Genomic DNA, 111,671 nt, shown 5'->3' with positions numbered 1-111,671 from the left:
GGTGAGTGGATTAATAAAAGGGCTTTAGTAATAGTAGACCCTGCACTATTGTTTGTAGTGGAAGTGGTTTATGAGAAAAATACAAATACTTGACTTCCAACAATGACTTTACAATTTTTCTCCCCAGAGCATTATCTGTTATACTGACATCTCGGTGTGTCCCAAAGACATTCCAGGATGGAGGATATTTCAAATTTAAATTTCACTGAACTCTCTGTCTTGTAGGTTACCACTGCTCAGTCAGGTGTTTGTTTGTGCAATGCTGGGATACTGTGTGTTTGGTGAGTCTGCCCACAATCATCTGTCTTCATCAATAACTTTTTGTTTGGGTTTGGTAGAGTAAGGTGCATTTGGAAAGTACTCTTAATAGTACTCTTCACTTTTTCCACATTTTACTACATTACAGCCTTTTTCTAAAAGGTATTCTTTTTTTCCCTGATCAATCTACAACGAATATCCCATAATGACCAAGCAAAAACAAGATTTTGCATGTTTTGCAAATCTATAAAAAAAATCTGAAATATCACATTTACATAAAATGCCAGTCAAAATCTTTGATTTCTCAGAACATGAATATACTAACGAGTTTCAAAAGAAAGTTATTCGTTTCAGGCCATTTTGAGCCTGTAATTGAACCCACAAACAGTTTTCAGCTGTGCTAACATAATCACAAAGGGGTTTTCTAATGATCAGTTAGACTTTATAAATTATAAACTTGGAATAGCAAACACAACGTGCCATTGGAACACAGGACTGATGGTTACTGATAATGGTCCTCTGTCCGCCTATGTAGATATTCCATTGAAAATCAGCCGTTTCCAGCCACAATAATCATTCACAAAATGAACAATGTCTACACTGTATTTCTGATCAATTTTATATTATTTTAATGGCCAGAAAATGCTTTTCTTTTGACATCTCTAAGTCACTTGTCACTAATGTGTGCAGGTGTGCCAAGCTTTTAGCATCAAACCCAAGTGGCCTGAAGGTATTAATCACTGTCAAATGTGCTGCAATACTGAGTTTAAATGTGATATTTCTGGCCGATTATACATTTTAAAACATTTCTAAAAACACGTTTTTGCATGGTCATTGTGGTACATAATGTGTAGATTGATGAGAAAAACTAAATTAATGAAATCCGTTTTAGAATAATGATGTAACACTACAAAATTTGGAAAGAGTGAAGGGGTCTAAATACTTTTTATATTCAATATATATGGCTACTGACGAAATAAAATGCAAAATACATTTACCTCTTCTAATAAGTGATTCTCTTTTCTCTCTCTCTACCTAGCCGATACTTTGAGTGAGTGTGAATCGCTGGGAAGTAAATGCCACATTTACGCTGAATGCCTCAAAACCAAAACGGGGGACTTTGTTTGTGTGTGTCGAAACGGCTACCAGGGAAATGGCCTGCAATGTGTTGACATTGACGAGTGTGTTAGCGGCATCCACAGCTGCCACACAAAGGCCCGCTGCAGCAACACGCCAGGAAACTACAACTGTGTGTGTCTGGACGGCTACTTCGGCGACGGCTTCCAATGTCAGGACATCAACGAATGCCAAACCAAGAACGGGGGCTGCCACGCCAACGCCACCTGCACCAATAAAGATGGAGGGCGAGACTGCAAGTGCAAGGGGGGCTTCAACGGCGATGGGTTTCAGTGCACGGACATCGACGAATGCGCAAACCATGGCATCTGCCACTGGAACGCCACTTGTACTAATAATCCCGGCTCATATGTGTGTACCTGTAACGCGGGTTTTAAGGGAAATGGGAACTACCTGTGCCTGGATATAGATGAGTGTTCAGAGACACCCGGCGTCTGCTCCACCTCCTTTGGCTACAAAGGTTGTAAAAATCTGCCTGGATCCTACCAATGCACTTGCAGCCCCGGCTACCAAGGCAACGGGCAGACCTGTGTGGACATTGACGAGTGCGCTGCTAACATCTGTAGCGTCTACGCCGTCTGTGTCAACCTGCCTGGCTCATACCAGTGCACCTGCTTCGAAGGACTCACCGGGAACGGGTTGACCTGCCGGGACATCAACGAATGTAACGGGGAGAACGCATGTGACACCAACGCAAACTGTCTCAACGTGCTGGGCAGCTACGAATGCGCATGCCGCTCCGGATATCGAGGGGATGGAAAAAAGTGCACGGACATTGACGAGTGTTCCCTGCCTAATGTCTGCCCCGCTTCCGCAGCGTGTGTCAACACCAGGGGCTCCTTCTACTGCGACTGCGGCACGGGCTACACCTTTAACGTCTCGTGCGTAGACGTGGACGAGTGTGCCACCGGGCGCTGTAGCCCCTTCGCCAGTTGCACCAACTTCCCGGGCTCTTTCACCTGTGAGTGCCGGGTCGGGTACAGGGGCAATGGCATCACTTGCGAGGACCTGGACGAGTGCTCCATGGCACAGCAGTGCCACTCCAATGCTGTCTGCACCAACCTGGTGGGAACGTTCAACTGCAGCTGCCAGCCGGGCTACTCCGGAGACGGGCTGACCCAGTGTACGGATGTGAACGAGTGCCTGGTGGACAACGGAGGTTGCCGTAACAAAGCGACCTGCGTCAACAGCAAAGGCTCCTTCACATGCCTGTGTCCGCCCGGGTTCGATCTGGTCAACCGCACCGTCTGCCTGGATATCGACGAGTGCCAGGTCCTGAAGGAGCCGTGCCGCCTGAACGAGCGATGCTCCAACACAGAGGGAGCTTACGAGTGCACCTGCCACGCGGGCTTCGCGCGACCCACGGGGTCCGTGGTCTGCACGGATGTAGACGAGTGCAGAATACAAAATCCCTGCCACCCCAACGCCACGTGTTTAAACACAGTGGGCTCTTACACCTGTACCTGTAAGCGTGGCTTCACAGGCAACGGCTCCAGGTGTACAGATGTAGACGAGTGTGCTCAAAATGACATCTGCCACCCGCGTGCTCTGTGTACCAATGTCCCTGGGGGCTACTCCTGCGCCTGCCAGCCGGGCTTCACCGGCGACGGCTCCTTGTGCCAGGACGTGGATGAGTGTGCCCTTCCTAGCACCAGCCGATGCCCCCCCATCTCCAAGTGCCTCAACTCCCCCGGAGCTTACGTATGTTCATGTATGAATGGAACAGTGGTGGCTAATGATACCTGTGTGGCCCCTAGTCCTCAGTGTGCCCCTGCCTGCCACACTCACGGGCTCTGCCACCGCTCGCCCGCTGGCTACCAGTGCGTGTGTGACTTGGGTTTCATCGGCGATGGACTCACCTGCTCTGATGTAGATGAGTGTCAGCAGGAAATGTGCCCCCAGAAGGAGATGGAGTGTGTGAATAGTCCGGGCTCGTTTGACTGTGTCTGTAAGGTTGGTTACAGACTGAACGAGGCAAACTGCCTTGGTAAGTGGATGCAGTCTAAAAAAAGAAACAGTAATCACTCAGTAATGCTCAATAATCTCGACTGAAAAAATTTATAATTGGTTTGATTCAAAAGTAAGTGACTGTTCTTATTTTGAATAATTTGAAACAGTACATTTGTGAGATAATGATAGATGTTTTTCAGTTGACTGATTCTCTCTGTCTCTCTCTCTGGTCTCTGTCATCAGACGTGGATGAGTGTGAGTCTGGAGACCTGGAGTGCAGTAAGTTTGCCAAGTGTGTGAACACCATGGGGAGTCACCAATGTTTCTGTCTCCGTGGTTTTACTGGCAATGGCAAGAATTGTTCCGGTGAGCATTACATTTTTCATCAGTAAACATCAAATAATACTGTCTGTATACTCTACGTACACTACTTCCATATGGATTTTCTTGTGAGTTTTCTTTTAGCAACTTGTGGGACTGTATCCCTGACACTGTCCCATTTTGGATGAATTATAGACATTGATGAGTGCCAAACCCAACATGGAAGCTGCCACCCCTTTGCCAGCTGTTTAAACACGGCCGGATCGTTCGACTGTACCTGCCCGCCTGGCACAGAGGGTACTGGCTTTGAGTGCCAGGATGTAGACGAGTGTGCTGAAAACTCATCCCTGCCTCACAACTGCAGTCTCCTGGCTCTGTGCAACAACATGGAGGGTTCCTACCACTGTATTTGCCAAGAGGGGTTTCAGGGGGACGGCTTCTTCTGTGAGGATGTGAATGAATGTCTCTCACCCTTGACATGCAAGGGGAACATGACCTGCCACAACACCCCTGGGGGATATAACTGCACCTGCACCCTGGGCGTGACCTACGACACGGGCACGTGTGTGAGCGAGGAGGACTGCCTGGATGCCAGCAGCTCGTGCCACCCTCAAGCAGCGTGCCAACACAACCAAGGCTCCTTTTACTGCCGCTGCTTGGACGGTTTCCACGGCAATGGCACGGTGTGCCGGGACGTGGACGAGTGTCGCCAGTCGGGGCGGGATTACTGCCCCGAGTTCTCCGACTGCTTCAACACATACGGTTCCTACACATGCGAATGTTGGGACGGTTACCAGGACGACGGGGCTCGCTGTGTGGACGTGGATGAGTGTGCAGCCGGGAGCTACACCTGTCCTGACAACAGCACCTGTTCCAATGTGGAGGGTGACTACCGATGCCCCTGCGACCTGGGGTTTCTGGCGAGTAACAACACTCTCTGTCTGGATGTTGACGAGTGTGCTTTGGGGCTGAAGCTGTGCCCAAATGTCTCTGATTGCCAGAATACACCCGGCTCTTTCGCCTGCGACTGCTGGCAAGGGTACCGGGCAAATGGCACAGCTTGCGACGATGTCGATGAATGCCTGGACGACACCGCCTGTCCAGCGAACGCCGCCTGTGTCAACACCTACGGCAGCTTCCTCTGTCCATGCGACGTCGGGTTCTTCGGTGTGCACGGTCACTGTGAGGACATCCAGGAGTGCTTGTTCCCCAGCAACGGGCCGCTGTGCACCGACGGAACGTGTGTGAACACCGTGGGTTCATTCTTTTGCTTGTGCGACAAGGGCTTCTGGAGCAACGACACGGAGTGTGTGGATGTGGATGAGTGTTCTGAGGCTTACTCCAACTCGTCTGTCTCCGTCTGCCCGCCCTACTCCACCTGCATGAACCTCCACGGCTCCTACCGCTGTCCCTGCGCCGACGGCTTCACCCCAAATGGCCCAGCTTGCCTGGATGTAGATGAGTGCGGGCCCCTCGGCGGAGCTCCCTGCATGGAGCATTCTGTGTGCAAAAACACAATTGGCTCCTTCCTGTGTTCCTGTTTGCCCGGGTACCAGCCGCGGGCACAAGGCAATGAAACGGCGTGCGAGGATATCGATGAGTGCCTCTTTAACTCCACATGTCGAGGTGACCACATGTGCGTTAACTTGCTCGGGACATACCGCTGCGAATGCCCCGACGGTTACCATGAGGAAGAGGGAGCGTGTGTGGATACGGACGAATGTGGGAACGGTAATGGTGAACGGGCGTGTCACCCCTCGGCTGGCTGCTGGAACACCCCCGGCTCCTTCGCCTGCCGCTGCCCCCAAGGTCATGAGGGCGACGGCACCTGGTGCAGGGACGTTGACGAATGCTCCGGCCCGACGGCGCCCTGTCATAAACGTGCCCTCTGCTCCAACACGCCCGGGTCGTTCCTGTGCGCGTGCCCGCCCGGTCTCCTGGGCATTGGGAACCTGTGCGTGGACCTGGATGAGTGCCAGCAGAACAACGGAGGATGCCACCCTGCTGCTTCCTGCTCTAACTCCGTGGGGGGATTCAGGTGTCAGTGTGCCCACGGCTGGGAAGCCAGGGGGCAGAGTGGGGGGCAAGGAGGGTGTGTTGACCAGGATGAGTGTGTTTCACCCAATGCCTGCCCCGCACACACGTCCTGTAGAAACTACCCAGGATCCTTCAACTGCTCCTGTACCTCTTATAGCATCTGTGCCGAGCTGGCGAAGAAGGGTGGGCCAACATTACAGTACTAAAGCCTAACAAACACAGTTTTCTGTTCCCTTAATGGAATATGTGTTTTTAGAATATATGCTGAGCACATTAAGGGGCCAGAAAATTAGTTGTAATGACTTGAAGTGCTAGCAGTTATGGGAACCCCTTAATTCTATAGCTTGTGGCATTAATCAGTCTTTGACTTCTGTTTTGAGGGATTTTTGCCCACTCCATACAGAACTCAGCAATTTGGGTGAGATTTGAGGGGTGTCTGTTTCAGGTCTCGATTAGATTAAGGACAGGTCAAGATTTTGACTTAAGCCAATGTAGAACACAAATAGTGTTTCTCCTGAGCCATTCTTTTTGCTTGAATGCTTGATCGTTGTTTTGTTGGAAGAACCCCCAGCTTTAGCTCCCTGACTGATTTCCTAAAGTTCTGTTCAAGAATCTACTGGTTTACTTCCCAATTCATAGTTCCCTTGATGATGTGCAATCGACCAGGTCCAGAAGAGGAAAAGCAGCCCCCGATCTTGGCATTCCCACCATCTTGCTTGAGTGTTGGGAAGGTTCATTTGGTGGTAGGCAGTGATGGGTTTTCACCAAACATAGCGGTTATGACCGTTACCCAAAAGGTTACATTTGTACTCATCCGCCCAGAGAATGGACTTCCATCATGGTTGTCCAAGTGGTTTCTGGCAAAGTTAAGATTGGTTCTTTTTTGACAGCAGAAGCTTCTTTCAGGCAACCCATCCATGCCAATGCCATTTTGATTCAGTTTTCTTATTTTTGAAGCATGCACAGTTACCTGAGATGCAGCCAGTTCTGTTAATCTAAAGATGTTATGTTTGGGTTGGTATTTACCTGATTCATAATTTTTCTTGTTGCTGATGGGAATATTTTGGAAGGGCATCCACTTCTAGGCCGAGTTGCTGTCATGCTAGATGCTCTCCATTTGTAAATGATTTGCCTGACAGTGGACTGATGTAGCTCAAATCCTTGAGATGGTTGTGTAGCCTTCCCCAGACTGATGAGCTCTCACTACCCTCTTCCTGATGTCCTCTGAGATCTCCTTTCCTCTTGACATGGTGTTTTGCATTCACTTATTTGGGAAACACCAAACTTACCAGGTTTCTCGTCTCCAAACTCTTTCCTACAGATCCGTAAATTAATTTTGTACCCAATTATTTATCCACCTGATTCTACTTACCTACGTGATTTAACCAAAGCAATTTGGAGTTCACTTATTTTTGCACATGCACTTAGATAATGATAATTTTCTGCTTATTTCTTTTGTCTGAAAACTCATATTATGAAAATGGATGTGGCACTGTTTGACTGCCTGTGTGTTCCCAGAGAGCAATCTATACCCATTTGGTGATGAGGTGGGAGACAGAGAATTAAAGTTGGATGCAGAAGATGGGAACTCTCCCTACATCACGCCACCGATAGGATTTCTCTTCATGGGAAAGCTGTTTGATCGGGTCTATGTAGGTATCCACATCTTTACTCCAAACTCTTATTATGAGAACCCAGAAATGAAGAGAGCAAGATACTTTTAAGATATACTTTTAAATTCAAAAAAGTATTTGCTTGGAACATTTAATAACTTTATTTTCTCGGGCTTAGTTCTCAGATAATGGACTTGTCCAGTTCCAGTCAGTTAGTCAGAACGAGCAGTTCCTTTTTCCTACACCCTTTCCTAATGGTTTCCGCGGCAATGAGAGCCTAGCCTTGTTGGCTGTTTTCTGGGATGATGTTGACCTCACCCTTGGGGAGGGGAAGCTATTCTTTCAGGTAATACACCAAGGGTCAGAGCTAAAATGTCAGTGGTGGGGGCTGATTTTGGGACATAGTGGAGTCTAAGTTGAAATAAATGTCTTTGGTCTTACAGGGATCAAATTATTTTACCTTTCTTAGGAATACCACACGCTGAATATGTCAGATATATATTCCCAAATTGTCTTCAACCGTACAGCGGAGGATGTGACACTGTATGAGGAAAACCACAACAAAGCACCATTCACCCCCGCTTGGATTCTAAAGATCACCTGGGATCATGTCATGGCTGTCTCATACCAGAAAATCAACAATTCTGAGGTATTGTTCTACGGGATTCATTGAAATCGTCATTTTGATAATTTGTAAATGTGAGTGGGAAAAAAAAACTGAATAGTACTACTAATTATGATAATGGTAATTAACTTTTTTTAATGTACAGTCTTTATAGCTACGTTCCAATTATACATTGAGGGAAAAAAGTAATTGTACGTATTAGAATTTTGTACGTTTGCCCACTGACAAAGAAATTATCAGTCTATAATTTTAATGGTAGGTTTATTTGAACAGTGAGACACAGAATAACAACAACAAAAATCCAGAAAAACACATGTCAAAATTTTTATAAATGTATTTGCATTTTAATGAGTGAAAAAAGTATTCGGACCCTCTGCAAAACATGTTGGCAACCACAGAGGTCAGATGTATCTTGTAGTTGGCCACCAGGTTTGCACACATCTCATTAGGGATTTTGTCCCACTCCTCTTTGCAGATCTTCTCTAAGTCATTAAGCTTTCGAGACTGACGAAAGCATTCCTCCTCCTCCAAACATGGCGAGTTGAGTTGATGCAAAAGAGCTTTATTTTGGTCTCATCTGACCACAACACTTTCACCCAGTTTTCCTCTGAATCATTCAGATGTTCATTGGCAAACTTCAGACGGGCCTGTACATGTGCTTTCTTGAGCAGGGGGACATTGCGGGTGCTGCAGGATTTCAATCCTTCACAGCGTAGTGTGTTTCCAATTGTTTTCTTGGTGACTACAGTCCCAGCTGCCTTGAGACCATTGACAAGATCCTCCCATGTAGTTCTGGGCTGATTCCTCACCGTTCTTGATCATTGCAACTCAACGAGGTGAGATCTTGCATGGAGCCCCAGACCGAGGGAGTTTGACCGTACTTTTGTGTTTCTTCTGTTGTCACTTTCTCACCAAGCTGCTTGGCGATGGTCTTGTAGCCCATTCCAGCCTTGTGTAGGTCTACAATCTTGTCCCTGACATCCTTGGATCCTTTGGTCCTGGCCATGGTGGAGAGTTTGGAATCTGATTGATTAATTGCTTCTGTGGCCAAGTGTCTTTTAAATAGGTAACAACCTGAGACCAGAAGCATTCCCTTTAAGAGTGTGCTCCTAATCTCAGCTCGTTACCTGTATAAAAGACACGTGGGAGGCAGAAATCTTTCTGATTGAGAGGGGATCAACTGATTGAGAGGGGATTTCCCTCATTAAAATGCAAATCTATTTATAAAATTTTTGACATGCGTTTCTCTGGATTCTTTTATTGTTATTCTGTCTCTCACTGCTCAAATAAACCTACCATAAAAATTATAGACTGAAAATTTTCTTTGTTTGTGGGCAAACATACGAAATCAGCATGGGATCAAATACTTTTATCTCTCACTTTATTAACTGCAAGTGTACTGTTGTGATGGTAATTCCATGTATCGACACAGCGTGTCCCTTACTCCGAGTGTCGATACATGGAATTACCATCACACTGTACATATGTAACTATTTACATCTAACCTGACTCACAAGGAGTGGCATATTTGAAGGTAAAGGGTGTGGTGTTACACTCTGATTTACTTCCTAGTTGAGCATACATTGTTGTGTGCAATGTGAGAACACAGTCACTTAGCCGGGAGTCTATAACCTTCTTCCTGATTTATCAGTGATCTACAAGCTACCATTTCTCTTCCCATCTTTTTGATCATGTACTGCCATCTTGTGGCTCATTCCAGACCAACACCTTCCAGTGCATCCTGACTACGGATGGGCAACGCTCCTTCGCCCTGATACACTTCGGGGAAATGCGTTGGGGTCCTGGCCAGAGGATCCACCATGATGCCCTGACAGGCTACACTGACGGTAAAAGCCACTTCTTCAACGAGAACACAAAGTCAGCCAACCGGTTTGGCCCAGGTGGGCGGTATAGGCCCCAGGAAGTGTTAGGGAACACAGGAAAGCTGGGAAAACTGGTGTATGACCTGACGGGCCCCACAGAGCTTGAATGGGACCCCGAGGTGAGGTGCCAGGCATGGGCCATGAAGGAGCCTGAGCCGAAGGACTGGGCCACAGGGGTGCCATCGTGCCCCTGTACCCGGGCACAAGCAATGGAACACCTGGCCTTCGGGCCAGAGACCCTGCCTGCCAACTTGCTGGACCGGACACGGGTACAAGAGCTACGGGGAATGCGCTGGGGTGGTAGCGGGGGGGACGTCTTCCAGTCCATCCTGACCAATAGGTACGGATCAGGGAAGAGATGCGTGTATGATCTGGAAGGTCCGCTGTTGGCCGGATACAGTGAGCGCTATTTCTCTGGAGCCACCGCACAGAAACACATAGGTATCGTCTCATTTGTTTTGTTGCCAAATAGTAAAAAGCTTAACCTGCCATTTGGGGACGTTGCTCCAATGCATAATGCACTGCGTTTCTTTGAAATGCCAGCTAATTCTTATGGCAGTTTTTTTTATTTCCCTCTCTTTATGTCAAGATGAGGATCTCCTTCCATTCCAAAGGTGTTGCATCCAGGCTGCTCTGTGCCACCTTTATCTGGCCAAGAGACCCCTGGATCGTTGCCAAGGTTACGGCTGGTTGAAACCTGACTCCAGTGTACCAGCGGCCAAGGCAACGCAAGGCATTGGTGAGGGATGACCTCCTCTGGACAAAAATTCAAGTTGAATTTGTCATGTTGTATTTGAGGTTTCCTAATAAGAGTCTGTTCTGAGGTCAGTTCTGAGGTATTACTGTGTGTGTGCGCGCACGCGCGTGTGTTCAAGGGTGTTTGTACATGTATTTCTGTGTGAGCCAACAAATATGTAACAGATTCCTGTCAACACATTGAAATCCGAGGATTGAATTGACTCTGCTCGTGGGATGTGTGATACTATATGTTGTACATATAGCCGACATGATTGCTCTAGTCACGTGACTATAGACAGGTCATCACAGCATGCCTGTCTCAGTGTAAACCAGTGGATATCTACTGGCCACTGTGGTGTATTGGTTAGTGATCTATTTTTAACTCGTACGTGGTGTCGGTTTTGTCTGCAGGCATGGTGTACGGCAGCCTTCATTTCATCACCTTCGATGGGACTGATTACTCCTTCAAGGCCCTGGGCCAGTTTGTCATTATGCGCCTGTCCTCCTACACGGGCTCCAACACCTTCACCTTGCAGGGTGAGACGGGACAGCTGGTGACCCACGGTCAGGCCAGACAGGTCCCCACCATGGTGAGGATGGCTGCCTTCCACCAGGGCATTGGCAAGGTCAGTGTGATATCTATATTTGTGTGTGTTAAAGTTTGTGTGTGTTTGGGGGTTGGAGAAAATATGATTTTTTTGTGCTAAAGAGTGTTGGTCCCGGAAAACCCTCACGATCTAAACATGTGTGTGTGTTTTCTTTTTTGTCACCTCTGTGTGAATGTGTGTTGGCGTGTGTATTTGTGTCTCTCCATGACTGTGTGTATTATTACCTCTGTGTGTGCATGTGTTTAGGTGGAGTGGCAGTGTGCAGAGTCAGGAGATGGACTGAAGGTCCTGGTGGACGATATAGAGGTTCCAGTCTCTGTCGGTGAGAAGTCAAATAGTACATTACTAAAAGACCATTACTGTTACTGTACCTTTCACCCCATTATTTGACTAGACTATGCAATATAGTAATATTGGACATCTCACATCTTTACAAACTACCTGGGACTTGATCATTCCTGCCCTTCCTGCATATACACGGACAATAGAATGTAAATCCTCACATCCTCTTGAGATGTCGTAACAGTGCCCCCTGCTGTCCTTGCAGGTGTAGTACATATGGGCAAGGAAGGCTTTGCGGTGCGCTGTACCTTGGTCAGTCGATGCGCGGCGGTGTACGCTGGGGGGCTCCATGTGACCGTGATGAGGGTTGCTGGAGGAGGATGTCAGCAGGCTGCTCTGGTGGAGGTCCCCCAGACCTTCTACAACCGTACCGTGGGCCTACTGGGCCTCTGGAGCTCTAACCGCACTGATGACTTCCTGCAGTGTAACGGAAAGCTATTGGTTCCCCCGAAAAACAACTCTCTCTCAGAGGAGAGCCTCCATCTCTTCGGCCTGTCCTGTGAGTACAGATTAAAGTAAAGCTACAAAGGTTTGATGAGATTGGGCTTATACAGTACATGATGGCACACAAATCTCTTGGGCCTGTTTTTAGCTCTATAGCGCCACTTTTACAACCAGTGGCCAAATCTCACTGAACGCATCTTTAATGTCTAGCAAACAAATGTATTAATGCGAATAACAAAAGGTGTATGATATGTATCACCGATTCCAGTTTCTTTGATATTGTCCAAAAGTGTTAGTGCTCAAGATCCCTTTCAAACTGTATAAGATAGTGACTCACACTGAAGAAGTCAGAATTGAATGTCCATACTAATATAGCATTTAGAATGCATGGCCAAAATGTTGCTTAATTAAGATGAATAGTAGCTAAGGAGAATATTACTGTAGTCTCAACTAAACGCCACCCTATTACTTTACACAGGCTAAAATGGTAGCCTTTCAAAAACATCTCTGGGTGTTCAAATATTTAGTTTTGGGTATTTAGTATTACAACTAAGAGTTATATTTTTTCCTTCTGATTTTTTATTTGGCTAAAAAGCATATTTTTTTTAAGATCAATGTTAATCAATCAAAACTAATATTTATCAAAATAGATTGCTAAATGGAGCCAGCTCATCCTTTTTCCACAAATACTAGTATAGGAAGAGTCTCCAACAACAGTCAGTAACATAACAGTGATATATTACAATGTTTTTATTGCATAAGACATGCATCCACTAGCTGGGGCTCAAAGCATTTGACTTTTCCAGTTATCTTCACTGCCTGAAATAGCGGAATCCTTCTTTGAAGTAGTACATGACTTCAAAGTATCAAAACGCCAACTCTGAGCCCCCTGACCGAAACATAAAAAAAATGTCAATCTCCACAAACATCTACGTAGGTCATTCAAAGACTCCTTTTAGAACTCCCTCGTTTGAGTCATCTCAGCCTTCTGAAAAAAACGATCAGCTAACCTATGCCTAGTGCTTGTTTGTGAAAATTATGAAAGCTGTCTAACAATAGCAGATCCAACTGACATCGAAGAGGTTGGCTATTAATACAGCCAGCTTGGACAACAACTGGTATCTAGTTCATTTTCAGACATATGTTAAAATGATCTAATCCACTGACCACTGAATTAAGAAAAGTAGCTGAAAGCAGGTGATCAAACAACAGAGTAGCTCTTGCGTCATGACTGAATCTCACCAACAGATGCTGCAACACAGATGTCTCCAAACCGTGAATAGAACCAAATGGATTTATTGCTTTGTATTGTGGCGAGAATACAGCCTAGGAGCTATTTTTGGATCTGCTTTTTCTAAGTGGTCTTTCATTGACTGCTGTGTACAAATGCCACTTAAATCAATAAATCTTTTTACATGTCCTTTTAAATACCAGCTCGAAAGTGTTGATTCCAGTCAGACTCCAGCCCAGGGAAGCCTTTGTTTAGCTGCACTGGACGCTTTGCTTACAAAACAAACACTGTATACGTGAGTTGTGCCATACACAGCCATACTATGTCTGTGGGAAGTGAGTGTATGACTTAACCCTGACACCTGTCATTTGGTGTCTTGTTTAACATCTGATTTATTTCAAGACATGTGGCGGTAGCTATGATGACACTGATTGGACGATCATTTTATAATAACCCATTACAACATTTAGCACCCTCTGTGGAGTACTTAAAATTGAGGACCTAGGTGTGCTAATTTCAGTGACCCAAAGTGGTCCGTTGACACTGTGCTGTAAAGGTCATGTGATGACATCCCTATGATCTCGGTGGTGAGCCTTCCCCTTGGTTATGCATTGATATGCAGTTGAAACCATCCAGCCCAAAGCCCCAAGCTGCTGCTGATACGCAAGTATGCAACGAAACGTGTGTTATGAAATATAGCGTTCTCATTTATGGGGGGGGTTAACCAATCAAATTCTGACAAATGACCTAATAGGCAGACCATCACTGATGATTTAACAGAATATAAACCATTCTGACTATGTGCTGTTCCATAGGGGCAGTGCCCGGTCCGGAGAGCCTGCTTTTCTCCACCGCTCACTCTGATAGTTTTACTCCAGTCTCCACCAATGAACTGATGTCGACAAGTCCAGCTGTACTAGACCAGTTGACAAAGACATGTCAGGGCAGTTTGCATTGTGTCCATGACATCCTGGCATCTAATAACACTGACCTGGGCCTGCAGAGTCTAAAGTCCCAGGAACTGTACCAAAACCTGGCTACACTGTTCGGTGAGTTACCTGTTACATTAAACCTAGGTTGGCTCTCACTCACACCATGTACAGGAGGACCTGGGTAAATGTTGACAAGCCAACCCTCCCCATTCACAGTCTATAATACTAAGTGTCATCCTAAAGCTAGTTTATAATATCAGGTGCAGTGTGGTGAAGATTGAGGTCAGTGAAATGCTCCAATTTCTCTCCTATGTAGGGAACTTGCCTCCCATTGTGACGGAGCCCACAGTGATCCGTTGTAAGGTCAATGCCACCTTGAATGTGACAATCAGTGCAGAAGATGCCAACCTAGACCCTATAAGCTTCTCACTGCTCCTCCCCAGACCACCAAAAGCCTCCATTGGGAAAAGTGAGCTGCAAAGTCAAACACACGCAGATGTACTGTACACACACGCGTGCTCGCGCTCACATACAACCTTTGGCAAATGGACCTATATTTCCCTAATGTGTCTCTTCATACAGGTGATGGCATTTTGACCTGGACCCCCCTGGACATCCAGCCTGTCTACCTGACCATCAGAGTGACCGACCAGCTGTCCAGCTCTCAGTTCACCCCCATCCTGCAGGTGTGCAACTGCTTCAATGGGGGCACCTGCCAATACAACACCATAGTGGACAACAATCTGCAGGGGAAGTTTCAGGTAAATATACTATTTCAGGTGAAGTGTCATTTTCTGAGGGTGAGACGATGTTCCCGTGGCCAGCAATCCACACACCTCTCTTAGTTTTTTGTTGCCCCCCCCAGGTGGTTGGCTGTCTATGTCCTAAGGGCTTCAGTGGGAAATTCTGTGGCAGTACCACCGACGTGTGTAAAGGGATGCCATGCTTCCCAGGAGTGCAGTGCCAGTCCCTGCCTCAGTTCCAGGGAGAGACAAACCAGTTCACCTGTGGAGAATGCCCCCTACCAACCGTCTCCAAGAACAAGCCGGGATACAAGTGCTTTGTGAATGGTTGATACACTTGTGTTTATTAAGCAATAAAAGGGGAATTAATCATAAGGTCTACTTGGACTTGAACATTGTAAAGTATTTTCCGTTGTGCGACCCTAATTAAAATGACTCGGCTAGTAACACCTTTACCGGCATTCAGGAAGATTCCGATAAAACATATCCCATGTTCTCTGTTGAGCTGTTCTTCACATGTCTTGTTGTTTTCCTCTCTCAGACTTCTGCCTCCCTCCCTTCCCCTTTCCCTGTCACATGATGGCCACATGCCTCAGCTCTGGGTACAGCTACACCTGCAAGTGCATGCCTGGCTTTACTGGGGATGGACGCAACTGCACAGGTACTAAGCCCAAAGCGTCATGACAAACATACAACAACCTCTTAGCCCTAACGGTCAACCGGACACCTTTAATAACCATTCAGGATTCGCTAGGTGTTTGGTTAAGGTCACGATGGTACGAATACAATCTCAAAACAATGTTATATTAAGGCATATTACAACAGTTGAAGAGATTAAAGTACACATTGGTAACATTCCTCCTCATCCAGACATAAATGAGTGTTTGGACCCCGCAACTTGTCCCAACGCCAAATATGAGTGCGTGAACCTGCCGGGGTCCGTCCAGTGCACCTGTCGCTACCAGAGCACCGATGACAACGATGACTGTGGTAAGGACGCAGTATGTTACAACCTTTCCATCATTAATACTGTATGAAAGAGCTTTGTGGAGGCCAGTGAAGTGCCTTTCGATATGTTATGCATAAAAAGGCTTTACGAAGGGTTAACCAGATTACCTGTGTGTAATGTTTTGTTCTTTTGCAGGGGACTCTGCAAACCCACCAGGTAAGCCTTTTTCTGGAACAAATCCCTCAGTAAGACACAGCATGTTATGGCTGTGTGTCATCATGCTGATCATGACCAAACTGTAAGGTCACTTTATGTTTTTGACAGGGTTCAATGTCTTCAATGTCTCCTTGGGCTGGAATAGTCGGTTGTCCGGAGAAGAGGGGGTGAAAAAGGTGAGCTAGAACTCATCTGTGCTCTAAAGCCTATAGCAGTCCAGAAAGCTGTGCTCTAAAGCCTATAGCAGTCCAGACATCTGTGCTCTAAAGCCTATAAATCTGTGCAGAAATCTATAAAGCAGTCCAGAAATCTGTGCAGAAATCTATAAAGCAGTCCAGAAATCTGTGCTCTAAAGCCAATAGGAGTCCAGAAATCTGTGCCCAAAAGCCTATAGCAGTCCAGAAATGTGTGCTCCAAAGCCAATAGGAGTCCAGAAATCTGTGCTCCAAAGCCAATAATTATTTTCCTGCACCACATGGCCTGATAAGGCAAAACCAGTCCTGAAGTAGAAACAAAAAACTCCTAGGATTGGGTGTCTTTTGGATGAAGACTGGGTTTGCAGCAGCAGGTGTGACATCATGATGTGACAATGTGGTTATAAAATAACAACAACAATCTTGTCCATCCTACAGATGGTCAGAATTCTTTCCATGGGCTTCCAGAACAAGTTCTACAATGCTTGGATGGTAAAGCAGATGCAGGGCTCAGGTCTGGAGGAGTACAGGATCAACATGTCCAGTGACACGCCCCACTGGTACATCAAAGACTACCTGAACCGCGTGAGCACCTACCACGACATCAGAACTGCTGAGGTCATAGGTAACACAATGAGGTTTTGTATTTTATTACGTAGGGATAGACCGGAGTGTATACTGTCTGATGAACATATCTAAAAATATTAAGTTAATGGCTCAGTGGATAGGATCAGTTGTTTTTGCATGCCATAGTTTGAATTCGGTTTCTCTGCTGAACTATATATGGTTACAACAAGTTGTCAGACTGAGAGATAATTGCTGGTTGTGGTAATGGTGAAAATGTAATTATTCCACAGCTCAGGGCATTATCTCTGAACAGGTGGTAGGCAGCGCAGACGGCCATGACACTATCACACGATAAAAAAAAAAAAAAAAACAGAAACCACATTCTGCGCATAATGGCTACAATGACAATATCGGTGTCGTGGTGAATGTTGTTGACAGGGGTGCAGTCCAAAATCTGTATTTGGCAAAAGTTGATATAATTTTTTCCACAGTTGTTCGGTAACACAGATCCGAAACCTTTATTTCTCACAGACTTGGATGAGTGTCTGTCAAACCAGACTGTGTGTAGGCATCCTTCAATTTGTGCCAACACCTACGGTTGGTACAAGTGTGTGTGCAGCGGTATGAGCGAGGAGGACAACACAGAATCCTGCATTTTCGGTGAGGCCCTGGAAAACAGATGGTTCACTAACCGTGTACCCTTATCGTGCAAATAAAGAGATTTCCGGGCCATTGGCTCATTTCCTACTGGTTACTCCATTTGGTAGAAATGGGAGCCGGCCAATACTAAATTGTGGCCCTAAGTATGATTTAACAAAGTGTTAACGTTCTGTGAGTCCTAACATTTCATTTTCGTCACACTGTTTAGAGAAGGGTGCTGGGAACAGGACGGTGTCAGACAAGACAAAGGATAAGACATCCCTAATCGTTGGCCTGGTTCTGGGTATCGTGGTCCCTCTGCTCTTCCTCCTGGCTGCCCTCGCCTATTTCTGCTGCTCCCCCAAGCCCATCATGTGAGTACCCTGAATACCCTTACAGACAAAAACATTCAGCAGACTTTTCTTTTATCTAGAGACCGACAACAGTAGGTGTGTACATTTTCGCCCCCGTTAGAAATTAACACCCCACCCCCGTTAGAAATTAACCCAGGAACTGAATTAATGAAGCCACAACCACGACATAATAGCTCAGTTACTTCTTGTGGTATCTGTTCTCAGCCAAAACTGTAAAACTGCTTTGGTTCAACCCTTTTGTAAAATAACCCTTTCAGTAGACAGGTCAATACCAAGAGTGTAAGAGAAACATCCTAAACCAACTGCTCTCACGCATGAATCCATTTTTATGTGTGGTACCGGGAATTGAACACACAGTCCCAGCGTTTCAAGTGGCATGTACCCGTCAGCAGAGCTTCAGTCTGTCTGGACAATAGAGGCGGTTCGGGTGCCTGTGTGTCCATCATCACCGGCAGCGCTGTAGCCCGCCAGTCGTGGAGCAGGTGTCATTGGACCGGAGTCACATAATCGCCCCCCCCCCCCCCCCCCCCTCAGTGAAATTGAAACCCTGTCCACCTAATACTCGGGGAGTTCACCCGGTATGTTGCAGGATTACGTTTTTATAACAATAGGAAATCAGCCGGTGTCACATATTAGACCCACATAGTCCTGTTCCACCAAATTACATTGTGCAACCCTTTTGGATTATGCATGTAAATCCGTATCAGTGGATAGGAAAGGATGCGCCCGCATGTATGTTTCTCCCGGAGCTTTATTTCCCCTGCAGCAGATTCACCTTCGCAGGAGTCTTCTTCAAGCTTCCGGATATGACATAACAATGCTATATTTATGCACCATGGGTCTCCCAGGATAAAGTGAAGCCGGAGCGTCATTATAAATCTACATCCCTGTCAATTGACATTATAGCATTTGTAAGTCTCAGCTGACGGTGCCAGATGTGAGTGGAACTGACTCATTGTCCTCCGTTGTTTCTGCGCAGAATCCCTCATCAGTCAGCAGAGCAGGACCCTCCCCCCCCCTTCAACTACTCAGACCCGTCTCTGCACTACAAAGTCCACGTCAGCCCGCGCCTCATCGACAACCTCCCACCCAGGAAGTGTCAGAATGCACGCTTCCACCACGCTTAAGAGGGACGTGGTGATTGTGCGATGTTTGTTTAGTTAAGATAACATATAAATAGGTTATATTATTTATACTGCAGTGTGTGACAACCCAATGCTTTCAGCTGGTGAGTTGTCGAAGCCCAATGTATTTCATCATACAACTGAAGCAATTATTCTCACATACTGTGGTCTGTTTGTCAAACAATGGACAGACACCCAAGGTGATTACAATAAAATGGTTTATCAGACGACAGTCGTAGTGTCCTGACATCACCGAAGTAACTTTCTGTCCGTGTGCAGCTGTTCCACAGATTTGTATGGACAGGGCCTTACGCTGGGAAGTGCTATAGACCTCTGAGTCTAAATGGTTACATAGTTAAAGTCACCTGAATCCAGTTCAAGCGTTTATTAACAAGGTTTTGGAAGAGTGGTATAAATGTATTCGCAAACTTTCTCATACACAAGTCTTAAAAACCCAGATATTATGAACCGGCTGTTATAGATATCTTTTGCTCCAAACCCCATTCTTCATGTTGTTCTACAAAACCAGAGCCGTCGTCTACAGAGGAGAGGCAGTCAGATAGTGGAGACTGCGAGGCGCCGGATAGGCATGTTGAATGGTGAACTTTCTGGGGGACTTATCGTCTCCATTGACCACATCCTTCCTTCCTCTGCTTAAGCCATGTGCTTGTATCTTCTGTATTTTCTCTGTCGCCCCATCTGCTAGTTGAAGGCTTGAACTCTCAATGACACCAACTCGCTAATATAGCAGTGTTAAATTTGATTTTCTAATTTGTTTTGCTTTCTCAAGCCCCTTCAGAATATTTTCTGCATGAAAAGCACAATATAAGTTGAATACATGATTATATGCACTGAAGATAGGCTAGTGTCCTTTCTCTAAAACTAGGAACTTCAGAATCCATCTAAATGCTCCAAAAGAAAGTAAATGCATGATTTGAGCTATACTTTGTTGACTAATGACGGAATCCAGACCTCTCTTCTAATGGGAAAACAAGCAGGTAGTAGGTGTAAAGGGGCTAACATATGTTAGTGAGGCTCAGATGGTGAAGCACATACACCCAGTCAGAGCGTTTAATATCACCAGTATTTCACATACATTGGCTGTAACTGTCACGTGGAGGTGTTACGCCCCTATTCAGCCAGTAGGTGTCAGCCCTGAGTCACCCAGACAGAGGCGGCAGAGTGGCCGATCAATCACATTTGTTTGTGGGCGGCCGTGTCGGGCTGAGCAACACAGCGGCCGCCTATTCAGACTGCGGCCCTGGCTCCGTGGGAAGTGTCCGCATCGGACAGTGTGGCGGTGCACCCTGCAAGATGAGATCATCCAAGTGCCAGCGCAGCTCTGCGGTTCCCAGCATTGCAGAGGGGCCTGGCGCGCACTGAGGAGGCTACAGTTAGGTAAAGGACAGGGCACTGCACTGTCACTGCACTACCCAACCCACTTCCAGAATATGGTTACCCCACACCCCCCCTCACCTCAACCCACCCGCGCTGCATAACCTCTGCAGTGCCCAAGATCCTCTTGTTTTCATCCTCTGGCGGTCCACAAGTCCTCTTCAGAATGTTCACACTATGGTAAAATGTTTTTTAAATGCCACAGAGAGTAGCTTAGAGGTTATGTGAAAAGCAACAAGGCTGACACCTGCGGGTTAAGTTTATCGGGCCTAGGTAAGAAGTTCTTGAAAAACATACCTTTTTAATGTAGGAGTTGAGAGTGTAAGATGAAAATAAGACACTTTGAAAGCCTTCTTCTGCACGCAGTTTCATCTGGAGCTCAAGTGAAAGCTGCAGTTTTTGAATGGGAACACTACTCTAACTGCTGCAAACAGCTGGAGGCATGCCAGAGAGAGAGACAGGGAGAGAGACAGAGAGAGAGACAGAGAGGGAGACAGAGAGGGAGACAGAGAGAGAGACAGAGAGAGAGACAGAGAGAGAGAGACAGAGAGGGAGACGGAGAGAGAGAGAGAGAGAGAGAGAGAGAGAGAGCAGATAGCTAAGAACTAAGAATAACAGCAGGGTTTCAGTTTGATTGGTTTCTAAGGCCTGGTGTCCTGGTCACCTGAAGTCTCAAGTCCTGTGGTTTACCTAAGCTACAAATACACTGCAAGAAAGACCCACAATATACAGATTTCCAAGGACTGAAACTAAGCATGTTAAAATGCATTTTATCAAAGCATGATTAAAATAGATTGGGAACACTATCAATTCTAAATATTATCAGATGTGAGGGCATTAACAATATTTGGCTCATGATGATGTCATTGTGAAAACAGGTCTGTAACAGGTCTTTTAAGAAGTAGCTACTACAAAGGCCCTTCTTTGTTGGTTTCTGCCACAAGAGTCTCGTGTTGCGACTTTGTTAATAATGCTATTATCATGCAGCCATAAAACTATAAAGAGCTTCAGCTCTAAAGCGACCATTCATACTCTGTAGGAGCGCACTTTGGTCTGCTTTTAGCAGAATCTCCAATGGCAATAAGAAACTCCCCTAAGGAGAGTCTTCACTTAGACTCAGCCAAATTGCCTTTAGCCATAAAAATGATATCTTACTTGCAGGCATACATGAGCATACTCATAAAGCTTTTGCATTTATGCAACACACACACACACACACACACACACGCTAGTACACATACACATACAGACAGACACACAAAAAAGAATGCATCCATATTAGGCACACATACTATAACTGTTCCCCTTCACAAAAACAGAACTCCACCTCTTGTCTTGGGCCTACAGGTGACTTACAAAGCCCTCATATATTAATGACACCAACGTCTTCTAGTTACACATGGAATCAACTGCTCACACTTGTTATATTTGCTTCTGGGAGCCACACCTTAGTCTTTGACCCTCCTATAAACAGATGAGCTCACTATGTATTGTAGCTTGTGAAGTATTCTGTAGGAGGACAAGAAAAACTGATAGCCAGGCATGATGTCCTAGCACATGAAGCATTGAGGCTAATGAAGAGGAAGTGGTAGACACAGCGCCAAAGTCCACCTGACCTTAGACATTTTGGTGAGAGGTTACACTTAAGCAGATTTCACCCAAGCCAAAAAAGCAACGTAACTGCAAATAAGTGTATTGTTTTGGAGCCAAACTAAATAGTATTAAAAAAGTATTTCAATAGTAATTAGTATGCTTAAGTATGTTAAAATGGACCTTATAGTACTCTATTGGAAATAGCATTTCAGTACACTTGAAGTATACTCTGTATTTATTACTAATATATTATGTGTTTATATTAGCGTTCAGTGTTGCTGTAGAGTGGATCAAAAGCTTTAAGTTCCTCCTCGTGAATATTAATGAGGACCTGGAATGGTCCAAACACTTTGACCGTGTGAAGATGACCCAATATTGCCCCCATCAATCTCAGGCAGCCAGAGAAATTCAGAATCTCCCAGTGGACCCTCAGAAACCTCTACCACTCTCTCAGTTCTCTCTCAGGCTGCATCAGCGCTTGGTAAGTCAACTGCCCCGCCTGGTGACCACATGACTGTGCTGAGCGTAGTGAGGTCAGCCCAAACGTACCCTTGAAAGCCCACTTCCTGCCAACCGAGGAATGTACTCCATACAGTGAAAGGCCACAACTATGATGACGGACCACAGCAAATTGAACTGTGATTTGTTTAAAGTGATACCATCCAAAGGAAAGACAGTATTCAGGAGCATCCTCACTAAAACTGACACTGAAAATAAGCTTCTACCCCTGGACCCCTGGTCAGACAGCTTAACTAATTGCCTTTCTGTCCCACACTCTGATTTGAAAGTTAGGGCCCTTTACACGCTTACATAGAAAAAACACACTCTCATTCACGCACATTCAGCCTAATCACACAACTCATACACCCAATCACACAACTCATACACCCAATCACACACAACTCATACACCCAATCACACACAACACATACACCCAAGCCAGAGAAACCTACTGTCACTCCTCACTCACACACACACCCACCTTCAATTTATACATACCAATTAACCTGCATGCATGCATTCAGTTCACATTGCTGTCCACTGGTCACTTTTTGCATAGTGCTCTATTTGAACTGTCATTTGAATGACGGATTTGTAATTGTTTAATATCTGTAAATCTGTCATTTGTACTTGTTTGGAAATTCGCTTTCTTATTTATTGTTTGATGTGAGAGTTAACACCTCGCATTTGAAGGAGCAATATTGTTTGTGAGCGATGATGTTAGTTACACCTGCACCGTCGTCTTGTGTAATGTATATGAGACCAATAAGACCCTGAGACACACAAACACACATCATGAGTAATAAGCTTGTAAATAGAAGTGCAATTACACCCAAATGTACTATATCATGTGTGCATTCTGTATGCATGCACTTCCTCCATCAAATCCCTTATACTTTACATTGAGAATGTTTTTATATATACCTATAGACCATAACCTAATTTCTCTGCAATTCCAATTAGGCTCATCCCTATTAACCTTTAACCAGCCATCACCTTTGACCCTGAACAAGTCCCTATGGACTTAGCGGGAATGAGAAGGCATGTTATCAATCACCCAGCTAATCCTGCATGGAAAGCATTGTAAAATATGGGATAGATATGGGAAACACAATTGTGACCAAAGTGTGTCCATTTATGACTCACAAATCCTTAATAATCCTTGTACAATAGTAATTTCAGCATTGTAAATTAACAAACACCTTGGAGGTATGCATTTACAACAACGTAAACACTGTATAGGTCATTACACACCACATATTTGTTGTTTTAAAGTTAAAAAGCTAACACACATCCCAATTCTTCTGGATACTAGGAAAGATTTAGGCCTTTGTACTGTCTCCGTCAGACTGACATAATCTACACTAAGAGTCTAATCCAGATGAGGCGGTAGATAGCCTGGAAAATGACACTGAATTTGTAAAAGATCACATCTGAAGCTTTGTGAACAGTGAGAAATGAAAGTGAATGAAGAAACCATTTTATGGCCATTCTGCTTTATTTATAACATGCTGCCAACACAAAGTGTAACAGAAAATTATAGATAAACAGGTAGCATTCAATTAAAGTTAATAAGAAAAAAAAAAAGTATTATACTTTAGTGTAGTCCTATGACCATCGATGGTGAAAGAAGTCCTGGTTGATTTGGGGTAGAGATATGCAGATACGTTCTCATTTGTTCTTCAGATCCTCATCAGCCTGACAGTTTCCATCCTCCCCCTGCTCTGTGACTCCTGAGGGGCAGGGACAGACATAAAGACAGGTGGCCAGTGGGACGGGAGCCAAGCATAAGAAATCATGCTATCAGATACTGCCATCCTCACTAAAGCAATTAGACCTGAGAATCCACATTAAAGTGACAGCCACTGACTGGTGCAGACCCGGACACATTTACTATCACACATCAGAACACAAACACACACACAGGGCTGCTGAACATCTGTACTCTTGTCTGACCCATTATCTCATAGTCTCTTTCCCGTTCATTTTCCCCCAAAAAACAACATACGATACAGCCATCCATTGATTCGCAGGGGTGAACATCCAAAATATAATAAAAAAGTAATACAAATTGGTATATGTGTCACAAAATGAAATAACCGAAATGTGATAAAATGTGCTGGTAATAAAGGCTGTAGCAGTGGAACTGCATAAAAAAAAAATGTAGTCTCTTCCTGTTCGTACCTAGAAAAAGTAGATAATGGAGTTAATCTGCTATCTATACTATGGGAAGCTCTATAAAATGAAATGCATTTCAATTCCATACTGTGTATGATATTCCATCTACGAGATGATTTCTACACTAGATAGGCACGTCTTTTATGCCGTGCCAGGCAGTGCCTAGGCTGTGCCTTCGGCAATTCTGATGTGTGGACTACAATGCAGCGGCAGCGCAAGACCGAGGGAGTGACGCATTGCAGGTACAAACACACCAATCAGAGATAGCTATTTCATCCAACTACGTATTGTGCCGCGCATATGCACATCACTGACTAGCAGAAAGTATACATGCGCAGTTAGCTAGTCCATATAGTGCGGCTATTAGCTAGTCTACTTTCATGGAGTAGCTGGGATTTCCTGTACAAATGATAAATGTATACATAGTGCATGTCATTTTACGTTTAATTTTATTTTCTAATATCAATAAATGCGTATTTCGAGTAATTTTTTACATCAGGAGTAAGAAAGTTGGCGGAGGGATTACAAATGGGGGAGGAGTTAAAGAACAACCGTTAAAGGCGCGTCAAAGTGGGTGCTAGTGCATTTGGTGAGGTTGCCAGAGTAGGTGAATATTAAATCTGTAGACTTTAGAACTTTTGTCGGAACGTCGTAATAAACCAGTTTCTACTATTTCACAATGGTAAGTGAAGCAAATTAAAAGTATATCTTTCTTATGGTTTAGCATTTGCCGTTATTTTTTTTCTAAAGATTGGGCCGTTGACAAGGCTTGACAGCCACGCGGACAGCCTGAATGGGCGCTCCATCCTTCCTTGGCGCAGAGATTGCTAGCAATAATAGCAGTAATTCATGGGGAGTTAACGACGTTGACGTATTAGTAGTCGGTAACTAAGTTACTAGCCGTCGTCCTTATGCGGACACTTGGCGGGCCAATATCTTTAATGGGTAATGAGTTAACTTTTTAGCTGGTTGACTGCATTCGTCCATTAGCTGTGACTTAAAATAGTTAGTTAGCTTACAAATTCGAAATGTTTAATGTTGCTGACTTCATTAACTGTAGTTAGCTAAAGTATTGCAAACTTTACCGCCAATTTGCGCCTAACATTCATTACACTGATGCAGCGTTTTGTATGCGTCAAAGACAGTCTAACCAGTTAACGTCAACTAGCCTGTTAAATACTTGCGGTGTTAAAATGGCTGGCTGGTCAGTTAGCGTCTGTTACAATACTAGGGTACTGTACTAACGTTATCTAGTTAACTTGTTGTAGATTTCATTTTACGAAATGATGCATACTAGCCACCTACTACCGACCAAGTCAACGGTTAAAGCAAAACTAAAAATAATAAATGTTATGAGTCTTTGGTTAGATGTCGATTCTGGAAGTACCTACAGTGACACATTTTACAGCTTAAGTTGGCAGTTGCAATATTCATTTTAACGCTAAATTGATGGATTAACAAACGGTGATAATTTCACTAGCTGAAGCAGTTAGTAGATGGTTTCCCAGAGAGCTAATGTTAATCTTGCACGCAAGTTGACGTTAATAGCTAGTCGTAACGTTAGCTAGCTTACTGCACATGGATGCGTAAAGTCCTGGCCCAATTCTAAATTCCCTCTCTCCTTTCCCCCAGGCTGATCAGCTGACAGAGGAGCAGATTGCTGGTAAGAAGGCATTGCACTTCTGTCCCCTGGCACGTGGCCCACTGTGGACCCCCACCCCCTACCAGCATTGGATTTATATTTTTGCCTTTTAAGGCTTTTGTCTGGACAAGCTGGTCATAACCAAAGAGACAAATGCATGGTCAGGCAGGCTTTCTAAAACCCAAGTCTGACGGACTCTCATGGAAAGCAACACTTTGCATTTTTATGATTTCCCTGTTGTAAATGATCAAATCAGAAAGTGATTATATGGTCCCATGCATTGGTCAACTGCCAGAGTGCCTACTGTCGCCTTTGACCTGACTGTCCTATATTTGTTGGATCATGGAATGCAACTAGATCGTAGCTGGATGGCTGACAAGCGAATTGAGACTTGTTCAGGCGGACACTTAAGTCAGAACAGCAACCACAATTTGAGTAGAAAACTCTTGTCGTAGGTGCTGGTGTGGAGGAATTGAAGGCTTTCTGTAGGGTTTACCCTATAGTGATTCCCCTCCAGTAGTCATTGTGGGGATGTCATAATTAAATTGTCAATGCTATGGTCATGTCAATGAAACTTCAGTTGCCTTGACGCCTGCCAGCTTGGAATTAAGCAAATGCTTGACTTTCAGAGAATGCTTACTGTTGTATTTCAGTGGTGTACATTTTGACTAAAGCCTAGTCAGTGAATGCTGATGATGCCCTTATCTAGTGTGGTAAGAGAACCATTTGATGGCAAGTGTCAACTTATTGTACAGTTAATTTCAACAGGGTTATTCACTGCTCATCTGTAAGTAGAAATGGATCTTTTTAAATATTGTTGGTCCATTGGTTGGGATGTGTAGAGCCAATTGAGGTATTGCCCTTTGTTTTCAAGCTTTTGTGACAAGGGACTGCCTTTTTTTTTTTTGACGAGCCCTACATAGTACCCCTTTTACGGGCACATAACTGTGGGCCTTATTATGCCTTTGAGTGCTAACAGACTGCATCAGGCTGTCTGATTGCAGTGCACAGCATCCCTCTACTCAAGGCCTTTGCCCCTGTGTTTCAAAATGTCGTCTTATTTACTTTGCTGCCAGCCATGATATTGCCCTTATGGTCCTGCCTTGTCCTCTTATGTCTTGGGATGTGCCTTCTGACTTCCTAGTTGGTGTTGGTAATGCTACTGTTGAAACAGCTGGTTTGTCCTTGGAGCATTATTGCAGTATGTTTTGGTTAAGGGTTGATGTGCAGTGTGAATGGTGTGCAGTTTAGGATGTTGTATTGACTTGGTTTTCATAGGGTGTATGGGAATGGTTTGCTTGGAAATGCCCAGTTCACTGTTCCTGAACAGTGAGTTTTGCAGTCTGAGTCATTTCACCTCCTTTGTGTTTTTGGAAGTGATTTTGTTTCTTGTTTGAGGCTGCATTTCCCCTGTTGGCATTTAGAGTGCCTCACTACTTTTTTTTTGTCTCCCTGCAGAGTTCAAAGAGGCTTTCTCGCTCTTTGACAAGGATGGTGACGGCACAATCACCACCAAAGAGCTTGGCACCGTCATGCGCTCCCTAGGCCAGAACCCTACTGAGGCTGAGCTGCAGGACATGATCAACGAGGTGGATGCAGATGGTGAGAGCTGGCTCCTCACCTACCATCGTAACTTAACAGGCCATAAAGAGTTCCTAATTAGTCTGTATTTCCCCTCTGCAGGTAATGGAACGATAGATTTCCCAGAGTTCCTGACCATGATGGCGAGGAAGATGAAGGACACAGACAGTGAGGAGGAGATAAGAGAAGCTTTCCGTGTCTTTGACAAGGTAACGCTCCCTTTAATTCATCCTGACTGGTGTTTGGTTCCAGACCACTGCTTGAACTAACATGTGCTATGCTCTAGGATGGCAATGGTTACATTAGTGCTGCTGAGCTGCGCCATGTGATGACAAACCTGGGTGAGAAGTTGACTGATGAGGAAGTTGATGAAATGATCAGAGAAGCAGACATTGATGGAGATGGCCAGGTTAACTATGAAGGTTTGTCAAAACAAAACATGAAACAATTTCATCAATTGCAATTAATTTGTCTGGTTTAAGAATAACATTGGCTCTTTTCTCTTCCCCTTACAGAGTTTGTACAAATGATGACAGCGAAGTGAAGGCCTTGTACATATGTTTCTTATATAAATAACTTGCCTTTTTTCTTTGTGTAATTTATCTGTAAAATCTTAATAGCCGCCCTGCTGTCCAAAGGAACTGCATGTAAACTGCATAGGCTCTGAGTCCCCATGTCCTTTCATTTGCTGTCATCGTGTTTTGGAGTGACTGAGCGGCTGTATATAACGGATGCTCGTTGAAGCCCCAGGGTCTGAAGAGAGCTTTATCTTCACGTCATGTTGGCTCAGGCCCCCACCTCGCCCCGACACTTGGCCACATTGGAGACCTGTCAGCTGGTTGTCACTTGGCAACAATGTTGGCATGGAATCAGTGTAGAGGAGTAACTCTGCATGGACTATGGACAAAGTATATATATATGGAAGTCTCTCAGCATTGCACTACTGCAAAAAAAATGACACGGGTGTATCTTCTAGGTACTCGTAAAACTCTTTTTGTATCTGCTGTTCTATACCAGAAAACTTCGTTTTAATCTTACTATGCTTTTTAATGTTTTATTCAACTTTTTTTATGGCCTTTGGCCATGCTTCAAATAATCCATTCCAAGTTGTATATTTTTGTTTTCCAATAAAATTTACAATTTACCCAGATTAAAAATGTCTTGTGTTCTTAGCAGTGGTTAAGTAGGAAACACTCCTTTTGACAAATTGCATATTTGGCATAGAAACAATAAGATAAGTGACTGTTAATGCCCTGAGCACAAGCATCAATGCCTCAATGTTAAAGCTCGGATCAAAATGGTTTTTAATAAAATGACAATGGCATCAAAGGCTTTTATTTTAATAATACTCTAGATTAACATTGCTGTCCATAACCTTGACTAAATAGTTTTTGCAATGTTTGTTCTTTCCTAGATGGTCTTACTTGGTACAGTTCGCTTGAATTGCTGGTTATGTCAATTCCATGGATGTAAATTGTAATCCAAAGCTGGATGTTCAAGGTTTAATGCAGAGTTAATTTACAGAAGTTTGATTTTGAAGATTGCGTTATATCCTCCACCCATGTCACCTTCTGAGTGTTGGGTAAATAATGGTATGTAGTTTAACAAGAATGGGGAAGTAAAAAAAAAAAAAAATTGGTCTGCAGTAGTACATTGTAAGATTGGGGCATTGTATGTTTTTGGTAAAGGTTGTGCTACTAGCAGTAACCTAGAATCCAGCCTATTCTGCAGTATTATGTGTAATAAAGACAGGAACTGCCTCACCATCCTAGGCCAAAACTAAATTCATTTTTGTCCTTCAGTAACTAGTACTTAAGTGCAAAGAAATGTGTATAAGTTTAGTAGGTAGTTTAATTTGTTTTGGCATGCAGCCTCCTTAGTTAAGTTGAATGAATGTTCATCTATCCTTGAAAGAGGCTGTGATGTAAGTAAATATGGGATCAGATTGCATGTTTTGTGGTTTTAATAGTCTACATTGTGGCTTCTAAATTCATTACATTGGTGTGTCTTACAGAAATAATTGCTAAGCACATGCATCTTTAAATCCTTGTGTGGCTGGACAATTGGGGCCAACGGAAGACATATGACTTTATATTAGCAAAGACCGTCATGACAGCTATGGTTCTTGGTAGCCAGGTTAAACATTGAATTCTGATCATATCTCTTGCCAGGTTGGAATGTACTGATCACCTTTTTTGGGGGGGGGGGTCAGATCAAATTTGTACTTAATGTTTTTATGTAATAGGTTACATTAAATATGAAGTCATAGTAATCTGTTCTTACAATTTGTAGTCTTAAACATGGAATTTACATACCCCCTCCCAGGACTTTTCCACATTTATTTGCGTTACAGCATGAAGGTTCTTTGCTACTGATCAACAAAAAAAAGTAAAGGATTTCAAAAGGAAAAAGTTTAATCCTGCTGATTATTTTAAATTAATTTCAAATATAAAAGAAAATGTATTGTGTAAGTATTGTGTTTGCTATGACACACCTTTACGAGCTGCTATTGGTGCAACCAAATGTCTAGAAGTCGTGGAATAAGTTGAATGGAGTCCAGCTGTGCAAAGGTCTTTTTCATGATTGCAGATCAAATACACCTGTCTCTGGGAAGTAACACGGTTGGTAAAAAAAACTTATATAATTAAGATGAAGGAACATTCACAGCACATCCGGAATAAGGTTCTTCAAAAGCATTTCCATTTCTAAAGAGTTGAATATCCCTGGGAGCACAGTGAAGTCCATTATTAAGAAATGGAGAGAATAAGGCACAATTGTGTAACTGTCTTGAACAGGAAGTACTCAAAAACTGAGTATCCAGGTTAGAAGACCACTACTTAGGGAGGCCACTAAGAGGTCTATGTCAACTCTTAATGAGTTACAGTCTTCCACGGTTGAGCAGGGAGAAACTACATATTGCAACTATTGCCTAGTTGCTTCACAAAAATGGCCTTTATGGGAGAGTGGCAAAAATAAAACAACTTACATCAAATCTCAGATTTTGCCTGAAGGCATGTGGTAGATTCTATTGTCTGATAAGACAAAAATAGAGGTGCTGTGTTTGGTCAAAGCTTAATACTGTATATCATCCTGTGAACACCATCCCTACCGTGAAGCAACATCATGCTACGGGGATGCTTCTCTGTGTCATGCCCTGGAAAGCTTGTGAAGATACTGGGCAAAATAAATGCAAAGTACAGAGAAATCTTGGAAGAACACCTATTGAAGACTCACGGAATTCTCCCAATTCCCAGATCTTCCTGCAAGAAAATGACCCCAAACATACAGCCAAAGCCACATTTGGCTTTAAAATAAAGTCCAATTTGAGCATATTTGGAAGGAGTATTTGGAGAGATTTATCCAAATAAAAAAGCAAAAACCCATCATTAAATATATTTTGATTTCCAGTTCTAACACATAAAATATACTTTTCTGAGCTACTGTATAATAACATTTCACAATGTAGTTTGAATATAGTACACTGTCTTTTCAAATGAACCTATTTTAATTCATAATGTACATTCTTGATTTTATCCATACTTCTTCCATTGTGAAGTAATAGGAATCTATTATTTCAGAGTAGCTTTCACATTTTATTTTCGGAGTATCTTTTTTTTATTTTGGCGAACACACTGATGCAGAACAGGTTTCAGTAGGAAATTATTACATTTTTCTTCACTTTTTTTGCCGGTCCTTCATGAAAATCAAACCCACAAACCTGGTCTACCAATTGAGTCAAACAGGACGTATGGCATGAGACTCCCTTCTCAAGCAATGTAAACATTACTCCTTAGTTCTTTGGAATCATATGTCCCATTTACTTAGTAATGCGACAGACCTCCTATAGAGATCTCTGCATAGTCTAGATACCATTTATATCTGGCTCTAACATTAATCCCTTTTCTAATCTTCTCCTGATCTTAAGCTTATCTGATCCATTTTCCCTCATTATATAGATTTGTTTGTGTCTTTTAATCATCTACATCCATCTAACTTCTGTGGGCACAATTAGAATGTGGACAAGAACAGGACAAAAACTGCATGTTTGAATCATGTACAGTGGGGAAAACAAGTATTTGATACACTGCCGATTTTGCAGGTTTTCCCACTTACAAAGCATGTAGAAGTCGGTACTCTTCAACTGTGTGTGACGGAATCTAAAACAAAACTCCAGAAAATCTCATTGTATGATTGAATTTTATTGCATGACATAAATATTTGATACATCAGAAAAGCAGAACTTAATATTTGGTACAGAAACCTTTGTTTGCAATTACAGAGATCATATGTTTCCTGTAGTTCTTGACCAGGTTTGCACATACTGCAGCATGGATTTTGGCCCACTCCTCCATACAGACCTTCTCCAGATCCTTCAGGTTTCGGGGCTGTCGCTGGGCAATACAGACTTTCAGCTCCCTCCAAAGATTTTCTATTGGGTTCAGGTCTGGAGACTGGCTAGACCACTCCAGGACCTTGAGATGCTTCTTACAGAGCCACTCCTTAGTTGCCCTGGCTGTGTGTTTTGGGTCGTTGTCATGCTGGAAGACCCAGCCACGACCCATCTTCAATGCTCTTACTGAGGAAAGGTTGTTGGCCAAGATCTTGCGATACATGGCCCCATCCATCCTCCCCTCAATACGGTGCAGTCGTCCTATCCCCTTTGCAGAAAAGCATCCCCAAAGAATCATGTTTCCACCTCCATGCTTCACGGTTGGGATGGTGTTCTTGCGGTTGTACTCATCCTTCTTCTTCCTCAAAACATGGCAAGTGGAATTTAGACCAAAAAGCAATATTTTTGTCTCATCAGACCACATGACCTTCTCCCATTCCTCCTCTGGATCATCCAGATGGTCATTGGCAAACTTCAGACGGGTCTGGACATGTGCTGGCTTGAGCGTGTGCTGTAGGATTTTAATCCATGACGGCATCGTGTGTTACTAATGGTTTTCTTTGAGACTGTGGTCCCAGCTCTCTTCAGGTCATTGACCAGGTCCTGCCGTGTAGTTCTAGGCTGATCCCTCACCTTCTTCATGATCATTGATGCCCCATGAGGTGAGATCTTGCATGGAGCCCCAGACCGAGGGAGACTGACCGTCATCTTCAACTTCTTCCATTTTCTAATAATTGCGCCATCAGTTGTTGCCTTCTCACCAAGCTGCTTGCCTATTGTCTTGTAGCCCATCCCAGCCTTGTGCAGGTCTACAATTGTATCCCTGATGTCCTTACACAGCTCTCTGGTCTTGGCCATTGTGGAGAGGTTGGAGTCTGTTTAATTGAGTGTGTGGACAGGTGTCTTTTATACAGGTAACCAGTTCAAACAGGTGCAGTTAATACAGGTAATGAGTGGAGAACAGGAGGGCTTCTTAAAGAAAAACTAACAGGTCTGTGAGAGCCAGAATTCTTACTAGGTGATCAAATACTTATGTCATGCAATAAAATGCAAATTCATTATTTAAAAATCATACAATGTGATTTTCTGGATTGTTGTTTTAGATTCCGTCTCTCACAGTGGAAGTGTACCTATGATAAAAATGACAGACCTCTACATGCTTTGTAAGTAGGAAAACCTGCAAAATCGGCAGTGTATCAAATACTTGTTCTCCCCACTGTATATTTAAGGCTTGCCTTCTATAAGTGCTCCATGGGGAAGGGACTAGCTACTAGAGATGAGTGCTTATAATAAAGGAACCCTTACTGAGTGCTGGCGACATCACAAAGGAAATAACATCACATTGACTATGATAACTATACTCATTGAGAGTCATAATGAATATCCTAAACTTGCACCTGGGTCAAACAGTGTCAGCTGAAACACAATGGGTGGTTGAAGGAGCTGTTTATAGCAACAGTCACGGTCTGACAAAGGCAGAACCTGAAACAGGATCTCTTTTGAACAAACAGCAGAGGGTGAAATACGGACACACAGTACAGAGAAAACAATGACTGCAGGAGAATTTTTTTTTTCCAAAGATATTGACATATCCCACCATGATGCATCACACATGACAGCGGAGCAGGTAATGTAATTTCTATCTTTTTAGAGATACTGTATCAAGTTATAAACATTTGTTTTGTTTGTTAAAAGCAGAAATAGGCAGTGTGAACATCTTTGCGCTTGGAGGAAGTTGGCAGGAATAAGATATGTCTGTGTAAATAGACTAAAGATTTTGGCAAATAAATACACTAGCTTTACTTATTTGTGGCTAAGGAAGCGCACCTATTAAGCCCATATATCTATTAAACCCATTTGTATATTTGGATTCAAAGAAAAATTTATAAATGTTTAGCTATATAATTAAAAATTTTTATTCTCAACCGATAATCTTTTTTTAACAAGCATATTTATTACCAATTGAATAGATACATTTTTCATGATAACTGTCGTAGCACATTTTCTGTACATTTGAAAATTATCTTTGGTAGGCTTACATTATCACAAAAAGCACCATTTATATACAGCATGTGATTGGAAATATTGTTTATTATGTTGTAACTTTTTAATATTTAGGCCTATGGTGTATTTAGAACCAAGGCTTACTCTGTTTTTTGTCCAAATATTTTCAATGAAACACATGGGGATTTCTACTGCTATGCCATACTCAATTCTGTCACAAGAATTCATGTCACAAAAATTTAATTGTGCAGGACGACGCTGTGTTATTCTGCATCTGATAAATAAACTTTGAACTTGATTAGGGATGCACAGATCCAATACTGGCATCAGAAGTGAGTAAGATACTGGCCAGAAATATGGGATTGGGTATTGGCGACAGCGAGTAATGAGCCGACACCACCAGGTTGGTCGTTGATGATGGGCTGACCAGAAACATTCTGGCTATGCCAATAACAACAACAATTATGTCTGTCGCCTGGAATTACTTTAGACTTGAAACAGCCACCAGTAAAACTACTAGGTGCAAATGTGGCAAAGCAACTGTTTCACGGGGTGACAGTAGAGAAGCTTATACTTGCTTTCTAACGCTAGCTAAGTTGGCTAAAGCTAGCTAAATTGGCCAATGTAGGTTGATGCTAGTCAATGCCACCTAGTTAGCTGTCGTCCACCTATTATCGGCCACCCCCAATTATCGACCACCCTGTTTCTAGTGGTGGAAGAACTAAAGCAAAATATAAATGCACAGGAAAACAACTTTAAGTTTAGCTATTATATATACCCTTCCAGCAAGGCCACCACCATTTTTGCTGGCTAAGAAGAGCGAATGTCTCTTAGTGAGTGAGTGAGTGAGCAAGTGAGTGAGTGACCGACCGACCAACCTACCCCTTGTTAAATAGCATAGTGGTTAGAGACGCAGACTTACGGACTATAGGTCCCGAGTTCGTTTCTCCTTGCAGGCGAAGCCTAGTTGCATTATGAATTATTCAGTATTAACAAAAACTTCCCTGGCTAAAACCAAAACATGGAAATTGTAGATGGTTATATTGCGACTGTTTCTAAGTTCATCTTCAGTCTTGCTAGCAATTGCTAAATTCTTATGATTATTCCTAAGAGGTTAGTAGATACCAGTAAGCCTATTACTGGCTAATAAGCTGTTCAAACAGCCAGTGGCAAAAGCTATCAGCTCATAAACTCTATTTCTGGTGGAGGTAAACGTAAACTTAATAAGAAACGTAGGTCAGTTTAATGCTCAATAGTGTTTAGCGACTGGTGAAATGTGTAATGCCGTGGCGTTATGGTTAAAGACAGTGCCTCTCACTTGGAAGGCTCAAGTTGAAATCTATTGTGAACAACGAAATGTATTTCTTTTATTTCCACGATTCTCTCGTCGTTTCACTTGATGAAAAAGTTAATTATCTTCACCTTTCTTGATTGTTGTATCAATGGCATTCACGAATGAAAGAAAAAAGTATGTTGTTATGCCATGAAAGAAAAAAATATGTTCTTATGCCATGAAATGAAATAGCTTTGGCAGACTCGTTAACAATTGCTCAATTCTTATGACTATTCCAGTAGGTTAGTAGATACTGGTAAAGCCTATTACTGACTAATAAGCTGTTCAAACGGGCAGTGCCAAAATCTAGCAGTTCATTTGTGGTGGAGGTAAACTTAGTAAGAAACGTTAGTCAGATTAACTGTATCCATATCATTCACGAATGGCCAATTAGCTGTTAAAATGGCCAGTGGCAGAAGAGGATTTATTCAGGAGGATAGAGATCTACGTTTGACACCCGTACGTAGATCTCCAAAAAACAAAAAGGTGTGTTTACAGTCATTAAACTACACATGAAAGATACTGTTTACAAAAGGCATTTTCCCTGTTTATGTTATAAATGTATAAACAGTTAGATATCGATGGGAGCTATACAGTCGCTGAAACTAAGTATTATTTTTGTTGCATACATCAATATAAAATCTATATAAAAGCCTTTCATTTGATATTCATTTTTACGTATATCCACTTCTGAATGGCCTTCTATCAACAGGGAAATAAGAAAAGGGACCATTGTGACAGAGGAGGCTGGTGGAAGGTCACCTTGAAAGTAAGTTGGTTTCCAGTAACTGTTGGTTTCTATCAAGCATCCTACAGCTTGGTTAATAGTATGCTGTAGGAATAACTAGAGGTAATGTAAAAAGATGAAACTAATTTCTATCCAGTGCAGTTGAACGGTGATGCTGTAAAACAATGGTTTGTCAACCTGCTATTCACGTGAATGCGTGAGTTACTTTTATTTTTCATTCCCCCAGGAGACGCCCATCCCAGGATCTTACCACGTCCGGGACTTTATTGAGGAGGCTGGCCTAAACCCGGTCCCCAGGACATATGGCTTCAAGGGTTCGGGGAGAGATTTCCCAATGCAACTGCGTAAGGGCGACCTGCTACTACCGGGAGCCTACGACTTTATCGACTCCACCCAGGATGCCCTGCGACGCCAAACCTCCTATTCGTTTAAGAACTGCCCTCGGCCAAACAACTACACCCTGGGGATCCGTGACAAGGTGGAGAAAGGATAGCACATGGATCTGTGGAGGTGGTCCAGGGGAGGGGCAGTGAGGGGGACATTAAATGGGGAGCTGAGGAGCAGGGGTTCATGTCAGAGGTTATTTTATATTCTAAATGCAGTTGAAGTTTTTTGCATATTAACCTGAATATTTCTACTGTCCATGTTTTTCCAGGACATAGACCTTTCACCATGCCACTATAATGTGTCAGAGAAACCAGTGGCCAAGATTCCCTGCAAGTAAACACATCTCTTATGATCCTTAATACAACCGCAAATCATCCTTTGAATCACAGCAAGCAGATGGCCTCTGATCTCCTTGATATCTGAATCATCCACTTGATATTTTTTCCCCTGTGATCTTTCATCTTCTTGTAATAAGCATAAACAACAACCTAACCTCTCCTTTTCAGTTGCACATAACAGGTCTGGCGTCTCTATCTCCCCTCTGCCCTCATCTCTGCAGCACCTATTGTCCTCTTTCACCGCTCTCTCTCTCTTTCTCTTTTCTCTCCTTGCAGACATATGATGTTTCGTTCAGCTGTGCAGCGTGCAAGCTTTGTGCCTGTGAGTAATCTGGTCTCCTGGCTATGACTAAGGCCCTTGCAGAACATTACCATCAGAGGCTTCAGGCCTACATGTTTCAGTTGGTTTGGCTATGACACCCGCGACGGACAAGGTTTGAGATCTCTGTATCTAACTGCCTTTGATCACCATTGTGGCTCTGGGGTTGATGGACAATTACATTTGGTGGCGCCATGTTTGCTGCTGTGAGGGCATCTGTATTTGATAGATATTTGAGCATTGTCAGCAGCTGTCTCGCACTGACGAATGAAAACATGTTTTAAGAAATCCTAAGGGAGTCGTTACTATGCAGTAGTTGTGTTTTTTTGCTCACCGTGTCAAGACAAGTTTAATGTCAAAGGTTAACCAACAAATCCTGTGGTAATTGTATTTGTGACCACTGTATTCACACAGCTGTCACTTTGATTAATTAAAGTAGGTTTTCCATATATCAGGGGTCAAGGGTTATGCAGTTTATTGTTTTACAGAGAATAGTCAGCCAGAGGGTCCCTTTCAAACTCATTCAAATGGGCAACAGAGAATTTCTCTTGGATTTCTCTTTGCAGGATGAGAATGTGAAATTGATTTTCACATATTCCCAAAGAAATATCCCCAGGGCTTAAGGCATCACAAACCCAACAAGAGGCGGATTGTTTTTTCAAATTCTGATCTGACTTCATTTCGTTGTCCTCAGGCCAACATGTGCCCCAGATTTGTTTGTGTGTTTTCTGTGCACATACAACTCAGAACCAACCATTTGTGGAGGCTTAATTTAACACTTGATTTTTCCTCAACAATATTTCCTCAATAGCCTCTGTGGGATTATAAAAAAATCTTTATTGTTTGTCCGTGGCCCCGGATAACGTTTTGTGATGGTGTAGAGCAGCTTGGGAGATCTGCACCAGTCTCGTATCTATGGAAATAGGGGTGGCAAGGACATGTATCTCGGCACGTCTGGCTGACACCCCATAATAAATGAAAGGTCAGAAGTTCAGCAGACAATTGCGGCGTGGGCCAGTTTTCTGTGCCACCCCGGGATAATGTAACGCTCTCTCAAACAGCAGCAGAAAGTAGGCCAGGCTCCTCGCATACAGGGGCGGATCAGCAGGACAGCTCATCACTGAGAGGCTAGAGGCCTTCTGCCCCCCCCCTCCTGTGTCCCTCGTAAAAGCTCCTGTGAAATACACCTGTATTAACACCTCCACAGTGGATCAGCTCCCCCGTGGGCTGTAATGCGGGTGGGTGGGGTGGGGATCAAGTGGACTAGCCTGGCTGAATCAAACGGCATGTAAAGAGGGATACAGCTAGCCAGTCAGAGCCCCCCGCTCAGGGACAGCGAAAGGCCCCCTAAAGCTCTATTTGAACTCCCTCACTCTACTCTCTGTACCTCGTTCTTTGTGCCATGAATCCCCTTATCAGGATGGTTAGAGATGGATGGATTACTGGCTGAGCTCAGTCTTACAGAGAAATGTGTACAGGAACAGTACAGGGTAGGCGAAGTTGTTTGCTATTTTCTGCTTATGGCCAGTAGTACATGGGGGCCGAAGGGAATTGTTTTAACCTCAAGTAAATACAATGAAAACGGCTTGTTTAAGGTACAGATAGCCAAAACATATTAACTGCCTCAGTGATCCACCTCACCATGTTTTGGTCTTGAAGTCTCACAATCCTTAGTCATACCAGTAAAAAACTTTTGTGTGCATGAGCACACCTGTAATGTAAGTAATCCATGACATGGTTCATGTCTGTTCAGAGAGAGGGCCCTGCTCCTGGTCACTACAACATGAGGACCAGCCCAACCTTAGGGGTCACATCCTGTTTCAAATCCACTGTTCCCCGTCTTCACAGCGTCCGCTCGGTGAGCCCCACACGCACACACTCTTATGAACCTCATGTCACAAAACTGAGACAGAAAAAAAAAAAGATTCTCCAGCTTTGTAGATAAACTGTGTTGTGAGATATTCTCTGTTCCACAGTAATGGTAGATGTGTGTTTCAGTGAGTGTGTCTTACTTGGCAGAGGACACCAGGACCAGGGACCTATGAGCCAACCTGGCAGATGGGTCACCGTCTGGGGACCGAAGCCAACAAGGGCCGGGTCCACGATCTCTTCTTCCGCAATCTCTTCTAAAATCTAGCCCAACAACGTCACCCGTCCACTATTATTCAACAAGGGCCTATTTCATTCGTTCTACTGTCTGACACAATGCAAAGGCCGATGGGGAATTCAAGTTGTATATTTTCCCTTGAGTAAAGAAAAACCCTGATGACTCCCACAAAGGAATTCTTCAGTGTCCGATTTATTTGACAGGTGCCCTTGACTTCATTTACTCACAAACGCATGGCTTACTAACACCAAAGACTTATAACATGAAATAACATGATTTATTTGGTCTATATCCCTTTTAGAGACATTATAAACAGAACACACACTCTCCCTCTCTCCTATTCAAGTTCAAACATTGACAAACATTGTGTAAATACTGCCAAAGAATTAACATATTCAATATTATGTACACTGTAATGAGATAATATAAATCAAATAATAATACAAAAACATCTACAAAAACATGAACATTAATAACCATAATAAAACCAATAATATAAATTCCAACTGCTCATTGAGGTTTCAATAAATTGTGGTTGTTTTTTGAAGAATGATACCTGGTAAGGAATATTTCAGTGACAACATATTCTTCGAAGGAGCGCTGATAATTGGCCAATTAACATTCCCTGTTTAGGGTCCGATGGGAATATTGACGACTTCAAGCTCATTTTGGGTTGTATCTCTCCCTCTGTCTGTCCTGGCATCTTGTCAGGCGGTCTGTTGTGCCTCCACAGTATCTGCTTCACTATGCACCCGTGAGAGAGGGGGGAATTCAGTTCAGTCATCCATCACGTGCACATAGCTTAGTGTGGCACGCTGTACACGCCGACAACACATTAGAGGAGCCGCCAGTGTCACACAATACAAGTGCCAATCTTATCACTACCTACACTAGCTGTCACTGAGCCAGCACAATGTGGCACTCAGGTGATGCCGGCACAAACCGCAGCCTGGATGTAACGCCGGTGGAGGGTAGGCGAGGTGCGGTAGTTGTGGGTGTTTTTATAACAGATTCTGGTCCTGGATGATGACTGGCTGAAAGCACGTTGTGGATGTAGTCTTGATTGTGCAAATAAACAGAGTGAAAATAATCTTTTCTCAGTGCAGCTGTGAGAAAGCAAAACAGGGAGGACTTGTGTTATGTCTTATGTGACATTACTCTCATTATCTCACAAGCTCCATTGCCCCGTATTGATTTCCGTTTACAATGTCTACTTTCTTCCTATAATCCCAAATGCAGAAAATCCCTAATACCATTATCCCAGCAAATATGTGCCCATCTGTTTAAACCTCTCAGCACTTCTTCTTTTCTGGACAAATGAGGATTTCACAGGTGTTGGAAATGATCCACCTGGAAACGACAAACATCTAACAAGTAGGCCATTTGGCCAACAGACTTTCTTGTCATTCCAAAGAGAGAAGGTAGTGGAGCTCTTCGTCCTTGTATTGACCCAGAACATAAACTGACAAATCATGCAACAGTTTAGTTCTGGGTTAACCAAGAATACCCAGCAGCACTTCACACCCTTGCCTGTAGCTAGTAACATACACAAGTGGTTTGAGGGTAGGGCTCTTGTAGGCACTGTCATTATTCAGGGGACTAAGGAGTACACTTTGAGGCTGACAGTCAGTAAGCCCAGTTATCTTTTATGTGGGTATTTTTGGTGCTTCAGTGTCCCTAACCCTAATCTACTGACATGGGGCATGATGGTCTAATGGTTTCATGCCTGTTGCAGAGTGAACCAGCAAACATGGAATTGCTGGTATCATCCTAGCTACCATTACCTGCCGATGTGAGCAAGGCTCTTAACCAAACTCTGGCTACAGGGCTGCTGACCCAGTGCTACAGTCCCTCAGTGTGTGTGTGTGTGTGTGTGTGTGTGTGTGTGTGTGTGTGTGTGTGTGTGTGTGTGTGTGTGTGTGTGTGTGTGTGTGTGTGTGTGTGATGCCATAGGGGTTCCACAACAGAGTATTATTTTCTGTGCTGTTCAAATTGTGGCCCAATATTGAATATTAAAGCCCTGGTATTTGAACTAACAATTTAAAACAGACAACATGGAAAATTAATATAAAAATAAAACAGATTAATTTCTTAAATATTAAATAATAAAGACTTGGCAATTATCTGAATGTTTTTGAAAGTTTTCTCTTCCAGGAAGGTTTGAACCAACTTATATAACAGCAAAACTATACAGCCCTATTCATGTTCTTCTACAAAGATAACCCTTTGATATTTTTCTCTCTTTGAATAGGGATTCATTATGTACTCCCCTTATTAGGTCAAGCCTGATTTTCTGTATTCATATTGTTTTTGACTTATATATTCCTGCATAAACGGACATGCTACAACAGACATATTTTTCCTTCCATTACATTCACAGAATAACTTTTAGAACACAACACACATCCATTCCTACTGTTCACCAGATTTATGATGAAAACCTAAACCCTGTAACAGTCAAACCTGGTAATTTAACAACAATTATTGATAATGACTAGTCATTATTTTATTTAACCTCTTCAGATGGGGAAAACGGGCAATCATGCAACTTGTCATTATAAGGTGGTCATGTAATTAGGGTTTCAATGGTTTCATGTTCCAGATCAGGTTACACTTTTAAAATATCCAGACAATGTGTGCGACTACCTCTGAGTTCATACAGGCAGTCCAATTTTTCCACTAATTGGTATATTGACATTAATTTTTAACACAGAACTCTTCAAATCAGATCATTGTCAGGGCTGATCTGATTGGTTGAAAGATGAATTAGTATGAAGAAAAATCACCTGTCAAAATGTGGCCACCATCATATCATGGACTCAAGATGCATGGTAGAACCAAATGTAAAAGGCTAGTGAGAATACGACAACATACTAGTACAAGATATTTTGCAATTAATTACATTTTATGTTATTGAAATGCAAAGGGAACAGAAAAGTTTGTTGAACTGATCACCTCCTTCACTCTATTTTAAATCCTCTTGAAATAGGGGATAGTTGGTCCAGTTACAGCCTGGACATATTGCATGATCGAGTCAGACACTTGCAATAGAACATTCTGGAGTGAACAAGGCAGGACAGGCATCCCAAGAACTACTGTTGGCATTTTGGAGACATTTTGATTTCCAGAACACCAAATGAATGTTTTGAAAATCCTACAATTTTAGAATTGGCAGGTTTAAACAGGAAGTGGCCCGGCAAAAAAAGTTCGAGGAAATGTTCTTATTATAAGGAAGGACATTTGTTCCCTTATTGTACTGGATCAGGAGGCAAAAACAAGCATAATCAGTCACAAACCACATCACTCCCGAGGTGGATGAACCCACAGCGCCCAACGAGCAAATAAACACCCTTTGTTTATCGACAATGCATTGAACCAAGATGGCCGGCCCTGCATCAACAGCATCCCCCCTTCCCTGAATCACGTGGCCATGATGAGATACTCCCGCTCTCTCACATGGCATAACGGCAAGTCACGAAGACAGAGCCGTCACGCGGCGCTGTCCACTCTCCAGCAGGGTCACATTCACTCCCGTCGCCGCCGACACCAGTGTTGACGGCCGACTAAAGAATTCAGAAGGCGGCGTGACAGTGAGGCGGCGTGACAGTGAGGCGGGGTGACAGTGAGGCGGGGTGACCAGGTATCTTTTTACCATGACAGCGACAGGTGCGATGGGCCGTCACAGCAGCTCTATTAAATGACGTATGCACACTTCATAAGGTTGAATGGGCTGCTGCTGGTGAAACAAGGGGCCATTGTTCATTTGGCAATGGCGGTGGTGTGGTGTTGGCCAGGGCACACAGACCAGGAACGAGGCTATTCTAAAGGTGAGCAGGTGAGTCGGGGCTGGCGGAACAGAACCTGGAGGACGGGCCCGGCGATGGCTTCGCTGTCGCAACTCCACGACACTGACTAGTTGGCCTCAGAAACACGATGAAGGGAAACGATTCAATTGCAAATCCTAAGCTTCAATGGCTTTATTCTTAGGTTGCCTATATTCTTTGCTGGTTATTAATGGTGTATTATCACATGAATCATGAAAACCCTCAACTATGACCTGCCATAATTGCCCTCCTGGCCTGGAGTTGTCACCTTGTTCTGACTATCTGGTTGCCACAAAGGACCTATTGTTAGCCTGCAGTCTATTCACCTCCCTCTGGCCTGCAGTAACCCCCTGAGGTTTGGCAGTCTCACACACTCCATGTGTTCTGAATACCATCTCACATACTGTACAGGACTAATCATATTACTAGAATGGGAATTGATCCCCTTCATGTCAACAATCTATGAAGGGACGACAGGTGGGCATATCGAATGTGCTGTCGAGAGTGCACTCAACTTGCCCTATTCTGTGAAATGACACTAATTCAACTTAAATTCCCAGATTTTCTTCAAAGATTTCCGTCAGTGTGTGTCAGTCAGTGTGTGTATGTACAGCCAGTCTGTCAGAGAGGTGTAACAGGGCCCGGACACCTGACTCCCCCCTCAGCCCCGCCGTGTTCAGGTGGAGCATCCTGGGGACCCGGCAGACCAGCCGGCCCTGAAGGTAAGTGGAGAACCCCGCAGAGCCACCCGATATCCCCAGGACGCCTACAAAGAGGAATGGAACTAACCTACACTTAGGGGACAACAGAGATCTGGGGGACAACTGGAACTATTAGGAGACAATGAAGTTGCTCTTGGGAAATGCAGGGCACACGTCTGCAGAATCCAGTGATACATCCCACAGCATCACATCCAAGGCCGGTAATATACTCTAAACAGAATCCACAGTATAATGTCAGGGGAGGGTGGGTAAAGTCCCAACCTATATGTCATTCGGGACATTTACGTACTGCGTGATTTGGGAGAACGTGGAAGGGAGCACATGACAACTCCTGTAGCGCTTTTCATAGAACCTCAAAGCGTTTTAACAGAGCGACCCCTGAGGCCCCAATTATCATATCAACAGGTGTTGAACGTGTGAACATGAAGGTGGGGAGGGGGTGGGATGAGCCAGATATAGTGGAACTGGAATGTGGCAGTGTCCGTCTCCCTCTGCTCTCCCAGGGATCACCTTCACCATTTGCACTCACTGTGAATAATGATTCATCGAAATTTCAGACACTCGTATTCAAGCGACTTGTTAGCTAGCTTGTTGTATGAGAACGGCTTAAGATCAGATTTGAATGTGGTGCGTTTGTCTGCTCATTACGCTGCAGTAAATACATGACAGACTTTCTATTTCGAAGGCAGAACAGTACCCTTCTCCCAGAAGAACTAGTGTTTTGTCAAAGTTGTTATTCGAGGACCTGTGAACATTTCGGTCTACCACTGCTCCTGTCAATGAAGAGTACTCATTTATGGGACGCTATGGGATAAATTTTTCTAATATTCATCAGCAATTTACCTATATTTGAGTTGCAGCAACTCAGTGATGTCCATGTCCAATGTCCTCCTTGTTGTGTTGCAGATCAAGACGATACCCAACGATTCCAGCTGCCACAATGCTGACCCACCCCAACCCCCCGACCCCTGGGTTTTGTCCCTGTCCTTGTCCACCTGGCCATGCTTCAGACCTTGACTAGGTTTAATAGACTCTGGAATCAGCCTACATTTAATTATTATAACTTGTACTTTCAGTGTTCACCCAGTATAGCAAGAAGATGACTGGTCATCCCTCTGAGCCTGTTTCCTCTCTAGGTTTCTTCCTAAATTTCAGCCTTCTTAGGGAGTTCAACACTGAACAGAAATTCAACACTGTTGTTGTTTGCTCCTTGGGGTTTAAGGCTGGGTGTTTTCTACAACTGCTGATGTACAAAAGGGCTTTATAAATAAATTTGATTGATTGATTGACTGTTCTAGTAAGAGGTTGAGCACTGAGATTGGAAGGTTAGGAGATCCCCTGCTGAGTTTGTAAAATGGGTCCTGTGGTTTTGCTGCTTGGAATTCAGCATTGTTTTTTTGTTTTTACTTCATTATAGGGAACTGTTAGATTTATTGTTCAACTTCATTAAAGGGAATTGTTTTAATTTATTGTCTCACTTGATCAAAGTAAATAGTTAAATTTATTTTTTGACTTCATTAAAGGCAAATAAATGATTTATTGTTTGATTTCATTAAATTGTTTGACTTATTATTTTTCTTTGTGAAAGGGAATTGTTTGGAGTGAAGCCCAGTGACAGACTCTTGGTATAAGTAAGGGGTGTATTGTACAAATAGTTGTATTATGGTATGCTCAAGCATTTCTGTAATTCCTCCACCCGGTGTGAGTGAGTGATCAAGGGAATTTGTGAGTGAAGGAAAGACAGTGAACTTAATTTGTACTGTAAATAAATGTAATGCATATCCATATGCACATATCTGTTATCCCCTCATGTGAATCCATAGGATGCTAAACAATTTCCTTTCAATTGACTAATTTTCTTATATGAACCTAATTTCTGTTTTGCAGCATGTTGCGTTTATATTTTTGTTCAGTAGAAATAATTATCGAGGTAACTGTCTTTATTTTAAAATGAACCCCATTTAACTGAACTTTGGGAGCAAATATACAGTGGATATAACCCCTGTTAAAATGCCAGGCTCTTGTGATGTAAAAGAATGAGACAAAGATAAATCATGTCAGAACTTTTTCCACCTTTAATGTGACCTATAATGTGAACAATTCAATTGAAAAACAAACTGAAATCTTTGAGGGCGGAAAATCAATAAAATAAAAACTCACAATAACCTGGTTGCGTAAGTGTACACACCCTTAAACTAATACTTTGTTGAAGCACCTTAAGATGTTATTACAGCACTCAGTCTTTTTGGGTAGGAGTCTATTAGCATGGCACATCTTGACGTGGCAATATTTGCCCACTCTTCTTTGCAAAAGCACTCCAAATCTGCAGATTGCAAGGACATCTCCTGTGCACAGCCCTCTTCAGATCACCCCACAGATGTTCAATTGGATTCAGGTCTGGGCTCTGGCTGGACGATTCCAAAATGTTAATGTTCTTCTGGTGAAGCTACGCTTTTGTGGATTTGGATGTGTGCTTTGGGTTGTTGTCGTGCTGAAAGGTGAACATCCTCTTCATCTTCATCTTTCTAACGGACGCCTGAAGATTTTTTGCCAAAATTCCCTGGTATTAGGAACTGTTCATAATTCCCTCCACCCTGACTAAGGCCCCGGTTTCAGCTGATGAAAAACAGCCCCAAAGCATAATGCTGTCACCACCATGCTTCACTGTGGGTATGGTGTTCTTTGGGTGATGTGCAGTGTTGTTTTTGTGCCAAACATACCTTTTGGAATTATGGCCAAAAAGTTCAACATCAATTTCATCAGACCAAAACACATTTTCCCACGTGCTTTTGGGGGACATGATGTTTGTTTTTGCAAACTTCAGCCGGGCTTGGATGTTTTTCTTTGTAAGAAAAGGCTTCCGTCTTGCCACCCTACACCATAGCCCATTCATATGAAGAATATGGGAGATTGTTGTCATATGTAGCACACAGCTAGTACTTGCCAGAAATTCCTGCAGTGACTTTAATGTTACTCTAAGCCTCTTGGAAGCCTCCCTGACCAGTTTTCTTCTCGTCTTTTCATCAATTTTGGAGGGATGTCCAGTTCTTGGTAATGTCTCTGTTGCCTGTCTTAACAGTGTTCCATGGTAATCTAATGCTTTGGAAATTATTTTGTACCCTTCTCCTGACTGATATCTTTCGACAATGTGATCCCTGTGATGCTTTGGAAGCTCTCTGCGGACCATGGCTTTTGCTCTGAGATGCAACTAAGAAAATGTTGCATCTTTATTTGTGATTAATCAGAGTCACTTAAAATGATGGCAGGTGTGTAATGACTTCTATTTAACATGAGTTTGAATGTGATTGGTTAATTCTGAACACAGCCACATTCCCAGTTATAAGAGGGTGTACACACTTATGCAACCAGGTTATTGTAAGGTTTTTATTTTTAAATAAAATGTTTTCCAACTCAAAGATATCAGTTTTGTTTTTCAATTGAATTGTTCACATTATAGGTCACATTAAAAGTGGAAAAAGTTCTGACATGATTTATCTTTGTCTCATTCTTTTACACAAAAACCTGGCATTTTAATAGGGGTGTGTAGACTTTTTATATCCACTGTATATGTTTACTTAGGTACAATTTAATAAAAATAACATTTTACAGAGTAGGATATTTCCTACTACTAGTATGTGCATAGTGGTCTTCAACCTTTTTCCAGCCGTTCCATATATTTAATGTACTTTAGTTAGCACACCTGATTCAAGTGACATATATATTTAAGGACAACCATATGTCGGGGGTCCATGAGGAGAGCGCTGTATTGGGCCACAGAATCCCCACACACTTCCCCAATGCAGGTGTCACACACAGCCTAGCGAGGGGGAGGACAGATGGAGTAGTGGAGGCTGAAAATTGTGCCAAGTCAACTTAAAAAAAGGACACACACGGTGAGGTTGATGTATGAGCGAAGCGGGCCTACGTGAAACAGACTGACAGTGTTAAACATAACTCAATACCGAGGTGTTAATAAATTGCGCTGGCAGAGGAGACTGGCAATTTTCTTCGTGAAAAAGAAATCAATATGCAACAGGGAGACATTGATTACAGCAGCCTCATGCCATGGACAGAATTTGACATCAAACAGATCGTCTGAAGAGCACAACAGTGGCATTATCTGCCTCAGTGTGTGTGTGTGCGCGCGTGTGTGCAAGGGGGTTTGTGTGTTGCCTAGAAGACTAGATATTTCTGCGCTTCCCCAGTTACTCAAACTAGGGATGGCTGCTAGGCAACCAAGCCACATCACATCGCATCAGCCGGAAAGAGAAAGAGCGAGAGGAGAGAGGAAGGATGAAGAGATAGAGGGAGGAGAGAGGATAGAGAGAGAGGAAGATGAGAAGAGAGATGATGAAGAGAGAGACAGGGAGGACAGAGAGATAGTGAAATAAGGAAGAATGATAAAGAGATAGGGAGAAAAGGATAAGCAGAAAAAGAGGGAAAACAAACAAAAAGAGAGAGAGGGAGGATAGAAAGTAAGAAAAGGAGAGGGGGTAGGGAGTTGAGGCAGAAACTGCACTGGCAGAATTACATAAGATAGCAGCCCCAGTCTCACGGGCCATATTAATATGGTTAGGCACTGGGAAGTGATGAAGACTAGTGATGAGGCGACGAAAACACGCAGACCCACAATGATTTCATGTCATTGTTTATAAGGACAATGAAGGACTAATGAGTTTAAAACAACACACATCATCAATAATACAAAGTGATATAAAGTCTGTGGCTCGAACGCTGAATGCTAATTGGCTATAGGCTGTGATATATCAAACTGAATACCCTGGCTATAACAAGAACCTACTTTTTACTGCACTAAGTCAACCTGGGCGGGTTATGGTATTTGGCCATTATACCAGAACTAGGGGCTGTATCCAGGCAGTTCACGTTGTGTAGCACTAAAAACAGCCCTTATCTGTGGCCAAACCCCACCCCGCCTTATCACTTAAATACACAATACAAACAACCAGTGATTTAAATCCCATTCACTGGAATGTTCTGTTGAACATGCCGACTGAGACCCTTCAGTCTGTCTATGAGAACAAAACAAACACAGGAATGTTTCTTAAGATTGCGGGTTAAGTCTTGCCCAGGGTTGCAAAACTTCGGTAATTTTCCTGAAATTCCCGGCTTTCCAGAAATACTGGCTGGAGAGAGGCAAGCGTCAGGCGAATAAAAGCAGCAAATTCGGATTCCTCAGAACAGGTTTTCTGGAAGAGCGGAGAGAGTCAGTGGAACTTTGCAAGGGAGGGCTTCAAATATCTACAGGGAAAAGATAGAAAAAGAACAAAAAAGTGAACAATAGATGAGATGATGTATTGCATCTAAATAATCGTGTGGGTGTGTATGTATGTTTATGACTGTGTGTATGTAGTTGTAACCATGTGCTATCGTGGAAACCCACAGTCTGCCTGTCACAGCTCGCGGGGGATCACGGTGAAAGGCCTGATGGGACAGGAGGCCTCCAACTCCAGGGCTGTGAGGAAGCAGTCAGGGGCCTGGCTGCTACCCCGGGACTGCAGTGCCTCCCCGAGGCTGCTCCACGCCTCGTGGGACGTGCTCTGGGACTGCACAGCGTCGCGCAGCACCTTCTCCCCCAGGCCGACGCGCCCACACTGCACCAACAACCGACCCTGAGCAGACGAGAGTGACGGCATGGAGAAATAAAGAGGAGTGTGGGAGAGGGATATGGTACGTGCTGATTCTTTATGGTGATTTTAGGGCTTTTTGTGGTGGAAACCGTCATGGGTCAAACATACCATGTAAATGCTTCTACGCACAGATGAAGAAGCTAGATATGTTTTGGCAATTCGGACAATCTCAAATGTATCCCAACTAAATGGACACTTTCAGAAGAGGATTTCTGGGTGATTCTGTCACGTTCTGGAACCGCGGCCTGCCGTGCCGGTGAATCCAACGCCTTCTCTCCCTCATTACATCACGGACACCTGCTTTCCCACGTCACAGGACCTGATTTCAGTTCCAGCTTCCCCAGTGTCCCTTGTTGGGTCTTTATTTTTGGTTTATCCTTATGTAACATTGTTCCGTCTTATCTAGCCTTCTGTTTTGTTCATTCAAGTTCTTTATTAAATGTCCTCCAATCTCCTCAGCGATTGTGTCCTGCCATGATTTCAATGTTACAGATTAAAGAGAAAATCAGCAACTTTGTCAATTTCTCAATTAGTAGGCACTTGGCCATGTAACAAATCTAAAGCAACAGGACATCTTATGGAACACACTAGTGATATATGCTTGGTGAAAAAAATAAAAAGTATGCTATATTCACAACCATGAATGATGATTGCATTGCCAGGTGTTGGCGTCCAAGGGCTGGACGCTGATTAATAATTAAGATATAGGTGTGTCGAGGCTAGAGCCAGAATACCAGAGCTATTATCTTGGAATCAATCAAACAGAAATGAAAAGACATACCCCATACGTGCAAAATACATTGACATCCACACAATTACCTATTGTTTGATGTAACTGTATAACTTCAATATGAAAATATATAAATCATTCACAGTGATGTAGGGACTTGGTTGCATTATGCATTACGTTATGGCTGAATACTGGAATGCCAGATGGTTTCAAAGAGAAAGATTCAAATCATTATTTATATGGCTTTAATCATTATTTATATGGCTTTCAAAGAGAGTATGCATTTTTTATCAAATGCTAACAAAAGGAAACAAGTGGTTTTCAAAAAGGCTAACTATGAATAGACACAGACTCGAGGTACCATAATCCCCATAGACACATAATAAAACAACCGAGCAACCCAAAAGTGTTGATCCTGTTGTGTGGTGGGCAATTCAACAAGTACAGCCATGCAGACTCACTGCAAGGCAGTGGTTGGAGGGCGTAACTACGTAGACAAACCTTCCGTGCATTTCAAGACAACCGGAACAGACTTTGGGGGAGCGTTGCCTGATCCAGGCTGTGTTAGGATTCCCCCTGGTGAATCTAGTGAGTGAAGGTGACTTCTCCTGTTGTGGAATTCAACCCTGGCAGAACAAATCATCCAACTGCCCCGCCCCTTGTCTTCTGCGCCCAACCACCCATCACTACACTGTCACATTGTTGTGGCACAGCTGAGAGTACAAGGCAGCAGAGCAGAACGGTGCATTGAGCCCTCTGCTCGGGGCACAACCAGGAAGTTACTGCGTCATTACAACTTGCTCATTGTAAATAATATTACCAATATACAGTCAGTACCGTCAGTCACTCTGGATCAGGGCGTCAGAATGACTTGAATCCATACATTGCCGGATGGCTTTTTGAAGAAACATTGCATTTAGTGTTGACGGCTACTAGACGGTAAGGCTTCTTTGGGTCACTAAAAGGTAGAACAGATGAAAGGGAGAGGGAGAGAGAGAGCTAGAGTGAGGGGGGGCTAAAGAGAGAGAGAGAAAGGAACGAAAGAGAGAATTGGGCACTGGGAGAAGATCTCCACCTGGGCGAAGGAGATGGAGGCAAAGCGAGAGGAGGTGGATTACAGTATGTTTTGTACACTGTCTGACAATTTCAGGGTACTAAAAGTACTTGTACAGAGGACAATTATGTACAATAAAGTTGTCTTGCTTCTTACTTGGTTACATATCCATATGCCTGCAATTATTGCCTGAGGTCTTAGCCAATCTAGAACTTACCACATTTTGGCTTTATAAAACTCCCTGGTCGATATAGCAATATTTCTGGAGTCATTGTCAAGTGGCATAGATAATTAATACACTAGCATTCAAAATTTGGGGTCACTTTGAAATGTCCTGGTTTCCAAAAGAAAAGCACTTTTTTTGTCCATTAAAATAATATCAAATTGATCAGAAATACAGTGTAGACATTGTTAATGTTGTAAATCACTATTGTGGCAGGAAACCTTTTTATGGAATATCTCCATATGCATACAGAGGTCCGTTACCATAAACCATCAGTCCTGTGTTCCAAAGGCACATTGTGTTTGCTAATCCAAGTTTATCATTTTAAAAGGCTATGTGATTATTTGAATACTCATTTGTTATTATATTAGCACAGCTGAAATCTGCTGTGCTGATTAAAGAGGCAATAAAAAGGGCCTTCTATAGACTAGTTGAGTATCTGGAGCATCAGCAACTGTGGGTTAGATTACAGGCTCAAAATGGCCAGAATCAAAGAACTTTCTTCTGAAACTCATCAGTTCTTGTTATGAGAAATGAAGACTATTCCATGCGATAAACTGTCTCTAACCAGAATAGAAAAAGAGTGGGAGGCCCTGGTGCACAACTGAGCAAGAGGACAAACACATTAGAGTGTCTAGATAAACAGAAGCCTCTACTAGTCTAGTTTGGGAAATAGGTCCTCAACTGACAGCTTCATTAAGTAGTACCCTCAAAACAACAGTCTCAAGGAAGAGGCAACTCCGGGATGCTGGCCTTCTAGGCAGAGTTGCAAAGGAAAAGTCATACCTCAGACTGGCCAATAAAAAGAAAAGATTAAAATGGGCAAAAGAACACAGACACCGAACAGAGGAAGACTGAAAGAAAAGACCAGCATTACGTGCCCAGGGCCTTCTGCACCTACATGGACCTACATGGACCTACATGGACCTTAGGGTTCTGGTTATGTAACTACATCTTTGAGGTCAAAAGTTGCCTATCAGGGTCTTTATGTCCAAATGGTGTCTCGTACCAGTTGCCTAAAAGGGAATGCACAATTACAACTGTTATAACCGTAAGTGTTTGTGAGTGTTTTTGTCAGTGTGTCAGTTTGTGTTTGTTTCAGTTTTTGTGTCTTTGTGTCAGTTTGTGTTTGTGCCAGTTTGTGTTTGTTGCAGTTTGTGAGTGTTTGTGTCAGTTTGTGTGTCTTTGTGTCAGTTTGTGAGTAAATGTGGGTGTGTGTCTGTTTGTGTGTCAGCCTGTGTGTGTTTGTGTCAGAGTGTATGTTAATGTTTTTCCACAAATATAACCAATTTTGAAATAAAAACAGAAGGAGAACCCCACGGTGTGCTATATTAGCAAAAACATATGTAGTTTCCTGCCGCATCCAGAGGCACAACCAGATAATAATGAATAATAAATCAGGATAATGAAGACCGGTTCCTGTCTCCTTCCCACTATTTACTTATTACTGTAATTGTTTGTGTCAGTTTGGTGTATTTGTGTCAGGGTGTCAGTTATTGAGTGTGAGTGTTAGTGTCAGTTTTGTGTGTTTGTGTCAGTATGTCAGTTAGTGAATGTTAGTGTTGGTTAGGGAGTGGTTGTGTGCTGTGTGAGAGGGCAGTATTGGTCAGGGTAGCGTGTCATGTCTGTTTCATACTCCACTCTGCTTGGGCACTGTGTGAGTCTGTGTGAGTCTCCAGAGTCCTGAAGCATAACCAGGGTGCCACGCATGAAAACACACGCATGAAAACACACACACACAAACATCCTCCAGAGCAGGGCTTGCCTGAGGTCAAACAGACGAGTCTTGTTATACAGGCTGTGCTCACTAGCTCCAGATTAATTGGGCTGAAACTCAATGCTCTGCTTTCTAGAGGGTCTGGCACAACCACCAATGGAAATGTTCTACTGTATAGAGCAGGGGTGGGCAATATCTTTCACTGGGGGGCCACACTGAAAATGCCAGAGAGCATCGTGGGCCAGATTACTTTTTTAACCAACACGCCTAAAAAACACACAACAAAGCTAACTCTGTTAACTTGCATATTATATTTATGCATATTTATTTTCCATGCAACACCGTTTTCATAATTGAACATTATTTACTTTAACAATGTTATTTTTTTTCTGTTAACAACTGTATGGCAGGCAAAGACCTAAAAAAATCACTCAAAACAAATGTTGCAACACATATTTGCCTTAAAACTTAACTTTCAACTCCACAGAGTAAGCTACATTACATAAGGTATAGTGTATAACAGTTATACAGGTATAATAGTTATTAGGGCAGATATAAGTCTATGAAATCACTTTGAAGATTATGACGATTTTCACTCAAAGCAAATGTTGGTAAAATTGCCGTCATCTAACTTCATACAGTATATTTTTTGTATTACGTGTTTTTAATGACAGCGATTCCAGCAGCCCAGAGCCAAGAAATCAACTTTTAGGGCTACTCACTCAATATGAACAGGAGAGCCTCGTATGGGTGTTGACAAGTGAGGTGAAGTCAGGAGTCATTTCTGTTGAAGCAGTGTGCGTTACTGTTGAAGCATTGTGCGTTACTGTTGAAGCAGTGTGCGGTACTGTTGAAGCAATGTGCGGTTCTGTGGAAGCAGTGTGCGTTACTGTTGAAGCAGTGTGCGGTTCTGTTGAAGCAGTGTGCGGTACTACTGCAAGATGTTCATCAGTGAGGTTGCACCTGCGCTTGGACTTTTGGGTGCCAATTTTTGTATTTCGCTGCATGCTTGCTCTTGAAGTGCCTCTGGAAATTGTACTCTTTAAAAACTGTGACGTTAGCTTAATATATTAAGCAAATTGCTTTACCTGCGACATCTGCAAATAAATATTTTCCTGTCAATAGTTTTTTAAATACCCTGCTTTCGTTATCAACTTTTCTTAGGCTCATTTCCAGAGATCGCTAGCCATCAATTGCGTATAGTACGTACAAATGATAACTTCCGCGCTTGGATTGTGGTGCTGGTCCCTACGTATCATAGCAACGCAAATACCTTGTTTCAACTTAAAGGTATTTTAAACAGACAGTATGATACTGCTGTACTTATTCCTGGGAGGGCCACAGGACTTTTAATTTGAAAATAAATAAATATGCAACAGTAAATAAAGTAACTTAATCTGCGGACCTTGCCAGGTATTTTTTTTTTTTTATTATTTCAAAAGTTTTGGATGTATCGCAGGCCGGATAGAACCCACTGGAGATATGACAGGGGTGTCACAAGGTGTGTGTGTCTGTGTGTTTGTCTCTGTGTTTCTGTGTTTCCATTGTTTGGGCAAATGTGTCCTCAACTAACACTGCCAGCGGGTCTCTGATTGTCCAGGTGCCCTTCCATTCAGACCAATGGGAAGTAACCACTGAGTCATCGCTTCCTTTTTTTTTTGTTCAACAGGGCAGTAAAGTTAAACAACAGCATTCACCCCCATTGGGTCTACATTTCAACAACACTGCCATTAATTGGTAACCCCGGTTTGTTCCGTAATCCTCTCAGGTCAGTGGCTGAATTAAATCAACACCCTCTACTGTGATGTCAACAAAGCAGAGGAAAATGAGCCCTGCCGGGCCAGAGGTATGTATCTGAGGCTTATCCCCATGGTGGCCAGCAGTGACCCAGCCTAGCGCCCCACGCCTGAACCCGCTAATCCCATCAGATATGTGGTGCCCGTAGGGGTCCTGCTTGCCTGACAGTGACCTGTGAATACATGGCCACTGTGACACTGCAATGCCTTACTCCTAAAAGCGTTGGTTATCCTGTCTCCACCCGGCGCTCCTCAACTCCTCCCCAACGACTCTGACTTTGCCTGTGCTACATGGCTGCTGTCAGACCCAGGGCTCGGACACCCGACTCAGGGCGCTCTGGGGAGGAGACCAGCATGACCCTGAACAGACTCACACGCCCAGAGGGACTGGCGGATATGAGACCTTATATCAACAGTCAATAATACACAAGCTGAACAAGTTAATCCAATCACTCATGTACACACACACAAACACACACACATACACACACTGAGGTGAACAATAGGCCAATTGGCACTAGACAACTCCCCTCCTCCTATCTTCCTCTTTAGCTGGTTATCAGAGGTCTTGCTCAATAGAATATTTCCCTAGTTGCTAGGCAATCCCATAAAGAGCTAGAGAAGGAGCGAAGTGTTATAAATAATGTATTTGCATTATCAAATCAGCTGCCAGCCACCCCCATCTAGAGAGAAGAGACTCAGACAAAGAGAGAGCGAGAGAGACACAGGAAAGACAGAGGAAAGAGAGGAAAAAGAGGGAAAAAAGATACAGAGGAGAGAGAGAGGAAAGAGAGATGGAAAGGGCCATTTGATCACTGGAATGCAATTCATTCTATTAGATGAAGTCATCGTCCCTGACTGTATGTTTGTTACCAAATGTATGTCTTCATCTGTCTGTGAATGTGTGTGTATCTGTAAATATATTGTATGTGTTGGGCTGTGTATGTGTCTGTGTATTTGTGTGTGTGTGTGTGTTTGTGTGAGTAAGAGTTTGTGTTTGAGTAGAAGATGACAGAGTAAACAGAGTGTGTGAGCAAGAAGAGCGCAGCTGGTTCACTGAGAACTGACTAACTGACTCACAGCTGGTTCACTGAGAACTGACTAACTGACTCACACCTGGTTCACTGAGAACTGACTAACTGACTCACACCTGGTTCACTGAGATCTGATTAACTGACTCACAGCTGGTTCACTGAGAACTGACTCACAGCTGGTTCACTGAGAACTGACTCACAGCTGGTTCACTGAGAACTGACTAACTGACTCACACCTGGTTCACTGAGAACTGACTAACTGACTCACAGCTGGTTTACTGAGATCTGATTAACTGACTCACAGCTGGTTCACTGAGAACTTACTCACAGCTGGTTCACTGAGAACACGCTAACTGACTCTCAGTTGGTTCACAGAGAATAGGCTAACGGACTCACTGCTGGTTCAATAACAATAGACTTAGTGACTCACAGGGGGTTCACTGAGTGTAGGCTAACTGAATCACAGCTGTTTCCTTGACAACAGGCTAACTGACTCCCAGCTGGTTCACTACAAACAGAATAACTGACTCACAGCTGGTTCAATAACAATAGGTTAAGTGACTCACAGCTGGTTCACTGAGTATAGGCTAACCAAATCATTGCTGGTTCACTGAGAATATAAAAACTGCCTCACAGATGGTTCACTGAGTATAGGCTAAATGACTCACAGCTGGTTCAGTCAATACAGGCTAACTGACTCCCAAATGGTTCATTGAGTACAGGCTTACTGACTCCCAAATGGTTCACTAAGTATAGGCTAACTGACTAATTCCTGGTTCAATGAAAATAGCTTAACTAACTCACTGCTGGTCCAATGACAAAAACTGGTCCAATAACTGGCCAGCTGGTTCACTGAGAATGGGCTAACACTCGCAGTTGGTCCAATGACAAAAGGAAAACTGTCTCCTAGCTGGTTCACCAAGTATAGGCTAACTTACTCACTGCTCGTTCAGTGACAATAGGCTAACTGACTCACAGCAAAGCAGCAGAAGAGAGGAGCAGAGGTTGTGGGAAGTGGAGGATGTTTAAAGTGGTGGTGAAAACCATTTAAGAGCTCAGTCAGTCAGGAAGAAGGCACTGCTGAGCCTGGATCCAGTGGCATCAAAGCCCAACCATCAGCAACCATCCCAAAATACACCCAGCCAACTGGGCCTGGGGATGAGTCACACTGGCACCTTTCATAATATATCCTACAGACACACACCTACAGTCATTTACACATCACATACACACATCCTACACACAAACACACGCATGCACACTAAAACACAGTACTGTACACACTACATCGATAACACAAACACACATATATATAACGTGAAAAAGTGGGATCCATTTTCTTAACACTATTGTGTTATGACATATGCGTTAGCTGCGTATTTCCCCTACTTGCCTTCCTGTGGCTGGTGGTTTGAGAAAGGCGCAGACTACTGACAAACAGGGTTTTTGTCATCAAGCTTCTTTGCTGGTTATAAATACTCTATGGGCCTGGTGAGAATCATTATAAGCAGGGTCTAGTTAAACCTCTTCCTTGGTTTAAGACTTTAACCAGCTGGTTGTGTGGAACATATACTACGTCATCACTTTATAACACTGTTTATGGGGGAGTTAGAGAATGTATTTTGGGGTACTAAAGCCCAGAAAGATGGAAGGAATGAGCTGTTGCTAGGCAGCGAGCGGAAGAGATGAATAACGAGTCTGGAGAACATCCGCTAACTGTATCGACCTAGCATACATTTCTAATTAACGCAGCACAAGTTATTATTAACTTGCTTGTAAATAAAGCTCATAAAAGAACAGGCCCACATTAAAATGGCCTCCAGTGTTAAAGGTTTGGATGAAGTCCATAAACCTTCATTACTGCAATATGGTTGAGGCAGTAATGGTTCTGGATTGGTAATACTTGGATTGGAGCAGGCTGTACTGGCTATAGATAGGCTTAAACAGCAGTTAGCAGTTGAAACAATAAACAAAGTGTTTTCCCTGCCCCTCAGTAATGGGGTGAGACATGGGGCTGGAGAAATGGAATCACTCTGAAAATAAAAGACAGAACTATGGACGCAAGGACTGAATATCCATGATAATGATAGTTTTCACTATGTTTACAGTGTTGTTTTATGTATACACTTTTACATTAGAAAATAGAAATAAGCTTATATCTTGGGTTTTGAGGTACATCATAACAAAATGACCCATTACAATTTACATATTTTTAAGAAACAACATGTAGAGATAATTAATTTTAATCCCTCAAATTGATGTAGAATACATTGATCTAGGCTTTAAACATTAGACACAGTGTAACCACATAAGGGCAGTACCTCTCTCCTTCTGGTGTATGTGTGTGTGTATGTGGGGGGGGGGGGGGGGGGGGGTGTTATGCAAGCATATGTGTGCATGTGTGTGTATGGAGGAGTATATTTTAAAGTGTGTGTGTGTGTGTTGGAGGAGTATATTTTAAAGCGTGTGTGTGTGTGTGTGTTGGAGTACACGGTCCCCGTGGGACTAGAGAGGGTGCTCATCTCTTCCATATTTGGCCAGTGGGACTACCAATCCCCCGGGTGAGGAGCTGAAACACAGCCAGCTGGCACTGGGCCACTCTGGGTCTCTCTTATGACAGATGTGTGTGTGTGTCAGTAGCAGTGACTGGGAAAATCAGAAAAAAGGCCATATTATTAAAAGGCATATTATGTGTAGTGATGTTTGCGTTGATTGCTCTAAAAACCTGTTTGTTCAACTGTGATATATAAGACAGCAGTTGCACAGTTGCATAATGAATTCCACTGCATTCACAGTGCCTATGGACAATCTGCACGCCCTTGAAGTTTTTATTTGACAGTATCATCCATTTAAATAAAATAAAAATTCCCTCTGACTCAATTACACACCACACTCTACACTTTTGTTGGGAATTTAGAATAAAAAAAAAATTTCTACATTGGATTTGTCTCCACCACCCTGATTTTAAACTTGGTGGAAACCCCTTTAGCAGTAATTTTAGTTGTGAGTCTTTTGGGATATCTATTTACTCTACACCTATGTATAACTGGTAATAAAACACCATAAATTCTTCACAAAATTGCTGAAGCGCTGTCAAGTTCCCTGGGGAGAATTGATAGACATCAATCTCCAAGTAATACCAAACAACTTTGATTGGATTCCAGTCTGTGCTCTGACTCTGCCACTCAAGGACATTTAATTTTATATTTCTTAGCTTCTTCACTGTAGCTTTGGCTGTACTTTGGGTCACTGACATATTTAAATGTTACATTTGGCCCTAGTTTCAGCTTTCCTAAAATTAGGTCACAGTTTTCAGTGTTATTAAATTGACATTCGGTCCTAGTTTCAGCTTTCTTGCAGAGGGCTTTCTTCAATTACCTTTCTGTATATTGTTCTATTCTTTTCCCCTTTTTCTCTTGACAAGTTCCCCAGTCCCAGATGATGAGAAACATCCCCATGACATGATGCTGTCACCTGCATGCTTTAGATTGGTCAGATTGGTGTTCTTTGGGTACAATGCTGGGTATGCAATTATGCTTTGCTTTTAGGCCATAAAGCTCTCGTCTTCCTTCTTACTACCCTACCGGTGACATTTCTGAAGTGCTTGGGTTATTGTTGTTACAGGCACACTGACCATTCTGTAGCTCTATCAAAGCTGCAGGCTCTTTCTGGTGTCATAAACCTTTGAATTCAACCTGCTCCACTGAATACTCAAGGTCTTTGATATCTTGATATACCCATCCCCTGACCTTTTCTCCTTAGCCCTTTTAAAATTTCCTTGGTGCTCCTGGTTGAACTTGTGCTTTGCAATTCAATACCCAACAGACAGAACCTACAGAAACTCCTGAATATATCCCTTAAATCTTGTATGTCACTATAATTTAAAAAAGGTGGAGGGCTTTTACTTGGTGTGCAATTTTGAAAGTGACTGGTTAGACCTGAACTGATTTCGGATTGCTATTACATGGTGATTAATGTAATATTTCAGTTTAGGATTTTTAGTACATACAATTTAATTTCATTCACAATTCAAATTCAAGGGGGTTTAGACTATACAACAAGACCTATATAACAAGATCTGTGATTAAATATCCCTGGATTGTCCATATTTGCAATGTGAACTGTAATTGAGATATATAGGCATAATCTATACATAGTCATATTATTATACATTTATCTAACAAATAATGTGACAAATGCACATGGGAAACAGAAAATGTGTCTAAACAAAGTCTGTGTGTCTCATTGCCTCTCACCAGGTGTAGCAGTATACGGTGTCCATTTGGGTGGATGGCCAAAGCTTCGTCGTAGAAGCTCTTGGCCTCATCCTGGTTCCCTCTGAGCTCAGCCAGACGGCCTCTCAGCAGCAGCACAGAGTGGGAGTTGGGGAAGAGCACCGCTGCCTCCTGGACACAAAACTGGGCCTCCTTCACACGTCCCTCGGCCATGAACAACTCACCTACGGGACAGAATTGGGTGGAGAGTAGCACAGACAAAAAGTAAGACATAGAAGAGGTGGGCATAGAATGAACAGCAGCAGTGTGATATGTGTAGATATGTTTCAAGGAATCTATGACATCAACCATTGTCAGACATGGAAGATTCAGTTTTTCATTTGAAACCCAGTTGTGTGCGAGTTCTGCCCCGAGCCAAAATGATGCACCTCAATGCTTTACCCTGGGCTTACAATGGAACGTTGAATGGGCTGCATGCTTGGACAGAACATTTGACCAGGGTCAGTTTTCATCCAAAATCTAAAGCCTAACACTAACCAAAAGAATTTACCGAATGTTAACCCTTACAATCAACACAAGAGGTACAGGCAACTTTTACGAAATAGAAAATAGGTCAAAATAAATGTGATGTTTTGGGCTGAAACATAAGGGGGAGTAAAAACACAATAATTTCTCATACAGATTCTTTTTTTTCTACAGAATGTGGTTTTCAAATGTATTGGCTCTCCTACAACCAATATAATGTGAAGCCTCCACAGGAGTGGCTACAGCAAAGTCTGACAAGTTTGGCACACTTTTTGAGGGATTTTGGACCACTCCTGTTTGCAGCACATTTAAAGATCCATAATAGTCTTAATGCAGTGCTCATGAACTGCCCTCTGCAATTCAGACCAGAGGATTTAAACTGCATCCATTTAAAAACATAGATTTAGCGGCACCAAAACCTTTTCTGTATTGATATTGATGTATGTTTAGGGTAACTGTCTTGTTTAATGGTCTCAATCTCCTGGCAGAGGCAACCAGCTAAAATATCCTGGTTCTTGAGATATATAATTAATTTAGCCAATCATCTTAACAACAGCACATGGACCACTTGTACCAAAACAGACCCAAAGCATCAATGATTCACCACCATATTCTACTGAGGTAATCAGGTGCTTTTCCATGTATGCGGGAACCTTTTATTACCAAACATGCGAAAGGTGTGCATGGCAAATGTTAAATTACTATCTTATAAGACTACAACACTCAATTCCAATTGTAGTTCCAATACGGTTGGCAAGCAATGTGTTGCAATTTGACGGTTGGGCTCAGTAAGGGCTTTTGACAACCCTTCCAAACACCTTGCTGACATGGAAGTGGTGTCTATTTTAAGACACTGGACTGTACAATTCTGAAACTGTGGATCCTTGGACTCTGCTTTGCCTCCCTCACCAACTCCTCACCAATATGTGGGGGAAATATGCCTATGTTTTCTATTCTTGGCAAATCTGCAATTGTTCCAGACTTCTGAAACCTTGTGATTATTACCCTGACTATTCTGATTGTATTTTCAACTGTTTATGTATTTTTTTTATACCCTTTACCTTATCTGTGTAGGTCAAAAACCATCAGTCTCCTTTCAGCTGAGTTCTTTGGTTTTACTCATGGTGATGGACGACAAAGGAATTTTACATGTGTGCAACCTCATATTTATACCCCAGGGAAACAGGATCAGGTAAAAGACATGTAAACAGATTCTGGAGACTGAGACAAACTTAAAAGCACAGAATTTCATAACAGACACCATGTCATTTGGTTTCATTGTAAATATTATTTTGAGGTGCCAATACTTTTGAAAGCAATGTTTTGCAGAAGAAAATCATGCTACTGAATAAAATGTTGTGTGTTTGAGAAATTACTGTGTTTAAATGAAACTATACTGCTACACCTTATGTTTGAGCCCAAAATATGAATCATTGTTTGTGTTGTTTATTTTTTATATTTCCCTTAACCTTTTAGTTATAGTACCAACAAATAGAGTACCAATAATCTTTTAGTTTACATTTTAAATTAGAACTTCAATGAGATGACATAAGAGTTTGAACTCCATTTATGGGATAATCCACCCAGAACCACATATTCCTATGGTATATTTAATAAAATAATGTTTTTTTTCTTATAATAAGTTAAAAATAAAATTTTCAAAGGAATCGACTGAGACTTATGTTGACTGCAAAACCCTCAATGCAATGCTGTCTCTAGACAGGTTGCTTGAATAGGTTAATTAATATTTTAGTGACCAGTTACAGTAGATAGAGAATAAACTATACCCGTCAAAAGTTCTGAAACAATTACCTACAATTGTAATCAAAATGATTCAACCCCCATTGCAAATAAGGTATTTTTTCAAAATGTACAGAGTGTCAGCTGATTTGTTGACAGAGTGTCAACAAATCAAACAAAGCAATAGAAATAGCTCAATACAACGAATGCTTCAAGTGGTTTCCCCATATTCAACTGAAAATGGAACTTACACTGACCTCCCCAGTCTCACATTTATTCAACCCCTTCATAGCAAGCATCTTTAGTACTTAGTAGAGCACTGTCTTGCTGTTATGACATTCTGCAAACATCCTGTTAGAAGGTCCAATGACGCCTAAGCTTCAGCTTCCTCACAGACGGCATGACATTTTCTCCTAGGATTTCCTGATACTTTAATTAATCCATCTTGCCTACCACATGCTGCAATCTTCCAGTGCCAGAGGAGGCAAAGCAGCCCCACACCATCACTGAGCCACCACCATGCCTAACTGTGAGCAGTGTTCTTTTTAACGTATGCTTAATTCTTCTTCCTCCAGACATACTGCTGATCCATCGTGCCATTCCCGTTTTGTTTCATTGCTCCACAGCACAGATTCCAAAAACATTTGTGGCATATTTATATGATTTTGAGCATATTGGAGCCGATTATCTTGTGCTTTTTGGTCAGTAGTGGTGTATGTCTTGGAGTTCTGGCATGTAAACCTTGTGTGTTCAGTACGCGCCTTATTGTGTTCACTGAAACCTTAGTGCCTGTTGCCACCTAACGTGCAGTCAACAAAGCCCTAACCAGTTCAGGTATTTAATGTGTTCCAGCTCAAGCACACCTGGTGTAACTAATGAAGCCCTTGATTAGTTGCATCAGGTGTGCTTGAAACAATGCCTGTTTTGCATATTTGTGCTATTGTGAGGGTTGAATAATTTTCAGACTGGAGAAGCCTTTATAAGTTGCATTATCAGTTGAATTTTGGTCACCGCTTGCAGCATTCATGGTTTTGATATGTTTGAATTGCTTTTGTTTGAATTGTTCATTTCAAACAGCTGAATGTCTGTATATTTTGACAATAAACCTGATTTGCAATGGGTGTTGAATAATTTTGATTACAATTGTATATACAATAATACCCAAATCAAAATCAGAAAGTCAAGTAATATAACTATAAACTCATTTAAAATGCAATATAGATTTAGGAGTGAAAAACATCTCATGTTCAACACTGAATTTTTAACTCATATCTATGTTTATCTGTTAGCTGTTGCAATATGCAGCGCTTGTTAGCAAGCAGGACAGGGTTACCTTGTTCAACTGAAATTTCCAGCAAAATAACCACTCAATACCCACTAAAAAGGCCGGAAAAAGTAGCCTATGTTTTGCGGAAATTTCGGGAATATAGTCACAATGGCAACACTGAAGCAGGGAGACAGTGAGGGAAAATTGCTTTGCTTTATGGTGGTTGGAGGAAAAATTTATTTTAATGTACCAGCGCATTGTGTAATAGAAATATAATGCATGTGTCACGTCCTGGCTATGCCCCTAGCCATCTCTGCGCTGGACTGGGGCCATAGTCAGGACCAGACAGAAGGTGCCTCTAGGCACCTCTATCCATTTTGTTCTCCCCAATTGGAGGAAGGTGTAGATTGTTGCCTCCAATTGGGGACCCTACTTATATTCAATGTTTGGACACACCTGGTGTGGATCATTGTGGTTTAGTATTTGTGCTTGCTGCGCAACGTCATTGGTTGCTGCTTTGTTTTTGTTTCTTTTTATTAGAAGATGGATTACTACCGCCCTTTCATCTCTGCGCTTGTGTCCTACCACCACAACCGTGACAGAATGATCCACCATCCAGAGACACTGCAGAGATGGACGGTAGGGGAACTCCTCGATTGGCCTGACAGCGACACAGAGGAGGAGAACACCTACTGTCACCCGCTGCACACCTGGCCAGCCCAGCAGTGGCCCGGAGGAGACAACGACAGAGGCGACGCCACCGACCCGATGTGAGTCAGCCCTAAGACATTTTTGGGGGGCGCTATGGGGGCACCCCAGAAGGGTGGGAAGACAAACCCTTCCTGCCACTCACATGGGGGGTGATCGAGGTGCCCCAGCTATGCCAAGTGCCAGCTCCAAGGCGTGGGGCAACACCTCTGATGGGGCCTGTAAAAGCCCTCCCGGACGTCGGTAGATGTGAGGACAGGTGGGGCTTCCATGATTCGCCGTACCTGTTCTCACCACCAGTGGTGGAGCCCCCTGGCCAGCTCCAAGAAGCCGGGTGTTTCCTGCTGCCCAGGAGCCACCACCAGCTCCCCCTGCTGCCCTGTTGTCGCCGCCGCCAGAGCCCGCCAAAGACTGGCCGCCGGCACCTGAGCCCGCAGAGGACTGGCCGCCTTGGCCCTCTCAAGTCCCCGTTGATCCGCCACCCTCATCTGTCCTGGCGGCTCTGCCTCCCTGGCCTGTTCTGACGGCTCCGCCTCCCCTGCCTGTTCAGGCAGCTCCAGGTGCTGAGCCTCCGCCTGTCCGGGTGTCATCATCCCGCCCTCCCCCCCTGGTTTGTTCCTGGTCTTACGGTCGGGAGGCCATGCCTTGGGGTGGGGGTACTGTCACATCCTGGCTATGCCCCTAGCCATCTCTGCGCTGGGCAGGGGCCATAGTCAGAACTGGACAGAAGGGGGTGCCTCTCAGGGGCGGAGTCACTGGCTTGTTGTTGTCTCTCTGTTGTGCAGCAATTGGGCTGTACTCTGCTGGAAATACTCGGCCCTCATTCAGGGTGGTTGCGGTTAGTGGGTGTCCCTTTGGTTGATGCTTGGCAATGTGGATGGATTGAGTTCCTGCCTGTGGGCCCTCAGATAGGGCCACAGTGTCACCGGACCCCCCCGTCTCAGTCCCAAGGTCTTACGCTGCTATTTTATTGTGCTGGGGGAGTAGGGTCAGTTCTCCTTCTCCACTAAGTTCTCCGTCTCCACCATAGACTGTAAAAATAATGGACGACGCCCTTTCGCTCTTTTCCATTGGTGAAAAATGAAGCCACCAGTGTCCTGATACGGCGCTGACATCTTGGACTTGCGTCTGCGCAGATAGCGATCTTGGGACCAGTTCTGCGCAGTAGTTATGCACAGTAGCGAGAAGGAAGTAAAGCCGTGAAATCAACGGCCCCACCCCTGTGCCCCGCCCTCACTCTCCCTCGCAGAATGCGCATACCGTAATCAATCGCAAGTCCAAGTACAGTACAACCTTTGCTTGTTAAACCTAGACGATATGTTATAGCCTAACTTACATCATGTTTAACCTTAATTTAGAATAGGCCTAATACAAAAATAATTGGTAACTTCTAGCTAACGATCACCTGCTAGCTATTAACATGGCTATTAACAAGGCTTGTTGTCTTTTAGCTAACGTTAGCTAGCCCATTACATTTATTTACTAATTAAATAGCTTATAAATTTAACTTACCGAAAAAAATTCAAAGATCGATTGGAAATGCCAGATCGGTTAGCACAATGTACTGCAGAACAACCCATTATGTCCGTGTGAAATTATATCAATTATAAAAATTTAGAGATTAAATGTAAAGTTCCAATCTCCTCAGTCCTCCGAAGATTCAGTGGCTCCTCGGCTCAGATAGCTGTCAATCACAGCTGTGAATCACGACGTCACACCACCGTTTTTAGAGCATTAAATAACTAACTAAAAACAAACTTATTTTAAAAACAAACTCTTGAATTTACATTAGCGTGATACAAACTACAGTAAATGACAGAAACCAGCTTCGGAAAAAATATATTTGAAGGGTAATTTAATTGTTTAGTTGGTCTCGCGTCCCATTGAATAACATGGGGAGGGCGGGGTTTATGACCTATACTGGGACCACTCACGCTTGGTCTCCACTATAAATCCTTTTTATAGTGGAGACCAATTTTCCCAGTCTCCTCCTGTTTTGAACTTAGGAGGACATGAGGTCCTGGCCCACACCTACGGAGTACTTGGCTTGATAGATCTGTTGCTGTCCCTGTCCAAAGTCTTCCTGGTTGTGTTGCAGATCAAGACGATACCTGACGATTTCAGCTGCCACTGTGCTGACACCTCCTCCCTCCCCCGTGTTGTCCCTGTCCTTGTCCATCTGGTCATGCTTCTGACCTGGACTAAGTTTAAATAGACTGTAGACTCACATGCATTTATTAATTATTACAACTGTAATCTTAATATGTTCAACGGGACACCGCCAGAAGACGAATTGGTTATCCCTCTGAGCCTGGGTCTTCTCTAGGTTTCTTCCTAAATTTTGGCTTTCTTAGGGAGTTTTTCCTAGCCACTGAAATTCAACACTACTGTTGTTTGCTCCTTGGGGTTTAAGGCCAGGTGTTTTGTAAAAGCACTTTGTGACAACTGCTGATGTAAAAAAGGCTTTATAAATACATTTGATTGGTTGATAGACACCTCTATCCAGTTATGAATCCTTACTACATGATTTCCCACTAATAAAACATAAGTTTTCAAAATATTTTAGGAGTTTCTTGATGTGTATCTGGGGGCTGGATTACCCCTTTAAGTTAACTAATAACATAATTTAATGACAGTGTTGCCTCCAGAATGAAATCATGAAAAAAATATATAACTTGCTTTCATTTCACGAAATATTAATTAAAGATACAGCCCACAATTTTGGCCACAGGTTGTAAAATTAGTGCTGCTACATATGTGCTGATTTGTGCCATTGAAAAGCACCTAACTGAGGTTTGATAGTGTTTCTAATAATATATTATGCATAAACATACATATACAACATGTTACACAACCTGCCCAAAATGGGAGGTTTATTTCTTTATTTTGCTGCTGATGTCCCAGAAAGCATCTCTAAGAACTCATTCTCATTTACAAAATAGACTAACAAAGAAATTATTTCTCATCATTTACAAGTTAAATAAAATGGAGAGGTAAAGTAATTCTCAACTACAGTATTGACTTGGGAAATACAAGAAACATTTAAAATAATTCTCATATACACAGAAACAACACACACCAATATAGAGAACAATGGACACTTCCCACACATACTGGATGGGAAGAAGAAACAGGCAGAGAAACAGAAAAACACACCCATGCACACACACACACACACACGCACACACACACGATGCAGTGCCTGGGAAGTAATGAGGCTCATGCCTAAATAGGGGCATTGCACGCTACTGCTGTGGCTCAAGACAAACCTTAGGCTGCCCTTAGCACAGACCCGCCCACAACCACCACACTGACCAATCACAGGCTCCACAGGGTGCTGTCCCAGGGCCCCTACCTCAGGCCACCCCCTGACCAATGTGGTAGGACATTGGGATGGAACTGTCTCTCGGCCAGAGTGGACAGGAGAGAGAGTGACAGACATCTCCACCATGAGAAACTTGAAGCGAAAGTATGACTGAAATGGCTTCACTCAGCCCAAGTCTGTGTTTATGTACATGTGTCTTTGCTATGTCTACACATGTCTAACGTCTGAGTGAGAAAGGCAGTCCAGCACATTTTAATTTTATCAACAGTTAGTGAGCACAGATGGGAGCTATTTCTGTTATTATACACACATATACTCAGAACGATTTAAAAAAGCTATTTTGCAAATACATTTTCATTTGGGGGATATAGTCACATATAAACCATTATTATCCCTTGTTATATAAACATATATTTATATATATATATATATTGCATATTTTAATCATATTCCACACCTGGGCTCTCAACAAAATTAACCACAGTGTGTGTGTGTGTGTGTGTGTGCAGCCACATCATGTTGAGTGTGTGTTTAATGCGTCTCACTATCTGGCCGATCAGGATGTGAGATCTGAGGCAGGAAGTGACCCATGTGTTGGAATGTGACAGGAGACGGAAAGGGGCAGAAGAGGCGTGACTGCCCAGCCACACGGCCCTGTCTGGGGGAGGGGATACCCCCCCACACACCCCCAGCGGGTCACTGTCTGTTATGGGGGAGGGACTGGGCAGATAATCTCTACAGATGGACCGAGATACAGTATACATACATGTACCTACTGTACACGTGACATTCGTGATGTAATCCAGAGAGTCTGTTGCGTTTTGACCCCTTCACTCAAGGGTCAGATAGAAGAGAAATGGCATATGACAAAAATAACTGTTGCTTGAAATCTAACACGGGAAACTGGACCCTCAGTCTGTCGGCGTGACGATGGCCTGTCTTTCTACCCAGTTCACAATTACAGGGTAGGATGCACACCCGTGCCCTTCGGCTATCCTCCTCTAGCGTCAACTCTAATAGAGTGCACACTAGTCCCTTGCTCTTCTAGCTGACAACAACATAGTGTACACTACTAGTACATAAGCCCGCATTTGTTCCAGTGGACTAAGTGTACAGTGTATAGTGCAATGCACATAATAGTAGTATACACTCCCTCCCTCCTTTTTATTATGAATTTTTCGTTTACTGTTATGTAAACAGGAAAGGTACCGAAATAATTGTTTTAAAATGACGGCCTTCACATGCAATAACGTTCTGTACATACTGCAGTAAACACAAAAAAACAACACAATCTTATGTATAAGAAGTTCAATACATAAATTATATTTTCAAATTCATAATAAGCTGTAATAATAATAAGCTTCACTCCAAAAAAAGGATCACAGTAGTCAAGGCACTAGCTGAGTAGAGTTTGCCTGTGTTTGAATCCTGCTTGCGGATTAGCCAAGGGGCCCCGCGGAGGGTGGTGCAATTTCAAAGCACTTTAGGTTTGGTGGGTAGTAATTGCCTCGTCATGCTCTAGCAACTCCTTATGGTGGCTTGGGTGCCTGTGAACTCAATCAAGGCAAATGACCAGAGAGTGCGTTCCCTCCAGCGTGCAAGGATTACATACAGGAGTGAGCAGCGTGATAAGAACCAGAACAACATTGGATGTGCTTTGGAAGACACATATCTCAATATTGACTGTCCTGAGTCTGCTAGAATTTCCTGTTATAAAGCTGGGCTTTAATCACAAACTAAATATAACAAAAATGTGGAGAAAAACGGGGTAAAAGTAAAAATCTAAAACATATAAAAGTTTCTTCAAACTAAAAAGTTAATTTTTTGTGAATTCATCTTCTGGAGAGTAAGGACAGATTTTGATAAAGCATCTCAAGTACTAACCAACACTGTGTTCTCATGTTATAACTAAATGTTTTAACTGTCTCTTTTAAACCACATGTCATCAACCCTGTTTGATTTGTGATCTATCAAGCAATTTCAACCAGACTTAAATACCTTAGTTAAATATGAGGTAGAAAGCTACAGCACGTCATCTATTTAGTTTTTTTGTTCAGCCTTTAGCCCAAATTGAAAAAGTGACTGCTGTACCTGCTTGCAGCCAGATGCACTCCAGGGTGGTCCATATGTAGGCAGGGCCCTGTTTTTGGGCAGAGCTATTGGCAGACAACTCTGACATGGCCTGTTCCAGACGAGACGCAGCCAGGGATGGACCGCTCTGTGAACCTGACCCAGGAGCAGTGGAGATTCAACACAGTATCATGCATCACCACACACAGAGAATGATTTAAGAATGGTGGACAACACAGTGGCGGAGACTTGAATTGTACGGGTTTCCAGAGATCCTCGAAGGATTCCGGATACCTTGTTTATTCCGTCTCGATTCTCAAATTCTTTCAACCAGGTTATCTTGAAAACCAGGGGATTCGGGAGAAAGTTAACACATTTTTGCAATTCTGGTGGAGAATCAACACACAGACACACACACACACACACACACTAACCAAGTAACAGCGGAGGCTCAACAAACAGAATATACATAATAGATGACAACGTTGTAAAATCCTGGAAAAAAGGTTCAATCAACTTAAATAAAATTCCCAAGCGGCTGTGACGCACCAGTGTCAGCGTCCTGGAAATCCGGCAGGTTGAGGTGGTGCCCGCTGAGTTTTCGGCTGGGTGGAGGTGGCTCTGGTGGGTGGATGCTGCTGCTGTCATCCCCCTCACTGCTACACCACATGACAGTTAATCAATACACAACTACCACACAGAAACAGCAGCTTATAGAGTCATCCACCCTGGAATGACATGCACACTGAGTCACGCATGCAGAAACGCCCGTGTATACACACGCCCATACATTAATCCCAAACACAATATACACACAAGACACACACAGAAACAGAAAGACAAGCTGGACAGACCATACAGTAGATTTAGGAAGTCAGAATACTTCAATAGGGCCTCTATGAAACAGACAGAACTCACCAGGGAGACACGCCACAGAGTAAGATAACAGAATACTTCAATAGGGTCTCTCAGAAACAGACACAGTACACAACAGGGAGACTGACCATAGAGTAAGATATCAGAATACTTCAATAGGGTCTCTCAGAAACAGACACAGTACACAACAGGGAGACTGACCATAGAGTAAGATATCAGAATACTTCAATAGGGTCTCTCAGAAACAGACACAGTACACAACAGGGAGACAGACCATAGAGTAAGATATCAGAATACTTCAATAGGGTCTCTCAGAAACAGACACAGTACACAACAGGGAGACAGACCATAGAGTAAGATATCAGAATACTTCAATAGGGTCTCTCAGAAACAGACACAGTACACAACAGGGAGACAGACCATAGAGTAAGATATCAGAATACTTAAATAGGGTCTCTCAGAAACAGACACAGTACACAACAGGGAGACTGACCATAGAGTAAGATATCAGAATACTTCAATAGGGTCTCTCAGAAACAGACACAGTACACTGACAGAGATTTAAAAAAAAAGCAGTGGTGGTAGATCAATTTCTTTCTGACCTTAAGTAAAGGTTTCACTTGCGCTAAAGACTCAGAAGCATGTGTGGATCATGTTCTGTGCTTGTATACTCAATCTGCTCTGTAGGTGCACATACAATGTCCTAAACCCAATCTAATTCAATACATTCTCATGGAAACCACAACAAATCTCCTGGGTGTGAGTTTGAAGGTAGGGCTGTTTGTTCTGCAAAGTGCTCCATCGGTCCATTTGTGAAATCTGTGTTTTTAAATATATTTCCTGCATTAATTTTAGATGTGTCATGGTTGTCTGAAGTTTGTTACTTTCCACCAAAAGCACTAAAGCAAGAAATAACACTAGCCTACTGCTTCAGCTGCCTACTGATATCTGTCATATCGTTGCCTGAGTTAAATAACAACACGTTGAACGTCTCCACAGGCCATATAAGCTGTTTGCGGAAGGTTTGGTCAAAAAGTCAGAGTTTTATTTCGGCTGTATATAGATACTGTGTGATGTAGATACGTGGGTTATAATATCAGGTCAATCAAATGTAAGTAAGAGTGTGAGGCATGTAAAGGAAGGAGGAATTCAGCAGCAGATAAGTAAGAAAAGGGGTTAGGGTTAAGGGGTATGGCATGCAAGTAGTCTACTCTATATGCATTCAGAACGTTTGTAGAGCCCTTTGCCTTTCCCACACTTTGATACGTTACACCATAATTCTAAAATATATACAGAATCTCACAAAAGGGAGTACACCCCTCACATTTTTGCTAATATTTGATTATATCTTTTCATGTGACAACACTGAAGAAATGACACTGCTACAATGTAAAGTAAAGTAGTGAGTGTACAGCTCATATAACAGTCCAAATTTGCTGTCCCCTCAAAATAACTCAACACACAGCTATTAATGTCTAAACCGCTGGCAACAAAAGTGAGCGATTAATGTCTAAACCGCTGGCAACAAAAATGGCTAACTGGGCTCAATTAGCTATTTTCCCTCCCCGGTGTCATGTGACTCGTTAGTGTTACAAGGTCTCAGGTGTGAATGGGGAGCAGGTGTGTTAAATTTGGGGTTATCGATCTCACCCTCCCTCATACTGGTCACTGGAAGTTCAACATGGCATCTCATGGCAAAGAACTCTCTGAGGATCTGAAAAAAAATATTTTTGCTCTACATAAAGATGGCCTAGTCTATAAGAAGATTGCCAAGACTCTTAAACTGAGCTGCAGCACGGTGGCCAAGACCATACAGCGGTTTAACAGGACAGGTTCCACTCAGAACAGGCCCCGCCATGGTCGACCAGAGATGTTGAGTGCACGTGCTCAGAGTCATAACCAGAGGTTGTCTTTGGGAAATAGACGTATGAGTGCTGCCAGCATTGCTGCAGAGGTTGAAGGGGTGGGGGGTCAGCCTGTCAGTGCTCAGACCATACGCTGCTCACTGCATCAAATTGGTCTGCATGGCTGTCGTCCAAGAAGGAAGCCTCTTCTGAAGATGATGCACAAGAAAGCCTGCAAACAGTTTGCTGAAGACAAGCAGACTAAAGACATGGATTACTGGAACCATGTCCTGTGGTCTGATGAGACCAAGATAAACTTATTTGGTTCAGATGGTGTCAAGCGTGTGTGGCGGCAACCAGGTGAGTACAAAGACAAGTGTGTCATGCCTACAGTCAAGCATGGTGGTGGGAGTGTCATGGTCTGGGGCTGCATGAGTGCTGCCGGCACTGGGGAGTTACAGTTCATTGAGGGAACCATGAATGCCAACATGTACTGTGACATACTGAAGCAGAGCATGATCCCCTGCCTTTGGATACTGGGCCGCAGGGCAGTATTCCAACATGATAATGACCCCAAACACACCTCCAAGACGACCACTGCCTAATGGTGGCCACACAAAATATTGACACTTTGAGCCCAAATTTGGTCATTGGGGTGTACTCACTTTTGTTGCCAGCAATTTAGACATTTAAGGCTGTGTGTTTTGTTATTTTGAGGGGACAGCAAATTTACACTGTTATACAAGTTATACACTCACTATTTTACATTGTAGCAAAGTGTCATTTCTTCAGTGTTGTCACATGAAAAGATATAATCAAATGTTTACAAAAATGTGAGGGTTTACTCACTTTCGTGAGATACTGTGTGTGTGTGTATATATATATATATATATATATATATATATATATATATATATATATATATATATATATATATATATATATATATATATATATATATATATATATATATATATATATATATATATATATATTAAATACCCTCATCAATCTACAAACAATACCCCATAACGACAAAGAAAAGTTTCTAGAGATTTTTGCAAATGTATAAAAAAAATACATATACCTACATATATACACTGAACAAAATTATAAACGCAACACTTTTGTTTTTGCCCCAATTTATCATCTAAGACCTTCTCTATGTACACAAAAGGCCTATTTTTGCTGAGACCAGCCACACGGGTGGCAATGGGTTTGCGTAACCAAAGAATTTCTGCACAAACTCTCAGAAACCATCTCAGGAAAGCTCATCTGCATGCTTGTCGTCCTCATCAGGGTCTCGACCTGACTACATTTCGTCGTTGTAACCGACTTGAGTGGGCAAATGCTCACATTCAATGGCGTCTGGCACTTTGGAGAGGTGTTCTCTTCACGGATGAATGCCGGTTTTCACTGTACAGAGCAGATGGCAGACAGCGTCGTGTGGGTTAGCGATTTGCTGATGTCAACGTTGTGGATTGAGTGGCCTATGGTGGCGGTGGGGTTATGGTATGGGCAACAAACACAGATGCATTTTATTGATGGCATTTTGATACCGTGACGAGATCCTGAGGCCCATTGTTGTGCCATTCATCCACGACCATCACCTCATGTTGCAGCATGATAATGCATGACCTCATTGTAAGGATCTGTACATAATTCCTGGAAGCTGAAAACATCCATATTCTTGCATGGCCAGCATACTCACCGGACATGTCACCCATTGAGCATGTTTGGGATGCTCTGGATCAGCGTATACGACAGCGTGTTCCAGGTCCTGCCAATATCCAGCAAATTCGCACAGCCATGGAAGAGGAGTGGACCAACATTCCACAGGCCACAATCAACAACCTGATCAACTCTATGCGAAGGAGATGTTGCACTGCGTGAGGCAAATGGTGGTCACAACAGATACTGACTGGTTTTCGGACGCCCCGGACCCCCCCAATACAGTGAAACAGCACATTTTAGAGTGGCCTTTCATTGTGGCCAGCCTAAGGCACATCTGTGCAATAATCATGCTGTCTAATCCCAATCTTGATATGCCACATCTGTGAGGTGGATGGATTATCTCGGCAGAGGAGAAGTGCTCACTAACACAGATTTAGACAGATTTGTGTACAATATTTGAAAGAAATAGGCCTTTTGTGTACATAGAGAATGTCTTTGATCTTTGAGTTCAACTCAAAGATCTAAGACATTTGCCCAATAAATGGGGGCAAAAACAAGTGTTGCGTTTATAATTTTGTTAATTGTGTGTATATATATAGAAACATTACCAATAACTAGATGTCCCTCCAAAATGTATGAAAAGACGACAAGAAAATTGGTCAGGGAGGCTTCCAAGAGGCCTACAGCAACATTAAAGGAACCGCAGGTTTAAAAGCACTTTGTGACAACTACTGTTGTAAAAAGGGCTTTATAAATACATTTGATTGATTGATAGCCACACCTTTTTCTTTACTGCGTTCAGCAGAATCTAGTTAACCAAGCGATAGGAGTGTACAGGACGAGAGGGAAGTACAACAAATTATTGCTTAGGGATTTGTATTCCAACTTCACGTGTTTGGGCAGTGTAGACAAGAGTATTGCAGAGAAATATTGCTACTCGTTAAAGTTGTTATTGTTCCAAAAAGAAAAAGTGGTCTGCACCGCTAAATATTTGGTTGTATACGAGACCGAATTTGTCTCACTTCGGAGCCCTGCATACCGTGCACGCCATGCACAAATCCGAATCCTACTCCCCGACCCAAACACACACCTGGTGCGTGTGAAGTCGTAGCGGCTCTGCCATATCTGCAGCATGTCCTCGCAGGTCTGGAGTGCTGTGCCCGGCCCGTAGAGAACCTCCTCCAGCTTAACCTTGGTGAACAGCAAGCTGAGTGACACAGAGAACAGACAGCGCACACATCAACACAGCATCAATCGGTAGACCATTAGGAGCACTTAACACATCCATACACTTACGTCTGTGCAGTGCCGTGCGCTCGACACATCGGCAAACACACAACCACCACACAACGTTGGCGCTATGTTGACACAACGTCCGCTAGGTCAGCAGTATGTTGACATGTCAACTAGGACCGTCATATAGGATAGCTGTATCAGATTTGATTATTTAATCACATTATAAAGGATATATCAGTGTTCATTAATAACATTACAGGGTAGGTTTACCACTGTCTGTTGACTAATCCCATCATATAGGATCGGGAGGTTTATCAGCCTTTTCATCATCCGCATCATATAAGGTGGTCAGGGTTATCACAGTTTCTTTTTATAGTAATCCAATCATAGAGAATTGATAGCTATATTAGTCTGTTCATTAATCCATCATAAAGGATAGGAACATTTACTAATTTGTTCATTAATTCCATCATATAGCTTAGGCAGACCTAACACTGTTTAGGAAGTAATCCCATAGTATATAGGATATGTTTGTTAATTAATCCCATCACATGGGACAAACTTAACTAGATAGGTAGGTTAGGTCTGTCAACACAGCGTCATTCCCCTACTCTCCAACAGATGGATCGGAGGGATTGCAGGATGGTACAGTGGGATGCTGTGCTGGGCCAGTCATCCGCTGTGTGATGGAGAGAAAGTGCTTTAGCATGGAAGAGAGAGAGAGAGAAAGGCAGAGACCTAAAGCCCAAAAGACCATGACTGTCTGACTCTGCCACTGTATTTTGGCCTGCCTGTCTCCTTGTCTCCATCTTCCTCCCTGCATCTCAGCTTGCCTGTATTCCTGTCTAATGCCTTCTCGTCTTCCTGTCTCCCGCTCTGCCAGCTGAAGCCTCTTCCAATTATTCCTCCCTCTCCTCATCTCTGACTGCCAGAAAGCACTGGCAATCAATAGCAGCAAGATGGCCGGCGCCAGGGGAAAAACTCCTGGTGAAATGTGCTAGTTACTGGCTTACGGGTGGGCGGAAGGGCTGCCCGCTGGATAATCTGACATGAGCATGACAACTGCTGCTGAGGGAATGGTGTGAAGGACCCGGCTGTCAGCAGTGCCAGTGGGGCTGAGGGGTTTCTATTAGCACCCGTACCAAGCAGCATTTAGTAGAGGACTGATGTGTCCTGCCTTAGTGGGATTCCTCCTTGGTGTGTGTGAGCGCTGCAACACAGACACACACAGACACACACACCTTTTGTAACATTCCATGAGACGAATGCAGAATCAAAGACTGGAATTAATCATTCTCCTTTGGAGAAAAAAACACTTCCTCTCTTGCTTCCTCTCTTCCTCCCTCCCCCTCCTCGTCCTCATCCTCCTCCTTAGCTCTCTCACTATACTAGAATGCCATTTCAACTGGAAATGTATGCCTGTTTACTAGCTGATTGAAATTTCAAACAGCGACAGAGGTAGCCGTTGAAGAAAGCAAAAGGCCATTAGAGGATTTTAAGGTAAAAGCTAACTGAAACAAGTAAATGTCTACACATTGCAATCTACTGTTGCACCATGTGGCTTTAAGGCCGGTATATAGCCCCCACAAAAGACTCAAACAATGGCGTAGCTGTGCTTTATCCAGTAGTTATACATATTTCCGTAGCTAAAATGTGGGTATATAATGTTCCGTTGCTCTGTTTGCCACCTTGTTGAAATAGAACGTAAACCCACCGGAAGTATTCTGAAACACCCAACGTGGTTCTTCAATCAGAATTTTGGCACATTTACGAATGTTTGGAAAACCTTTATCTGCCCTACATCAATTATGCAGTGATTGCTCATTTACATTAACTGAGAGCAAGAGAAATAGCTGTCATATGTTTCTAAAGTTTCTAACGTGGAAATATGTTCACATTTTAAAGAAGAAACTGGGAATTTTCTTAGGGTAGACAATGGCACTAATTAAGGAGCTCCTGCAGTTGCAAGGCTCATTGAGAGATTACATTATGTTAAAATCCAAATTGTCAGGGTGTGGTGCAAACAAAGCTGGCAGCCTCTTCCGGGGGCAGCCAGCAGGTCCAGCCCCACCCCCAAACAGCTGGGACCTCGTCTGGGGAAACACTGTTTGTCTAGTGGATTACATAAAGGCAAATTTAAACAGTGATGTTTTGTTATATTCAATTAGGCCATTCTTCCAAAAACACCAACATTAACACATGTTTACCAGTAGAAATTACTTTTCTAGTAATCATTTCAAGCAAATTCATGCTTTCATAACTTTCCACTAAATCTGGCCAGCCTAAGAAGGAAACCACAGTTTGTTTGTTGTTCAGTACATCAAACAACAGCAAAGTAACTACATTTGCATTTGTTTTCACATTATACAGTAGACTACTGGCCACAGACCTGTAAAATGTATTCCAACAGACATGGTTTTCAATAACAAGCAAGGGTCATGTCATTTGCCGTTTCAATGATACCTACCATATCTAAAAGGAGTAGGTTTTACATTTTACAGTAGAATGTCTGTCACAGATCTTAAGCGTCTCAACCTAGCCACAATACGATACGCAGTAAATTCCCATAACAATTAAGTAAAAAACAAATACATTTGTTGCATAAGTCTGAACACAACTTGTGTCCTTAAGTAAAGAAGAAATTAAATGCATGCCTATTTTAAAATAGGAATAGAAAAAGTGTCTTTAATCTTTTGCCTCCAGTCTTTGGCAAGGCACTCTTCAGTGCTGCATGTCTCATCTCAGGAGGTTGGGTTTCAACAACTCCAGGCAAAGTTAAGGTTTTAAGTTGGTGGCAGCTCAGTCGCCACTAGTTTTAGTGTTTCAAAGCACATTCATTTGAATAGTGTAAGCCACTTATGGTTGTAACGGTAACCTCATGTAGCAGACAAGAACAAGACCACCCACGTACGGGCCTTAAAGACTTCAACCAGTCCAGTAAACATGGAGTGTCACATTGTTAATGTCAACTACCCACATCCTAAAATATAATCAAAAGAATTTCCACTTGTTTGGGATCCCACAGAGGTTGCCACGGTGATGATAAGACAAAAATTTAGATATACGCCTTTATCATTTCAGTAGTAGGTGTATTTAAAAGTATTTTTATGGAAAACTGCTGTCTATTAGTAGAAAAACAAAGAACGTAAGAGAGAAACCACAAGGATTCGAGGTGCTTTGCTAATGAGACCCTCTAAACACGTGATCACGTGTGAACGTTAACGCCATGTCACTGTGCAGGTACGTACACGAACCCCTTTCCAGCGCCTTTCAAACCAGAACCCCTACAGCAGAGACTACGCACACATTCCTCCCTCGTCCATAACGACTGTGTGGAACGACAACTGATGTTGACCGCTCTGTCAACCATTTGACCTCATGGTTACCAGGGCAATGGACATTCCTGGCCCTGGGAGAACTCTGATTAGCTGAGCCTGGCAAATAACTCTTAATTGGGTAACAGCGGTCAAATTGTCTCCACAGAATAGGGGTCTGTGTGTGTGTTCTAGGTTTTGTGTGTGTGTGTGTGTGGGTGCATATGTACTATTGCGAACCTGCTACAATAAAACTTTATGTATATGATGAATATTCAGCCACAACAGTGTAAATGTAACCGTGTAGGATACTCTCAGTCCTTTTCTGACTCAATGTCTTCGTCTCTTTATCCCACTCATTAACCCCTGTCTATTTTCGCCGTGCCCCTCTCAGCCACTGCCTGAGGCCACAGGGACCGACACTGACCCCAAATGGTCGTGCTGTGAAGGACATGTACATTTGGCCGTCGTCGCAGCACAAGGATGAGGTGTCACTGCAACACTATATGAACGGGGCGCGCCTATCAGCCATTCACTTGTAGCAAACAGCAAGGCAACACTGAGGCGTGGGCCACATGGAGTGTGTCAGTGCGTGTCTGTAATGTGCGTCTGTAGTGAGGCGCTGAGCTATCGTGTAAAGAGGCTAAATAACGCACACACACACACACACACACAGGAAGGGATGCGTCCTACTTGAAGTTGTCCGGGTGCTGGCTGAGAGCCAGTGTGAGGGTCTCCAGGGCGTGTTGGTAGTGTTTCTGGGCGCTGAGCAGCAGGGTCAGCAGGTGGAGGGAGTGCAGGTCGTCCCCCTGCAGAGACAGGGACACCTGCAAGGGGTCCATGGCAGCGGACACCTGTGGACACACGTGGCGAATGAGGAGAAGCCCGAGGCCAGAAGACCCAACATGGAGACCCAACATGGAGACACACGTGGCGAATGAGGAGAAGCCCGAGGCCAGAAGACCCAACATGGAGACCCAACATGGAGACACACGTGGCGAATGAGGAGAAGCCCGAGGCCAGAAGACCCAACATGGAGACCCAACATGGAGACACACGTGGCGAATGAGGAGAAGCCCGAGGCCAGAAGACCCCATATGGAGAACGGACCACAGTGGATGTGTGCAACTTACTCCTCAACAAAAATGCTCACGTTTGTCCTGCTCCATGAAGCTTTCAATCTATCAAGTAGCTTGAACGGTACAGAAGCTTGAGGGTGGAATATAAGATGTGTTGTCCTGAGGTCCTGGGTTCGAGACGTGCCAAACCGGGACAGGGCAGTCCTTGAAGTCCTTTCACATGTGTGTGTGTGTGTTTGTGTGTGGGCGCGTGTTTGTGGGGAAGTGCAGGCTGACCTGGCGAACAACAGCGAGCTGGAGGGCCAGGTAGAGAGCGATCTTAGCGTCATGGGCGTCCAGGGCGTGGGCTCTGCAGTGAAGAGGACGCTCACTGATTAGGCAGAATCGCAAACGGTAGTGTGACAAACTGACACCGACAGAGCCAGGTTCATACATACTTATGTAGGGCTTGCAACGCTCGTCTGTTGAACACATCCCGCTCAGCTTTCAGGGCGGCTACAAAGAGAGAATTAAGAATAGAGTAACACATCCACTAGTGGACAACGGCATTCTGAGCAATCTTTTCGTGGTAGATTACAGTGTAAATCTGGGGCCCAACGTCTCCCCCTAGCTCCACACGCTATTTTGGCACCTTGAAAATGTGTTACCGGTTTGGAAGAAAATCCAGATGTTAATGAGCGCACAATTAACATAGGTAAGGAAACACGAGCGCAGTGCGTTCTGTGTTCTCGTGGCGAGGTCCCTCCTCTTACCGTCCGAGGCCTGCAGGCTGCAGCACAGCCCCATGGTAAGGTATGCGCGGGGGAGGAACTCGGCCGCTCCCTCTCCCATGGCCACCACACTCTGGGACAGGGCTTCAGCTTCCTCCAGCTGACAGAGGAACACACAGACAGACAGCAATCAGAGAGACAGACAGAGGAACACACAGACAGCAGTCAGAGACTGTTCTACTCCTGTTTTATTCAAGGAGAGGAAGTCATATTGAGAGCGGGTAGTTGGGAGAGGACTCGGTGGGTTCAGGTGAAGAACCGCTCCCTACAGTCCCCTGTCAAACTGTGGCAGACAACAGCAGGGGCGTGGCTGTGAGCGACTGAGGTAAGGGTGTCTTGGTGTGAGGAATGCGGAGGGGGTCGGGACGTGCCTTTCCTGCCTGGTTGGTTCTGTCAGGGGTTATCTTCTGGCCGCCTCATTCCCCTAGTTCTTATGCTGCAATAGTTTTTGCCCGGGAGATTAGGGTCAGTCTGTCCTGTCTCATTCCCAGCATTCACGTTGCATTCCTTCATATGACGGGGGTCAAGGGTCAGTCTGGATTATGTTCTCTGAATTAAGTATCCATTGGAGTCAAGTATCCCTCTTTAATTGTTCTGGGGTCCTGCTGAACCTTAGGAAGACCTAAGCCCTTGGACCACGCCTCAGGACTACCTGGCCTGACAAATCCTAAATGTCCCTGTCCAAAGTCCTCCTGGTTGGGTTTCAGATCTAGTTTCTGGCTGATGCCTCCCCCTGTCGCAGGCCACAGCCGACCCGGTCACCCCTGTCCTTGTCCACACGGTTCTGCAGCTGATCTCGATTCTGCCTAAAGATGCCACCAGGCATCAGTTCTGTGGCTTTGCTCTTTGGGTTTACAGTACCTGCAAAAGCACTTCATGGCAACTGCTCATGTAAAAAGTGCTTTAGAAAATAAACGTGTTTTAGTTGTCAGACAGCAAAACCTCAGGATAGCTGCTTAGGCCCACCACCAACAACCCATACAACACCTCCCACTAACCCTGTATGAACCCTCCAGACCTTTCCAATCTCTCTCTCTCCCATCCCTGACCCCCTTCTCCAACCCTCTCTAACAACATGAACACCATCGACAAAGCTCCATAGAGCAGAGCTACATCACTGTTATGCTCCATCCTTTTATATTACAGAATTATTACTCCTTCTGAATCATATGGAAAGCAGTATTAAAATGATTGGGACGTTAATACTGTGACAGCTGTACCCCCCCCCCCCCCCCCAATGCCCCCCCACCCAGACGTACTGTTTGCATGCGGGTCATCGGTCACTCCGGTCGTACCAATGCGGAGTCAAAGGTCCTCGAATCACGTCAGTCCGAAGGATGCCGAGCTCCCGGCCTGATTGCGTCTGTCCCCTGGTCAGTTAATGGGTCGAGACTGACGTGGCACGGGTCTCTCTACGGTCCCACGGCACCCTATTGTGATTAAGGCTGTAAGCGCCTTAGTCACCATGGCACGCCCTGATCTTCGGCCCCTTCATTCCCCCATGTTCCGATGACAGATGTGCCGTGTCGTCACGCGTCTCCTAATCCTACACTCCAGGATCAACCACAGGACAGACTGGCTATGGCACGGGTGGAGGTGCCCATGGCACGGGTGGAGGTGGCTATGGCACGGGTGGAGGTGGCTATGGCACGGGCGGAGGTGGCTATGGCACGGGCGGAGGTGCCCATGGCACGAGCGGAGGTGGCCATGGCACGGGCGGAGGTGCCCATGGCACGGGCGGAGGTGCCCATGGCACGGGCGGAGGTGGCTATGGCACGGGCGGAGGTGCCCATGGCACGGGCGGAGGTGGCTATGGCACGGGCGGAGGTGGCCATGGCACGGGCGGAGGTGGCCATGGCACGGCCGGAGGTGGGGTTGGCACGGCCGGAGGTGGGGTTGGCACGCGTGGCATGTGGCGGGGTTGCCACGCGTGGCATGTGGCGGGGTTGCCACGCGTGGCATGTGGCGGGGTTGCCACGCGTGGCATGTGGCGGGGTTGCCACGCGTGGCATGTGGCGGGGTTGCCACGCGTGGCATGTGGCGGGGTTGCCACGCGTGGCATGTGGCGGGGTTGCCACGCGTGGCATGTGGCGGGGTTGCCACGCGTGGCATGTGGCGGGGTTGCCACGCGTGGCATGTGGCGGGGTTGGCGTGCGTAGCATGGGATGCGGTATGTGGATCATGTAAGCGGAGCAGGCGTGTGTCCTTCACCCAGTGCAGCTGGTTGATGCAGACTTTGGCCGCCAACATCGGCAGGGAAGGATCCTCAGGTCTCATCCTGGCGCACTCCTTGAGCACCGACACGGCCGAAACACCCTGTAGCACACACACACACACACACATACACACAGTTAGTGGCACATCAATAAAAGTCACACATATTGTAGTGACTGGGACAAACTAGTCTAGTGATCATGTGTTTACTGTCCGGTAACTGTTACTCAGAACCAGACACATATAGGCCAGTCATCAATGCACTACTCTATCTTACATACACACACGCACACACATGCACACACACGCACATGGCTGGCCCTAAATAGAAATGGATGTGACGACACTGAGTCGGTCCCTCATCCTATTTTCAGAGCTTTCCATTGATCTGCGATGTCACCTCATCCCACCGACCGGAAACCTTTTCCTTTCCTTTCTGTGTCACGCCGCTCATCAGAACCCAGTGATCACTCACACGGTCACCCTGGTCCGTGGGTTCTGACTAACCCACGCAACAACCTCACCGAAACTTTTAGACCATGAGTGGTTGCATGAAGTAGTGCCAGACTTCGGCAGGATACAGTGAGAGTGTGTGTGTGAGAAAAGATACGAAGTTGAGCTCACCTTCCCGCACGCCATGAGTGACAAGCCCAACTGGTGCCAGAGGTGGAACTCATTATATGAGAACTTCATGGCCCGCTCCAGACACTGAGGGGACAGACATGTGTGCGTGCAAACACAGACACACACAGATGGGTTTTTTGTGAACACACATTGTTAAAGAGGACTGAGATAGAAGGTGGAGGGTCAGAGGTTAGTTCAAGCTGTAACCAGCCTATGAGTCGAACAGCGTTAGTCAGGCAGACGGACAAACAAGCAGCTAGCGGTTAGCTAGCTTAGCGACCCTGATGACGCTGTGCCTGGCCCCGCATGTGACAGGGTTCACCTGTTTGGCCTAGAGAGGCAGTGTTCACTCGCACCTACGCCTGGACAACATGTTGCCAACCTGCAGGTAAATCGAGAAAAGACTGGACAAGACAGAAAGGGAGAGAGAGTCTTACAGACAGAATGTGTGTGATAGAGAGAGAGGTGGAGCAGAAGAGTGACGGGAAAGATTGAGGATATCAGAGAGAATGAGATAGACCCTAACCACTAGCTTGAAAGTGACAATGCAAGGGAATTATAAACTTTCCCACAACGCTGTTAGTTAGGTTGAAGACCCACCTCAGACAGCATGCCATACTGCCCCCTCCTGGCCATGCCGATGCTCAGCAGGTCATAGACAGAGGTGGCATCCTGTAGACTGGTCTCCCGCGCCTCCTTCTGGTCGGGCGCTCGGCTGATGACAGCTTCTCCGCTGGCCTGCAGGGGAAGATGACAGATCCATGATTAGGCATATCAAAGACAGAGTGCCAGCATCATTTTAAAGAGCGGAGAGATGTCCACAAGAATGTCCGATCGACATCTTGCAAAAAGTAAGCAAACGTAGAAACACACTGTAAATATGAAACAGAACCATGTACAACGAAAGGGAAAAGGTCAGAAATAAGCAGGAGACAGGGAGGAGTGTGTAAAAGGGAGGACTGTCTCACCATGGACTCCGTGATAAGCAGCAGGAGAACGGCTTCCTCAACCACGTCCTGGGGACAGAAGACACTGCGGGGAGACAGGAAATAGGAGCAGGAAGTGGTCCGTCACACCAGGGTTAGATCCCGGGGTGGTGTCCTGTTTCTACTGGACTGTCTGTGGTGGTGTAACACAAGCCTACAGAGCCACGGCACGTAGCCTGCCTCTCAGGTGTGCCTGTACGTTTGGACGTGTGAGCACACGCTGGGGACAGGCATCCCAGAGGCCCACATTCCTCGCATTCAGGCATGTTACTTCACTGATCCGAGAGAGAACCAGGTGGAGAAAAAAAGATCTGTTTATGTGCCCTTGAGCTACGCACTTAATCGAAATTTCTCCAAATTATTACTATTACTGCCATGATCATACAGTACGTATGGTTGAACAGCCAAAGGTGATTCCAACAAAGCCAAAGTCCAAAACCTGCACTGGGGATATAGCTGACAGCATAGGCGCCGATACCGTGGGTGCTCCGGGGCTCGAGCACCCACGGAAAATAGCGAGCACCCACGAAAATACCGAGCACGAGCACCCACGTGTGCCAGACCGCCAGTAGGCTACATTCATTTAAAATTAAACTTGCCGTTGGTGATATGTAAAGCGTCTGTCACACTGTGATTGGTTATGTCGATGTTAGTGACAGCGACATAACCAGTCGCTTGCTCCGGGTGCTCCCTATCCACCAATCACAGCGTTTCTCAGATGAAAAAATGCCACTATCAAAAACTCGTAGCAGAAATTAGGGAGAAACTCCCAGAAACTATATGTGTCGTTTTTTTTTATCGATATTTAGATAATAGCGCAAAACATTAATTTCCCACGAACTGATCGCGGTTAGAACTACGTGTCAGTTAAACTTTTCATCTCCAATCCTGTATTTGTGATAAGTGGTACATTTTGAAAGATCTACTTTACGGCTTTATTAATAAGTAAATGAATAGGTGTGCGTAGTGCGTTTATATATGTATATATAGGTGTATATATAGGTATATATAGGTGTGTGTATATATATATATATATATATATAAATGGCGTGCGCCTATGAGCACCCACGGAGGAAAACATAAATCGGCGCCTATGGCTGACAGAGGTGGGTGTATACCAAGGATTGCCAAGAACAACATTTGGGGTAAACGTCGTAGTTAATAACAGGTCGGAATGTGTTGAGAGTAAGTCATGACCGTGTGCCAACGTCTTCCACAGTGGACGTCAGGGTGCTTTGACGCCATTGAAGCACAGCGGGACTAAGGGGTCACAAAATTCTCCCTGTAGAGGAATGTGAGCTGGTCTCTCAAGCCAGCACTGGCATCAACATCGTTGGGGGAAACGAAGGACCTCCTCACCAGTAGAAAATAGATAGGGGAGAAGGGGAGGGAGACACGGAGAACAGGGAGAAGGTCCTCTGACCTGTCGGTGCTATAGCGCTGTGGGAGTTTGGTGGAGGGGTACAAGGCGTCCTTCTGGCTGGCATTTCCTTCCCTCTGTAGCCAGGCGCTGGGTGGGAGGGCCGTGGGGGCCCAGTAGCTGTCCTCACTCACCGAGCTCAGCAACACCTCAGCCAGTTTCCTGGCTGCTGCCTGTACCATAGGATGCCATAACAAAACACAGGTATGTTTTACATTGAACTTAACTACGGTCAGGAGTCTTTTCTGACTTCAAGTGGGGTTGTGTGGTCAGGAAAACACACCAGGTCATAAACGTGCTTTACACAGTGACAGTGGAATTATCCTGCTAGCTACAAAAGGCGTGGCTTGTTGACTAATTAAAGTTGCTGGATTGAATTTCAGAGCCTCCAAGGTGATCAGCCAATCTTTCCTTATGCACTTAAACGGGGCGATTATCAAGAATCTGTCTACGTTCATGAATACATCGAATTCATCGTTGGACTGTCTGTCACAGTGAGCAGCTCTCTCGTTTATAGAGAGTGAGGTACAGCCACAGTAAGGAGTATGTCACAATGCCATACAACTGCTCACTCAACGAAGCCCACAAACAGCATTTCAACTTTTCCTAAATAAGCCAGCATCATAACGTACCATTTTTCTGGGTGGCCAAACTACACTAGCTCTCAACATTTCTCTATGAAAAAGTAGCATCTTTGGATGATTAATCCAGTTGTTCTCCTGGTACAGTATACTTCATGGAGGCACAGTAAGCTCCCTGGCTGCTATTTCCTCATGTCTTGGCAGAAACGTCGGAAAATGTACTATTGCAAACCTTACGACCAAAATATTTGGGGGGGGTTTTCAGTTTACTTTGGTCAATTACACATAGTTCTGTTTTGCACGGCCAAAGGACTCAAGCTCTTCTATGGCACCTAACAGTGAGTTGGCCCTCATAGCCCTTTAACCTAGAGGCTCCAGGGTCACCGTCATTAAAGGCTGGTCCCTGGCTGAGACCCTTCTCTCCTAGGGGGATGCAGGGGGAGAAGGGGAAGCACAGAACAAAAATAAGTATTTTAAAAATACATTGATAGGACAATGAGAGCTGTCCTCACCTTCCTGAAGCACTGGGACCCCCTGGACTCCACCACCCTGAGGACCCTCCGGAGCTGATGGGCCCCCTGGGCCAAGTGACTGACAGACAGACAGATACGCAGACAGACAAGTGGGAATGGGACAGTGAAACAGCTGATGGGCCCCCTGGGCCAGGTGACTGACAGACAGACAGATACGCAGACAGACAAGTGGGAATGGGACAGTCAAGCAGCTGATGGGCCCCCTGGGCCAGGTGACTGACAGACAGACAGATATGCAGACAGACAAGTGGGAATAGGACAGCCAATCAGCTGATGGGCCCCCTGGGCCAGGTGACTGACAGACAGACAGATACGCAGATAGACAAATGGGAATGGGACAGTCAATCAGCTGATGGGCCCCCTGGGCCAGGTGACTGACAGACAAACAGACAGACAAGTGGGAATGGGACAGTCAATCAGCTGAACTGACACAGGCCTCACAGATAAGAATGTCATCAGGACCACAGATACCAAGAAAAGCCCAGTGAGCGAGCTGAGTGTTGTCTGTGACAGACTAAACACGCAGGCATTATGTTAGGTAGAAGAGGAGTGGGAGACGTGATACAGGATGTTACTCATTGTACAAGTGCACAGAAAGCGTCAACCGCTGCTCCCTGTCTTCCATCGAGGGAAGCGTGCGAGCAATACTACTGCCGACCCCTTCCGCCCCGGCCGCCCATTGTTCCAAAAATGTTCCTCCGGCAGGTTGAGGGCAGATGGGCAGAAGTCAATTAGGACCAAAGAAATCCTGCCACTTGACAGTATCTTTCCCCATACTGCGGCCCTTAGTAACAAATCATATCTGATAAGCTCACCAGGGACAGCATTTCCAAGTATCAATGACTAAAGGTCAATCATGTCAGTACCCGAAATGGCGGTCCTTTTCTGAAACGCAACACTGACACCTACTGGCCAAGAACAGAAGAGCAACTTTTCCAGATCTGTTTAAACTTAGGAAGACGTGAGCCCCTGGACCACACCTCAGGTCTACCAGGCCCGAATGACTCGTAACTGTCCCTGTCCAAAGTCCTCCGGGTGGTGTTGCAGATCAGGTAGCTGACGATACCTGATGATTCCGGCTGCCACTCCGTTGACCCTTCCCCCCACTCCCGATGGTCCTTGGTCATCTGGTCATGCTTCTGACTTGGATTATGGTTTATAGACTCTGGACACAGCCCACATGCATTCATAAATGATTACAATTTGTACTCTTAAAATGTTCAGAGGACTGGCCACCCCTCAGCGCCTGGTCTCTCTCTAGGTTTCTTCCTAAGTTTAGACCCTTTTAGGGAGTTTTTCCTACGCACTGTGCATCAACCTTGTGGTTACTGGCACTTTGGGGTTTCAGGCTTGGTGTTTTGGAAAAGCACTGTGACATCGGCTGATGTAAAAAGTGCTTTATAAAATAAATTTGATTGATTGATTGAACTGTCATTGAATACTTGAAGCATTGACCAGCATCTCTGTCCGCTCATCCGGGCCATTAACTCACCCTCTACTCAGCAGACACAGGTATGCGCTCTGTAGCGCCGCCTGCTGGAAGAAGCCCAGGTCAATGTCCGGTGGCGGGGAGGCCAAACTGGTCTTAGCTCCTTTCGAACTCGGGGTGACGACCATCTGCCAACACAACAGCAACAAACGCCGTAGCCGCGGGCCGCATTTCACCAGACAACACACCGCCGGATCCCCATCAAGTGTCGAGGTAACCGTCAACACGCACCTTATCGAGCTCTTGCAGGTAAACAAGAGCTGTGTCACAGGCCCTCAGGTAGCAGGTCATGCACTCCTCCTCCCTCTCCGAGAGACGGACACGTGAGGCGGCCGACACGGCCTGGTGATCCAGGGACAGACCTGTGAGGAGGGAACACGTGAGAGGGTCTCGAGTTGGATTCATTTAATCAGTGAAACTAAATGAGTGTTGCTGCTGGATGATGGGAGTTTGTTTGGATGGGAAGATGTGTCATTTAGAGACGGTGGGAGGACGAGTGAGATCTGTCCAGATGGCTGGAGGGGGAAATGGCTTAGATCAAGAGAGCCAGAGGAGACCTCCTGGACTGCAGGGAGACAAGGCGGAAGAGGGGACTCGGCCAGACGCCAGCATTAATCCAATATGAGGCAGCTGCCAATAGACAAGACCTCATCTAACAAACGTTCCTATCACACAGTCATAACATCCACAAAGGGACGACGTGGAAAAACTTGGATGATGATAAGCTATTCCTCTTAACATAGTTCAAAGAATCCCATTAGAGCTAATCATTCTTAAACACTTATTCCTTTCAAAATATTGGCTTTAATAGTGTTAGTCTACTAAGGTTATTTATAATCCATTTCCATTTATTGAATGATAAACACCAACAGGGCTGCTTTACAATTTCTGCTTTACAATTTCTTCCAATTTCAATTCAAGCAGCAGATAATATGATGATGACCATCTGTCTATGGCCAGCAAGCAATGGTTGAATGACTGTAGCGAATCTCTCCATGACAATGCTTCTCAAAACCCAGTTATCCAGACATGGAAAAGCTGTGTGACAATGGACAATGCTCTGTTGCACTGTGTGTGTGAGTATATACATATGGAAACTCAACTTCACATAGCCATCTTTGCCACTAAGTCTGATGACAGTTACTCACTACCAGGAACACAACTGAAAAAGTTCTAGTCCAACTATATATATTGGGTTCCCTGTACACAGAGTTATTGTGGAACTCTGACTAAAATTTGAATAAGCTCCTAGTTAGGTGTAGTCACTTCCCAGAAACATTTGAAATCAGGAAGTTATTTGGTTATAAAGATAGCAATGCATTTGGCAGGTGAACCAGTGTAAAGAAATGTGTCAAGCCAATGTTATGGATGTAAATGGATGAGAAACAACATATCGCCTAGCCAAAGCTTCCTTTATTCCCAGCTTAGTAAATGTGATATTTTTTCAGTTGGCAATGTTTTTAAATGTAATAAGTTGTCCGTAAACATAATAGCTTTTTAGGATAACTGTAATAAAGTTTTTACTATTAATTACACTGAGGTGGTTATTACTTTACAGTTCAACTTCAACCAACTATGTAATAACAGACCAAAATCAATGTTTTATGTACTTGTTTCACGTGTATGCACGCATCACAAACCACTCCCATTTACAACACAAACTCATGCAAAATCGAACAGTAAAAGTAATACACAGCAACACGCTGAAATGTAAACACACAGACTAGTTACAGTGGTGAGAACAAGTATTTGATACACTGCCGATTTTGCAGGTTTTCCTACTTACAAAACACGTAGAAGTCTGTAATTTTTATCATAGGTACACTTCAACTGTGAGAGACAGAATCTAAAACAACAATCCAGAAAATCACATTGTATGATTTTTAAATAATTAATTTGCATTTTATTGCATGACATAAGTATTTGATCACCTACCAACCAGTAAGAATTCCGGCTCTCACAGACCTGTTAGTTTTTCTTTAAGAAGCCCTCCTGTTCTCCACTCATTACCTGTATTAACTGCACCTGTTTGAACTCGTTACATATATAAAAGACACCTGTCCACACACTCAATCAAACAGACTCCAACCTCTCCACAATGGCCAAGACCAGAGAGCTGTGCAAGGACATCAGGGATAAAATTGTAGACCTTTTTCAAATCCAAAGTATAGCATTCAAATTAAATAATAATGTTTAGTATTTGATCACATGCTTCGAAAGCAGTAACTCCCTGAATGCTGTAAAACTTTGACCCCAACAGACACTGGATATATTTTCAGATGTTGCTCAGGCAGGCCTGTACTGCAGCCATCTTCAGTCTGTTTGTTTTCAGGTCTTTTTGAAAATGTTTTTAGCAAATAAAGGGCATGTTCAATTGGATTAAAATCCAACTAAAAATGACCAGTCAAGAACTTTCCACTACTTGGCAGTCCAGTGAGCCTGTTTCAGTAACCGCCATCCACGCCCAAACCATAACACCTCAGCATATGCATAGATGCTTTGAATATCTGGTTTGAAGGACTAATGATACCAAAAAAGTTGGATCCATTGCCATTCCCTTACTTATATTGGCTTGGGACACCAGGGACCATACGAAAACGGGACAAAACTGTGTCTATTACACAATGTCAGAAAACACCCCAAAACATCCCAATGGGATATCCCAGAAACAAACCAGGTCCATAAAGGGAGATATTTTAGTGTTGTTCAGGAAAATGTGCCAGTCTGCAGGCTTTGGCTGTCTCTGTCTACTTAATAAAAGAGGAAGTAATGCAAACTGTATGCAAATTAAATTTCCAGATAATCAGAACATTGTGCACACTGGTATATTGGTGTTTTGTTGAGTGGGTATATCTACAAACTGTCTAAGTTCATTAGTTGCTTGTTGTAATTGTTGGACTGTGTATGCATGAAACTCTCTCACTCAGGGAGACTAGGATCGAGCTAGCAAGAGTAAAGCTTTATCTGGTTACATTCCTCTCCCTGCTCCAAAACAATTTCATAGAACTTTGACAAATAACGATTATCTATGTGAAAAAGTAATATTCTGTGACAGCAAAAACACAACACTAGGGAACCACAATTGATTATGGTACATACCATATACAGTATCTCACAAAAGTGAGTACACCCCTCACATTTTTGAAAATATTTGATTATATCTTTTCATGTGACAACACTGAAGAACTGACACATTGCTACAATGTAAACTAGTGAGTGTACAGCTTGTATAACAGTGTACATTTGCTGTCCCCTATATATAACACAACACACAACAATTAATATATAAACCGCTGGCAACAAAAGTGAGTACACCCCTAAGTGGAAATGTCCAAATTGGGACCAAAGTGTGAATATTTTGTGTGGCCACCATTATTTTCCAGCACTGCCTTAACCCTCTTGGGCATGGAGTTCACCAGAGCTTCACAGGTTCCCACTGGAGTCCTCTTCCACTCCTCCAAGACGACATTACGGAGCTGGTGGATGTAAGAGACCTTGCGCTCCTCCACCTTCCATTTGAGGATGCCCCACAGATGCTCAATAGGGTTTAGGTCTGGAGACAAGCTTGGCCAGTCCATCACCTTTACCCTCAGCTTCTTTAGCAAGGCAGTGGTCGTCTTGGAGATGTGTTTGGGGTCATTATCATGTTGGAATACTGCCCTGCGGCCCAGTCTCCAAAGGCAGGGGATCATGCTCTGCTTCAGTATGTCACAGTACATGTTGGCATTCATGGTTCCCTCAATGAACTGTAGCTCCCCAGTGCCGGCAGCACTCATGCAGCCCCAGACCATGACACCCCCACCACCATGCTTGACTGTAGGCATGACACACTTGTCTTTGTACTCCTCACCTGGTTGCTGCCACACACACTTGACACCATCTGAACCAAATAAGTTTATCTTGGTCTCATCAGACCACAGGACATGGTTCCAGTAATCCATGTCCTTAGTCTGCTTGTCTTCAGCAAACTGTTTGCGGGCTTTCTTGTGCATCATCTTCAGAAGAGGCTTCCTTCTTGGACGAAAGCCATGCAGACCAATTTGATGCAGTGTGCGGCGTATGGTCTGAGCACTGACAGGCTGACCCCCCACCCCTTCAACCTCTGCAGCAATGCTGGCAGCACTCATACGTCTATTTCCCAAAGACAACCTCTGCATATGATGCTGGGCACGTGCACTCAACTTCTTTGGTTGACCATGGCAAGGCCGGTTCTGAGTGGAACCTGTCCTGTTAAACCGCTGTGTGTTGTGTTATTTTGAGGGGACAGCAAATGTACACTGTTATACAAGATGTTCACTCACTACTTTACATGGTAGCCAAGTGTCATTTTTTCAGTGTTGTCACATGAAAAGATATAATCAAATATTTGCAAAAATGTGAGGGATGTACTCACTTTTGTGAGATACTGTATATCCCAAAAATCTGAAATCCAGAACGCCTGATTGTACTTTTAAAGGGAAAGGTAACTCGTGTTCTAATTACCTATTTACTGTATGATTGTTAAAATGGGTTAAACATATCATGTGGCATCCACATAGTTAATTGTAACACAAAGACAACCGTCTCTGCATTTCACAGCTAGAAATAGGCCATCTACATTCCCTGATTGTAAGCAAACCCTAATATCCAGAACTCATAGTGACTACCAGCTCATCTTGTAATGAGGAATCATCAGCAGCAAAAACTCTTTCACAATCTCAAAAACACTAGCTAGCTATCAGAATTTGTAACAGCTAGTCCCGCCCTGGATATTGAAAAGCCTATCTTCCAGAGTGGAAACAGGGCTCCAGTCAGGCTGTAGTCTTTAGTCAGGCTGTAGAACTTTCCTAGTGCAAAATGCAAAATAGAACACACCCTCTTGTGCCTTATTGGTTCAGTATCCTCCATGAGATCACCGACTACACAGATGAAACTAAAACCAGACCATACTTGATAAAAAATATGATTTGTACCTCAGGACCAGAATTAATTAAACATGTCAGAGTATTGATCCAGGATTTGCTTGGCTTTCTGGATTATAATGAACGTACAGTAAGGGACCAGATCCTACACCAGCACTCAGACGCTTTATGAAAACGGTGCCTGGTTGTTTGTATATTGAATAACCATCTGAGCACAGGCCATAAGCAGGTCACGCAGAATGTTTAGTCTGCCTGCTGAACAAATTGCCATAACCAAATACAGCGCAGGTCAAACATGAAGTGTTTTCCACATTTTAGACCACACAGTATTTGGTTATGAAAGGAACGGTACCTTTGATGACAAAGGCATCGGCCAGCAGACGCAGGTGGTAGACCGGCTGCCCATCCCCCGTCAGTTCCTCTATGCCCACCCTCGCACACATACCCTGGGCGTCACGGTAACGGCCCTGGACATAGTGTATTTTAGCCATCAGGAGGAGAGCCTCGTTCAGGTGCCTGGGCTGGTGGGGACAGACAGAGACAGACACACACAAACACACACACAAAAGATGTGAGACACAAAAGATGACAAGTAAACCAACAAAAAACAAATCTCAGCACTCAAAATGATCTTTTTTTAAGACGGTACCAAGAGACTCAGTGAAGTGGGTACAGAGAACCAGAGGGGAGTTGTAGCAACAATTATGTGCCAATCTTTGTTTGCTGATTTCATTGATTATTAACATTGCCCAAAACAGCACAAGTTCAACGTCATACAAAACAATGTTTCCCATTTCAAGATTTTAAATGATAACTGATTGTGTGCCTTTTTAAGTTACAAATAACTAGCATTGACCATAGCAACACTGACCAAATACATCCCAAAAAACATTGTATTGCCCACACATACCCACTTCTTACGCATAGTTGACATGTTCAATTTGGACTTGTCTAGTCTTGAATATATTTTTAATGGGAAATGGCATATATAACTAGGCTACAATGATGTTGAGACTTGAGTAATGTTTTGCAGTTAGTGGAAACCGGGTTGACATAGTAACATTTAATATATTAAAACGTGGACTCCCTTTAACCATGTGGACTAGATTAAAGGGAACTTCTCACAATAGCCCTTTAAAATGCAATATCAGCGCTCGATTTTTTCACTTTCAAAGGATGAAAAAGGGCACTCTTTTCATGGAATGACCCAGATAAACACAAAGAGATTAGACAGATGGGAAACTTGGTGATGCAAGTCAACAACACAGAAAGCTGAGTGCAGGCTGGAGAGAGACGAAGGTGAAACAGAGGAGAGATGCTTAGACTGACCCCAAGACGTCCCCGGCTCAGGATGGAGTTGAGAAAGCCCTTGGAGCGGGCAAGTTTGGGCTGGTTGATGTCTGTCAAGGGTGTGGCGTTGCGCAAAAGGCTGATGTTGTCCTGTAGACACTCCTCCAGCAGTGCCTCGGCCAACAACAGTGTCCCGTAGTCATCTGGAGGAGGGCATTTATTAAAGTTCACAGAACTGGAAGGGCGGTTGTACTGAATGCATAGCGGAATCCTGGCTAAAGGGGTCAGCAGCTGGGAGCCAGAGTAAACACATCCCAGTTTATAATTTCCCACAAGGCCCAGATAGAAGGGACAGAACAAAACAAACCAGGAGAGCCTAAAACTGAAGTTACCAGATGGCAATAAAAGTCACATGTCACAGACACATTCAGGATAAAAACCTTCCTGTTTGGTGGAGTTCCCATTGCTATCCCTCCTCAACTGTCCCCAGTGGTGTGAGCAGAGGCCAAATCCCACACTGCTGTTTATGTCCTGTTATCTCTGACATGCTGAGCCCACCATGTTTAACAGACTGTCCCCATTAAGATTTATTACTTAAGGGGAGGATAGAGGCTGGAGAATGTGAGGACTAACTACAGTATAACAGCAATTTATTACAATTGCTTCAGGAGACTAACATTCTCTAATGGACATCTGAATAAAAGAATATCTTCAACACACTGGTATAACCTCAAAAGGTATTGGTCAAGTTCAAATCCAGGACATAGCATACCCACAAAGCATCAAGAGCTGTGTCTATAGCGGTCTAGCGACTCCATGGTGGGTTTGGTGCATTCAAGGTTGTTGGGCAGTTTCTGAATTATCATCTAAGCGTGTAGGTGCTGGTGAGTACTTTCTGATTAAGAACCAATCCAGGCACATTATCATCCATCTGAAATCTCCTTCCTGCTGAAAAGACCCCACCTCCAAAATTACCTGCTGTACACCTGAACTCATTTTTCTGAGTTTTTTGGGAGGGCTTGGAAATTTTAATCTGGTGATTATCTGACCGGATGCCTCTGAAACCTTGATTATCCCAACACTGCTGCTATGAGGCAGCAACATTACGGCATATCGTATGAAATTATGAAGGGAAACAATATCAGGAGTTAAAATTAAAATACAGTTAGGCCCTGAAACTATTGGATACGGACACAAATGTTATTTCAGCAGTTTACCAAAATATATTCAAGTTACAGTTAAATAATGAATATGGGCTTAAAGTGCAGTCTCTCAGCTTTAATTTGAGGGTCTTCACATCCAAATTGAAGAAAGGATTTTGGAATAATAGCTCTTTAATATGCAGCCCCCTCTTTTTCAAGGGACCAAACGTAATTAGGCAATTGACTCAAAAGCTCATGGACAAGTGTAGGCTATTCCTACGATATATCTTCATCAATTAGGCAGGTAAAAGGTCTGGAGTTGATTCCAGGTGTGGCATTCGCATTTGGAAGCTTTTGCTGTGAACACACAACAAAGGAGCTCTCAATACAAGTGAAACAGGCCATTCTTAGGCTGCAAAAAAAATCCATCAGAGAGATAGCAGGAACATTAGCAGTGGCCAAATCAATAGTTTTGGTACATTCTGAGAAAAAAAGAACACACTGGTGAGCTCTGCAATACAAAAAGGCCTGGACGTGGATGATCGTAGGATATTTTCCATGGTCAAGAAAAACCCTTTCACAACATCCAGCCAAGTGACGAACACTCTCCAGGAGGTAGGCATATCATTATCCAAGTCTAGCATAAACATAAAATTTCACGAGGGCAAATACAAAGGGTTCACAACAAGGTGCAAACCATTGATAAGCCTCAAGAATAGAAAGGCCAAATTAGACTTAACCAAAAAACATCTGAAAAAACAGCCCAGTTGTGGAACAGCATTCTTTGGACAGATGAAACTAAGATCAACCAGTACCAGAATGACTGGAAGAAAAAGGTATGGAGAAGGCTTGGAATGGCTCATGATCCAAAGCATACCACATCATCTGTAAAACACAGTGGAGGCAGTGTGATGGCATGGGCATGCATGGCTTCCAATGGCACTGGGACACTAGTGTTTACTGATGATGTGACAGAAGACAGAAGCAGACGGATCCCTTCAGAAGTGTATGGTGGGATATATATCTGCTCAGATTCAGCCAAATTCAGCGAAGTTGATTGGACGGCACTTCACTTTACAGATGGACAATGACCCAAAACATACTGCGAAAGCAACCCAGGAGTTTTTTAAGACAAAGAAGTGAGGAATATTTTGATATGGCTGAGTCAATCACCTGATCTCAACCTGATCGAGAATGCATTTCACTTACTGAAGATAAAACTTAAGGCAGAAAGACACACAAACAAACAACAACCAAAGACAGATGCAGTAAAGGCCTGGCAAAGAATCACAAAGGAGGAAACCCAGCGTTTGGTGATGTCCATGCATTCCAGAGTTCAGGCAGTCATTGCCTGCAAAGGATTCTCGACAAAGTATAAAAATGAACATTGAACAAATGAAAATGGTTGCAATTCCAAAACGATTCATACAATATTTTTGTTCAGCCCCTTGAATTAAAGCTGAAAGTCTGCACTTCAATTCCATCTCGGATGTTTCATTTAAAATCTATTGTGGTGGCGTACAGAGCCAAAATTATGAAAATTGGGTCAGTGTCTATATTTCCGAGATCAGAGACTGATCTGGACTTCACCCTTGTATTCAACTGCAATAACTAGGGAGGGACAGTGTTATGATAAAATCAAGAATTACAAAAATCTGGGCAAACGGTCAAATCAAGGCAGACTAAAAGGACACCAGCTAGGAATGGATAGAATTGTACAAAATCTTGTCTAAAATAACACATTTAGCAGAAGCAGTACAACAGCAGGCATGCTGAAAAAAGAGCTAGGGAAGTAATGGACAGGGTTTGAACTGTCATATGGTAAATATTAAGATTTGGTTATTGACACAATAAAAGTGACACACAGCAAGGTCTTGTGGCATGTCACCTTACCCCATGTTTACTTTAGCTAGGTGAGGGGAGTAAGCGGCATTAGGCTGCCCACTTGAGACTGAGTACACACTAAGCTGAACACTCCTTTTGACATGGAACATAATAAAAAGGATAATTAAAATAACGTCGACATTAGTTTATACATAATGTTTATTAGCCTACAATATGTTCTATGCTTTGAACATTGTCCATTCAAGTTCATGTTGTAGAAAACTAACAGCATTATGCCCGAATTGGTGTTAAAGTTATTTTGTTTGTAGAGTGAGATTGACACAGAGTTTGTTGCGGAGTACAAAGTCCAACTCATGCGTAATTATTGCCATCCTGTCCAGACATGTGACAACAGAAAAAAGAAATCTATACAAAAATCAAACAGTACAGTAACCACTCACCGTCTTCGTGAAAACGCGCGGCCACCAGTTGCTCTACGATAATGGGTATTTTGTCCCATTGACACTCCGCTCTGTAGCGGTCAATCTCTGCTTCTAGACGGTATTGCGAGAAGGAGACCCTGCTGGATGCCATACCCGCTCTAGATCCTGATCTGTCTTGGTGAGCGTATTCCCCTGATACTCGGGGAGTAACTGCAGACTGCCAAACAGAAAAAATGTCATGCAATCTATGAGCATGTGCGGCTGCCCTACCTTCCCTCATACAAATTATGTGGTTAAAATATTATTTCACCGTAGTTCATACCATTTCCAAAATTAACAATAGTAAAACCTGCATTGTCTGATATATTTTAAAACGTTTTTAGATTTGTTTTCTGTTCATACTATTCATGGCATTATAGAAAGTCATTGGAAGTCATAACTGAATACCATATAACGCTTATTTTTGGTATAACAGGCCTAAAAAAATGAAAAAGAAAAAAAAAGAAAACAAATCATGCTTGAATGTAGAAGTCTTATTTTCTTGTTTCTATGTTTCTTACTTTCTTCACGTTACAAACCGTTATAATACAGTAGAGGGCAATTTACATAGCCAACTTTTATTCGGCCTTTTGTCATTTGTGCATAATCTTTTACCTCGAAAGCTTTCCTTAATGAGATCAATTACTGGGATTACGCAAATAGCTTACCGAAGTGTAGACTGTTGCTTATAGAAACAAATGCTAAGGGAAGAGCTAGGCGACACGGGTGGACAGGTATTATTTCGAATTTTAATGCAGTGTCCAATCCATTAATAAACACAGTAGGTTTAATCAAATCCACATTGAGCTATTTTCCTTAAACAAGTATTTGTGGCTGTACCGGCAAATCCTCTGCTCAGACAGTTCACAACAGTAATGAAATGTGTAATTTAAAAACGGTAACATCTAGTGACCCCAAACCAGGTGGTCCAACTAACGTCCATGGAATGTAAACAACATGAAGTGGAGGATTATATGAACGCCCATGTATGAAAAATACCTTTACATGGCGGTAGAACACTATTGCAGATAATGTTTCCTAGAATGGCTACTAAATTAAGGAACGCTCAAGGCACTCAACACAACAAACTAATGTTAAGGTCAATGTGTAAAACCAACGACTACAACTATCACTGGACAGTTTTCTAAACTAATCCAACCTCAAATCTTCTGAAAAGATATTTGGCAGCTTCATTTTCCCTATGAAAAGATGACATTTGCTTGTCAGTAGTGATCACTTCTCAAAATCAACAAAACTACACGTTCGTGTTTTGGACAGGTGTCTGTATTGCGGTAGAGATATTCCAGAAAGCGAGATAGCCGATTCAGACACGTGCCCCCTTCGCGTTTTTAAACCAAACGGGGCCACTCTCTTTCTGCCCCCGCCTTTTGCCGACTTGTCCAATCATGGGTCGGGGCAATGACGGGATAAATAAATCCTGGACGCGAGAATCTTCGATTTGGAAGTCTCTTTTCTTTACAGTCTCTCATTACTACACGCCTTCGAATCTCTGACACATTCTGCGGATATCCAATCAGAATTTAGCTGTCGTGTACATGAGTTGAACATTGTCTACGGCTAACAGCAATGCCCAAAAAGAGTAAATAAAATACAAATACTTAATCCACAAGCTAACCATTCATAGGCTTTTGTCAACTGGTGAGTATGAATTTTGATTATTTATATCGCTGAGGATTCAGTTTATTATGTCGTTCGTGTTATCCGCATATTTATTATCATGCTAAACAAACCGAAGCGATTTGTATAAATGCGAACTCAGCTAGTACAGTATTGCACTGTACAAATAACATTAGCAAACCATGTGTTTTGTCAATAACAACACTAAATTGGATCCTGAACAGTACCTTATGTAGAAGAACATATACTTGAAAAGTTATAAGGCTATTATTGTAACTCAAATTTATTAATATCATCATTCTTATGCTATTTATGTTTCCCAAAGTTTGTATGGATAAGCTGTTTTGAGGTAACGCTCTTACAATTGTATGACGAGTGACATATGTTCCGTGAGACTCTGCATATCAACTCAACAAACATCTGTAGCTTGAATATATTGTTTAAAATTCAGCATGGATCTAAATGTTGTTCAGTTATGTCTGTTTGTCTGTCTCGTTCTCTCACTGTAACAATTGCCCTCATTCTCTTACTCTTAGGTCTTTCTCACCGGTGTTCTCTTTTTGTTTGTGTCTGCAGTTACACCGACCAGAATGACATTAGCAAGTGGAATAAGTGGCAGGAGGAGCGTGGTGTGGGGCTGGCTACTCCTGGTCTCTTGCTTTCTGCTGTCTGTCTGTTCACAGCAGCCGCCCCAGGATCAACCAACAGAAAGTCACCATCCTAACATGCACCTGGACAAGAACATGGTCCACGACAGAGAGTGAGTACTGGGTTCTGTTTATTAGGGTATGTTGCTTCACATGTTTTTTTGGAAAAGAAAGGAAAAGCATTTTTTTTCCCTATTTGGGCTAGTACTCTCCCTTTTTTTATATATAGTTTTTAATGGAAACTGATCCTATAACACTTCTACTTAACTTCCCTTGCATTTTTTCCATGGGAAATAAGAATTATATAGGATATTTCTAAATCAGCAAAATGAAAAATCCTAGTTGTTACTATTTCCTGCCAAAAGAATGTTAAAAGCCTTAACCTGACAATTTGGCTGATTCTGTGCATGGCTACTGCCCTGTCCTGTGTCTCCTTTGTCCTCTGTGTGTAAGACACATCATGGAGCATCTAGAAGGTGTTATAGACAAGCCGGAAGCAGAAATGTCGCCACAGGAGCTCCAGTTGCACTACTTTAAGATGCACGACTACGATGGCAACAACCTACTGGACGGGCTGGAGTTGGCCACAGCCATCACACACGTACACAAAGAGGTAAGAGAGTTAAAATCCCAATTTACAACTCCTGCTTACATCCTGTGTGCATTTAATTAATCAACCATATGTTATTTTGGTTGTCATTTCTGTAGGAGAGAGGAGAGAACAGCCAGCCTATGAAGGAGGAGGACCTCATAACCCTTATAGATGACGTCCTGAGGGACGATGATAAAAACAATGACGGGTACATAGACTATGCCGAGTTTGCCAAGTCCCTGGAGTAGTGGAAAGACCTCGGCGTAATTGCAGAGGTCTGGCTTAGTGGACTGTACACAACAGCACCCGTTTTCATCTCAAGACGAAACCTCTGTTAAAAGTAGCTGAATCGGTACACATGTCTCTGGTGCTGACGCTGTCCGTGGTCTGTCCTGCCTGAATTCATGTTCCGGAGGTGGCCGAACCCTTAGTCACCGGGTTCACGTCGGGATTTTGAAATTCATCAACGGGCTTCACAGCTCTTATTTCATTTTCTTTTTTTTCACAGATTTTTTTTTTGTTGTCAAAATCTGTTTCCGGTCAGAACATGCTCAGTCATTTCAAGATGGATAGGTCCATTAACATTTCCTCCTGACATTCAAGTGTGGCCTTCAGTGTTTTTTGCTTAACAGAATTTTCTTTTTTATGATAACTGGGCTGTAGATTGTCCACCCCTGATGAATACATTAAGTGATTATAGTGATTATTACAGAAACTGACAAATATTTCTTATTGATTTTACCAACTTAACTAGTTCAGCCAAACTGGAATTGAATTCTTCAGGAGGTATTTTCCTAACCGCTGCTTTGCTGTAGGGTTTATATAGTTATGGTTCAATGATGTTTGATTTTATGCATTCAATCAAATTTGGCTGTTAACGATGACATGTTGCCCTTAACTTTAAGGGGGACCTTTACTGTTACTGTACATCATAGTGAGAATGTTCCAGGCCAGATGCCGTAATGCTGCAGTATAATCTACCACAGAGAAAATCTAATGTGGGAAAGGCAATGCAGGTTTGGAGAATTTCTCTGAAAAAAGAACCAATAAGCAGGGTTAGGTTTAGATTGAACAAAACAGAAGACAGTATTTTGAAACAGAAGCTAGTCCCAGGCTTTTTCTAAGAATGCTTATTCTTGTTTTCAAAATGCTTTCTCCAGTTTGCTTGTACTGAATGCAATCCAGGCTGGTCAATGCAGGCAGTCACAAATGAGAACTCTGTCTGATGAGCGACACTGACATTCCAAACACAAAACTGCCTCCAGCAGGACTGATACTAGAGGGTTGCTAGAATCTGAATGTACAGTAACACAGATGTATTGTGCTGCTCAATGTGATACCTTCACCTCTGGATTCACTTGACTTACAGAACAGTGACACCCCCTGGGTGATATCAATACATGCAGGTCAACTTAATTTAACCCCGCACTGTACCTAAAGCAAGTGTTATCTTGCTGTACAGGTTAGCTGCCTATGAAGAGACAGTGTTGTGTTGATACACCACACTTCATATGGAGTAGAGGCTCATTGCTAATAAACAGTTGCAGATCATAAGAAGGGGACCAGGCATTTCTGTTAAATGGCCCAGGTCTGTAATCCTACAATTTGATTTAGTGGACAGTGTACTGAACCATTAGTTATTTTCGTCATTCAGTCGCGCTGGTTCAGTAAAGTTCTTTGGATGGATGTTTTTAATTATAATCTATAAAATATGACCGGTTAGAGGAAAGAAGAAACTGTTGTCTCTGCTGTGACATGTAATAAACACAATAGAACTTATTTGTTTATGTAGTTTTATATTGTATGCAGTATATCTCAAGGTGTTTTCTTTTTTGAGTGTGTATGCGTTTCTGTCTGAGGTGTTGGTCATGTCATTTGGACACCTATTTGAATGACATTAATGATCAATCCCAAAACCCACTGCTTGATTTACTATAAAAACATATCTAAACAGCATAGTTAGGAGACGGTTATTCGGTGTGTACTGCATTTTATACAGTCTAGTTTTGGAATTCAAGATTTCCCTCAAATGTCATTGTCTTGGGCTACCCTGAACCTACCACCTTCTGGTTACATTCAGTGCCTCGAATTATTCAGACTGCTTCAATTCTACCACATTTTGATGAAAAATCACCATCGATATACACAAAACTCCCCATAATTACAAAGAGAAAACATGTTAGAATTTTGTGCCAATTTATTGAAAATGAAACAGCTGCCATGTCCATATTGAGCTCAGATGGATCCTGTGTTCTGTTTCATGTCAGAACAACAACCAAGCCATGAGGTCTAAGGAACATTCATAGTTAAACCTAAGATGTAGGATTTTGGAGAGAGCATAGATCTGGGGAAGACTCATCCTAGAGCTAGCTGTGTGGTGAGAGCATCATGCTATAGGGATTCCTCTCAGTACCAGGGACTAGCAGACTGGTCTGGATGAATGGAGCAAAATACAGAAAGGTAATTGAAGAAAACCTGATTTAGAGTGTACCTCAGATTGTGGTGAAGATTCATCTTTCAGCATGACAATTACCTGAAGCACACAACCAAGACAATGCTGGAAGTCTCTGAGTCTGAATATCCAGGTGTACTTGGGTAAAGCCATACCCAGGAAGACTTGATGCTATGATTGCTGGCAAAAGCATTCTAACAAAGTACTGAATAAAGTGTCTGAATACTTATGTACATGAGTAAACAAACATTTCTAAAAATATGTTTTTTCTTTATCATTATGGGGTATTGTGTGTAGATTGATGGCAAAGAAAAATAAATCTATTACAAATCATGTCTACAGCACAAGAAAATATGGAGAACGTTAAGGGTCTGAATACTTCCCAAAGGCCCTGTAACTGGTAACATTCAAGGACTTACAAAGTGGTCAAGTCTTTTGCACCACTTTAAACATTCTTCTTGTTAGTTCCTATCACTGCCCAGATACAAGGAGCTGTATTTTGTTATCTCACATACAGTAAAATGAATAACTGTTCATTCTTTGAAACAGAGGTTGTTTTAGTTCCAACTTAGAAGTTGTCCTTAATTTAGTTCCATTGAGCGCCAGGGTCCACAGCTGACACGGAGGTCAGGGAGAACATGGGGGTGCCCAGGTTGCTGGGAGGGGCTCCGATGTTCCGTAGCGGGGTGTACCAGTCCTCGTGCTGGTGGAGCTGTGGCCTTTGTGGGACTCCAGGGCTGGGACACTGGCTGGCTGAACCTGGGTGGTGGGACTGAGAATAACCACCAGAGGGCAGCATAGAGGGGAACTTGGGGATATGTTGAGCCAGGGCGTGAGGGTAGTATGGACGGGTTAACCCTGCGGGCTGAACACACATGCTGCCCAACAGTGCCCCACGCCCTGGCATCATTCCCCCTGACAGGACCTTTTGAGATGCCCGCTCCTGCCTGCGATATTTGGCACGGCGGTTTTGGAACCATACCTGTGAAATATGGGATAAAATGTCAACCAGTTCGAATTAGAGATGTAACCACTTTATAGGGTAATGGTTGAAAGAACCGTTAATAAGCACGTCACTTGTAAATTAAATAAAATGTCCCCGCCTCTTGGGCTGATATGAATCTAACGGATGAACAAGCCTAAGCCCACTGACCTGTATGCGTGCCTCGTTGAGTTTGGTGAGCTGTGCTAGTTCTTCACGGCGGTAGATGTCAGGGTAGTGGTTCTGTCCAAATGCCATCTCCAGCTGGTCCAGCTGCTTGTGACTGAAGGTGGTGCGATGGCGCCTCCGCGCTGGGGAAGGGAAGGCTCGCCCGCGCCTGCTGAGCGTTAGGGCCACGCCGCTAAATGGGTCTTTTCTGGCTGGTCTGTCCACATCTGTAATCAGGAGGATGGGGACGGGTTGAATGAGTTAGGTCTTTGAACGGATGCTGCAAAAAGCATTTACTTTGACTTCAGTAACACAGTAAACTCTGTTTGAGTTAATCTTCGGTTGACATTTCATGGGGTTGGATTGTCGGGCCTAAAGTTCTACTTGTGTTTCACTTTTACCACACAGAAAGTCACTTACATTTGTAAGGACATATTTCACTGATTACTCTCCTTTTAAAAAAGAGGGATTACTTGACTTTATCTTCCTCATCCCCCCAGGCAACCTAATAACCACAGGGCTTTGCTGACAACATTCAATCTCGTGAGAAAGAGATACCAGAGACAGGGGGATTTGACCAAGATTAAGTTAACAATAGCTAATAGTGACTAATTTGTCAAATTGGTTGACATAGTTGACTGGCTTTTCACATTATGCTGGATGGTTAACAGACACAATCAACAGGAAACTGACCAAAATAGTATTTTAAAATGTTTATTGTATTGTTTTTTCAATAATTATATGAAACTCCAGAAAAATTAAGGATGTACACTTTTCATTCCACTGCCATTTAAGTGCTTGAACAAAATGTTTTCTTGTTGTATCAAATGCTACAGAATCAATTCAGGCTGTTTGCATTTAATTCCTGCAGATATAAATGAAAGGCCAACAACAATTTCCTATTAATAACATGACTACATAGTACAACTTTGATTGGTTAAAATACATTGCACATTTTCAAAGAAAATCCTATTTTGACTGACCTGCGCTGGAGCTGACAGTGGTAATATCAGAGCACATCTCTGCACACTCCTGCTGACTCTTGACAACGTCCACAAGTGACTTTTGCTGGGCCATCTTGGCAGGAGTGGTCTGCGTTGCTTCCATCAGGAGTGTTAGGAATACACTCAGCCAGCTACCTGTTCCCTTTCTCACCTTGTCCAGCCATGACATCACATGGCCTTCCCACCCACCTCTGCATTTACCTGGCTGTGGCTTTACTCAGGTCTCCTTTCAGGTCACATAAGTTTACTAGAAGTCATGGGCTGCAGAATTCAAATGTAAAGCATTGTGGCATAATACTGGTCTATGGAATCAATGCTGTTACAAATGAAATGTACCTGTATCCTTGTTTGATCATGTTTATTCTGCACACAGAGAATAAAAAAGTATACTAATACCATAATACCATGGTCTCCCTATTTTAAGGATGCGTGCAATAATTAGCATGTTAAAATGTTAAGGGCAAAATCATCAAAAAACAAAACGAATGAAATTAATTGAGTGATTTGCAGGAAGAAATGTCAGTTGTGCCCATGTCCACTAGGAGGAAACCCAACAAGTAGTGTATTTCCATGAGAGCGTTGGAGAGATGGGACTCTCCAGCAAACTCATCCTGACCAGGGAAAAGAAGAGAAGAATTTCACTCCCCATTCTTTCCTATCTTTCTTTCTTTGAACATGTTAACGGATATGACTGTAGTCCCTTCCGTTCTTTTCATTAGATTATACTCATGTTTACTCATGTGAATTGCAGTTTCGGCAGTCATTCCCTTCATTGTGAACTCACTACAGGCTAGTGCAGAAGAATGGCCTTTTCACATGAGTGGACACTGGGCAAAGTCCCAACTATTCCCAAGTCATCCCTGAGTCATGACAGGAGAACATGTGGACCGACCCGACAAGTCATCCCTGAGTCATGAGAGGAGAACATGTTGACCGATCCGACAAGTCGTGGGGATGCTATGCAATGTCTATGTATCCTGTGCGTGTGTGTGTATGTGTGTGTGTGTATGTGTCTGCTTGTGTTGTATGGTGTGTTTTTATGTGTGTGTAATAACATACCGTAAGCTCACTCCACAGAGCGAGCTCACACCGAAAGGGCTATACAATTTGTACTTTTTGTAGAGCTCAAAAGGTTGAAATGTTGTCAAGAAGGTTGGTCACGTGCTGTGAAGCAGAGGACCAGGGTTCAAGCCCACTATAGTACAAGGGGAACTATGAGGGAGAGGGCGACACTGCTAGCAACAGCACGTTTCAAGTGTATGTGTGTCTTCCATCAAGACCTTAGCAGAAATTGTTTTATTATGTTTCGGCCTTCATAAATTGTTATCTATATCTATCTGTTGCTTTTTTTTATCTAACTTGTCACTGAAGTTTTATTGAACACTCTCTGAATATGTTTCTCTATTGATATATTATTTTTCACTAATCTATATTGATTTTGATCTATCTTATCTCCTAGCTCTTCAACCCTCTCCTTACAGACCTCCTCAGATATTTCACAATTTTGTTGTAGTCCTGAACAGGCATACTATCAGGGAGTATACGGCATACGGCTTAAACCTCGCACCCATGGGATTGAAAGCTCGGCTCCGCCCCTGCCCACAGCCTCAATTTATGGTTGTTTCTATGTATGAAACAAAACATCTCCATAAATATGCATGAACTACAGAAGGTTTAATTGAAGAGACAACAACAAAATGTTGCAGCCACTGAGTTCTCCATTGTGCAGCTTCTGTAGGGGTTTCCATCTGGTCACTATAATTTTTCTGGCCACAGTCATTCTGGACAACTACACCAGTTTCTGTGATGCTGTGAGAGTTACTAACGAGTCCTAATTCAATAACAAGATATAGGGAAGACACAAAATCGTAGCATTAACTAAAATTACATAAAAAATGTAAGAAAAAATTGTGACAAAAGTTTTTTGAGAGCATAATAAATAGTCAGGGTTAAGAGTATGTTTGACTTGGCAGGAATTCTCTATAGTCAAATAAAGTTGAAGATAACATTTATGGTGAAATAATTGATGGTTTAGGTTTCAGGAAGACATCTGAATATTATTCAAAACTATTTTCCAATCTACATTTTGTTGGCAATATTTAGGACCTATGTTCAATATGATAACTATTCCCAAGGAAAGGTCCCTATGTAGTGCAGGCTCAACCAGCATGACTGTCTTTAAAATAAAGCATCTATTTATTGTGTTTCAGATTATGTAATGGTTCGGAGCTCAAACCTGATTTGTTCCAACAGACAAGTTGGTGACTATTGTCGTATCTGGATCCTCTGTCTTTATTCAAACAAGCATCCCTACGCCCTTTTGCAATGTAATACATGAGAGTCTAACACAGATTAGACATTTTTGAGAGAGATTAAAGGTGAACAGCAATTCTCTAGCCTAAACACACACGGATCAATTTAGAATATTGCATGAAAACATTACTAATGTTAGCTAGTGTGTACAGCAAGAACTACTAGTTACTGGCTAGTGTGTACTACTGTAGCTGGTTCCCCATTGAGAAGCAAGCCTTTGTCACTTCTGCACATCAACATACAGACTCATCACTGTACTTGCAGGACCTGCGCAACTTATCTAGATCCACGCTTCTCTGAACTCTTCATTGTGGTTGAGTTGGAGCATCAATTGGCAAGGCTACCTAGAACAAAGAGCTCATAGAGTGCAAACAGTGATGGATCTGGGGTTTAGCATTGTCTGAAGGTAGAGGGGAAGCTCCCCTTTGAATATGTAAAAGGGAGGTGTAAATTTAAATTGGGATTTTTTATGTTTACCACTATAAAGCAATTTGTTCCAGGTGGTTATGTTATACGCCACCAAGCCTTTAAAGTGAATGACACACTGAATCATAAATCTGCATAGAAAAAAACTCAGACTGTGAAGTGCGGTATTCAGATCTCACCAAAAATGCTGAGACTGGGTTCTAGGCTTTGGCTGGGCCAATCATGGACATTCACAGACTTGTCCTGAAGCTGTGTGCTTTGGGTTGTTGTCATAATGAAAGATTAATCTTCGGCCTAGTCTGACGGTCCTGTGCGCTGTGGGTGTGGTTTTCTTCAAGGAACTCTCTGTATTTTACTCCATTTAAACTTCCCGAAATTCTGACTGGACTCCCATTTCCTTGGACTTCATTGCTTGGTTTTTTCATTGACAGACATTGTGAAATGTGGGACCTAGACACATGTGTGTCTGTCTAAATCAGTCCAATACACAGGTGGCCTACAATGAAGTTCTAGAATCATATCAAGGATTACCAAAGGAAACAGGATGCATCTGTACTCAGTTCTGTCATGGCAAAGGGTCTGATTACTTATGTACGCTATCTCACAAAAGTGAGTACACCCCTCACATCTTTGCAAATATTTGATTATAGCTTTTCATGTGACAACACTGAAGAAATGACTCTTTGCTACAATGTAAAGTAGTGAGTGTACAGCTTGTATAACAGTGTACATTTGCTGTCCCCTCAAAATAACACAACACACAGCCATAAATGTCTAAAAGTCAGTACACCCCTAAGTGAAAATGTACAAATTGGGCCCAATTAGCCATTTTCCCTCCCCAGTGTCATGTGACTCATTAGTGTTACAAGGTCTCAGGTGTGAATGGGGAGCAGGTGTGTTAAATTTGGGGTTATCGCTCTCACACTCCCTCATACTGGTCACTGGAGGTTCAACATGGCACCTCATGGCAAAGAACTCTCTGAGGATCTGAAAAAAAGAATTGTTGCTCTACAAGAAGATTGCCAAGACCCTGAAACTTAGCTGCAGCACGGTGGCCAAGACCATACAGTGGTTTAACAGGACAGGTTCCACTCAGAACAAGCCTTGCCATGGTCAACCAAAAAGTCGAGTGCACATGCCCAGCATCATATCCAGAGGTTGTCTTTGGGAAATAGACGTATGAGTGCTGCCAGTATTGCTGCCGAGGTAGAAGGGGTGGTGGGTCAGTGCTCAGACCATACGCCGCACACTGCATCAAATTGGTCTGCATGGCTGTCGTCCAAGAAGAAAGCCTCTTCTAAAAATGATGCACAAGAAAGCCCGCAAACAGTTTGCTGAAGACAAGCAGACTATGGACATGGATTATTGGAACCATTTCCTGTGGTCTGATGAGACCAAGATAAACTTATTTGGTTCAGAAAGTGTCAAGTGCATGTGGCGGCAACCAGGTGAGGAGTACAAAGACAAGTGTGTCATGCCTACAGTCAAGCATGGTGGTGGGAGTGTCAAGGTCTGGGGCTGCATGAGTGCTGCCGGCACTGGGGAGCTACAGTTCATTGAGGGAACCATGAATGCCAACATATACTGTGACATACTGAAGCAGAGCATGATCCCCTGACTTTGGAGACTGGGCCGCAGGGCAATATTCCAACATGATAACGAACACACCTCCAAGACGACCACTGCCTTGCTAAAGCTGAGGGTAAAGGTGATGGCCAAGCATGTCTCCAGCAAGGTCTCTAGCATCCACCAGCTCCGTGATGTTGTCATGGAGGAGTGGAAGAGGACTCCAGTGGCAACCTGTGAAGCTCTGGTGAACTCCATGCCCAAGAGGATTAAGGCAGTGTTGGAAAATAATGGTGGCCACACAAAATACTGACACTTTGGGCTCTATTTGGAAATGTTCACTTATACACATTAATATACAAGCTGGACACTATGTTAAATTGTAGCAAAGTGTCATTTCTTCAGTGTTGTCACATGAAAATGTCTAATCAAATATTTACAAAAATGTGAGGGGTGTACTCACTTTTGTGAACATAAAAAGTCTATACACCCCTGTTAAAATGGCAGGTATCTTGTGATGTAAAACCTATAACATGAACAATTCAATTGAAAAACAAATTTAAATCTTTGAGGGGGAAACATTTTACACTCACAATAACCTGGTTGCATACATGTGCACACCCTTAAACTAATACTTTGTTGAAGCACCTTTTGATTTTATTACAGCGCTCAGTCTTTTTGGGTAGGAGTCCATTAGCATGGCACATCTTGACGTGTCAGTATTTGCCCACTCTTTGCAAAAGCGCTCCACAACTGTCCGATTGCGAGGACATCTCCTGTGCTCCTGTGCAAGATCACCCCTCAGATGTTCAACTGGATTCAGGTCTGGGCTCTGGCTGGGCCATTCCAAAACGTTAATCTGCTTCTGGTGAAACCATGCTTTTTTGGATTTGGATGTGTGCTTTGGGTCATTGTCGTGCTGAAAAGTGAACTTCCTCTTCATCTTCAGCTTTCTAATGGACGACTGAAGGTTTTGTGCCAAAATTGCCTGGTATTAGGAACTGTTCATAATTTCCTCCACCCTGACTAAGGCCCCGGTTCCAGCTGAAGAAAAACAGCCCAAAGCATGATGCTGCCACCACCATACTTCACTGTGGGTATGGAGTTCTTTGGGTGATGTGCAATGTTGTTTTTGGAATTATGGCCAAAAAATTCAACCTTGGTTTCATCAGACCAAAACACATTTCCCCACATGCTTTTGGGGGACTTGATGTTTGTTTTTGCAAACTTCAGCCAGGGTTGGATGTTTTCCTTTGTAAGAAAAGGCTTCCGTCTTGCCACCCTACCCCATAGCCCATTCATATGAAGAATACAGGAGATGTTGTCACATGTAGCACACAACCAGTACTTGCCAAAAATTCCTGCAGTTCCTTTAGTGTTGCTGTAGGCCTCTTGGAAGCCTCCCTGACCAGTTTTCTTCTCGTCTTTTCATCAATTTTGGAGGGACGTCTAGTTCTTGGTAATGTTTCTGTTGTGCCATATTTTCTCCACTTCATGATGACTGTCTTCACTGTGTTCCATGGTATATTTAATGCTTTGGAAATT

At 43.4% G+C, this 111,671-nt stretch overlaps 7 protein-coding genes across 11 annotated transcripts; 4 read left to right on the top strand and 3 right to left on the bottom strand.

Annotated features, from left to right (window-relative positions):
- The first annotated feature begins 230 nt into the window (after window positions 1-230).
- si:ch73-105b23.6 (fibrillin-2) lies at window positions 231-19,135 on the top strand. Its single transcript, XM_020047120.2, has 24 exons — window positions 231-281; window positions 1,298-3,382; window positions 3,589-3,711; window positions 3,862-5,886; window positions 7,222-7,355; window positions 7,495-7,662; window positions 7,786-7,965; window positions 9,662-10,265; window positions 10,414-10,563; window positions 10,974-11,188; window positions 11,417-11,492; window positions 11,718-12,011; window positions 14,003-14,236; window positions 14,436-14,588; window positions 14,702-14,880; window positions 14,985-15,189; window positions 15,404-15,523; window positions 15,733-15,852; window positions 16,007-16,027; window positions 16,136-16,203; window positions 16,660-16,846; window positions 17,320-17,448; window positions 17,657-17,801; window positions 18,781-19,135. Exons 1-24 carry the CDS (start codon window positions 260-262, stop codon window positions 18,926-18,928), a joined length of 7,785 nt encoding a protein of 2,594 aa, XP_019902679.2. The 5' UTR covers window positions 231-259; the 3' UTR covers window positions 18,929-19,135.
- A 6,036-nt stretch (window positions 19,136-25,171) lies between these two features.
- calm2a (calmodulin 2a (phosphorylase kinase, delta)) lies at window positions 25,172-28,649 on the top strand. The gene is given in 6 exon segments (NM_001303974.1): window positions 25,172-25,274; window positions 26,225-26,255; window positions 27,693-27,836; window positions 27,918-28,024; window positions 28,102-28,237; window positions 28,331-28,649. Coding segments are annotated over 6 exon segments (450 nt in total). The 5' UTR covers window positions 25,172-25,271; the 3' UTR covers window positions 28,360-28,649.
- Window positions 28,650-33,620: 4,971 nt separating this feature from the next.
- On the top strand, window positions 33,621-39,733 carry stpg4 (sperm-tail PG-rich repeat containing 4). 2 transcript variants are annotated; one of them, XM_010904879.3, is made up of 7 exons: window positions 33,621-33,832; window positions 36,255-36,311; window positions 36,517-36,768; window positions 36,946-37,010; window positions 37,292-37,337; window positions 39,088-39,192; window positions 39,333-39,422. In XM_010904879.3, the coding sequence occupies exons 1-7, from the start codon at window positions 33,755-33,757 to the stop codon at window positions 39,333-39,335; spliced, it is 606 nt and encodes a 201-aa protein (XP_010903181.2). In that variant the 5' UTR covers window positions 33,621-33,754; the 3' UTR covers window positions 39,336-39,422. The 2 variants fall into 2 exon arrangements, with proteins under 2 accessions (XP_010903181.2, XP_010903180.2); XM_010904878.4 differs by having other exon boundaries at window positions 33,629-33,832; window positions 39,354-39,733.
- An 8,886-nt stretch (window positions 39,734-48,619) lies between these two features.
- On the bottom strand, window positions 48,620-99,628 carry ttc7a (tetratricopeptide repeat domain 7A). 4 transcript variants are annotated; one of them, XM_010904881.5, is made up of 22 exons: window positions 99,498-99,628; window positions 98,318-98,516; window positions 94,930-95,093; window positions 93,953-94,121; window positions 88,931-89,061; window positions 88,703-88,827; window positions 87,190-87,268; window positions 86,100-86,269; window positions 84,659-84,722; window positions 84,291-84,428; window positions 83,691-83,774; window positions 83,064-83,168; window positions 80,835-80,952; window positions 80,520-80,577; window positions 80,359-80,431; window positions 79,697-79,857; window positions 75,544-75,660; window positions 70,609-70,718; window positions 70,081-70,215; window positions 60,446-60,648; window positions 49,389-49,617; window positions 48,620-49,246 (listed from the first exon to the last, which is right to left on the bottom strand). In XM_010904881.5, exons 1-21 carry the CDS (start codon window positions 99,552-99,554, stop codon window positions 49,399-49,401), a joined length of 2,679 nt encoding a protein of 892 aa, XP_010903183.3. In that variant the 5' UTR covers window positions 99,555-99,628; the 3' UTR covers window positions 48,620-49,246; window positions 49,389-49,398. The 4 variants fall into 4 exon arrangements, with proteins under 4 accessions (XP_010903183.3, XP_010903186.3, XP_010903182.4 ...); XM_010904884.5 differs by lacking the exon at window positions 99,498-99,628 and adding an exon at window positions 99,338-99,466; XM_010904880.5 differs by lacking the exon at window positions 99,498-99,628 and having other exon boundaries at window positions 70,609-70,715; window positions 98,318-98,685.
- LOC117594579 (TRIO and F-actin-binding protein-like) lies at window positions 80,961-83,055 on the bottom strand. Its single transcript, XM_034292679.1, has 2 exons — window positions 82,112-83,055; window positions 80,961-81,753 (listed from the first exon to the last, which is right to left on the bottom strand). Exon 1 carries the CDS (start codon window positions 83,033-83,035, stop codon window positions 82,412-82,414), a length of 624 nt encoding a protein of 207 aa, XP_034148570.1. The 5' UTR covers window positions 83,036-83,055; the 3' UTR covers window positions 80,961-81,753; window positions 82,112-82,411.
- A 204-nt stretch (window positions 99,629-99,832) lies between the features above and the next one.
- mcfd2 (multiple coagulation factor deficiency 2, ER cargo receptor complex subunit) lies at window positions 99,833-102,994 on the top strand. Its single transcript, XM_010904885.4, has 4 exons — window positions 99,833-99,997; window positions 100,553-100,736; window positions 101,077-101,236; window positions 101,332-102,994. Exons 2-4 carry the CDS (start codon window positions 100,567-100,569, stop codon window positions 101,461-101,463), a joined length of 462 nt encoding a protein of 153 aa, XP_010903187.1. The 5' UTR covers window positions 99,833-99,997; window positions 100,553-100,566; the 3' UTR covers window positions 101,464-102,994.
- A 1,140-nt stretch (window positions 102,995-104,134) lies between these two features.
- On the bottom strand, window positions 104,135-107,754 carry prop1 (PROP paired-like homeobox 1). The gene is made up of 3 exons (XM_010904886.3): window positions 105,801-107,754; window positions 104,821-105,044; window positions 104,135-104,649 (listed from the first exon to the last, which is right to left on the bottom strand). The coding sequence occupies exons 1-3, from the start codon at window positions 105,988-105,990 to the stop codon at window positions 104,254-104,256; spliced, it is 810 nt and encodes a 269-aa protein (XP_010903188.1). The 5' UTR covers window positions 105,991-107,754; the 3' UTR covers window positions 104,135-104,253.
- Window positions 107,755-111,671: the final 3,917 nt, after the last annotated feature.

This window comes from Esox lucius, chromosome 6, assembly GCF_011004845.1.
Source record: "Esox lucius isolate fEsoLuc1 chromosome 6, fEsoLuc1.pri, whole genome shotgun sequence".
NCBI classification, from domain to species: Eukaryota; Metazoa; Chordata; class Actinopteri; order Esociformes; family Esocidae; genus Esox; species Esox lucius.
The sequence above is the reverse complement of the archived record's forward strand: the minus strand, read 5'-3'. Positions and strand labels throughout refer to the sequence as shown.

What these genes read in the sequence shown, in the direction of transcription:
- mcfd2 (XM_010904885.4), top strand. Translation starts at nt 100,567, where the DNA reads ATGACATTAGCAAGTGGAATAAGTGGCAGGAGGAGCGTGGTGTGGGGC. An exon ending in AACATGGTCCACGACAGAGA is followed by an intron (nt 100,737 to 101,076) that starts GTGAGTACTGGG and finishes TCTGTGTGTAAG; the next exon opens with ACACATCATGGAGCATCTAG. An exon ending in TCACACACGTACACAAAGAG is followed by an intron (nt 101,237 to 101,331) that starts GTAAGAGAGTTA and finishes TCATTTCTGTAG; the next exon opens with GAGAGAGGAGAGAACAGCCA.
- si:ch73-105b23.6 (XM_020047120.2), top strand. Translation starts at nt 260, where the DNA reads ATGCTGGGATACTGTGTGTTTG. An exon ending in ATACAAGTGCTTTGTGAATG is followed by an intron (nt 15,190 to 15,403) that starts GTTGATACACTT and finishes TTCCTCTCTCAG; the next exon opens with ACTTCTGCCTCCCTCCCTTC. An exon ending in TGCTCCCCCAAGCCCATCAT is followed by an intron (nt 17,802 to 18,780) that starts GTGAGTACCCTG and finishes GTTTCTGCGCAG; the next exon opens with AATCCCTCATCAGTCAGCAG.
- LOC117594579 (XM_034292679.1), bottom strand. Translation starts at nt 83,035, where the DNA reads ATGATCCACATACCGCATCCCATGCTACGCACGCCAACCCCGCCACAT.
- prop1 (XM_010904886.3), bottom strand. Translation starts at nt 105,990, where the DNA reads ATGTCATGGCTGGACAAGGTGAGAAAGGGAACAGGTAGCTGGCTGAGT. An exon ending in CACTGTCAGCTCCAGCGCAG is followed by an intron (nt 105,045 to 105,800) that starts GTCAGTCAAAAT and finishes TCCTGATTACAG; the next exon opens with ATGTGGACAGACCAGCCAGA. An exon ending in TCAACGAGGCACGCATACAG is followed by an intron (nt 104,650 to 104,820) that starts GTCAGTGGGCTT and finishes CATATTTCACAG; the next exon opens with GTATGGTTCCAAAACCGCCG.
- stpg4 (XM_010904878.4), top strand. Translation starts at nt 33,755, where the DNA reads ATGACTGCAGGAGAATTTTTTTTTTCCAAAGATATTGACATATCCCAC. An exon ending in GGTGGAAGGTCACCTTGAAA is followed by an intron (nt 36,312 to 36,516) that starts GTAAGTTGGTTT and finishes TCATTCCCCCAG; the next exon opens with GAGACGCCCATCCCAGGATC. An exon ending in AGCGTGCAAGCTTTGTGCCT is followed by an intron (nt 37,338 to 39,087) that starts GTGAGTAATCTG and finishes ATGTCTGTTCAG; the next exon opens with AGAGAGGGCCCTGCTCCTGG.
- ttc7a (XM_013134272.4), bottom strand. Translation starts at nt 98,579, where the DNA reads ATGAGGGAAGGTAGGGCAGCCGCACATGCTCATAGATTGCATGACATT. An exon ending in GCATCAACCAGCTGCACTGG is followed by an intron (nt 80,953 to 83,063) that starts GTGAAGGACACA and finishes TTCCTCTGTCAG; the next exon opens with CTGGAGGAAGCTGAAGCCCT. An exon ending in CAGCCTGCAGGCCTCGGACG is followed by an intron (nt 80,578 to 80,834) that starts GTAAGAGGAGGG and finishes CTCTCTTTGTAG; the next exon opens with CCGCCCTGAAAGCTGAGCGG.